Raw genomic sequence first — 107,988 nt, 5'->3', positions numbered from 1 at the left:
TTTTTATCTCACTTGCTAGGCTGTATGCTAATATTTTTTATATAATTTTTATGTTGCCATTGTAAGTTGTGAAAAATAAACTATTTTTTTTAGTTTTTGGTATCTATGGTATTTTTTATCTATGGTATTTTGTGATTAAAGGCTTATTACACTTGGCTGAATTTAGTCGACTGACTTCAGAAGCAAATTTAGAAGCTTCTGATTAAACTGTTTTAAATTCAGTTACTGAATCAATTGTCAGTTTAAGCGCGACGAAGTAAGACGTGTCGTGTGCGTAAGAGGATGGCCCCAGTATTGTCTAGACAACAACAAATTTTTTGTTTTTATTTTTTATTTCAATTTCTCAAAAAAAAAACAAGAATATCGGTAAAGAAATATTTATTGCTGTGCGGAATGTTAGCAAATATGAACATTAGAGTGATTTAGAACCAGCAGACTTCAGAAATTATCTATAAATGGATTCGATCTCGTTTGACCTAATATTAAAACTTGTGACACCGTTTATTCAAAAGCAGGATATTATCCTACGATAGTCTATTATATATCTATTTTATAACTATTACATATCTAATCCTACGATATTATAAGTCCAAAAGAAAGATTGGTTGTAACATGAAGATTTCTTGCAACAGGAAATACGTATCAAGATTTAAAATTTAGTTTTTCAATATCCCAACCCTTTATGACAAAAACTATTCCTGAAACATGTCGGGCTATTTATAAATGTCTGGCACATTAAATAAAGGCGACCGAAATCAATACTTTTTATTCGGAAGCAAAAAACAAACTAAAACGTTCTTACGCACGGAGAGCTATGGGACGACTGAAACCATTAAGTAACTAAATGCGATTACACCTTCCTAGATGCATTTCTAATTAGGCTTCTAAATGATTTAGTCAGTCAGAAACCATCCTTGCTACTGAATTCAGTAGCGACTGAATTATTTTTGTAATTTTTAAGTACCCAACCTTTACATGACCGTTCGAAAGATTAATTTATAATAAAACTCATAGAAGATAGTAAATACCATCACTCAACTTGCTAGGGCCAGTGTTGGCAACACTACCGGTTTGAGCCTCGTGAGCTAAACTACAAGGAGAAGCTGAAATAGCCTCTCAAGGATATCAGCATAGGTAGAAAACAAAAACACGCAAGCTAATTTGAAAATCAAACTGTTATATTACATATGATCCTGTTTAGCATTTATTCCTATTATAAGTATATTCTACAATCAAATTAGAATGTAAAATGAAAAAACAATGATATCAGTACCTAGTTGGAGATGTTCATGGACAAATTGAGAGACCTTAGCAGAACTAATGACGAACATGTGCTACGCAGATGACACAACACTACTTGCCACAACAGAAGCAGAGATGACAGAGCTTTTGAACAGGCTGGAGCACATAGGGTTGGAGATGGGACTTGCCATCAACAGATTCAAAACTAAAATCATGGTCGTTGATCGCACAAAAAAGTTGGAGCTTAGTGGAGCAATAAACCTTGAGCTTGTTGACAACTTTATTTACCTAGGCTTCAACATTAACAACACCGGATCCAGCGAGTCTGAGATGCGACGGCGTATCGGAATTGCGAAGGGAGCCATGACACAGCTCGGTAAAATCTGGAAGAACCGTACCATTACCCAGAAGACGAAGATAAAACTGGTGCTCACTGTGGTCTTTTCCATTTTTCTATACGGAGCGGAGACCTGGACCCTTAAAGCGGCTGATTGCAAACGCGTGGACGTATTTCAGATGTGGGGCTGGAGAAGAATGCTCCGGATTCCTTGGACAGCGAAGAGAACCAATGTGTCTATCTTGGAACAACTGAAGATCAAGACAAGACTGTCTAGACTCTGCCTTCGCCGCGCACTCGAGTAGCCATAGAGAGTACGATAGCCATAGAGACTATGACGTGGCAGGGAAGATCGAAGGAAAGAGACCGCGCTGGCGCAGTCCGACAAGGTGGTTAGATTAAATTCGCACCACACTAGGGATGCCATTCCGCGAAGCCATTCATGCGACCAATGATCGGACGCGCTGGAGGGACATTGCAGGAAGTAAAATCCTGTCAAAATATTATGGTTATGACCCTCAGCAGTGCGAAAACTACGCGAGGAGGAGCAGAACTAAATAAAAATTAATTTATTAAATGTTAGTACCTATTGCAATAAGGAATTTTTAAAGCACTAGATGTGTGAACGTGTTCGAGATTTGTGTTAAGTGGTTACTAGTTATATTATTACTATAATTATATTAAAAGTATAATGTTACAAAGTCACAAAGCAGGTGGCGTTGAGCTATCATCAAGTAAAATTGATATTCTAGTTTAGAAAGGCTCAATTACTAATATGTACGTACATAGGAAAAGTAGTTCCTATTAAACTTGGCTAGAATTTCATGTATGTTTGTTATAATACAATTCATTTCGCATCCCGTGATCTTCAATGGATCAATAGAGCAATGGATCTCAATTGTGACATGATGGGGACATAACATCACAGTGCTTTCTTTTTTTTTTGTTTCAAGAAAAAGCAATTCATTATTAAAATTCATATTCATTTTATTACTCATTCAAACAAAGTTTGCGGTGAATACACAGACGCTTAGCCCTTCAAGTATTAACCATTCAACGTCAATTGTTCTGCATGATCGCCTGCCTACATGAACAACAAAAAATTGCTCTTCGGATGTTATTTTTAAGTATACTAGTGGTCCCGCAGTAGTCGAAATTCGACTATAATTAATTGAAATTGTAACTGTACACTATTATAATTCTATTTTCAAATATCATTATACTTCTATAATCACAAATTTCGCCAAGACTATAGAAAAATATTAATAAAAACAAACAGTATTTAATCTATTCTCAATTTGACCACAGACGTTAAGAACAGAACTTTGACAATAATTAAATAGTAGGTATACATGCGTGTGTGCGTCAAATACGTGGTAGTGTGTGTAATGTTTTTTTTATTGATTTAATGTATTTTTTAGACATAATTTAAAAAATATTAAGATCCTGCACTCCTTCTCTACATTCTCTATATGTGTGGGAAATTTCATACTCCTCCGTCCGCGCAATTTTCGTAAAAAGAGATACAAAGTTTTTCCTTCACGTATTAAAATATACATTAAAAGCTCAGCTTATTTACATATTTCGAAATTATGTGTAAAAGAAGATATTTTTTTATGTTTATTTTTAATGCATTGATGGCTGAACAAGCTGTCGGCTCACTTTGTGTAAAGCGGTTACCCGTAGAGTGCAGCTTACACACACGTCTTGAATACCACGATCACCATAATAGATAAATAGGTATATCGAATGCCGCCACTGAGGTGACCATTATGCCATACATGAGGTCGAGGTCTCAATTATATTGTACAACGGATAGTGAGATCGATGTAAAATTTCTTCTTCTCAATTGTGTCACTCTTGACAGAGTGGTCGTAATGAGTGAATTTTAAGATGTCAAGGTGATTTATGGAATATTTCAACATTCGCAGCCCGATTTTTTCTCAAGAAAGAGATTTATTTTTCATTATCTAAATATCCGACAATAATAATAAATCCTGCAAAGTTTCTTTATAGCAGGTCTTTTCCTGTGGAGTTGGTGTTTTACAATATATAGGTACTGGCCATTTAAATGGTAATTAATGTATTTTGTAAATACTAAATTCAACTGAATTTTAATTAAAAAGTATGGAATTCGTTTTTCAAATTTAGCCATTATTTATTGATGATTATTGTTTTTAAAGATAAATTTACGCTTAGGGAAAACACGTTCCGTTGCCGTAGCAATGCTGCATGTAAAACGGATCACAACAATAATGACGTATACAGAAAGAACACTACAAACTACAAACGAACACGTGGTTCGTTATTGGTTTGAACGCTTTTGACATGAAAATTTTGATTAAAAAAATGTACCCGTCTCAGTCGCCCGAAATCCAAAGACAACAACGACGAATTAAATGCTACAGTGGAAACTAACAATACTCAATCTACCGCTGAGTTAACCGTAGCTTTCAACGTTAGCATCAAAACAATATCGATTCATTTTTGGCAAAATGCCAAAGTAAAAAAAATTGGTAAGTAGCAGTAGTAGGTACCGCACGACTTGTACGAGCGCCAGCGAGACTAACCCCCTGGCCAGGGGGTAATGCCTCAAGGCATGCCTTGCATTGCACAACAGACACAGAAACGAAAATATTTTAAGCCGCATTGTTACTTGCGATGAAAATTGGATTCATTTTGATAATCGTATGCGGTCATCATGTTGATTAGACCCTAGGCAATGCCCTAATCGGAAACTTATCTTTAAAAAAGTCATGGCCACTGTTTGGTGGTCTAGTACCGTACTCACCAAACGCCGACAGAATTCTACTTTTACGAAAGTAAGGACATCTGCTTATCCGGGAGACCTGAGACCTAGAGGGAGCAATACTACAATACCGATCATTGTCATCGATTTAAGCGGTTATTCATAAATTACATCACACGTGTTTATCACAGGAATGTAACATTGTATGACAAGGAGCGAGGGGGTCAAAAGCTTTGTGACGTCACACGTTAAGAATTAAATTAATAAAATGCGACTTATAAATGTGAACAAAAAAATTTAAAAACTTACGAACTCGTTCTATATGTATATTATAATATATATTATGCATTAATCCAAATTAATTATCGCTATGAAATTTTCTCTGAAGCAACAACATTCAACTTCAAGGACCGGGTTTTTTTTGTTTATTACACTCTACCTATGCTATAATAGCCTCGTATTTTATAGTATATTATTATAGAATTATAGTAACCTCTAGAGGTTATCCTAGCTTCACCGAACGTGTAGACAAGCGGCGTTGTAATGCAAGTGAGACACTAAAATTCACGAGTGATAAGGGCTTATAATAAATAGGTTTAAGTCGTCGGCGGGAGATCTTAGATAGAGGTGATTTAAATAAAGATTGCTTAATAAAATAGAATATATCTATTTTTTTTTTTAAATATATGCATAAAATTGAAAAATGTGTGACGTCACATTAGGGAGAGGAGTCCTAAAAATGTGACAGCCTGTGATAAGGGGGGCGGAGGAGTTAAAAGGTACTAAAATTCGTGTGACATAATTTATGGATAGCTCCTAATATCCCCAGCTTTTGTAAAAAAAAGTATTGAACACAAAAAAAAAATCTTATAAGTTTTTCTTTTTTTTAATTTTTGTCATTTACTCGTTTGTTTTTTCAATTTTTTAACATTTTAAATTTACTTTTTTTAACAATAGGCATATGGTAATACTATTAGACTTAATTTTATCAAAAAGCCATGTTGTTTTATTTTATACATACTTTTTTGTGTAGGTCCATGAGTGCATAACAAATAGTTTCTGTATGTTTAATAAAAACGGCCACATCATGCAAAGTAAAGCCCGTATGTTCCAAAAGTCTTTGACCGACAAGCCACTATTAAAACTTGAGTTACGTACATAGAAACAAATGAGTTGTTAGTTTAACCGCAGACATATTTTATATTGTGTTTACATCTATTTTGAAAGGAGTGTGGAAGTCAAAACGATGGCTAACGGGCCATGGCTGATCCGGTGCTACCCACATACATGTATCTGTCCATCTTAAGTGTAAAAAAAAACATTGTTCACGCTGTCATCGGCTGGCCAAAGGAACTGGAACTTTACTGAACTCTTGCCAAAGTAGGCATTAAGAATAAAGATAATACCATGGATATGGCCGTAAGATATAGTTGCAGTAGCTAGCGGGGGTGCACCCCAAGTCTTGGAGTAATTTTAGAAACTGAGGTCCAACGTGAATCTAATGATATGCAGCAGAGACAGCTAAAATACACATATGAATGATGCGTTTTAAGATGATATGAGCAAAGAAAGTACTGTCTGTGCTTTTTTATTTTAATAGTTGTAATGCTGGTAGGAAAAACCGCGAAGAAAGCCAGTCACTAATTTAATATTGTAAGACCTGCAAGTCGTCGTGGCCTAAAAGATAAGACGTCCGGTGCATTCTTATCTAGCGATGCTACGGTGTTCGAATCCCGCAGGCGGGTACCAATTTTTCGAATGAAATACGTACTCAACAAATGTTTACGATCGACTTTCACGGTGAAGGAACAATATCGTGTAATAAAAATCAAACCCGCCAAATTATAATTTGCGTAATTACTGGTGGTAGGACCTCTTGTGAGTCCGCACGGGTAGGTACCGCCACCCCGCCTATTTCTGCCGTGAAGCAGAAATCAGTGCTGTGAAGTTTCGGTTTGAAGGGTAGGGCAGCCGTTGTAACTATACTGAGACCTTTAAACTTACATCTCAAGGTGGATGGCGCATTTACGATGTAAATGTCTATGAGCTCCATGAATCACTTAACACCAGGTGGGCTGTGAGGTCGTCCACCCATCTAAGTAATAAAAAAAAAACTAGAAACTCTACATCTAACTCGGTACTCGCCAGACCTAGCCCTATCCATTTTTTCGCATTTCATTTAATTCAATTTGTTGCAAGAAAAATAAGTTCCAAAAAAAGCGGTGTGATATGCCTTTATAGAATTTGAATTGTCCAAATACCCAGAGCTCTGTTCTAAGTACAAGCGTTACCTCCTCTTAAAAAATTGTAAATACATAATGATCGTAAATACTCCTTTAAATTAACACCTAGATCGAATTAATAGCTTTTGTTGAACACTGTTCAGCCTTGAAAAAATGGAAGAATTCTCTATATAACGTTCACACTTTCTTCTTGAAGTACTACAGTTAATTATGTGAAGTCAAATGTTTGTGTCAATACTATTTTTATTAGAAAACATTTTATAATTTTAAACAATTCAGAGATGTATTTGACGTATGTTTTATTTATTTATTTCGTATGCATAATTGTGGAAATTGTGTCCAATAACTTAACCACAGGTGAGATAAACTTCGAATTAAAGAAAATATTTAAGTAAATAAATCAGAAATATACTTAGTCTGGCCATAAATACTGTTACAAAGGAAAACAAAAAAAAATTCTATGGCAAATAACATTTATTACTTTTACAGTGTGTTAGTTTAATACATAAATATAAAACAATTTAAGGTATAAAAAGCTTATTCGAAGTGGTCTCCATTGGCTGCAATACAGTCCTTTAAACGTTGAGGCCAGTTATCAATAGAAGCACGCACTTTTTCCATGGGAAAAATTTTCACTGCCAATCGTACGGATTATTTTAGGAACTCCAAATTATCACGACATTTAGAGCAAGCCGTACTCTCGAAAACTGACCATAAATCATAATCCAGCGGATTAAAATCGGGACTAGACGACGGCCAGTCTTCAGCTCTGATGAAGTCAGAAACGTTCGTTTCCAACCAAGACTGCGTAGACCGAGCTTTATGACCTGGCGCCGAGTCTTGCTGGAAGGACCATTCTTGATTATTGAACATGGTGTTGTTAAGGGGCTTCACTACCTTCTCAAGAATGGTATCTTGATATGTATGGCTCAGTCACTCCTTCATAGCTAATACCCCACCAAATCATCACTGAAGTTGGATAGTGCCCACGTTGCACTCTGTCGACTAATTGGGAAGCTTCCTTAGAGCTTTGAGCATAAATACGGTCATTTTGTTTGTTAAAATGTTGCTCAATTGTAAAAAATTTCTCATCCGTAAACAAAAAATTTCTATGACCTCCCTTTGCGTACCGCTTCAGTAGTTGTTTCGATTTTACCACCCTATTCTTTTTTAAATTATCAGTTAAGAAATGACCAGTACGTCTCTTATAGGCTGCAAGTCCTAAGTCATCTTTTAAGATACGCGACATGGTTCTAGGTGCTATCTTCATCTCCCGAGATAAAATCTTTTGCTTTCGGACAGGATTTCTTCGAATTCTTTCCCTTACTGCTTTGATCACCTTTTTCGTACGAACACTACGTGGACGGCCAGATCTTTTTCTGACACAAGCAGAGGAGGTCTCATTGCACCTATTAATAACCTGGTACACAAACATTTTACTAATATCAAGCGTATGGAGAGTTTTAAAAATTGCATTTGGCTCCATACCTACTTTTTGTAATGCAATCACAGCGATTCGGTTCTCTTTATCACCCCACTTCATTTTAATATCGCAAAATATTGTACAATGTATTGGCGCCAAAATGAGAAAACTCAATGAGCAATCATATAAAAATGACAGATTCCAAATCCAAATGTAATATTTTGTTTATTTTTAATTGTAATAGTTTTTATGGCCAGACTAAGTATATGAGTAGATGGACGACTAAATTAAAAAATATTTACTTGTCGGTAATAATTTGAATTTTTTTATTTTTTATTTATATTATATGTATTTATAATATTTATTTTTAAAATTATAACCAATTTGTTAATTGCCTTCCGAAACGAATTATCAGCGATATCACAATGTTATTCGCTTATATAACATTTGCATTAACATGCTTTTTTATTTATTAATATTGCTTAGATGGATGGACGAGCTCACAGCCCACCTGGTGTTAAGTGGTTACTGGAGCACATAGACATCCACAACGTAAATGCGCCACCCACCTTCAGATATAAGCTCTAAGGTCTCAAATTTTTTTTTTGTTGTTGCTTAGATGGTTGGACGAGCTCACAGCCCACCTGGTGTTAAGTGGTTACTGGAGCCCACAGACCCATACAACGTAAATGCGCCACCCACCTTGAGATATAAGTTCTAAGGTCTCAAGTATAGTTACAACGGCTGCCCCGCCCTTCAAACCGAAACGCATTACTGCTTCACGGCAGAAATAGGCAAGGTGGTGGTACCCACCCGCGCTGTGATGTGGTTGTGGTTTCAACTCGTCTGAATTCTTTAATTATGCGTGAAATCATGACAGCTAAACCAGTAAACTTACATTTTATCAGGTCACTTTTCCTTATCTTATAAGAACGAATACGGGGATGGATATGGAACAGAATGGATCTATTTTCCGGACGGCCAGGGAGTGCCACACTATGTTAACTTGAGTGCCACCTCCACACAGCCCGAACTGAAGACAGATTTTGTTGAATTGGAATTTCGAAGATATAAAAGGTAATATTTTATAATAAAAACTACAATTTTTTTTTTCTTAGATGTGTGGACGAGCTCACAGCCCACCTGGTGTTAAGTGGTTACTGGAGCCCATAGACATCTACAACGTAAAATGCGCCACACACCTTGAAATATAGTTCTAAGGTCTCAGTATAGTCACAACAGCTGCCCCACCCTTCAAACCGAAACGCATTACTGCTTCACGGCAGAAATAGGCGGGGCGGTAGTACCTACCCGTGCGGACTTACAAGAGGTCCTACCACCAGTAATTACGCAAATTATAATTTTGCGGGTTTCATTTTTATTGCACGATGCTATTCCTTCACCGTGGAAGTCAATCGTGAACATTTGTTAAGTACGTATTTCATTACAAAAACTGGTACCCGCCTGCGGGATTCGGACGGACGACGAATGCACCGGACGTCTTATCCTTTAGGCCACGACGACTTCCATACTGTCGAACGTTATCGTCATTCAAGGTGGAATAGAAAGATTTCAGGAGTCGGATTTCTTGCCTTTGAGTTGAAAAGTACTACAACATTATAGTTATACATTGAATTGCTCCATCTCTATAGAATTGTCATTGGAACGTAAGAATTTCTTAATTACTATCAAAACTGTCCAATAAATAGGTTCTGCGCATATGTTGTACGTAACACATATTTTGTTTTATACATCTGTTTTCAGAAATGTGGATCACTATATTGTTATGGATGCTTACGGAAATGTTGTAACAGAAAATTTAAAAGAGGACAATTTATTTAAAAATTCAATTAAAATTATTACGCATGGATGGAAATCATCAATCGATAGTCCCGCTGTTAAGGTCATAAAGGAAGCGTATCTAGAAACAAAAGACGCAGACATCATAACCATCGACTGGAGTGTTACGGCCGATTCTTTTTTTTACAACTGGGTTGCAAATAAAACAAAAAATATTGGTGAACAAGTAGCAATATTTTTAGACGGATTAAGTAAACAACATAATGTTTCTGGAGACCAAATACATCTCATAGGCCACAGTCTTGGGGCTCATGTTATGGGAGTTGCCGCGTATAAGTCGAACCTGACTATTAATCGGATTACCGGTATAATTATTTCATGTATTAAAATATAGTTATTTGTAGTTAAAAATAATTTTACAGTTAATATCGCCCTTATTATTTTCATTTAATTATTTCCAACGGTTCGAATGCTTTACAGTTTTTGTGGTCAGGGACAACAAAAATATCTATTGCTATAGATCAAGTCTAGTATAGACTAGAGCAGAAGATTTATATTTTATAATCCTCATTTGAATTATGTGATAGGTACAGTCTTATTTTTTATTCAAAATATATTAACTAAAATATAGTAACATATTGTTATTCAGACAAGTTAGATATTTGGTGGCGTAGTAGTACAACTGAAATTATAGCAGCATGTCTCAAGTTGAGTAGTGATATATATATTATGTTGTGATGTTTGAGTTACAGTAACCACTTAATATCAACGGGGCGTGGTCTTGTATGTCCATCTACAGCAGTACAAAAAACTGTTGTGCTAATTATTTATAACTAGTTAAAACTTAAAGGTCTCGATCCAGCAAGACCCCTTTTTGAATATCCCAGTCGTGACGATTCAGAAAAATTAGACTCATCTGATGCTAAATTTGTGGATGTCATTCATACGTGTGGTGGTGTTCTTGGAATCGAAGCGGCCATCGGTACAGCTGATTTTTATCCTAATAGTGGTATACCACCACAACCCGGGTGTGACAGTATTCAAAAAATCTTAGGTAAGATGCTGTCTTTGAAAAAATTATATTTTAGCAAGAAAATTATAAGCATATACACCAATACTCGTACATATAGGTACATCATAAACTGGATTTCGTCTGCCCCTCTCCGTCAGACATGAAGAGAATAATATGGAAGTAAAACTATCAAACAAGAAAAATCTTCATTTATAAATTTCTCTGCTGTCTAGTGACATGCCTATCAAGTCCGAAAACACGGATAATTTACGGCCTAAATAGGGAGGATTGTATTGAGGACATCGTTATACCCTACTACCATTAAAAATTGTGTACCTATAAATTCAACCAATAGGTACTCTGTGATTTAACACCTTGAAAGTTTCGGGAGAGTCCTAGACACATTGAAACTATTTTTACGGTTTAATTTCGCGTTTATTACGACTTTCGTCCGTGACCACAAATACTGTTAAATATTTCAATCGTCAACAATAATAAACGAGAGCTTAAATCATAAAAATAGGTTAAGTTATGTCTACGACCCGCGAAAACCGAACTAAACACGACTAACTATACTAATAAACTAAACTAATCCTTGAGGCCACAACGACTTCTAAGTTCCGGTTTATTATCTCGTTCACATTTTTTGTCTATAAAAAATACAGTTTACATATATTCTGATTTCTCAAATATCTGAAGCCCCGCAAAGCAATAAAACTGAATCGTATGTTACAGCTATTTTACTCTGAGACCAATAAATAACACAAGGAATGTACAGCGGTTGTTTAAAGGTTGCGGGAATCTCATATCTCACGTATAGGAATTTAAAAAAATCTTATCCTACCTTATGATAAGTCTTAAAATTCAAATATTTCTCAATGTTTATAGGTATATCATTTACATCTCAAGGCTGGTTGTGCAATATACGCTTTTAAAAACTTAAAAATGTGTTACACAGTACATATTATCATCATCATCGTCATCATTAGCTTATAGCAGCAGTCTACTGCTGGATATAGGCATAGGACTAACATGGAATACAACTAATAGAGTGAAATATTTTACAGAAGCATGCAGCCATAGTAGAGCACATGATTATTTTGCAGAATCTATAAAGACACCCAAAGCATTTCCAGCTTTCAAATGTGCAAGCTGGTTGGATTATTTACAGAATCTTTGCGATCAATACGGGTTTATGGGTGAGGACGTAAACAGAAACGTAACGGGAAAGTTGTATTTGAAGACTAATGCAAAACAACCGTTTGGGAGAAGTTTTGAACCTTTTTGTTTGTTTGGATAATGGAACTTTACTTACCATATATCTTAAATTGGTCAATATTTATATAAATTTCCGATACATTATTCAATGAAAATAAAGTTATTTTTGTTTTGTCTCAATGAATTACTTTTGGTTTTTATACCAGCATTGACTCTTTCGATTTGTTTATCCTAATTCATTCTTATTAAGATTTCCAGTGATTTATGTTTGTACTGGAATTAATTTTTTTATATGTACCTACTTTATGCTTGGGTAGACGGTATGATTCCAAACGTCAAACTCCACCTTTCGACATGAGATTGTATCATCATCATCATCATCATCATCATCATCAGCCTGCGGCAGTCCACTGCTGGACATAGGCCTCCCCCAAAGCTTGCCACTGAACCCGATCTTCGGTTTTACGCATCCAGTTACTGCCAGCTGCCTTGCGCAGGTCGTCGCTCCATCTAGCAGGAGGGCGTCCCACACTACGTTTTCCGGTTCGCGGTCTCCACTCCAGAACACGTCTACCCCAACGGTTATCGGTTCTGCGACATATGTGACCAGCCCACTGCCACTTCAGCTTACTAACTCTGCGAGCTATATCTTTTTTTTGTATTGTATTGATTGTATCTCTATTCTATTTTATATCCTCTGTCCTGCCCTTCAAACCTGAACGCAAAACTGCTTCGCAGCAGAAATGGATTTCACCTACACATCTCGGTATACATTAATTCCAACTGCTAGCGAAATTAAAAACAGGGTCATTTATATACGGGGAAACCTGAAATTCGATACATTCCCTTGGAGGGATAAAAGTAGAGCTTATTTGCAATAGATTTTGTCATTTTGGACCCTAGCCGATAGTGATTACTTTTTGAGATATTCAAGTTTTTGTGCTCTTATTTTTAAATACCAATTTTAGGCAAAAAAAATGCTCCTAAGTGGTGAATGTCCTAGTTTCATCCTATTTTTGAGCATGATCTGATACGTAATATCTCAACACTTCCTCCAAATAACAATAAGCTGTAGTAACACTCTTAAACTTTATATTATGAACATAAACTCACAGGAGTTGCTGCTGTAGCAACTTCATTACAATCCCCATAACAAAGGATGATATCAGCGTACCTACTCTTCGTTCGTGAAAGATGCCATAACGTAAAATCCAAACCAAATAATTATTAGATGTGGAAATAATATGTTCACTGCAGGTAAAAAAAAAAACAAACAAAAGCATAACCCGCAGCTGTACATACGCTAATTGATTAATTTATAGGAAAAATAGCACATAATCTTACACTATACAGTGTTATTAATTGTTGTGCTGTCAATGCAGATAAAAGTTGTATACCACTTTGGATAGCTAATGAAATAGGGCAATTATTTTAGTAATTTGTACGACACGTTCGATACTTTTTTTTAAGCAAATTCACTATGAATTGGCTTTAAAAACAAATATTTTATTGAACTCTAGCGAGTTTACGTTCATAACATAAAGTTTAAGAGTGTTACTACAGCTTATTGTTATTTGGAGGAAGTGTGGAGATGTTAGGTATCAGATCATGCTCAAAAATAGGATCAAACTAGGCCATTCACTTAGAAGCATACTTTTCTTTACATAAAATCGGTATTTAAAAATAAAAGCACAAAAACTTGAATATCTCAAAAAGAAATCACTATCGGCTAGGGTCCATAACATCGATATATTACCATATCATACCATAATATATCGACGGTCCATAATGACAAAATCTATTGTAAATAAGCGCTACTTTTACCCCTCCAAGGGAATCTATCAAACAAACCGGTAACTAGCCCTGTATACAGTGCGTCCCTTATAAGATATAATAGGTTGGGGAAAAAGTTTCTTCGCATTTTTTAAGAAAATTCACAACCTTTTTTAATATAGTTTATTTATATTTAACTAAAGTATGTAGGTACCATTTTGTTCGATAATTTTTGCCATCTTGTGGATAGGGACATGATCCCATTGCTATAGAAATTTTGGGGCTTCTGATCAAAATACCGCGACAATTGCTTTTGGCAGTCCTCTCGTGATGTTTGTTGTAACCTTCTTTTCCATATTCCATTATTTGAAATATACTTCGAACACATTGTCATTTTTACCATCTATCATTATTATATTTTATGCTATGTCTTGAAAACATTGTTTTATTATATTGGCGACGAGTTAAAAGAAATTAAGATGAACGATGAACAATTCGCATTATTTTTACATGCACAACAAAACCAGCAAGAACAGATTTCACAAATCTTGAAGTTGTTGGTACCAGCAGCTTGCAATACAACAGCCAAGAGCGTGACGAACGACTCTTTTACAAAACATGATACGGATAACAAGATAAGTATAATCAAAAATTTCAATATGGATTAATACAACCCAGATACATTCAGAATTGACGATTACATTGATTTTTTCGAAAACAAATGCAAAATTCTTGATATCAATAACAGCGACTTACAGAAAGATTTGCTTCTGAATTTACTAACACCAGAGATATTCCACGAGTTAAAAGTAGCTTTAACGCCTGATTTCGATATAGCTACATACAGCGAAATTTGTAACAAATTATTAGACCTCTATCGCATAAAAACGACGAGATATAGAGCCTTAACAGAATTTTGGAATTGCACTAGAGAACAAAATGAAACGATGGAGCACTATGCAAACAGATTAAAAAGTCTTAGTCGGGATTGTGGCTACGCTAATGACTTCCTGGAACGACAATTACGTGACCGCTTTGCCACTGGATTGAATCATCCAGATTTAGAAACCGACTTGAAACAAAAATGGCCTGATTTAATTCAAATGGTAGACGGAATACCAAGAGAAGTAACCTTTCAACAAATTTTTACAATCTCTCAATCAAGAGAACAGGCAGAACAAGACACACCACGAACAAGTATTAAAAAAATAAATAGGAGCAAAACCAAAACCGTACCATTACATTAAAGTACAACACGAAAATTAAATCCAATGCATTGTTTACGCTGTGGAAAGAAAGAACGGCACAGCCTATCACAGTGTTCAGCCAAGGACCATATTTGTAAAGAATGTAACACGAAGGCACACTTTGAGAGTTGTTGCATTAAGTCTGGACGGGCATACATCAGCTATACAAAAGGGAGCCGAAAATCAGTTAAAAAAATAACAAGACATCATAAGTCCTCAACATCATCATCATCTATCAGTAATAACGAGGAAGAGAGCGATGATGAAGTTATCTGCAGCGTCTTGGGTACACGTAAGAGAGAATGCAAACAAATCGATGTACGCATCAATGACATACCTTGCACTATGGATTGGGACCCCGGCTCTGCGTATTCAATAATAAACACGACATTATGGAAAAAATTAGGATCACCATCTTTACAACCCGCCCCGAAACTTAAGGCCTACGGTAACACCAACTTAAAAACAAAGGGAATTACAAAAGTAACAGTCGAAGTCGACGGACTGCAAAAACTTCTACCTGTGGTCGTAATGAAAAATGCCAAACCAATGTTATTTGGTTTACATTGGAGTGAAGTTTTTGAAATGGAATTTCCAAAACCGGTATACGCCATCAAAACATCAACACCTATGACTCTTAAACAAATATTGGATAAACATGTACAACTCTTTGATGGAAAACTAGGAAAAGTTAACAATTATTACGTAAACATACATGTCAAACCAGAAGCTGAACCGATCCACCTTCCTGCACGGCCTATAAAATTCAGCATGAAAAAGAATATAGAAAGGGAGTTAGATCGTCTGATCTCAGAAGGGATTGTGGAAAAAGTAGATCCTAATGTTACACCTATTGAATGGGCTACACCCACAGTTAACATTTTGAAATCTACAGGGGAAGTTAGGATATGTGGAGACTACAGAACTACACTTAATCCAGTACTTATTAAACATCTACACCCAGTTCCAATTTTCGATCAACTACGCCAAAATCTCGCAAACGGTAAATTATTTTCAAAAATAGACCTTAAGGACGCATACTTACAATTTGAAATAGCACCAGATTCGAAAAAGTACTTGACGTTGTCAACCCATAAAGGGTATTTTCAATACAATAGAATGCCTTTTGGAATATCGACTGCTCCTTCAATTTTTCAACATTTTCTGGATCAACTGCTTGGCGATATCACCAATGTAGCTGTATATTTTGACGACATAGCTATAGCAGGGAAAGATCTTTCAGAACATTTACAAACTTTATCTATTGTATTCGATCGCTTACAAAACGCTGGCCTAAAAGTTAACTTAAAGAAATGTAATTTCTTACAGAATCAGATTGAATACCTAGGTCACATAATAGATAAACATGGCATCCACCCAACCAAATCTAAAATTGATGCCATAACTAAGGCCCCAGCACCGTGTAATGCAAAAGAACTACGATCATTTTTAGGACTAGTTAACTTTTACGAACGGTTTGTACCACATCTTCACGGGCTTTGTTCGGATCTTCACGATCGAACTAGTGAAAAAAATAGATGGCGTTGGACTGATCATGAAAACAGAATATTTGAAGATACAAAGAAATGCATAGCTTCTTCACAACCATTAATTGCATTTGACGAGAAACGTCCCCTTTATTTAGCATGTGACGCTTCCGAAAAGGGATTGGGTGCAGTATTATTCCACAAGGACTCGAACATAGAACAACCAATTGCTTTTGCTTCAAGGAAACTACGACCAGCGGAAATGAAATATTCCGTTATTGATCGTGAAGCTTTAGCAATAGTACTTGGTATAAAAAAATTTGATCAGTACTTGAGAGGAACGAAATTTAATCTAGTTACGGACCATAAGCCTCTTATACATATTATGGGTGCACACCGCAACCTTCCTAAACTAGCCAATAACCGATTGGTAAGATGGGCCCTAGTAGTGGGAAGTTATCAATATGACATTTACTACAGGAAAGGTGAAAATAACACATTAGCTGATTGCCTTTCCAGATTACCAAACCCTGAAACTGAACCCTCCGAGACAGAAGGGCTTGTACATAAAATAGATCTACGTTTTTTGAGCACTCGAATGACTGACCTTAACCTATCAGAACAGTTACTTATGAAAACAACTTCAAAGGATCATATACTCACAAAAGTTTGTCAAAATTTAAAAACCGGCTGGAGAGAATCAGAATACAATCCAGAAATGAAACCATTCTACAGAAACCGGACTGAATTATCTGTTGAGAATAAGATACTCATGAGGCAAGGACGCATCGTTATACCTACAGCACTCCGAAAAGCCATTCTTACATACCTTCATCGAGGACTTCCTGGCATTTCTGCTATGAAAGCGCTTTCACGTTACTATGTTTGGTGGCCTAACCTTGACGAAGACATAGAATTATTTGTCAAGAAATGTACCAGATGCCAACAGAACCGCCCTTGTAATCCTGAACTTCCTGTATTTTCCTGGTCCATACCAGAAGAAGTATGGGAGAGAATCCATATCGACTTTGCTGGACCGTTCGAAGGATCGTATTGGTTGGTATTGTGCGACGCTCTCTCCAAATGGGTGGAAATACGACCGATGAAACACATCAACACCAGATCACTTTGTCTTACATTAGATAACATATTTTGTACATTTGGCTTACCAAAAATGATTATATCCGATAATGGACCTCAATTTACATCTTATGAATTTAAAGAATATTGCACAAAACAATCTATTTTACATGTCACATCATCTCCATATCATCCTCGGACAAATGGGCTGGCAGAACGTTTAGTCAGAACATTCAAAAATAGAATGGCATCGGTAGACAACACAAATCTCGAGCGCCGACTATTAGAATTTTTGTTTACATACAGAAACACTCCGCACTCGTCCACTGGTAAATCTCCAGCTGAGATGATGTTTGGACGACAATTGAATTGCATACTTTCCAACATTCGGCCAGACAAAAGAAGATTAATGCAGTATTTACAAGTAAAAGAAAACATTCGTACCACATCACCGAGTTACCGACCAAGTGACCAAGTATATATTAAAACACGCAATGATAAAATATGGGAACCAGCGGTAATTACATCCCGAAAACATAAATATTCATATATTGTTTCAACACCAGGAGGACTAGAAAAACGAAGACACGCTGATCAGATCAGGCCACGCGAGTCCTCCACCTCAGAAACCCCGAGGAATGAAAGAGCGCATTCTTCTATGCTGCCGGCGACTGCTTCTCCAGACATTGGAATGGAAACAACAATTAACGAAAAGCTAACTAAAAACAAGAATTCAGCAGCAGTACCATTACCTACACCGCAGTCACCTACAAATGTACAAATTTCTCCAAATTCACCTTCACAGCATTCGAAGTTATACTCCTCACCTGCTCCGGTCTCCACTCCTGTGCCATTTGCTCCGCGTCGAAGTAATCGACGTATACAGGCACCCCGCCGTCTGATCAACGAGATGTAGATGGGGAGGAATGTTGTAACCTTCTTTTCCATATTCCATTATTTGAAATATACTTCGAACACATTGTCATTTTTACCATCTATCATTATTATATTTTATGCTATGTCTTGAAAACATTGTTTTATTATAATGTTAACCTGACACTGCCTAAAGAAGTCTGAAGATACCGAAACAGGTGGAAATCTGAAGGTGCAAGGTCAGGACTATACGGCGGATGCATTAACACCTCCCAGCCAAGCTCTCTTAATTTTTTCTGAGTAGCTAAAGACGTGTGGGTTCTAGCGTTATCATAATGAAAAACCACACCCCTTCTATTGGTTAATTCCGGCCGCTTTCTCTCAACTTCTTGCTTTAATCTCATCAGTTGTTCGCAGTAGAGTTCAGAATCGATGGTCCTGCCTGGTGGTGACAGCTCATAATGAATAATGCCCTTCCAATCCCACCACACACACAGCATCACCTTGTTGCGAGTTAAACCGGGCTTCGCCACAATCTGTGAAGCCTGACCGGTCTTTGACCACGACCTTTTTCGCACGTTTTTGTCGTACGTAATCCACTTTTCATCACCAGTTATCAGCTGCTTCAAAAATGGTTCGGTTTCATTACGTCGTAATAAAGAATCACAAATGAGTACACGGTTCATTAAGTTTCTTTCAGTGAGCTCGTGAGGTACCCAAATATCGGGCTTTTTTGCGTACCTAGTTTTATTTAAATGCGCCAAAACTGTTTTGTGGTTAATTCCCAGTTCTTCAGCTACGTCGTAACTACTGATATGCCGATCTTGCTCCTTTTTTCAAAAATGGAATCTATTTTATCCGTAATAGGGCGACCAGAGCAACGTTCTTTGACATTAAAATTTCCGGATTGACAACGCTTAAACCAAATTTGTGCTACTCTCACAGACACTGCATTAGGTCCAAAGCATCGCAAATTCTTTTCGCGGCTTGCGCTGCATTTTTACCTTTTTTGTAGTAAAATTTTTAAATGTATCGAATTTCTTCATTAGATTCACTCATCTTGACAGTACGAAAAATAAATAAATATCACACATTTTCTTTGAATTTGGAATTATCCTCTTTAAAATTTAATCTTTTATGATACCAAAACCAGCCAGATACAAATTGTATAGCCAAAGAGAATTTATTACAAGTTCATACATAATATAATGCGAAAAGACGTGTCGTTTTTGTGTCCTACCTAAGCTGATAACCTTGAGAGGCTATATCAACGTAACCTTAACTAGTAGGTGAGCTAACGGGGCTCGAACCGGAGTGTTGCTAACAATGACCCTAGCACGAGCAGTGCTTCACAGAATCTACCACCGGATCGGAAACGCGACCCACTCAGAAGATCCAGCGAGAAACTCAGTGGGCTGTGTCTATGGGTTAATTCGCTCGTCGAGCCCTTCGTCGCAAGCGACGAGTTCGACGAGGGCGGTGACCGGTGCTTATGGTGCCTAAAAGCATCATTAATGGATCAGGAGGATCCGTAATGACGTGCTTTGGGCGACGTCGACGGTTTACCATTCGGTCTACAGGATCGGGTATGTAGTTTCCAGCGGCCACGACAACAGGGTTCTCAGGTCGTGCCGCCTTCTCGAAGTGGCGCAACGATGCCGGCTGTAGACACTTACTGACGGAGTCGTCCGAAAAGACTTTTTCCCCAACCTATTATGACCACCCCCCGCAAGTGTAGGACGACATTTGCAAATGATTATGCAAAGTTTTCGCTGCATTCGTGGTTTTCCAAGCTGTGTCGGTTTTTCAACGGACATCAAAGCACGCGAGCCGCGATTATTCGTGTAGTCTCCTACACATTCGTGTGACCAGTTGCGCCCACGATTGCGAAGGCAACGGACGTTTCGCCATTTTCATAATTCGTGACGTCTACTGTGTAGCGTACCTTAATCATGGATTGAAACAACACTAAGGTGATGGAGTTTTATTGGAGTTAGTGGATTAATTTGAGACGTTAATCAACTAGGATGAAATTAAATGAAATGAGATGAGATGATATGGAATGAAATATAATATCAGTAAAATCGTGGTCATTTACTGAGACTTCTTTAGTGGACTTTTTGGAAGATCCCGAGAAGTTACGTTCAGCGGCTTTGTTTCATTTTCCCACATTTGTGCACTTTCACAGATAATAAACATTTAATAAAACACCGTTATTACACATTTAAACCTGAAGAAACACTAAACAGACCAAAATAAAACAACACAACTTCACTCCTCGCTTTCCCACCAAAAAAGTCCTACCGTATGTACATTTTTTTTAAGTGATTTTATGACCTGGTAACTAAGACTTTTAAGTCATGTCTTATTTTAAATTATATTCGTATTTTTATGAAAAATGATAATATGGAGTGAAGAAACACTAAATAAACAAAATAAAACAAATCACAAAACTTCACTCCTTGCGTTCCCGCCAAAAAGTCAAACAGATTAATTTTTTTTTAAGGGGCTTTCTGACCTGGTAACTGAGGCCTTTAAGTAATGTCTTATTTTAATGGATATTCATATTTTTATGAAAAATGATATTATGGAGTGAAATGAAATGAAGATGATTAATTTGAAACATTAATCAACTGGGATGAAATTAAATGAGATGATATGAAATGAAATATAATCTCAGTAAAATGGTGGTCATTTACTAAGATTTTTTCAGTGGACTTTTTGGAGGATCCCGAGAAGTTGCGTCCAGCGGCTTTGTTTCATTTTCCCACATTTGTGCACTTTCACAGATATTAAACAGTTAATAAACCACTGTTATTACGCATTTTAACCTGAAGAAACACTAAATAGACAAAATAAAACAAATCACACAACTTCACTCCTCGCGTTCCCGCCAAAAAGTCCGTATGTATTAAGTAGGTACATACCATAGATTATACACGGTACATACTAGTAATGTGAACCGATTACAATTTCTGGCTAAGGCTTATTACCGATTTGTTTCTCACAAAACCGGTTTTTTAAGGTTTTTTCTATAAAGGCTAAATAATCATTAAATAAAACAAGTTTGCGTGCAAGCGAAGAGTTTTCTCATACAATTAATAGGGTGAGCATATTTTATATAGGATTAATGATCATATACCTAGTCAGGTCATAAGTATTGTCACACAGTAAAAACTTTTCTTTTAGAATGCTGGCCACAAAAAAGTTTATTGAATTCGAATTTCGAATTGTTCATGAAAATAAAAATATATACTTTTAGAATTTTACTCATTTTTAAATATGGAGTGGACGCTTAAAGAAGCTGCAGTTATTGCGTTCCATCGTTGCGGTTACGCGCCAATTCAAATTCTTAACATACTGAAAAATTTGAATATAACCAAAAGATTCGTTTATCGTACCATCAAACGATACAATGAAGACTCTAGTGTAGATGACAGGTCAAGAAGTGGTCGCCCTCGGTCTGTTAGGACTCCAGCAGTGATAAAAGCTGTGAAGGCGCGAATTCAAAGAAATCCCAAACATAAGCAGAAACTGTTGGCCCTTCAGATGGGGTTAAGCAGAACCACGGTGAAAAGGGTGTTAAATGAAGACTTAGGGCTTCAGGCATATCGAATAAAAACAGGACATCGTTTTAATGCTCGTCTAATGGACCTGAGACTGAAGAGATGCCGCGCTTTGTTGAAGCGGTACGCGGGAAATTCTTTTTTCGGATGAAAAAATTTTTAACGTAGAAGAGAGCTACAACAAACAAAATGATAAGGTGTACGCACACAGTAGTGAAGAAGCGAGCAACCGTATTCCGCGTGTCCAACGAGGTCATTTTCCATCCTCGCTCATGGTATGGTTAGGAGTTTCTTATTGGGGCTTAACAGAGGTACATTTTTGTGAGAAAGGTGTAAAAACGAATGCAGTTGTGTATCAAACTACAGTCCTGACGAACCTTGTGGAACCTGTTTCTCATACCATGTTCAATAACAGGCACTGGGTATTCCAACAAGATTCGGCGCCAGCTCATAGAGCGAAGAGCACACAAGACTGGCTGGCGGCGCGTGAAATCGACTTCATCCGGCACGAAGACTGGCCCTCCTCCAGTCCAGATTTTAATCCGTTAGATTACAAGATATGGCAACACTTGGAGGAAAAGGCGTGCTCAAAGCCTCATCCCAATTTGGAGTCACTCAAGACATCCTTGATTAAGGCAGCCGCCGATATTGACATGGACCTCGTTCGTGCTGCGATAGACGACTGGCCGCGCAGATTGAAGGCCTGTATTCAAAATCACAGAGGTCATTTTGAATAAACTTTAGTGTCATAAGAATCTATGTTTCGTTAAGTTCATTTTGGTATATGAATGGTTACATAATGAATAAACTTGTTTCAATTATTTTACATTAAACATGTGACAGAATTTATGACCTGACTAGTTATATATTATCCAATAATAAAAAGCTTTTTATTTTTTATATAATACTATTGTATTAAATCAAAATTTTGATGCAAGAGGCATAGTTGGTCCACTGCGTCATTCAGAAGCCTGCTCCTTCTGGATGATAGATAGCACGCGCCAGCAATTTTTTTTTTTTTTTCAATTTCGGTGTAGTTTACTGTGGCGGCTTCAGTCTCAATATACATTCGCACTATCTTCACTGCGGCCGCCGTGGCGTTCGGAATATCCCGTTTTCGCGAATGCAAAAAATCCAGAATATCAGGCTTTTTAAAATTGTTTGTGGTTTTTTCTGCCTGTTCCGATGATAAAGCGAGAGTTGAAAATTCTTCAAGAAGATTCCCCAGTTCACGATGCACCATCTCTTTTGCAGACAACATGTGCTCTGGTTGGCGAAAGCCATTTCTGAGTGTTGGGTGCAGATATGTGGATATTTGGGTCACGGTCCTCATTTCGTACGCTAAAAGTCTACCAACCTTATTGTGGTTATTGCACTGTAGTTTTTAAATGTAATGCACGGTAATTTGATTCTGAAACACGGTTTTTTTTTTATATTTGTAGCTTGTATATTTGATCTGGTAGCACTGGTGTGAACTGTGAATGTAAAGCTTAAAAAACCGGTATTCTTAAATAAAAACCGGTATTTATCGGTATGTATAAAAACCGGTTTTTCTCCGGTTTTCTTCGAACCGGTTTACATCCCTAGTACATACCTACCTACCTCATAAATTGAAAAAGATTTTGTTACTTACAAAATATACGTTTTCTCAATTTATAAAAATTACTTGCTAAAGAAAATGTGTGCACAGTCATTTTCCAACATAGACTTAGGCAGCCAGAGCCAGATTGAAACTGATAGAAAAAAACGATGCCGAAAGAAATACAAATATATGAAAATGAAAATTAAGAGCTTAATATTGGTAAGGTGTCTTGAGTAAGAGTACCCATTAACGTGACAAATAATCAAGTTTATTAATATTTGATTGGCAATACTGAACGCAGTTGATAAACAATAACATTGCATATCTTGTGCAGTGAAGAATCATTTTGTAAACTGGAAATAGGTTAATGTATTTTTCTATCTATTAGCTAACTTACACAGAAATATATCGAACAGGAATCATGTTCAACATTTATCATGTTGTTTACGGGTTGACATGATTTATTATCCAACTATAGGATGATTTTCTAGTTCACCACTTAACAATTTAAAAAACTATCAATGCTACTGAAACAACTATAGTATAACTATAAACTGTACTACAATACAATTTAAGACTTACCTCATATTACTAAGGTGGCCGGCACCATTCACATTGTAAAGTTTAAGAACTTTATAAAGAGCTATAAAAATATACAAGAAAAAGTAAAATTACTTATTATTTACATAATAATTCAAATTAATTTAATTTGCAGGAAAACGCAGCACTATGTGATGAGGTGGCCAAAATACAAGAGAGCATTCTGATTGTAAAAGATGAGAGAAAGTTTTTACTACATAAACTACTAGAATATGAAAATGATACTGAAAGTATTCATTCTAGTTATAGAAGTGATACTTTAGTTAATTTAAATGGACCTAAATCTAAAGTGAAAAAAAAACAAACTTTAGAAGATAGATAAAGTTATTTATATATAAAATATATTTAATGTAGTTGTCTATTTATGTATTATAAATATTACAATTGATTGATAAGGATGGTAATTATTACAAAAATACATTACCGTTTAAATATATTTTGTACATTGTTCTTCAAAATGTTTTCCTTAAAGCTTTTACAATATCAAAGGATGAATTATAAATGATGTGGCAGCAGCATTGAAGCTACTCTGGTGTCCCTTTTTTAATATGGGTAGATGAGCTCATGACTCACTTGGTACCAAGTCGTCATTGGAGCCCATAGACATCAACAATGTAAATGCTGTCACCCACTATGACATGATTACCAAGTCACAACTTTTTAAATTGAACAGCTGCCTTACCCTTCTAACCAAAGCACATTACTGCTCATGGTCTGCCATAGGCAGTAGTGGTCCCTACCTCAGTCACTAGTCCCTATTTTGTGCATAATGCTTAATTTGAGGTACTGCAATCATAAAAGATTTCCTATTGCACATATCAAACAAGAGAAATTATTGCCACAAGTGTTTAATATTATTTTGTTCCACTCAATGGGCAGCAAGTAAATGGCCCACTTGCCATCTGAGGAATTGTTATAGGAAATAAACTACCCCAGCATAAACTGAAAACAATATTAATAAAAAAATAAGCATCATATGTTCATAACTTCTTTTGTACACCAGCAAGGTCGAAGGTTTGAAGTCTTCGTGGCCTAAAGGATAAGACGTCTGGTGCATTTGTATTTAGCAATGCCCTGGTGTTAGATTCCCGCTGGCAAGTACCATTTTTCTAATGAAATACATACTTAAATGATCACAATTGACTTCCACAGTGCAGGAATAACATCATATAATAAAAATCAAATGCAAAAAATAATAATTTGCATAATTACTAGTGGTAGGACCTCTTGTGAGTCCACATGAGTAGGTACCACCACGCTGCCTCTTTCTGCCGTGAAGCAGTAATGCATTTTGAAGGGTAGGGTAGCCATTGTACTGTAAAAACTAAGACATTGGAACTCATACCTCTAGGGATGGCAGCATTTATGTTGTAGATGTCTATGGGCTCCTGTAACCACTTAATACCAGCTGTGAATTTGTTCACTCATCTATGCAATAAATAAAAAGGTGATTAAAAAGGGGGAATTTCCTTACACCCTCAATTTAATGTGTCTTGATATATGCCAAAGATGGTAAACATTTTATAGAAGTTTTTCATATTTGTATCTTTAATGATCACTCTTTATTTATTATCAGCCACAATTCCACTTAAAACAAATATCCTTATACAATGTGCAGTTTTTAGGTTGGTAAGTTTTGTGTTTAATAAGTTTAATACATTTCTAGTAAAACTTAATAGATTGTTAAATAAACACCTAATGGCCAAACATAACTCCTAAGGAAAGATTAGATATGTTTATTGACATATGTTTGACTGGTCAGAGTGAAATGAAAGATTTCATCATGATGTAGATGTAGGTTTTTAACATGATTAAGTAATTTTAATGAAGTTCACACTCAATCAAATAAGGTATATTTCCATACTCATTAGCCTTCGCAGTAATATAATTCATTATCAATTGATAATGGCTACATTATGGATTTCATTCATCAGTATTACATTCATCATTATCATCCTCATTGTGATTAAATGACAGTAAATTATGACTTTTTGGTAAACTACTTGCGCTTTTATTACTTTTCTTTAAGTCTTTCTTTGTGGTAATAGTCTTAGATTTAAAGATTATTCGCTGATTTAAATCTGCTTTTGTTTCTAATTCAAGCTTCTCTTTCTTTTTTTTCTCTTCTTCAGCTTGTTCTGCAGTAAGATCGCCTTTCTTTATAACAACTACCTGCGGTTGTTCGTCATCTTCGTCGCTTACAAAATCTTTTTCTGAATTTTCGAGTTCATCAAATTTATGATTGCGATCATCATAGCCTACTTGTTTTTTTAACCTTTTAAGAAAATCAGGGTCTTCCGGCTTGGAAAAAGCCACATTCCTTTTTCTATTCATCTCTGTTGAAATGATTATAATTTATGAGCACATAAAATACAGTTAATATTTCATCAGACTAAAGATGCTTTTTTATTGGAATATTTGAAGGTTTGGTAAATTGGTAAATTAAGAGATGTCTACGCATAATAGTAGTGCACATAGATTATACACTTAATATATTTGAGAATAGTGCATTTAGTGTAAAACGCATAAACCTGTTTTTTTTATTAAATACCGTACACTATGTTCTGTAAGTTAAATATGACAATTATGACGCTTTAATGATGTGTCAAGCAACTCTTTTTTTTTGTGTTTTTAAAACCTGGTAAGTAAGACCTTTAGGTCAAGTCTTATTTTAATTTTAATGAAAACTTTTATAAATGAAAAATGATAATATGAAATGAAGTTAATTAATATGAAACATGGCATGAAATGACATGAGATGATATGGGATGAAATATTATAATCTCAGTAAAATGGTGGTCATTTACTGAGACTTCTTCACTGGACTTTTTGGAGGATCCCGAGATGTTTCGTTCAGCGGCTTCGTTATATTTTTCCACATTTGTGCATTTTCACAGATACTAAACAATTAATAAACCACTGTTATTACACATTTAATCCTGTAAAAACATGAAATAGACAATAAAAACAAATTTTAATCACATAACTTCAATCCTCGCGTTCCCGCCAAAAAGTCCTGCAAACTTAAATTTGACAGCATAGACTCAGGCTGACGTGTGTTTGTAAATGTAGTAGTTGCTAGAAACTGGAAGAGCGAAAAAACGCGGGAAACCTTTGAATTTGGCGGGCGCGGTTTTTGTTTGAATTTGTTGAAAAATATTTTTTTTTAATCTATTAAGTGATCAGAATAGTTAAAACTTGTATATATTTGTAATTTTTATTATTATTTAAATTTTTTTGTATTTTATTCTTTTTTTCTTCGAGTTGGGGTAAGTTTTTTATATTTATATGAACGAGCCTCCGGACCCGGGGGGCACAGCGCCCCCCGCGGTTGCATTTGTCACAATCTCCAACGAATCCGGAATGGATTCTGACTGCTCTTTGGTGTCTAAAAGGAAGCTGAAGCGTAACCAGCTCCACAAAATTTGTAAAAATTGTAACAAAAGGAAAAGAAAAAATAATACAGAAACATTTAAACAATCGGACTGTCAATGCAAAGACGAATTTACTGAGAGCACTATTGATTTGCCTGCACCTGGTCCTTGCACTGATACATCTTCAAAGCCCGTTCCTCCCACTGATATGTCTCATAAAGCCTCCACACAAATTGGTAGGGCTAGTTATGATGCCAATGACCACGGCCCGTTTGTGGTACACGTGCAGAAAATACAGTCTGCTGATGATGATGGTACAACATTACACCCAGTTGTGTTTGGCAGATTTTTAAAAAAAAATTTTTTCAAAAATATTGTTAATGGAAGTTTGAAACGTATTGGCCGAAATAAAATGACACTTTCTTTTAATAATTATACAGACGCTAACAGCTTTGTCACTTCAAACTGCTTAGCTACAAACAACATGAAGGCTTTTATCCCAACTTTTAACATTACGAGGATGGGTTTAGTTAGGGGAGTCCCAACTGAGTGGTCCCCTGAAGATATTATGCAGAACACTAATGTACCCATTGGGTGTGGGGAAATTCTGAAAATTAGAAGACTAAACTATAAAGTCATGATAAACAACACACCCACATGGAAACCTTCGCAAACAGTCGTGTTTACATTTGATGGACAAGTTTTGCCCAAACGTGTATTTATGTGTTATAATTCTATGCCTGTTAAATTGTATATATACCCAACCATCCAGTGCTTTAATTGTTGCCGCTTTGGGCACACCAAGGTCCAATGTAGGTCAAAGCCCAGGTGCTTCAAGTGTGGTCAGGGCCACACTGGAGATACTTGTAATGTGGAGGAAGACTGTGTATCTTGCTGCTTATGTTCTGGGCTGCACTTTGCTTCGAGCAAAAAGTGTCCAGAGTACATGAGACAAACAGATATTAAAGTAACAATGGCAGAGAATAGCTTATCCTATATTGAAGCGTCAAAATTACATCCCCCCATTTCTAAATCATTTGCTGATATTGTATCCTCTCTCCCAACTAAATCTGTTCCTGGTGGAAATACAGTATTGCCTGGTTCACCATCCTCACGTACAATATCTTATAAAAAAACAGTCTTCACTAAACCCAGAACTCCTCCTCAACACAGTAAAGGTTTTGATCATGTAGCACATGAGTCTCTTGTAAGGGACTACAATATGCCAGAGCCTTCTAATGGATGTGCATTACCATCCTCGTCTAATGCAAATTCACAACAGACAATAGCAGAGTTAATTACTATATTGATCAAATTACTTTCTGAACCCAATTTATCTATACCGTCCCACGCTGCTAATTTAATTCGTACTTATACTAATATTAATAATGGCCAACATGGACAAGTTAGTTCAATGGAATTGCCGCAGTATTATAAACAAAAAGCATGAAATTATACATATTATAAATACTTTTAATCCTTTTATATTTTCTCTATCTGAAACCTGGCTAAAGCCAGATTTTGTATTCAAAATCCCTGGTTATTCGTGCTTAAGAGAAGACAGGGCTGATGGATATGGTGGTGTATGCCTACTCATCAGAAACTCTAGCACCTTTTCTTCCTTCCCTCTCCCTTCACATAGTAACTGCTTTTCTGTCATTGCAGCTATTGTTGATGGTATCTGTTTTGTCTCTATCTATGTCCCTCATCCCTCCTTGCAAATCTTCAATGAAATTAAAAACTTAATTTCAGTTCTTCCTCGGCCTTTCATGATTCTGGGTGATTTCAACTCTCATCACACATCTTGGGGTAGTTCAGTATCTAATAGTTATGGTTATGAATTATTAGATATCTTAGACATGTATAGCCTGTGCATTTTAAACTCGGGTTCTCCTACTCGCCTCACAAAGCCTGGTGAAGTAATTAGTGCCATTGACCTGTCCATTTGTACTCCCCAGTTAGCATCTTCTCTATCTTGGTCTACTTTGTGTTCCACTTATAATAGTGATCACTATCCCATAATCATTTCATTTCCCTGTAAAAAAAAGGATACAATGTGTATTCAAAACTCTCGCCTCAAACACAAAATCATAGACTCTAAATGGAGTCAATACACGTTATTAATAGAAGAGAAAATTAATAATTGCTCAGAAGTTAATGTCATAGATAATAATTATTTCAAAGCTATTTTGTTAGAATCGGCTGATAATGTTTTTCCAAAGAAAAAGCCGCGTAGTAATAAGTTGTCATCTCCACCGTGGTGGGATGAAGAATGTACCAATGCTATACAGAAACGCAAGGCAGCAGAGCGTAATTATCGCAATAATATGTCTATGAAAAACTACGAGGCATTAATGACTATAATGAAAGAGGTTAGAAAACTATTTAAAAAAAAGAAATTTGACGGGTGGAGGAAATTTTGTAGCACTATATCACCTGAAACACATGCTACTGTCATATGGCGAAATATCAAAAGATTTAGATCAGCTGTCAATCCTTCTAACGCATTGTTGCTGCCTATAGAATTAGCAGATCAATTCCTTGATCGTTTGGCTCCTCCTTCTGCTCCACTCAACGATCCTATCCTGTCTTATAAGCAATATAACTCTGATGCCCCTTCTCTAAATCTAACTTTTACGTTAGTGGAGTTAAAAGGTGTATTAAATCACGTCAAAGACAGTGCTCCAGGGGAAGATGGGATTCCATATTCCTTTTTGTCTCACCTTGGCGAAAAAGGATTAAATTACTTTTTAAATTTAATAAATAAAATTTTACTGACAGGTGACATTCCACCGTCATGGCGAAGTCAAATAGTATTGCCATTTTTAAAGCCGTCTAAGGTACAATCTGATATCAAATCATATCGTCCGATAGTTTTGTCATCGGTGATCACAAAAGTTGTTGAACATTTAATTAAAAATCGGCTTGAATGGTATATAGAAAATAACGAATATCTGTCCCAAACTCAGTTTGGATTTCGAAAAGGTAAAAGTGTGGGGGACAATTTAGGCATATTAGTTACGGATATTCGTAATGCTTTCTCAGATAAAAAGTCAGTAGTTGCTGCTTTTTTGGATATTAATTCGGCTTATGATAACGTTCTATTACATATTCTAAAAAGTAAATTAGATAAATTAAAGGTTCCCTATTTTTTAACTAATTCCATTGTAAATCTTCTTTCGGAGAGGAAAATTATTTTAGATGTTGGCGGCCCTTATAAGCCTAGTAGGCTGGTATGGAGAGGTTTGCCACAGGGGTCTGTTCTGAGTCCTTTATTGTACAATATTTATACATATGATCTAGAAGGTTCAGTCGGAGATTCAGCAAGTTTATTACAGTATGCCGATGACTTGGTTATTTATGCCTCTGATATGTCTGTAAGTACTGCTGAACGATATGTTTCCTCCTCTTTATCTTTGCTAAAAATCTGGATGGATGCAAATGGCCTTGATCTGTCTCCCTCAAAAAGTACTGTTGTACTTTTCACCAAATCCCGTACTCCTTGCTCACTTAATATAACATATGATGGGGATATATTACCCATTAGGAATCAAGTTAAGTTCTTAGGAGCTATTCTTGATTCTAAACTAACGGGTCAACCACACTGCGAATTTGTGGTTAGTAAATGTGAGCGAAACTTGAACATGCTGAGATGTCTCGGTGGGGTTTGGTGGGGTGCTCACCCGGCTACACTGAGGTTGGTGTATAATGCTGTCATTAGAAGTGTACTGGATTTTGGGACCTTTTTCTTAGACCCAGGTAATGTGGCTGGCTTTAGAAAACTAGATCTCATACAGTCTAGGGCTTTGAGGATTGTTTCTGGTGCCATGAAATCGAGTCCGGTTAATGCTCTGCAAATAGAATGTTGTGACCCTCCTTTAAACTTAAGACGTCAATATCTGTCCGATAGATTCATTTTTAGAATTGTTCAGTTCCATAATCATCCCCTCATTTCGAAACTAGAGTTTCTTTCTAAAAAAGTACCCTCTTCACATAAACCTTTACCTTGTCTGTTAAAAAGTTTCCTGAAATTCAAACAATTACAAGCCCCAACTCATTCTTTTCAGGTGCTTCCTTTATTTGGCGCTTCTTATGATTCTCTCTTACTTTCTCCAGTGATTTGCTTTTCTCTTGGCATTGAAAAATCTGATTTTAATGCCAATGAAAATTTTAATTGCAATGTCAATAGTAAATGGCCTAACTGGCATCAAATTTATACAGATGCATCTAAACACTCCAGTGGGTGTGTTGGTGTTGGAGTGTATCACAAACAGTACAACATAGTTCAGAAAATTAAATTACCTCCGGAATCATCGGTCTTTACCGGTGAATGTTTTGGACTATTAAAAGCTCTTGAATATGTGCTGTCTTTCAAACTAAAAAAAACCGTTGTATTTACTGATTCCTTAAGTGCATTACAGAGCTTAGCAAAATTTTCACTAAAACTTAACCCTTTTTTTCATGTAATATTTGAATGTAAGAGAAAGCTGTTGCACTGCCAATCACACAACTATTTAGTATCATTTTGTTGGGTACCTAGTCACTGTGGCATATCTGGAAATGTGAAAGCTGACAGTTTGGCCAACAGTGCTACTGTGACCGGTGACGTATACCCGTACAAGAATTTTGGCCATGATCTTGCTGCTTTGCCCGGCATATGCCTCCACAAATCGTGGAATATGTGTTGGGAAGAGAGCGGCCGGATTAAGGGTCGTTTCTTGTATGCTATACAGTCTTCCGTTCCCAGGAAGCCATGGTTTGCCAAATTGTCGTTTGGTAAAACCGCCACTTCTACTATAATTCGTATGCGTCTGGGACATAACAGCCTTCCAGTTCATTTGCACAAACTTGGTATCGTAACTGGTACCGCCTGTGAGTGTGGCGAGAGTTATTGTGACCTGAATCATATTTTCTTTGCTTGTTCTTTATATGATCATTCTTCCTTATATACTTCTTTAGTATCTGTCTCTGTTCCCCTTCCTACTAATATTTCTTTACTTCTTCGAGATTTTAATCCCCTTGTATATAGTATTTTAAGTAGGTTTATTTTAAATAATAACATTAAACTATAATTTTGATTTATTTTCCCTGTTATATAATTATTCTGATTTTTTTTGTAAATTCAATTCGTTCTAAATCATTTATGTTTTGTTGCGATAAGTTTCCTTCGTTTTTTATTATTTATAAACTGTAAATAAATAAAACGGCGAATTATAAAAACATTATTACTTGACGCTGGCTAATGCACAAAACGTGCCAGAGCCAAAAATAAAGAAGAAGAAGAAATGTAGTAGTTTTCCAAATGGAAATGCGAATGTATCATACCAAACAGACTACTCTTTTGTATATTAATTTATTCTCTTTCATTAAAAATGTTCAAAATGAAATGAAGTTGGTTATTTTGATACATTAATCAATTAAAATGAAATCAAATGATAGACTCAGGCTGACGTGTGTTTGTAAATGTAGTAGTTTTCCAAATGGAAATGCGAATGTATCATACCAAACAGACTACTCTTTTGTATATTAATTTATTCTCTTTCATTAAAAATGTTCAAAATGAAATGAAGTTGGTTATTTTGATACATTAATCAATTAAAATGAAATCAAATGATAGACTCAGGCTGACGTGTGTTTGTAAATGTAGTAGTTTTCCAAATGGAAATGCGAATGTATTATACCAAACAGACTACTCTTTTGTATATTAATTTATTCTCTTTCATTAAAAATGTTCAAAATGAAATGAAGTTGATTATTTTGAGACATTAATCAATTAAAATGAAATGAGATGATATAGGCTGAAATTATATGAGATAGATATTTGGGCACATTCAGGGGGAATGTGACAAACTTTGTTAAATACCTACCGCTAAAATGGACTTACATATCGAAATTATTAAGTTCTGCTTTTTAATTTAATTTTAATTCAGAATTTAATCATTGAATTTTTTAATTAGTTATGTAATAACATATAGCTTTTACTGTACCTGATAAAATTAATGTATTGAATAACAACTAGAAGTAAAAATTGTAAATGAGTAAAATTACATGTACATATTCAATTGAAGCTTCTTATGTAGATGGGTGAACTGGGTGCAGTGTGGTGGCCTAGAATGGCACCACTTACATATTTCAGTGGGTATAGTAAAGGCAGACAGCGGCTATGTTGTGCCGGGGTAATTTGCCGCGAAAAGTCACATGTTCCTGTTTAGTCTGCAATTGAACAATATAACTGGATTTCGACTTTAGTCTCCAGTTGACTTCAGTTGAGTGACGACATTCACATTCTGTTTGCTATGAGCTACTGTAAAGTAATCACTGCAAATGCAACAATAAAAATCTCTAGGAATAAGATATTTAAAAATGTTCCTAAATGAACCTAATATTATGACACAAAGCAATGGGCACAAAAAGTTTTGGAAAATAGTGTTAAATTGGTTAATTACTTACTTAAATGTAATTGACTCTTCTATGCATTGATAGGATATTTTTTTTTTATTGTTTGGATGGACGAGCTCACAGCCCACCTGGTGTTAAGTGGTTACTGGAGCCCATAGACATCTACAACATAAATGCGCCACCCACCTCGAGATATAAGTTCTCAGTATAGTTACAACGGCTACCCCACCCTTCGAACCGAAACGCATTACTGCTTCACGGTGGAAATAGGCGAGGTGGTGGTACCTACCCGTGCGGACTCACAAGAGGTCCTACCACCAGTGATTCATATCCTTTCTTTGTCCTTTAAAGATAAAAAACAAAGAAACCAATGTTCTTGACTTCGTTCATTTGTGAATAAAACCCTCGACTTCCATTCGGATCGATTTAAAGAGATTATTATCTGGAATATTTGACTACACTACACTGGCGAGATCGTTACAATTTTTCCCAGAGGGAACTATTATTATACAATGTACCCAATTACTTTGCATGAAGGAGTGTTTCCAAATTGCGTTTTTTTATCGCTGAACCATCCGACGCTTGACGGTTAAAACTCCAATTGTAATCTTTCGCAGTCAAAAATTAACATGAGGATGGGGGGTAACTATCCGCTCACACTCATGAAAACTGAACCTTCATGATTTGTAACTACGCGTATTTATAAAATTGGCGAGTTCATAGTTTTCAGCACTGATTTAACATTAGTGTTGAATGCACTGGTTGTCTTACCCATTAGATTACGGTATAACGTGAACAGGTTCAGAAAATGAAACTATAAGGATATATTTTAAGAAACTAAATTTATTTGTTTCATAATAGTTATGTTCCATAATAGTAAATTAGATAACAATTTTATATTATGTATGAAAATCAGGAAAACAACTATTGATTATTTCATGCCCAAAATGCATATTTTTATGAAAGCATTAAATGTTGTTAGATAATAATAATGTAGTTTTTGTTTAGTTTTACAAATTGATGGTTTAGTGTTATAGACTGTTTACACATTACTTTTATCCAACAGTAATTTCTAACAGCACATAAAATCAATTTCAAAACATCCTTATTCTAAGACGAAATAAGAAGCATTCTCTACAAGAACTACCTACAGAACAGGTCACTTTTCTGTGTAGACTTTTATCGAAGATAATGTCGAAGGAGGTACTTAACGTTCACGTCGTGCCCTCTTAGCCCGCGCTGTCGGGAAACAAGCATTTTGATCTTCATCGTCTCGTCTTTTAGTTGGTACCTGAGGTCTTTGTAACTGACTTTGAGCTGTTAGTTGTAATTGTAACGCATGCGTATTGAGTCTTTCTGCTAACAGCAATGGCTTTAATGCAGCCATTTTATGACTATATAACGTGACACGCGGTCGACTGTTCACAGCGGCCGTTAATTGTTCACGTACAGTCATTTCTGCGTTTTCTGAATTGTTACTTTTTAATTCATTGCCGTTTTCTGTGGTTTCTTTTTTTTCTCCGTCCGGTTCTTGGTGTTCGAGAACTTCACCAGAATCAGGTCGACATACTATGTACACTTGAGCCCTAACTTCAGCATCAAACTTCGATATAGTGCTCACAAGCGGCTTTGCCCAACCTATGTGCAGTATTGGAGTCTGACTACCTTCCTCCCATTTACAGATTCCATCATAAAATCTAAAAAAGAATATTGGAATTTTACACAATCATCTTACGCTATACGGCTATTTTCTCTCTCTTCCCACTAGCCCTAGCAAGAGCAGTGCTTCGCTGAATCTACCATCGGATCGGAATCGCGACCCACTGAACAGATACGGCGAGAAACTCAGTGGGCTGTTTATGGGTTAGTTCGCTAGTCGAACTCTTCGTAGTGATCGAGTTCGACGAGGACTGCTGACCGGTGCTTAAAGGACCTAAAAGCACCGAGAGTGAATCTGGGGGATCCGACAAGACATGTTTCTTACTTAATCTGGGACTCGAATGTCATCCCTCTGTCGAGGTGACGCCTAGGTATTTAGCCTTCGAAGCCCACGGTATAGGTTCTACTGGTTTTAGAGCGGATAGTGAACGCATGGCAAAATTGAAATTGCAACCTTGTATCCACACAAGGTGGCGGCAGTCGATTTGTGTTGTCTATGGGCTTACTAAGCACATAACACCTGGGGAGATCCAAGCTCGTCCACCTAAATAGTGTTATTGAATAAAAACATATTGCTAGTGGAGGGAAAGATTTAAGCCCGCACGTGCCGATATCATGACGGCAACTATTCTATTGCTATTGTAGAGCAATCGTATAATTCAGTTTGATGGCAGCGATATCTCTGATTCAAATTAACTGAAGTCTTGTAGTTAGACCTATAGTCTCAAACCTCAAGAGCGGCGGCAATGACGTCTTGGTGGTTATGGGCTATGGTAGTAGTTCAATACACCGTGACAGTAAGCTGTCATTTGCATACATGCATGCAAATGACACATGCATACAGTTGAATAAGTTATGTTTTTAAAAGGATGAAAAAAAATTACCTTAATAGTGATGCAAAACATTCAGGATCCTTCAGTATAGACCTTGCTGAATGTCCTGAACTTTCAGCTTTCATTAACTGTGGTATTAGTTCATTAGCAATTTCTGCAAATTCCTTGTAGATTTCTTCATCGTCACGAGAATAGTTATAGCTGAAAAATACTGATATTTAGTAGAAGTCAGTATATTGAAAAAGTGTGTATTGATTTTTCTTATAATAGAGATTAAGATATCTACATGTCCTCTCAACATACTGACCATTTTGAGTTAATTAAACCTACATGTCGAGGTCTCGAGAATCATACCCTAAAAACCTTGATTTTCATATAATTTTTTTTAGGTTTTATATGGCAATTTTGTAATTTAAGCCGGCCTTTCAAAAGCAAACTTGGCAAAAAAATGTTTTCTGTCGTCTTGTTACAATAGCATAGCACTAAATAAATAAGCGTCCTCAACCATTGACTAAAAGTGTGCTACCCGAATGCGAATAGAAATGAATAAGTGTGTATAGTTGTGGCAAAGTACGAATGCGTGTCGCCCTTAGTTGTGTGAGTGACCAATCTGTAGACGCGTCAATGTAGGCCATATGTCGCTAATGTAGCTACTGACCGCTCCGTCGCGTCGGGTACACACTAGAGATGTGTACCGGAGCTAATTATAGTCTCCGGTTTTTCTCCGGATAGTCAGAATATCAATATAAATTTAGAAAAAAAACAATGCTTTGTGAAATATGAATTTTAACTTCATTAAAAAAAAAACAGTTGAAAATACCTGACCTACTAAGTAATAAACATTACAACTAAAACAGATCAATTATACCTAGAACCTTAGCAATTGTACTGTTTGCATGCACATACTCAAATAACTACTTATACCCAGTCAGGTCATAAATTCTGTCACATGTTTAATGTAAAATAATTGAAACAAGTTTATTCATTATGTAACCATTCATATAGGTACCAAAATGAACTTAACAAAACATAGATTCTTATGACACTAAAGTTTATTCAAAATGACCTCCGTGATTTTGAATACAGGCCTTCAATCTGCGCGGCCAGTCGTCTATCGCAGCACGAACGAGGTCCATGTCAATATCGGCGGCTGCCTTAATCAAGGATGTCTTGAGTGACTCCAAATGGGGATGAGGCTTTGAGCACGCCTTTTCCTCCAAGTGTTGCCATATCTTGTAATCTAACGGATTCAAATCTGGACTGGAGGAGGGCCAGTCTTCGTGCCGGATGAAATCGATTTCACGCGCCGCCAGCCAGTCTTGTGTGCTCTTCGCTCTATGAGCTGGCGCCGAATCTTGTTGGAATACCCAGTGCCTGTTATTCAACATGGTATGAGAAACAGTTTCCACAAGGTTCGTCAGGACTGTAGTTTGATACACAACTGCATTCGTTTTTACACCTTTCTCACAAAAATGTACCTCTTTTAAGCCCCAATAAGAAACTCCCAACCATACCATGAGCGAGGATGGAAAATGACCTCGTTGGACACGCGGAATACGGTTGCTCGCTTCTTCACTACTGTATGCGTACACCTTATCATTTTGTTTCTTGTAGTTCTCTTCTACGGTAAAAATTTTTTCATCCGAAAAAAGAATTTCCCGATATTTTTTTCCCGCGTACCGCTTCAACAAAGCGCGGCATCTCTTCAGTCTCAGGTCCATTAGACGAGCATTCAAACGATGTCCTGTTTTTCTTCGATATGCCCGAAGCCCTAAGTCTTCATTTAACACCCTTTTCACCGTGGTTCTGCTTAACCCCATCTGAAGGGCCAACAGTTTCTGCTTACGTTTGGGAATTCTTTGAATTCGCGCCTTCACAGCTTTTATCACTGCTGGAGTCCTAACAGACCGAGGGCGACCACTTCTTGACCTGTCATCTACACTAGAGTCTTCATTGTATCGTTTGATGGTACGATAAACGAATCTTTTGGTTATATTAAAATTTTTAGTATGTTAAAAATTTGAATTGGCGCGTAACCGCAACGATGCAACGCAATAACTGTAACACGGTCTTCTTTAAGCGTCCACTCCATATTTAAAAATGAGTAAAATTCTAAAAGTATACATTTTTATTTTCATGAACAATTCGAAATTCGAATTCAATAAACTTTTTTGTGGCCAGCATTCTAAAAGAAAAGTTTTTACTGTGTGACAATACTTATGACCTGACTAGTTATAACTCGAATTTTTCTATCAATAATTCCTTTTTTTTTCTTCATTCATCAAGTAATGTTAATTCTTGTTTAAAAAACAAAGCATCTCCACAGCTCCAGGCATTAGTTTTGTTCGTCGGGATCTTTAAGAGGGAAAAAAATATTTCAATTACCCACCTATTACTAGGATGTACTGCTTACGTACTTATCTAAAATGTTGCTTTGAAGCCACGTGTCACACTTTTTTCTCACTGTTTACAATTTTTCTTATATTAACTCTGTAGTCTGTACCTGAAGCTATTGTTTTTTGAGCGTATAATAAAGCAATATAAGCCAACCAATTAAAATTACCACCATGTACTAATGAAACGAACGAAATTTCACCGCATTACAGCCTCGACCGTAAAGGGGTAATCCCCGCATGGAATAAGACGGGCCGCGACTAAATAATTCGTTCAGAAATTTTTGCCAATCAAATAACCCAGTTACGAGAAACACCGATTAAACTCCGGTACTCACCCTAACCTAACTGGTGATTAACGGGTTTTTGAGAACCAGTGCACACCACTACTAGTAAACTAACGAAAATGTTTATTTACGATTACAACTACAAATAAAGGCCACGTGTGGTCATACTGTGCAACAACTATACTAAAATAAGCATAAATATTTATACTGCAATATGTCACAAAGGAAAATACTAGTTGGCTTCCAGTCTTTCGAAACCATAATTCCCAGACATCAATTCATTTCTAATTGTTACATTATGAGCAATGTAAAGATTTTTGTCAAGCATGGTTTTTTATATTGGAAATTTTCCTTGACCTAATGTCCTTTTCCAGAAAATTTTCTGTGCAGTGTATTGAATCAGAGACCAAATTAGTTTGAGACTTCAATTTGTTATTTGGAATATCATGCATTTATAATATAAACTATTTGTGTTTATAGTTTAAAATGGACATAGATACATCATCAATATTTAATTATGTAGTGAATAAGTATACAAACTGCCTAATAACGTCACCAGCTGATGCCCATGCATGGAACGCTTCTTTATACATCTTTTGGCGGTGATAATATCCTCCTTGGAGTGTGTAAGGATAAACATGTCGATCATCATAATATGTTTTGGCAGATTTAATAGCCTGAGCATAAAGCCCAGCTACATCTGGTCTCTGTGTATTGTCCATTTGTACATTGGAGATATCATCAGTACTTGAGGTTGTATTATTTTCTTTTGTTATATTTGGTACTTTCATATAATCATCTAGATCAGCTAAGTTGCCCAATGCCATTGGGTATGCATCCAAATATCCTAAAATGTAGTACAGAATTTTATTGATTTTGTAACATGATAGACATAGGAGTTATATCAAGAAAAGCCATGAAACAATTATTCTAGTTACTGTGGCTACTGGTTTCTAAGCTGAGACAGCTGTTATACAATTCAATTAAGACTATCTTAATATCTCAAGTTGGATGATGGCATTTACATTGATGTCTATGGGCTCCTGTAACCATTTAACATCAAGTATGAGTATCTTAAATATATATAATATAACTATTGCATTTGCATGTTTGCCAAATAGGTATTAACCATTATCATTAAGGTCATTAACCCATAACTTGTTTAATTATAAACATTTAAGCATATTAATAGGTATTTAGAAATTAATAATTAAGTATTACCACTATCATAAAGTAACCAGAGGAGTTTATGTTGCATTTGAGCTACTTCATGCACATCCACAGTTTGAGTTAAAGTTGTATTAATTGACGATACCAGTGCTGCCAACTCCATTACCCTTGTGCATACTACTGGTTTCCCTGCAACGTACAACCACGACCGAGCTGATACACCATCTCCGACTGACCTGCCTCTTTTGTCTTCATTGCCTTTACCATGCCAAGTCACCTAATATTATGGAAAATTATTGAATCACAGATATTTTAAATTTTCATTCTAGAGATAAAAACTATCCAAAAAGTTTTCAACATATATCTTCAAGAACCATTTGTGACATCAGCATTGGAACTATTAATAAGAATGAGCAGGCTATTATAGTGTTCTAACCTTTGAAATTTTTCATAACACAATTTAGGATTCATAATTTTATTGCTACTTTAAAAATCTATGTAATAATGTTAATAAATATATATTGAACTTTATCAAAGTTAAAGTATCAAGAACTGGTCGATATCATAATAATAACAAATTTAATAATTATTATATCATTTAGTGGAAGTCAGCACTGGCTCAAGAATAAGATGCTCAGTATAGTCATATTGAGCAATGGGCCTATGCCTAGTATTTAAATCCAACACGTGGGTGGCAATCCTACCAAATAAATATTTACTTAGAAATATTCACAAATTACTTATATAAATAGAAACTTCAACCTCATGTGGTTGTTGGCTGGATCCATATTGTTGTCTATTGGCTTTAAGTGAGTTGTGACCTAGTTTACTCATCTAGTGCAAAAAAAAAACTACTAAGTTTAATATATAAATCTGGTATTGTTGACTTTCAAGACCAAAGTATTTATTGAATTCAATGCTGACAGCGAAAAGCAAATATAAATAAAAAAAATAAGTTTCTAAGAAAATGTTCTTATCTGTTAATGCAGGTGTATGACTAGTATTAGGAATAAAGTACCACAATAAGTAAAATCTACCTTAAAAAAAAGTAAAGATTTTAGAAATTTATGAACCTTACTTCTGCCGTTTCCTTTCCATCTTGTCCAAAAACTACCCAGGCATGATCTTCAGACAAAGCGAGATGTACGTCTTGTTTACCCAATACTTGACAACCAGCAGTAACAGCAAATGCAACACCAAAACAATCTAACTTATTGCCTGTTAAGAAACTGTAAATAGACTGCAAATGCGCCCGGTCTTTGTAATAACTGCGAGTTAATGAATTCCAGACGACGTCCGCAACCTTTTTAACTAAATCTCTTGTAGCGTAAGCGCCACTCAGGAGCTTTGCATCTACGCCGGTACGCATGAGGTTAACAAATCGTTCATGAAGCGAACGCACTTCATCCCATTCAATACATGGAAATTTCATTTTAACGAAATTATTTGAATGCAAATTCACATCTTTATCACCTATTTTAATATTTGTTAAATTGTTTTCAACCGCACCGACAATAATGGAGAATAATGCTAAATCCGCCTCTTTGTCACTGCGTAGCTGTTTTTCAAATAAATCGCATACTTTCTGTATGCCGTCAATAGGGAAAAAGTGTTTGTAATCATTAATTCCACTCATCTTACTGTCCAAGATTTTGTTTACATTTTTGTTTTAAATTCAAATAACAACAGTCAACAACAATTTCTATATTTGTTATTTCAGTCAAAGATTAGACCATAGAAATCGAAACACAGATTAGTTTAAGGCGTAAAATGGCGTAAAAACACTACGCTAGGGTTGGTGACATATTGTTAAAAATTCAGATTCAGTATCGACATTTTTGAGCGGGAATGCGAGGTGTCAAGTGTACATTGTTTTAATTTGATACTAAAGTGTTTCTCGCAGATTAAACGGATAATAATAGTGGCACAGTAGCTGTTTAGCATATATGAAAGAGCCATTTCTTGGCCTCGTCCCTAAAATTTAAATAAAATTAGCTCGGAGTAAATTGTGAGCATACTGAGTTTCTCGCTGGATCTTCTCAGTGAGTCGCGATCCCGATCCAGCGGTAAATTCAGCGAAGCACTGGCCTTGTTGGGGCTAGGATTAGCAAATTCGCCAGGCTGAGCCCCGTGAGCTCGCCATATATTCGGTGAAGCTAGTATACCTATGGTAGTTTTCCAATTACAGCACTAGAGCGCATTATGCGGCATAATGCTCAACGTTGAATGTTCCAACTACAGCAACGCTTCGCACAATCGAAAAAATTATTGCCTGTCATCAGATATTTTATTAATGGCTCAAATAACTCATCTGTTTCACTGTCATATATATATTCACTAAATATATCACTTGTTAATGAAATAATTGATTTAAACTAGGAGCACTCGATAAATCATCTTCATCACTATCATCTGGATAAGATGATTCAATTAAAAAGTATTTAATTTTCTTAGAACTCATTTAAAAAAATTACTCAAACGTAAAAAATGTTAATGAAATAAGCAAAATTACTTACTTTTTTAATTTTAAATATTTGTTCGTCGTTTGTTCGTTAATGTTGGAATGATAAAAGTTTTAAGTATTTTTTTGATCTACATAAGAAATAATTAGACAGTATAAACGCACTTGCTATCAAAACGCTAGTAAATACGGTCATTGCCAGCTGATTGACAAAACCGGCGCATGCGCAATGTAGGCGTGAGGTGATAGTTTGTTTAATAGATATAAAATAATTAATAATTGGGAATTTAACTCTTTTTATGATCGAACAATCACCAATAGTCAACGAACAAACGATAATTGATCAAAGTTAATAAATCTGAGCGATAAAAATAAAGATACCTAGTAAGAGGGGCCAAGTTAAGGGTGATCATTTTTTTAATTAATTAATAAATAAATAAAAGACGAACAAACAATTTTTACATTCAAATATTAACGAACAAACGACGAACAAATAACTAAAAAAATCCAAAAATAAAAAAAAGGGGTCAAAATTCAGTAAGTAGGTAGGTGGTAAATATGGTTGGTACCGTAATAATCTGCACTAATCTGTGGAACTACCATGGAGTTAAGAATAGTAGCTCCATGGGAACTACCTATCATGGATGACAGTCACCCATAGATTATACACTTATTATATTTGAGACAGTCACCTATTGCGGAAATGCTAAATTGGTCATGTATAATTTGCCAAAATTGAACATCAACGTAGTGATTGAACTTTCACAACAGCTGTTTGAAAACAGTCGGTGTGCTATCTGGTAAAAACAATTTTGTAATTGAATATATTCATAATAATGAGATGTAGTCTTGAACAACAATTTTCTTTATTTTTTCGCTTTAGTGACAATTCTGGTGGCCTACATATGAGATATCCTTGTGGGCACTCAGCTTGTGAAAAGTGTACCAGTACATCAGTTTGCTGCTTATTTTGTTCAACCCCACCAGGCACTGGTAAACATTTTGTAAATGATCCAGTACTCACCAAAAGAGTAAAAAATGCTACAGACCTTTTTAATAAATGCCAGGAGATATTTAATGTTGATGGTAAGTTGATGTTAATTTCAATTTATTTCCAAGAATAAAATTGACTTCAATTCCAAGATTTAGTAAGTCTCATGGAGATCACAGTTCCTATATAAGTCTTGTAACTCTTTCAGTATTCTCTTCCATTCCTTAATAGTGAATATTACTTATACAGTCAGTAACTATGTGAATGACGAATGTGTGTGGGCTTAAAAAAATAATCAAAAACAAATCACACACTGATTTGACCCAAATGAAGATTTCTGAGACAGATATATATTGATATCGTTTTTTCACATTAAAAGTGTACACTTTCCAAAAATATTCGAAATTGAGTTAATATGCGGAATCATTTGGTATCACCAGTATTTTTCTCATAAATACTGTCAAAAGAGTGTAGTTTGGTTTTAGTTTTTTTTTTAGTTTACCTATGTTTTGATTACTATTAACAAAATTAATACATAATTTTATCTTACTTTAAAAGACAGATAATGTAACTGATAAAAAATAAAAAATAAATGTTGCAAAGATGATTAATATTAAAAATATCACATGTTAAACCTTTAAAACACTCTCCTGTAAAATGAGTAAGCTTTGAGATTATAAAGTTTTAATGCGAGAAGACGATATGTCTTTAAATTTATATATATAAAGATATTAAATATCGAGATAAAGAGCAAACAAACCTATTTGTCTCAGCCATGTTTAGCTGAAGTGATTTGACTCATGCAAAATAGAGACTGATTTGAAAATATTTTGTAAACATAATGTGAAATGTACATATATTTGGGAAAAGCAAGCACTAACAACAGCAAAGCAAGCAACAACTAACATTACTTGTGGGAAAAATCCTACATTACCTACTCCCCTAAGAATTCAAACAGTTGCCTCTCAGATGGGCAGAACAGATAATGTTGCTCACCATATTGTGCTTAACACAGTCCTTAAGCACCTCAAGGTTAATGTTTAAGGGTGCCCAGCCCTAAAAATTAAAATCTTATTTTATTTCAGTTACTTAAATCCCAATTAAAATTTTCTAAAACACTTAAAACCATGCATATTTATTTCATAAACAAAATATACAGAATTCTTTCTCCTGTGATTTGTGTGATATCTGGCTTGTTGTTTGATTGTTGTGGCCTAAAGGATAAGACGTCAGGTGCAATTTTTTTTAAGCAATGCATCTGTGTTCGATCCTTGCAGGCAGGTACCGATTTTTTAAATGAAATATGTAGTTAACAATTGTTCACAATTAACTTCTACACTGAAGGAATAACACAGCGTAATAACAATCAAACTCGCAAAATTATAATTTGCATAATTACTTGTGGTAGCATGTCTTGTCCTACGCTGTTTCAGTCGCTACCTGCACCTCGTCGACCAGAGGGAGCCGACGCCGAAGTGCCACCACTGCAGTGGCTGCAACGAGGACACGGCGGAGCACACGCTCGCGTACTGCCCCGCTTTCGCGGAGCAGCGCCGCGTTCTCGTTGCAAAAATAGGACCGGACTTGTCGCTTCCGACCGTCGTGGCTACGAGGCTCGGCTTCTGCGAGTTCACCATCTCGCAGAAGGAGGCGACGGAACGGGAGAGGGAGAACTCTTCCTCCCTCTCGGCGCTGTGCCGCCGTCGTCGAGCCGGGGGTCGGAGGAGGGCGTTTGTCCAGCTCCGGCCCCTATGAGGAGGCAGTCTCCTCCCGGTGATGGTCACGGGGCGATCTAAGGGGGTTGAGACTGCGCCGCACGTTACCGTCACTCTAGCGCGCTGGACTGCGATGCGGTCCGCATTTTCGTCGTCGCTGTCGTCGCCGAACATACTGTGGAAGAGCAACCCGGTCGGCGGTCTATCGCGTTCCGACCCGGCAGGCTGGTTATGGCCCAGCGGGGTATCCCGGATCACCAGCGGCATCGCTCGGGCGGCCTGGTAGGGCCGCCATACTGCGGAGACCGACGTCGTCGGTCGTCAACTATCGCCTCGACGACCCGTCGGTCGGGCGTCCTTGGGGTGGCGCCGCGTGTCTGGTTGTAGTGTTGACCGCGGGAACCCCCCTACTCTGACCGGGTTTTGACCCCGGACGGAGATCGGACGTCGGGTGTAAGAGTGCAGGGGAGTAGTTTAGTGGGTAGGCCCTAAAATTCATTGGGCCCGCGGTCTGCTCTCACACAAAAAAAAGGACGTCTTATCAGTCCGCACGAGTAGGTACCACCACCCTACAGCCAGGCTTCCGCCGCGAGCGTAACGGACCCATTAATTACCCCTTTTACCTCGCAATAGAAAACTGCATACATGTTCCACCGACAAAGAGTCGAGTGTAAATGACAACGAGGGCAAAAAGAAGCTGCGGACTCGGACCGGGGTCATTAAAGAGTCCTTTCAACTCGCAATTGAATTTTACAAAGTACTGTTTCCAAAAAAGAGTTGAGCGGAGCGGACCAAACGAGTAACATGTGTCCGCAGCGTCGCGGTCTCGCCGACTAATTTGAAACGAACTCGCTCGTTTTGCACATTTTTTCTGTGCATAAGATATAATAATATTATTATATACTTTTTCTTTCGGTATACATAGTTACTGTCCTCACTTGATTCCGTGTCACTGGATAACATCGCGAATTCACACAATAAAAAACTACCGTTAAAAACTCGAACTTGAACTCGCTTTCTGTGGAAATTTACTATTCATTTCCTCTCATTTATTATTAATTTAAAATAGTTGGCAAGTAGGTAGTGCAAAGCGTAAAATATAGTAAGTAAATATTGGTAAAATAATTAAAAACTTTTAATAAAAAGTAAACCACAATTTGAGGAAAATTTATAGTTTATTTTAACATAACTGAAATTCTTTAATGATATTACATAAAAAAAAAAAAAAAACTAAAAAACAAGTAAAAAGTATTCGTTTACCCTTGTCACTCACGCAAAATAGTTCGTCTACCACTTAGTTGTGTCGCCTTTGCTCTCAATGACAGCTTTAATACGAAGAGGCATGGTTGCCACCAACGCTGCACACTCCTCAGGTTTAATGGACTCCCAGACAGCCAAGAGTTTAGCCTTAAGTCGCTCTTCGATCTTGATGGATATTTACGAAGAACTTTTTTCATTTTCCACCATAGGGATTCGATCTGTGACAAGTCCGGGCTGTTAGATGGCCATTCGATTGTAGAGATGCTTTTCGCCAGTAGCCACGTCTTTGTTGTCCTTGCAGTATGGCAGAAAGCAACGTTCTGTTGAAAAATGAAGGAATCTTGATGCTTGAGTGACGGAATAGAGGGCAGTAAATTCTCTTCCAAAAGGTTTTGATGCGTCGCAGCATTGATAGAACCATATCGACATCAACCCCACGAAAAGCACAGCGGTGCTCTTCAAAAGGGGTCGCCCTCCGAACACCACGCTGAGCATCCCCCTCCCGACTAGGCGCGTCAATAACCCCGCCCCCGCCGTTCGCCCAATCACGATGTTCGACCAGCCCATACCGTGGGCCCCGAAGGTCAAATATTTAGGCGTCACCCTCGACAGTAGGATGACATTCCGCCCCCACATCAAGACGGTACGCGACCGTGCCGCCTTCATTCTAGGACGTCTCTACCCGATGATATGTAGGCGAAGTAAAATGTCCCTTAGAAATAAGGTGACACTCTACAAAACTTGCATACGCCCCGTCATGACCTATGCAAGTGTAGTGTTCGCTCACGCGGCCCGCATACACTTAAAATCATTCCAAGTCATTCAATCCCGTTTTTGCAGGATAGCCGTCGGAGCCCCGTGGTTCGTCAGGAACGTCGACCTCCATGACGACCTGGACTTAGAGTCCACCAGTAAGTATATGCAGTCGGCGTCAATGCGCCACTTCGATAAAGCGGCACGACACGAGAACCCTCTCATCGTGGCCGCCGGTAACTACATTCCCGATCCTGCGGACAGTATGGAAAGCAGTCGACGTCGCCCAAAACACGTCATCTCGGATCCTCCCGATCCACTAACGGTGCTTCTAGGTACTTCAAGCACCGGTCACCGTTCTCGTCGAACCCGTCGCTTGCGACGAAGGGCTCGACGAGTAAATTAACTCCCAGACACAGCCCACTGAGTTTCTCGCCGGATCTTCTCAGTGGGTCGCGTTTCCGATCCGGTGGTAGATTCTGCGAAGCACGGCTCTTGCTAGGGTTCGTGTTAGCAACGTCATCAGGTTTGAGCCCCGTGAGCTCACCTACAAAAGTTAGGGTTACGCTGACATAGCCTCTCAAGGCTCTCAGCTTAGATAGGAAAAAAAAAAAAAAAAAAAAAAAAAGATAGAACCATCCGCAAACTGCATACCACCATCACCTTGTGCAGACATATCATAAGAGACGAAACTTCACTTCGCGTTTGAGACAATCAGTATGAAACGCCTCATTTTTGTTTCGAATCACTTTTTTCCTTTCATCGCCGACTGTCACTTCAAAATTTGGACTCGTCACTCCAAATGATACTACGCCACTGATCGGAAGTCCAATTTAAATGATCACGAGCAAACTTCAGCTTCTTTTTCTTTTGTACAGCAATCAATAGTGGTTTCTCCTTAGCGGTGTAAAACCCATTCTTTTTAGGACTCTTTTGTATCAACTTAGACGTCTTTGTGAACCATGTCCTTCCATTGCACCGTGAGTTCTCCAGCTCGAGCACGACGATTATTTTTGATAATTTTCTTCAGGATTCTGTTTTCTGCTGCTTCTGATACTTGGTCGACCAGTTTTCTTCAAACAAGAAGTCGTTCTATTATTTTTACAGTGCTGAATGATAGATTGGACTGTAGATCTGGGAAGTATCAAGTCTATAGATATTTGGTAACTTGATTTATCAGCATCGACCCCACAAACTATTCGCTTTCGAAGCTCTTCACACACGGATTTGCCACGACCCATTGTTATTTGAAAACTAATGAAAATAACTGAAATTTTCAGAATTTATACTCAATTGACAAATAACACAGAATTACTTTTTCCAAATTTAAATTATGCAACATAATTGTACAAAGAAGGAATAATCTTATTTTTGCATCTTATTTGCATCGATTAACAATTAGACGAACCATTTTGTTGCTTATAACTTCTTCGAAATTAAAACAGGATACCTATAAATTAAAAAATCTAAAATAGTTTATTGGTTCATAATTAAAAAAGGGCGTAAGTAACGCGACATGCGATAGTAGAACAGCTTAATATTTTCTATAGATATAAGAAAATAATCAAGTTAGAAAAAATTTCACACAGAAAATTTCACACTAGACGAACTCTTTTGCATCGGGCTCGTATGTGACTGACCGACTGACTGAGTAGTGCAGTAGATAATGTCCCTGACTGTTGCGCTGAGGGTCATGGGTTCGATCTCCCCATAGGGCAAATATTGTGTGATGAACAGGTTTATTTGCTCTTTGTCTAGGTGTCTAGGTGTCTATTATCTATATAATAATATGTAAATATTAAAATGTTTACAAGTATGTTTGTCACTCTCTGGTACCCACAACAGGGAATTCTAAATTGGCAATGTGCCTGATTTGTTCCCAGTTATTTATTTATAGTTATTTATTTATGTGTCAATTTTGTATTGCAGTATACAGAAGAAAAAGATTATCCGACCAACTAAAAGTTGAAAAAGAGCTATTTCCTGAGTGTATTCAAGCACCATTAAAGTACTACAATAAAAATAAAAGCTACAGTCGATCAGTTAAAAATAAGGAAAATAATTTGTCTTTTTTGCCGGGTGAAGATATTTCGTTGTTGCGCAATACTAAAATGAATGATTCTGTTAATTACGTGCAGCTATGGCTTCAAAAAAATGAGAAAAATTTGAAAAGGAAACCATTCTCAAATATTAATTATAATAATGATCTTCGAGTACTTGGTGAAAGTAAGATAGTAAAAAATATAAACTGCGAAAATGAAAATAAAAACCGAAAGAGGTATAAGAAAACAACACATAACTTGAGTAAAAATCAAGTGTTTGTGAAAACATTAAAAAAATCAGATGAATCAGTAAAAAATCCTAAGCGAACAAAAAGAGATCTCATTTGTGATTCTCACTTAAGTATGAACAAAAACGACAATGATGAAAGTGGCATAGTTGTAGATGATGAACTCATTGTGATCGATGATACACAAACATCCGTAGATAAAGATGTTGAGGCCTTATTAGCTGTCATAGAAGCTAATCGAAATAACCATAATTCCCAATTAATTGGAAACCATTGTAACAAAGATGATTTAGCAATAACGAAAACACAAAGTTTGTTGAATGACTACCATGTGCCATTTTATAAAAGAAGTAAATTAATAGAGACATGCTCATTTTGTAATAAAGAAGCTTTTAGAGAGAATGAGAGGTTAAGGAACTCTCATACTATTACAAATAATGTTTCTGTTACCATTGAAAATAAAAGTTTTACAGCTATCATTAAGATTGATACAAATCAAAATAACATAAAATCTAACATACATTCAACTGTAGTACAAACTGATATAAGTGATATACATAATACTAATGAACTCCTTAATAAAGATATAGAAATTTTATCAAAAGAACCCAGAAGTAGAGATAGAAACCTTAAGGTTAGTGATAAAACAGATGAAAAAGAAATTGAGAAACGCAAAACATTGGAATTATTAGAATTTAATACAGAAAAAGTCCAAAACAGACCAGAAAGGCCTGTTGGTATAATCATAGAAGAGTCTGATAGTGAAAGTGACGTTGGAGGTGCAATGCTGGAAGTTGTTGCTGACATTCACAGACCAAACGAGGATCCGTAAGTTATTGTATGGAAAAAATATATATTGAGGGGTGGAAGGCTATTTGGTTTAATCGACATTTCGCTTAATAAGGGACATTTATCTTTGTAATTAAAGGTGTGTTTTATTTGGTATTATTATCAAGTATTCGATGTTTTAATTGGACTTTAATTAAGTTTACCCCGTTCAAATAGCTGAAAAAATGTTATGATATTTTTTTCCAATTTTCAAAACGGCCCCAGTAAAGTTGTAAAAATGTCGCTTAAAGCAAATAACCTTTCGTTCTGAGTGTTCTTGACTTTAAACATCAAAAGTTTCACGTATATATTACTTGAATTCAAAAAAAAAAACTATTTACTAGTAAAATTAAACTAAATTCATAAATGCGTATCCATTTGTTAATTGTTCATGAAACCAGTTGGGTGGAATTTAAAATGATTCATAAATTGAGTATAAAGATTAAATTTTATTTACAGGTATGTCGTTTTAACTGAAATAGAAGATTTTGAAGACCATAGCAAAAGATTAAGGCGTGAACCACGTGGTCTCACGCCGAATAGCTCTAATTCATCTGAAAAGGAGAATTTCAATCCAAATCGACAGAGAAGGGAAAAGATTAAAAAAAAGAAAATTAAAAAATAATCATTTTTTGTTTAATTTAATTATTTTTTGTTTTGATGTATGATTTATTATTAGTATGTTATATTTTATTAAGTTTTAAAATGGTAATTGTTTTGTAACATTTTGAGAAAAATCCAATACAGAGGCATGCTCATAGTCGATAGTTTTATTAATGAGAAAAAATATCCACATCGAGCTTTCAGTAAATACGAGTAAAGTAAGATCTTTAAGAAGGTACTATAAGTGTAGTTTAAGATTACCGCTATATTGAACACCGCGAAATATCAATCACAAGATTCGCCATATTCGGACCCATCACGACCAACGGGCTCTCAGTTCTCTTCACAGCTCATACACAACCCAGTGCCTTAATGGTTGGATTAAAATAAGTATATTTAGTTCATGTCTCATGTCTACAAAGATTAATTTCTCCTGTTGCTGTAGTAATTGCCGTACGCAGTCCTAGCCACGACACTTGTAAATTCTGTTTAAGGAAAATAAATTATTAATTGAAACAAAAACTCCGACGGCATTAAAAATAATAATTCTATATTATAAATATTTTTAGGTTCAGAAATGGAACCCCTTAAAAAATGTAATATAAAAAGAAATCCGTTTAATCCAGCTATAAACGATGAAAATGACCCTAAACACATGGTCATACACACAAGAATAGTCAACACATAATCAACACATAATCAACAATTACGCATTTATAGTCTCAAAAATAGGTCATATGTCCTTTAAAACAACCAAAAGAGATTCCGTTCTATGTACTATCTATGATTCTGTTAGACGTCCGGTCGTTGCGAACGGCGAGAATCAAAAAATAAATGGCGTCCTTTTTTTTAAAGTAAGGATTACTGGTGGCCGAACGCCTTTCCAGTTACACCAGGACAGATGGGCAAGCAAAGGCTCAGCCAAGAGCTGGGATTTGCTAAGAGCCGCCCGAGCGCCTCCGGAAGACACCTAACAACTCAAGGGCAGCTGCTTCGCATAATGAATCTACTACCGGATCCGAATCGTGACCCGCTGAGAAGATTCGCCGAGAAACTCAGCGCGGTTGTACTCTTTGTCGAGTTCGACAAGTACAGTTACTGGGCCCTCTAAGCTAGAGCTAGAGCTCAAAACGTCTAATGCAAGGGTTAATGGATCTGATGGATTCGTAAGGTGTGTCTAGGGCATCGCGGTGATTTGCTCCTGCGAGAACAGCATTCGGGGAGTAGTCAGCGGAGGCAAGGTTCTATCCGATGATTTGCAAGCGAAGTAAATTGTCCCTTGGAAATAAGGTGACACTCTACAAAACTTGCATATGCTCCGCCATGATCTATGCAAGTGTAGTGTTCGCTCACGCGGCCCACACTAATTTAAAATTCCTTCAAATCATTCAATCCCGTTTTTGCAGGATAGCCGTCGGAGTCCAGTGGTTCGTCAAGAACATCGACCTTTCGCATTAGTTGGACCATCAATGCGCCATTTAGAACAAGCGGCACGACACGAAAGCCCTCTCACCGTGGCCGCCGGTAACTACATTCCCGGTCCTGCGAACCGAATTGTAAACAGTCCACGTCGCCCAAAACACGTCATTTAGGATCCTCCCGATCCACCAACGGTGCTTTTAGGTACCTCAAGCACCGGTCATCGTTCTCGTCGAACCCGTCGCTTGCGACGAAGGGCTCGCGAGTAAATTAACCCACAGACACAACCCACTGAGTTTCTCGCCGGATCTTTTCAGTGCGTCGCGTTTCAGATCCAGTGGTAGATTCTCCGAAGCACGGCTCCTTCTAGGTTTCGTGTTAGCAACAACGTCAGGTTTGAGCCCCGTGAGCTCACCTACTCGCCTGGTTGCGCTGATATGGTCTCATAAGACCATCAGCTTAGGAAAAAAAAAGCGGCAACGATAAGACTATTATCATGACGCATATCCTTATCAAAGTACTGTTCTGACGTTGATATCAGTTGATTCCGGATCGAATGTTCCGTTTTTATAGGCGATCGAACCTGCTGTTGATGACGTAGATAAAATAGTATAAATATAATTTGAATGTTAGTAAAGGGAACGCTTAAATTACAAAGTTATACATATTATGCTTTGTAATTTTTCGTTTTTAATACGCTTTTATTAGCTTCAGAAGTATGTATATTAGTATGTAACGGAATCTTTGAACATTATTTTGACCCCTTTTAAAACGTCGAATTAACTCGAAATTTGGAATACTTATTAAGGATGACAATTCAATATTAAACAATTTTTTGTGAAAAAATTGAAATTCAACTAAATAATAAATAATAGTTTAAAAAAACTAACAAAATACGCTTTTATAGAAAATACAACTAAAAAATAGATTTTTTTAAATAAATTAATTAAAAATAGTGAAAGAAAAAATGATTTTATTGTAAAAAAAGCGTGGGGTGCATGGTATCAGTACTTAGTTATAAATATTTTATGAACAGATATGAGTAGAAGGGTTATTTTGATAATATTCTGAAAAACACCCCACGGTTTTTACAATAAAATTATTTTTTACTACACTATTTTTAATTCAAATGTATTTTCTATTTTTTAGTTGAAAATTTTATAAAAGTGTATTTTGATAGTTTTTTTAAACTATTATTTATTTAGTTAGCATTTTTAATGAAGCAGTGTTTTTTGTTTCTTTTAACATATTGAAATAGTATGTAAGTATAACCTAAGACTCCCACGGCTGAGATGAATTTAATGACATTTAATTTTCATATGCTGAAATCCGTCGCAAGTAGGTATACTCGTATCTAATAAAAGCTCGGAAAACATTACCTTCTTTTTTCGGCAATTGCTTAATTAGGCAAAAAAGTATTGGAATTTTGAAATCGAATTATGAAATTATATACAATTTAATGATATAATATTTCTAAGACTTATTGTTATTCAGTTCTTTGATATCGCGAAAATTTGTTGAACTTTGAATTTGACTTTATATTTAGGTTTTGGTTAAATTTTTGCTTTATATATTATGTCAAGACTGTTGTTACTGAGAATACCTAGGCGGCACTGAAAATTTCGGGAATTAACGAAGTGACACAACATTACTATTTAAAAATGTATTTATTGCTTTTCGAAGTATTCTCCGCGAAATTTGACACATTTTTCCATACGATGGAACCAATCATTGAAGCAACCATTCCATTCGGAAGTTGGGGTCTCCAAAATGGCCGTTTTGTAGGCGTCCACAGCTTCTTCAGATGATGAAAATCTCTGTCCACGCAATTTATTCTTTATTTTAGGGAAAATATAGAAATCATTAGGGCTTAGGTCGGGGCTATACGGCGGATGGTCTAATAATTCTATGTTTTCTTGCTATAAAAACTCTTTTGTTCTGTGCGCGGTGTGAGAACTCGCATTGTCGTGATGGAGGATGATGCGGCGGTTGCAGTTCTCTTTACGGAGTTCAGAAACGACCTGTGGCAAACAAATGCTAGCATAGCATTCTGCATTAACCGTTCTTTGTCCCTCAAGAGGAATAGTCGTAACATGGCCGGTTTTGGAGACAAACGTGGCCACCATTTTTTTTGCAACACTCCGTGAACGAACAATTTTTGTTGGCTTTAACTCATTTTCGAACACCCAAACTCGTGACTGGTTTTTTGTTTCGGGTTCGTACGGGTATATCCAGGATTCGTCACCTGATACAATGTTGTATACAGCATTTGAGAATCCTGCGTGGAATCTTTCGAGAGTTCTGACGCACCAAGTAACGCGAGTCGCTTTTTGCTCTTCACAGAGCGAATGCGGTATCCATCGGGAAAACAACTTTTTTACACCTAATTGTTCATGCAAGATTATTTGTATTTGACTCATGCCAATGTCTAAAGTTGCCTGAATTTCGCGGTATGTCACATGTCGATCTTCATCAATCAGCTTACGCACAGCATCAACGTTTTCTTGGGTGATTGCAGTTTTTGGACGACCTTGACGGGGATCATCACTGAGCTTGACACGTTCACGTTGAAACTCAGCAAACCAGCGATAAATTGTGGTTATGGATGGGGCTTCATCACCAAATGCAGAAATCATCCGGTCAACACACTGTTTTTGTGTTAAACCACTACGAAAGTCATAATAAATCATCGCTCTTGAATTTTCTCGAGTCAATTCCATTTTCTCAACGACTAAACAAGTTTGACAAAACCTCGTGACAAGACCGAGAATCTTTTTTTAAATAAATAAATGGTATTCGATTTTTAAAACCAAGGAGTTTTCAATTAAAAAGATTTTAATATGACAGGAAGTGACAGGAACAGTGGAAATATTCCATTCCCGATACTTTTAGTGCAGCCCTCGTACATGACATATCTGAATGATTCTCAATTTACTGGGCTACTAAGGCTTTTAGGATTAAATATTTTTTAAATGATAAATAAACCCATAATTTAGGTTTATTTAATTTAATTTTATATTTAATAATATTAATAAAGTTAATTTAATTTAGGTCAAGTAGTCAAAAGTTGTAGACAATATTTAAATTTGTAAAATGTACGCTTATGTATGTAGGGGATGTGGTAAGACAAGAAAAAAACAAATTAAAGGTATCACTGTATTTGTACTATGCTTGTTCGTCGTAATGAGGATCACCACCATCCGGAGGATCCACCGCCGCTCGACCAACCGCCGCTACCACCGCCGCTGGACCAGCCGCCGCCACCACCACCGAGTTTCCAGCCACCGCTGCCGCCGCCTAGTCCACCACCGCCGTAGCCTCCGCCGCCTCCGCTTTTCCAGCCACTGCTACCGCCGCCGCCGGACCATCCTCCGTGACCACCACCTACCATAAAACAATGTTTCTGAACGAGTTTTATCATAAAACAATCGATTAAGATGCTGAATTTAATAAAAAGTAGAAGATATTAAATATATTATTACTTGAAATTAAAATAAATAGTTATATATCGTAAATATTGCGTTAGGTTACGTTAGTACGACACTACGTCATCTGTTTCGTCGAAGAGAAAGATAATGCTTCACTCGTATTACGTCGCGACAAATTTGTGCTACATAGCGGCTTAATAACAGTATTTTGTGAACCCGGCCGAATTAAAAGTTTCACACATGCATTAACAGCAGCTTGGCCGTATTCCTGGCTGCCAGCGTCCTTGGAAAACGCTAACTACATGCAACATATTTACCACCAAGTGGAGAGTTCGCTCCACCGCTAACGCTTTGTTATAGGTTCACACTTCGATTCATACGATCGAGCGACCCAAACAAACGATCCGGCGAGTAGCAAATGGACTTTACAGAACACGAATTCTAAACTACTAAGGTAATGACTATGCGCGTTTTGTTGTTGCGAAATTCTTAATCTTGCAACCTTAGTTTTCCTTCGACATCGTAAGAGCGATTGGATGACCCTTCTAAGATGTTACTGTTACTAAATATAATCGTATAGTTCGTTGATGTGCAGTTAAAGCTAAAACTATGTTAGTTTCTTGGAACTAATCGGAAATTGTATTGGCAATGCCTAACGAAATATTTAGTTTAAATGTATCTATGAGTTTTTTACTTTTTAATAGTATTAGATGGGCAGATGAGTGCTAAGAGGTCCCGTGGCTCATAGACATCACTAAGCAAATACCGCCCCCTGTTTCGCGACAAAATCTGCAACTCTCAAGTGTATTCCAAATTGTAACACAAAAAATGCTCTTGCATTTTTCTTACGGTTATGTCACACGAGCATAATATGGGTTCTTGGTGTCAACTGGTCATTCTCACTCAAGAACATAACAGTAATGCAAGAAGCATAGTCAAACCGCTCTCTATCATGCATGATTCTTTTTGAAACTGCGTTTGAAGAAAGGTTTATTACAGGTTAAAGGTTAAGAAACGTTTTTAAAGGCATTCAGGAAATAAAACCATTCCTGACTAGGAGGTTACATGGAAAAAATGGACTCTTGGAATGCACTGGAGAAACGCAGTGATTGGATGGAATGGAACGGCTGAATTATTAATAATTTCAATGGATGTCAGATACTCGTATTTTAAAGATGAAACTTACCGAAGCCGCCGCCGCCGCCTCCGCCTCCGCCGGTGGTTATGATCTTGATGATCTTGACTTCTATTAGAATAGTGAGAGAACTATATTAAAAATACACCCATATTTTCAAACTTCACAACATATCAATAATGTAAGTATAGGTATATTTCTTATATTGTTATTTTTGAGCTATTTAGAGATATTGGTTTTCGTATAATAACTTCCTTGAATATTAGGAACTTGCTAAAACGATAGTATTTATCTCTAATTTAACGGATCAATATTGATTTTCATTCATGTTAGTTTAATATTAATTCCTTGAGCCTTGGAAACGGTTCCCTAACATCTTATGGTATCTGCGACATTTTGCCAAACAAAAAAAAACTATTGGTCCTTATTATTACGATTCTGGTAGCGCATAGTGTTGATTTAAACTTACGTCCACCACTTCCGCCGCCGTGTCCACCGCCGCCGTAGCCTCCACCACCACCGCCAGACCAGCCTCCACCTCCTCCGCCACTAGACCATCCGCTACTGCCACCTCCGGACCAGCCGCCGCCGCCGCCCGATTTCCATCCGCTGCCGCCTCCGCCGCCATATCCACCGCCACCACCGCCAGACCAACCGCCACCTCCACCGCCGATGAAGCCGGCATTTGCGGCTACGGCTAACGCCAACAAGCAAACGAATACCTGAAAAATAAAAATAACATTATTTGAAACAAGTTTTCCATAGTTAATATTTTTATGACAGATTCTTATTTTGTTTCAACAAAGTCACCGCCGCGCCGCCTATCGAAAATGCCAATTACATCGGCCTAATAAAATTTAATACCAATGGTGTCCGAATTAAAAACAAAAAATGAATTAAATACCAAGACATAATAGAATGCCTTTGTGTCTATTTGCTTTGATTAAACATTAATGTCTGAGTGGGGACCGATGATCAATATGGAACAAGTTGTGCAATAGTTCACAAGTATCTGCGTGATATCGAAAACGAAAAAATTGAAAGTAAGCTTATGTCGTGTGAGAATATACTTTAGTATTATACCTACATTTCTCAAATGAAATGAGGATGGGTTAATTCTGGTACCTTCACCTACACTTTGTCTCAACCACACTCAACTTAAATGTAAAAACTCTGTGGAGCTTACCTAAATCTGTTCATGAAATGTTTGTTTACATTTTATGTTTTATTCCTTTATCATTCTATCTAGTGTTGATATTAATGACTAACATTTATTTAATCAGTCATAGAAGAGGTATTGCAAAAACGCTAATATGAGTTTTCTATAGGTAGTTCGAACCATTTGGGGTAACTTCAATGTTACGAAGACACAAATAAAGTAATGAAAATTATAAATGAAAAATATATTTCATTTTAAAAAACATTTATCAAAACCATTTAGAATATTTTTAATACGGTTTTATTAGCTTCAAACGTATCTATGTTGGTAACGGAATCTTTGAACATGATTTTAACCCCCTTCAAAACGTCGGATTAACTCGAAATTTAGTATATTTATTAAGGACCGATGACAAATCAATATTTAAAAAAAAATTGAAAAAAAAAATTGAAATTCAACTAAAAAATTAAAAATCAATAATAGTTTAAAAAACCAACAAAATACGGTTTTTTAGAAAGTCCAACTAAAAAATAGAAAATAAATTTTAAAAATTTTTAATTAAAGATAGTGTAAGACAAAATGATTTTATTGTAAAAAAAGCGTGGAGTGGTTTTCAGGATATTAACAAAATAACCCTTCTACTCATATCAGTTCATAAAATATTTATAGCTACTGATACCATTGACCCCACGCTTTTTTAATAATCCAAAGGAGGTTAAATTAGTTCAACTATTTTTATAAAATGTAGTACGTTCTTCAGATAGTTTTTGATGAAATACATATTAAAAAAAGACATTCCGCTGTCATTAAATTAGAAGTATTTTAATTTAAATTTATTTTAACGATTGAACGACAGTTCTCATAACTTTACCAAGTTATTGTTAGTGCGCGAAAATGTTATGAGCTTTGATGTTACATAAATATCATTTCGAAACCTAATTACAACCAAGTTGGTATCCCAATTTTAATTCAAATAAAAGAAAAACAATTACAATGAATATTTTCTGAGATAATAATGTGAATGGGAAAAAATAATCAGCGATAAAGGCAACTAGTCTAGCACGGTATTCTTGTATTCAGGTATAAAGTGATATTACCTTCATGATGATGAAGCTATGTGCAAACTGCATGCTGGGAACTCGAACAAACCGCATTATATATTATGTGAAGCGGGCGTCTCCCACTCGCGGAGCTTCGCTCGCGGCCGCCGCGAGCCGTCAAGAGGAGAACGGAAGCAGTTCCGCGGTCAATGTGATGTAACCCATTGTCCCTTGGGCCATCAAGTTTCTGAGCATTTTAGTAATAGGTAAAAAATTACGGTACTGATTTTCTAAGTTCTAGATTAGTTCTAGATTACTACTTCAAAGATTAGTTCTAAGTTGAGGCTGAGGTGAGGCTGAGTTCCAAACCTCAAAAGTGGTGTTTAATAATTAATGCAATTAAAGTAACTCTAGTCTAACTAGTCTAATCGTCCTTAAAATATTTGTATTCAAAATTATAACGGCGTTCAAATTTTTAATAATTAATTATGGGTCAAGTATTTTATACCTATCTATAAGTAATTCAGTTAATCGATTGAGGTTTTTTAAAGGATATACAAATACTTCGTTCCTCGACGGTTTCTGAGGGCCCATGACATATCCTTCGAATGAGGTTCGCAGAGAATCCTCAGCTGTAGGCAGCGGCTTGAATGTGCCCTGGCTTTCGTGAGTGATGGTGATCACTGGAATGCTAAAATTTCAGTTTAAATTGGAACAAGATAGAGAAAAAATTAACACATTAATAACAGAAAATGCTACGAAGGTACCTAAATGAGGAGATGATTATCCACATGTGACATGACATACATTCATACCTACATGCAAAATTGTAGATTGTAAAATAGCCTGAATATTGCGTTCAGATGTGAAACATTGCAGTTTGCACTGAGACGCGTATGATGAAGTAATTGCTTTCCATTAGGTAGGTACATTAGTAACCATCCAGTGACCACGATCGAGATAAAAAACATAAGCTCTTCAGGTGACGGCCTTATTGACTAACAACTGAATTGTCTTGATTTTTTAACAAAAATGTTTGCGCAATTTACTTTATGTGTAGTAAATGTTGGTTACCGTAGTATATATAACCTAGGTACCGTGTTCAATCCGCTGATCATGTAGTATTGCTACCTAACATAAAGTAATTGGAAAGGTATTTTCTTGGATCATGAGGAATTCCCGGTTTCGACCTCCGTTTTGAGGGCCGGTAGCGGAGTACATTAGAGTCGATTCGATTAAAGCCTCCGGTCGCTCAATAGCACACGTCTAATACTGGGATAAGACCGAAATCAATCGAGTCGAGGCAAGGTTATGGGATTATCCTTTCGCCAATCCACTCCTACAGGACGCCGGACTGGAGGTCATCGACGCTAAAATCATTGGCCTCCTCGGGACTATCCGAAAACTATCTTGATGACCGTGACGTGCATCAGCAGAGTCAGAAGCAGTGTGGGTCACAGAGCGTGGCATATCCATTACCTGGTCGCACTTTCGTAAGACGCTAGCAGCGTATACACGTCTTATTCGGTTTCCCTTGCCGATCCCCAAACTGACATACGAAGGGAATCCTAGATGGTAGAAATATACCTGGACTCTTTTCCTTAAATTATTATTTTAATTAAATAATTATTTTATTTTAATTAATAATGAAAATAAATGTCGACAATCCTAGGTTCATAAAACCGTATTTTAAACTATAATTATAGAATTAAAATACGGATAATTAAGCCTACCAGACACCAAGAGGGCAAAAAGCCGTCGTCGTGGCCTAAAGGATAAGACGTCCGGTGCATTCGTATGTAGCGATGCACCGGTGTTCGAATCCCGCAGGCGGGTACCAATTTTTCTAATGAAATACGTACTCAACAAATGTTCACGATTGACTTCCACGGTGAAGGAATAACATCGTGTAATAAAAACCAAACCCGCAAAATTATAATTTGCGTAATCACTGGTGGTAGGACCTGTTGTGAGTCCGCACGGGTAGGTACCACCACCCCGCCTATTTCCGCCGTGAAGCAGTAATGCGTTTCGGTTTGAAGGGTGGGGCAGCCGTTGTAACTATACTGAGACCTTAGAACTTATATCTCGAGGTGGGTGGCGCATTTACGTTGTAGATGTCTATGGGCTCCAGTAACCACTTAACACCAGGTGGGCTGTGAGCTCGTCCACCCATATAAGCAATAAAAAAAAAAAAAAATGTAAACTTGTAATTGTAGCTTACGCTATTCATCTATTCATCTACCCTAAAAAGTATGTCGCAAATAATTCATTTTTTCTCAAATAATTAGAAAAACGTTCATGCCAAACATAAAAATTGAACAGTCGTTTTATGTTCAGAAAACACAATAGCCGGTCTAGTAGTGGTCATAACTGCATAACATCGATTTAAATTATTTTATATACCTACCTATCGATTTATATTCATATAATTTCACTTAAAAAACCTATGTTATGTTTAATTTGCAACCGGGGATTCCAAGCTTGCAAATTTATAATATGCAATTAACAAAATACGTCTCATTTTAGGTACTTTCTAAAATTAATAATCGCTTTATAAAAGACTTTGATGACGACACGGACGGGTTCATCCGTGGCGATCCGTTAAAATACGTAAATTTACTGCCGTGCCACTTCATTTTATTTGTAAAAAACTTCTTAAACCGCAAATAAAATAAATTACACAATTATCTATAACTGAATTTCTAACTTTTCTGTACATAAAAAAAAATCAGAATTCAGCTTAACAGTTGCTTATGGACTATTTAAGGACAATTTAAGGACTGGCAAACTCACATTTCATTATATACTTACTGATAATAAATTCTTACCACACATTTACAACATTTTAACTATTCTGCATTGACTGTTAATTATTAATGATTATTATTATTAATGATAAATTAGGTACTTGTGTAGTAAGTACACTGTAGTATCTCTACTGGTATGAAATCATTTTAAGCTTTAATTTTACATAATTTCCGATTATTCGTATATTTTACAATTTTCGTGGTAATTGACGACTGGCTAGCTGTAAAATCAGCAATGATAGATCAGTTTTAAAATTAAATACATTTTTTGGTTCTGTGGATGTTTTTTTTTTCTTAAATATAATGAATGAATGCCGAAAAAAATAATGTTTGTAATCATATGCATTTATTACATGTGAGATCATCGACGAACCTACATATTCAGTATGGATAGGTAGCAATTGACCTCCATGGATCACGACGTCCACTTCATAACGTAACCACACGTCCCTGATTGCGTTTCGGTGTTAGTAGAACCCGTCAAAACAATCACTTATATCGTTTCGATTAACTTTAGATTTAAACAAACTACAGTTTCCTCTAGCTTGTTCAAAGCAATATTTACATTCACTGCTAATAAACGTATCATAGTAAGAGCGTAGGTTAATGTTTTGGTTCAAAAGAGTTCAAATCGTCACTAGTGACATAACACATCCACATAATAATTTTATGAATGTGATTGTTGAACTATTAACGGTTAAATCGTCAGAAAGTCAGTATATCCCAAATGGCTCTGCAAGCAAAAATTGTTGAAGAAGTAATAATACCTAAGTTTTAGATATAAATTACATAACATTTATTTAAGAACTTCTTGTTGTTGAAGAACGTGATCGTATAAGTTTCTGTCCTGGTGAAACTAGAAAGGCCTCCGAGCCACCAGGAAAGGCTTAAGTTATTTTTTTAAATCTAGTGCCAAACGAATCTCCTTAAGTGACGTAACTACGACTTTAGAATATGAAACAGAAAGATTGCTTGTAATACTAACATGCATAATTTTTTTTATGGTTTTAATGACTGGAGATCTAATCCACGACCCACCTGGTGTAAAATGGTTAGCGAAGAACATAAGTATGAGGTCGATGTCTCAATCTTGTTGTCCTACTACATATAAAATACATGTAAGGTATAAGTTATATAATGAGACAAGATATTATTATTTTTCAGATATTTCTTCTTCTCAACCGTTTTCACTATTGGCAGAGTGGTCGTGGTCATCAGTTCAGGTGTTGGTGCGCTCTACAATACGTTCAGATATTTGATAACTTTGAAATTTGTTTGTTTGTTTTCATATTAATTTACTCTACTCTTTAACAGGATTAGGCTCTAGTAACCACTAAATCCTATCTGCTCTTTCGCCTATATACGAGATAATAAAAAAGGTGGCCAGCGGCATTTTTTTTCCTAGCTTTTCGCTGGTAGCCTAAGAGGCTATTGCAGCTACGCCCGGACGGGTAGGTGAGCTCACGGGCCCAACCTGAGAGAATTTGCTAATACTAGCCCTAGCAAGAGCAGTGCTTCTCAGAATCTACCACCGGCTCAGAATCGCGACCCTCTGAGGAGATCCGGTGAGAAACTTAGTAGGCTGTGTTTATGGGTTAGTTCGCTCTAACGAGGACGGTGACCGGTGCTCGAGAGGTCTAAAGGCATCAGGAGTGAGTCTGGGGTATAAGATATGTTTCGGACAACGGTGGATTTACGTTGCCCCGTCGAGGTCGTACGTGTATATTTTCACATTTTAAAATGTATGATGTATGCTGATGGAGTAAATAAAATACGTATTGATTTATTTAAGATCAAGAGGTCCGCACGTGAGCGTGTCTAGACCAACATAAGGAACGATTGCACTATTCTGCTTTGTTTTTTGTACAATGGGAATGAGTGCAAACAAACCATTAAAATTACTACATTTGTATGTGTGCATGCAACAGAGCCTCACGCATACTAGACATTTGTCTAATAGTCGAGTGCATTACGTTACATAAATGTTTTGTAATAAAATAGTTTGAACAGCCTGGCTTAAGTTTCAGAAACAGTACCTACTCCTCCTCCGCTGGTCGTGTGAAATTGTCCTATCTCTTGTTAGATCGCCAAAAGCCGAATGCAGTGAGAATTTGCTCTGACCAATGCGTAGACCTACAGGCAGGCAAGTTTTTTCCTAATATTGGTAATTGTCTTTTTGTTTTTCGAGGTTATCTTCGTTTCTCTTGGCAATATCTCCGAGATACTCCAGAATATATGACTAGTACTATTTATGTGTGCATAAATATATATTACTTAATTTTATTAATAATATAATATAAATAATAAATAAAACTATAATACATAGTTTGACGGTTTAATCTCTAATAAAATATTATGTTATCATTATTATTATTATTATTTTTGCTTTGGTGGGTGGACGAGCTCACGGTCCACCTGATGTTGAGTGGTTACCGGAGCCCATAGACATCTAAAACGTAAATTCCGCCACCTACCTCTTTACTGGTGGTAGGACATCTACCTACCTCTTTCTGCCGTGAAGCCGTAATGCGTTTAAGGGTGAGGCAGCCGTCGTAACGATACTCGAGACCTTAGAACTTATATCTCAAGGTCGGTGGCGCATCTACGTTGTAGATGTCTATGGGCTCCAGTAACCACTTAACACAGGTGGGCTGTGAGCTTGTCCACCCATTTAAGCATTAAAAAAATAATACGATATGAGTTCTAAGGTCTTAGTATAGTACAACGGCTGCCCCTTCAAACCGAAACGCATTGCTGCTTCACGGCAGAAATAGACAGGGTGGTGGTACCTACACGGGCGAACTCACATGACGTCCTACCACCAGTAATTACTAGTTATTTTCGAACTTTTTTCCTATCTAATAGTTGGTAGCCTAAGGGGCTATTCCAGCTACACACCTGGATAGGTAGGTAAGGTCACGGGCTCAATCTGAGAGAATTGCTAATTTATTTTCCCCTCCCTATTCGCTGGTAGCCTAAGGGGCTATTTCAGCTACGCCCGGACAGGTAGGTGAGCTCACGGGCTCAACCTGAGGGAATTTGCTAACACTAGCAAGAGCAGTGCTTCGCAGAGTCTACCCCTGGATGGGAATCGCGACCTGCTGCGAAGATTCGGCGAGAAACTCGAGGGGCTGTGTATGGGTTAGTTCGCTCTCGAAGTGCTTCGCAAGTTCTACCGCTGGATGGGAATCGCGACCCGCTGCGAAAATCCGGCGAGAAACTCAGTGGGCTGTGTTTATGGGTTAGTTCGCTTTAACGAGGACGGTGACCGGTGCTTGAGAGGCCTAAAACCACAAAGAGTGAGTCCGGGGGATCCAATAAGACATGTTTCGGGCGACGGCGGCTTTGCGTTGTCCCGTCGCGGTCGGATAAGAAATACTAATACTGGGCCTAGCAAGAGTAGTTCTTTGCTGAATCTACCACCGGATTCGAATCGCGACCCCCTGAGGAGATCTGGCGAGAAACTCTATGGATTGAGTCTATAGGTTAGTTCGCATGTCGAGTCGAGTTCGACGAGGACGGTGAACGGTGATTTTCGAACCTATTAGCCAATTACCGGATACTGGATTCTAGACTGTTTACTTTCAGAACTGAAATGATAATATCATTTATAATGACAATAAAAGATGCGATATTAAGCCGTAAAAGTGGTTTTAATTATTTCAACGACTCGCGAAAAACGAAGAAAATACTGATTTTATTTTACTTAAGAATGTCTTCAATTCGATTATGTTTTTAAAGAACTGATCTTAAGAGAAGGCGAGGTTGATGAGCATATTATGTGAGGGTCAAGTAAAAGGTTTAATTCTGTGCTTATTTTTATTAGTCCGTAGTAATGTGTTCCGGTTTGAAGAGTCGGATAGCCGAAAAACTTTACAACCGTAATGAGGCTTAGACCTCATGTCTCAAGGTCGATGGCGGTATTCAAATCGTAATAGTTCACATGACGATGGAGTAAAAAGACATAAGGCGAATAGAAAAAAATACATACCTTTCAAAGAAAAACTATCTTAATTTCTCAGAAAAATGGTGCACGTGGAATTTATGGAAATTATAAATACATTTAAGTGTTTGTAATAAGTAAATTAGAAAAAAAATTTGATTAAAATGCTGTTAAATTGATGTTATTGCGCATGCAATTTGCATTTTGTTTCAACATCAAACCTTCAAATCCAGTACTAATATTGAAGCATTATTTTATTGGTGCCGTATCATTTCGATGCTACGTGTCATTGCTGGCGCCATGGAACTCGAAGGGTCAAGGTCTCACAACGACCTGTGTTTGGCGTAAGGGGTATAATCATTTTAAGACGACAAAAGTTATTTTAACAGAGAATACGACACTGCAGTATCGACGCCCACCAATAAGAGGACAGTTGTCATGGACCGCAGAAACCACCTGGATGCAAACCGTATCTAATTACGATAGAAATATGTCCAAAAGACGGGCATTTATCCTTCCCTTGGAGGAGTTTTAGTCTAACAACTCTCACATACCGTGCTTGTACGTTGCGGATGATGATGCGCAGATGTCCTTCCGAAGCCAAAAACTTTCAAATATATTAGAATATTCGTTGATATACCTACAATATGACTATAGAACTCTAATCGGATAGTATGATAGGCATCATAAATAAATAATACCTTCACGTCAATTCGTTAATCAGAACCGTGGCTTGTTCATGGTCGCGCTTCATATTTGTAAGATCTTGTAGTGGCGATAGTAATTAAATACAACAATTTACTTTAATTATAAAATTTGTACTTACTTTCGAGAATGGGTAATCGTGTTTTATCATGATATGAATTCGTAATATTTCTATGAATTATTTAAATATAATATTTTAATGTTTTATAAAACGGTAAGCATGGCCCATGAATAGGAAACTAAGACGGTCAATGTACGCAACATGTACATATCTACTACCGATAATATTTTGATTTTGTAGGAAATAGTTGGGAAAGTACCTACGATTAAGACTTATTATTTATTCGTAGTAAAGTACTTAGTTAAGTATGTTGTATGGAACATGAAAAAAAAACCATCGGGTTTCTCATTGCTTTATGAGTTGACAACTATCGTTTGCCTTTAGTTATTCTGAAAATCTATTGATCTGGATTCATTTCCAATAATTCGACGTATCATACGACGTTCCACTTTTTTTATTCCACAGGAACCAGTAGCAGAGGATTTTACCGATTAAAATCTTTAGTCTCAGCAGGTTTGTTAATTTCGGTCGCAGCTCCGCGTGACTTTGATGAGTAGGGTTCTGTGTTCATCATCAGCCCACCGATGTCGATGTCAACTGCTGAATATAGAACCCTGCAAAGATTAGACCTAGTAGCCTGGTCCAGTACGTCATTCCAGACTCCTTTATTTGTGGCTTTCTCCTTCCGGTTATTGACACCAACTCCTTTGAGGCCCTGCTTTACACCATCTAAACATCCGAGTTAGACCCTGACACGATATGTGCGGCCGTTCATTTTGCTGCATAGTAGTTGTTTCAGCATTCTGGTTTCTTCCATTCTAATTACATGTCCTGCCTCTCTTAGGTGTCCAATTTTAATATTTTTTATCATATTGGCTTCCTTGCAACAAATATGTTACAACTCGTAAAAATCATTAAATACCATTTAATAAAATTAAATTTAATCAATAAAACTCTTAACGTATAAAATGAGCAATCTTAACCAATTTATTAACTTTAAATAAATATATTATTTAAAACATTATCACAATGAAAAAGCGCAATGACTTTTTGTCTAATCCAATCAAGAGTCTGTTGTTCATTTGTGCAAGATTACAGTAGAATTAAATTAAATAATTCAAAAATTTCTTCAAGGCCGCATGCATATGTGTATTCTGAACGTCCAAAGCTTGCTTGCTGTTTGGCTATTACCGGCGAACTGGATTGGCCATGATCTTAAAATGAAACGTTTTAATTTAACAAAAGAATGTTTTTCTTTGTCTTACAACTATTTTTCATAAATCGATACACTTTTTTTGATCAGGAGGTAATCGCCTGATTACACATGCGCATTGGGAGCGGTAGACGGTGCATTTTGGAGTTGAACAGTCTCAAGTAGCTTAAACTATTAGACAACAACCCGAACATCAGGAGTTATCCGAGTCTGGCTGGAAGTAGGATGACGCATTTCGCGCGCAACGCATGTTTCCTCACAACTCTACTACCAATATGTCGGTGATCTGCCTAAAGTCAGCCTAGACGGCGCCGGCAATATGTACCTACCCCCGAAATGCCATGCTGGGTCAAAACCAGCTTGGGTCCTTGGAAACCCAAAAACATAGGTAACTCAAGTATAATCTCATGCTTTCTTAAATTCCTTATGATCATAATTCGACTATTCGAATGTATGGGTACGTGTTTTGTGATTTTCGCTTATGTTTTTTTATTGCTTCTGTTAACAGGCGACGGTCACCCGAGGGAAAAGCGGTGACTGTCACTTAAGGACGTCAGCAATTTTAGGGATACAGCTAAGCCGCTGCCTATTGCTAACTCTACTCGGTTGATGAATACATGGCATAGCATTTAGGAAACTACGAAAACTAATACCAAGTACCTACATTACAAACAGTTCCCACTTCAGTTCACACAACTGCATTCCCACATTACAATTTCAGTTATTTTAATCGATTGGGATGATTTACCATATACCTACTGTTTTTTTTTTATTTGTCTTTTTGTTAATTTATATTAATTTAACTTATTTTATTGTGCAATTTACAACACGTAATACCAACGAAGATGACTTTGAATGAACGTCTTACGCCATGTGGAGGCTAAAATTAATTGTATAGCATAGCGTATTTCTAAGATGTTTTGAATATTTTAATAAAACCGAAGCATTATTAATTATCATGTTGTTAATATTATCGAATATTATAAATGTTTTGTGTAATATGTGCATTCGAATTGCTTTATGTTATGGAGAAATAATTTTAATTAAAAAATAAATACATTATAATATATGTATACATATGTACCTACTTACGTAATAGGTATTGCATATATTAAGGTGCTTATAATGTTCTTTCACAATTATATTTTAATTATTAACAGCCATTGAAGCCCGGTCACACTCCGTAGTGACTTTAGCTTATTTTATGAAAAGTATTGTTTAAAATATATGTATAATGTACATAATATTCCCTGAAATACTAACAGCAACTGTAATAAGTCTCAGCATAATCGAATGGTTTAGGAAAGTGTATAGGACAAGCACACTTACAATTATTTTTATTTACATAGATTATGCGTAAAGCTCAAACAAATTAATAGTCATAATAATACCTAGCTGTGCCCACGTCTTCGATTAAATAACATGTTGAATTAGCAAATATAAATAGAAAACAAAAAGCGAACCAATAAAATAATAAATAAAAACAAATATAATATATTAGTGATATTAGGTACAGAGAGTGTAAAAAGTTATTGGTACGCTTAAAAGAGATTCTTTTTCACCCTACCTATTCGGTGGTAGCCTAAGAGGCCATTTCAGCGCGCATTTGCTAACCCTAGCCCTAGCAAGAGAAGTTCTTCGCAGAATCAACCGCCGGGTCAGAATCGCGACCCCCTGAGAAGATACGGTGAGAAACGTGTGAATGTGTTGTGTGGGTTAATTCGCTCGTCGTACTCTTCGTCGTAATCGAAAAGTTCAACTGGCCATGCGAGAAAAGCTGATCGAGACATTTATGCTTGCGAGCCCAAATCTGCTCTTGCACATCATTGCGAAACGAACACGCGAATTACACGCATTTTAATCTTAATGGGAAGTTGTTTGGTGTAAGAGGTATTTAGGGTAACAAAACGTAGTCGCAGGCGTCATATCCCGTCGCGTCGGTACGACTATCACTCATTGCAGAGCAAGAACTTTTAGCTGAGTACCAGAAGATAAGGTAAAAGCACCTATTACGGAGGTATTTCGCAAAATTTGAAAGTAAGAAAGAAAAATAAGCATTTGTAAGTATTTCTAAAGATGGAAAAAATTTTCATCGTCAAAAATGGAATTTAAATTTCGTATTACTGTTGAGTCTATGTTTATTTTCTAGAAATTACTTATTTAAAAAAATGTTTTAAATAGCCGGGTCGATTTTCCCTAATACGGAGGTATGATTGAGGTCAGAGCCTATTACTGCGGTAGACGGTTCCTAATACAGAGGGTCAGAAATTATATTTATTAAGTTCCGAACATATAATATTTATTAAGTAAATAATATAAATGTGAAGAACTTAAATTGTAAGTTTTGGATTAATTGACCACTTTTAATGAAATTTATAATACAAATGTACCTAGTAAGTATAACAGTGCATTCACACAGGTCGGCTCGGAAAGAAGAGTACATTTTTAACGCCGTTAAAAGTGATTTGGATTGTATTTTAACATGAGAATTCTAGGGAGTTTCGAATGTATACACATAAATAAAATTGGAGTGTCTGTTTGTAATATTGAAATAACCGCTTTTTACTACATGCATATAAATATATATACGGTACATACACCAAAATAACATTTTTTACAATTTTTGTCTGTCTGTCTGTTTGTTCCGGCTAATCTCTGGAACGACTGGACCGATTTTGACGAGACTTTCACTAATAGATAGCTGATGATACAAGGAGTAACTAAGGTTTTTTAGACTTAAAGTTAATGGTAAACTTAAGGTAAGTGAAGTTTTCGGCTCAATTCAGACATCGGTGGCAACGGCCGGCAGCGATGCGAAGGCCTACCCGATCTTGTGGACCGAATGGTAAACAGTCGACGTCGCCCTAAGCACGTCATTACGGATCTTCCCGATCCATTAACGGTGTCTTAGGTACCTCAAGCACCGGTTACCGTCCTCGCCGAACCCGTCGCTTGCGATGAAGAACTCGAAGAAGAAATCAACCTATAGACGCAGCCCACTGAGTTTCTCACCGGATCTTCTTAGTTGGTCGCGTTTCCGATCCAGTGGTAGATTCTTCGAAGCACTGCTCTTCGTAGGGTCAGTGTTAGCAACACTCCCGGTTTGAGCCCCATGAGATCATCTACACGTCAAGGGGAAGCTGAAATAGCCTGCCAAGGCTATCAGCATTGGTAGGAGAAAAAAAAGGTGCGAAGAGCACTTTCAGCTTTGAAAGAATTTTAAACTTTATCTACATTGTTTTATAGATCAGTATCGCTTGAAAGGATAAAAATGTTCGGTGGATGATGCGGCGGCCGCTGCCACTGCTGTCTGAATAGAGCTATACATATTTAAGATGAACAAAATAGAATTACTTAATGGTAAATTTATTGAGGACTGCTTAGGAACAAACAAACAAAGCATTTGCTTGACCATCTGTGAATGTTTCACAGATGGTCATCTGTGAATGTAAACAAAAGATAAGAAAGTTTAATAGTTTTATGAATGAGTCTTTGTGCCTTTACCGACTCAATAGAAATATCTGTACGGGATTTCTGGGAATCTGTCATAAATGGTTCATAAAAACAAATCGCTATACCCGAAATTGACGCTATAGTATCCAAAGTCACTCTTACCGAATGAATTTCTTAGGAAAGTATGCTTTAAATTCAAGGGACGTAAGTTCGACGTTGCTATAACCGAGGTCGTTATTAATGAAATCCACTGTATTTAATATATTTAAATAACCTTTCACTTGTACACTATTCCCCTCTTATACATCGTATTTCTCTCTGAAAAGGGTTTGCTGGAAGAAAACTCATTAAGAGTTAAGCTCGCCTTTGTACATAGTATTTAGACATTCTTTAAATCTGTTTTTATTGTATTATCTTTTTGTGTAAAATAAGTATAAATAACCTTTCTATTATTTCTATGGAATCCTAAAACTTGTAATTTTATGTTCTATGAATATGACCGTAATAGGAGATCATAGAACCTAACACAGAGTTACCTGGAAATAACTACCACCGTAATAGGAAAACTACTCGTATTTTTTTAATCCTAATTCTGACCTATCAAAATTTCGATAAACAAAGAATGTAAATACTTAATCAAACGATAACAGTTTTTTGGCCCAGATGTGTAAAACTCAAGTCAACAGTTATACAAAATAAATGATTTGTGATTAATTAAAATACACCTTCCTATTTTTACCCCTTTTAAGAAACCAACGTTTTGCACTCGACAGTTTTCATATTTAACTAGATTTTTAATGAATAATACATACCGCAGAATATGGTTTCTAATTTACAAGATTAATAATTATTCCAACTAAACTTGGAACTAATTCAATAACTTAATAAATTGAAAGTTATAAACAATTAAATATGCCCAGTATATTTCCTATTTCGGAGTTATACCACCGTATTAGGATTGATCTATAAAATTCGTACCGTATTACGGCGGTATTTTGTTACTGATTTTTTGAGTAAAAAATGAGTTACATATATGAAACAAGCTATTTAAAAAGTAAGTATAATAGTAGGAAAATGCTATAAATAACACATTAACAAAGTTGAACGACTTATTAATACAAAAAACTTAGTTTCTAAATATTAGTGTACTTATTTTTTTGTTCCGCGTTTGTATGGAAACTCCTCCCACGTTGATGCCGTGCTACAAACTGATAGATCTTGTAGTGTTGTTTATATGCTACACTTGAAAATGTCAGTTATGTTATGAAGTAATAGATTTAGAATAAATAGATTCCGTTTTGGTGAGCTTAAACTGAATAAAACAAGAATAAATGTCGAAAATAGAAATACCACCGTAATAGGAAGCGATTTTGACTACCGCCGTATTAGGAGCTTTTACCTTAGTTTTTTGGTAGGCTTAGACTTCTCACATGCATCATAGGCACACCAACTTAAAAATTGTAAGATAGATTGTTTAAATTATTATATATTAAATATACATGAAAATCCAGATGCAGACAGACAATTAAACAAATCAATTATATACTCGTAGAATAGAGAGAAATTTATTCAACACTTTCACCTTTGACACCTGATTATATTATAAATTGACATTAATTCTTGTAGTTGGATCGTTGCAAGACCTCAAAACAGCTCGTTCAGAAAAAAAATTACGTAAGTTTATATTTTAATGAGGACTGTTTGACCCGAATTTTGAGGTTATTTTTTCCGTCTGTTTTTATTTACAGGAGAAAGTCAACTGATCCCGGGTCAACTGGTCAGAGGAACGCGGTCTACCATCACCCGGTTTCCTATTACGGGCAAGCGCGCCGAGCACGCCACGCCTTGGTCCCCCCCCCCACACAAAGCGGGTGGATCCCGAGGCTCTTAGGGTTCCGGGTCAAGGATGGGATCCCGGTCCTGACCCCCTGCACGGTGGGGGCGGATTTCTGCGTAGTAAGAAGAGCTTTGCATCACTCGCCCCGCTGCCTTTTTTGGCGAGATGGTGCACTCGCAGAAGTCGAGCATAGCCATCCAGGACTCGTCGCCGCCAAGCATCGACGCCACGACGCCAGGCAGCGACAAGTCCGATCCTATCTTTGCGACTAGAACACTCCCAAGCGGGGCAGACAGCTAGTGTATGTTTCGCCGTGTCCAGGTCGTGTCCACAATGGTGGTACTTCGTCGTCGGGTCAGTTCCTATCCGGTGCAGGTACTTCCTGAAGCATCCGTATCGGGTCAGCATCTGCACCAGACGAAAGGTCCTCAGACCGGACGAGACGTCCTTTGTCACGATTCACTCAGTCATCAAGGACCGGGTAAACCGCCTCGACGGTCCGTAGACCCCACGTGGGATTGGCCAGCCGCCTCGACCACGGCTCGAGCATGGACCACCAAGAATGGGCCTTCCGCGCCCGTAGTTCACTTATGGGGAGACGCGCCACGGCCAGAGCACGAAGCTCGCTGTGTCACCGATAATCGGCAGCGAGCAACTCCGCCTCCAGCTTCCATGGCGGCGTCTCCGCTAACACATACGCCGCCTCGAATGAGACAGTGCCATATTTAGGTTTGGCTGGCTACACATCTTTATCAATTTCAACAAACAAATCGGAAAACTGTTTAACATTTGGACAATTGCCTATTCTCGCCTCCATATTGACCACCATTGCGAAAATTGTAATGCGCTTTGCCATGGGTTTGTTATTTTGCCTAATATCTTGTAACGTTCTTCAACGTTCTCACAGCTTCTACTGCTTTTTTGTGTAATATTCGTGCATATCCCATACAATTCCACATATATGTTAATACGCTTTTATTAGCTTTAATTGCTACCAGGCGACGGGGCAACGCAAAACCACCGTCGCTCTAAGCTTGTCCTACCATATACTCCCGACCCCCTATCGGTGCTTTTAAGCATTCCAAGCACCGGTCACCGTTCTAGTCCAACTCGTCGAATGCGAGGCTTAAAGCTAAAAAGGTACCACAGGAAAATCAGTAAAAAAATTTTTTGTTCAAAGCTATGTAACGAAAAATTAAGGAACGTATGTTTTTTCATCTACCTATAGTAATATATAAATCTACAGTGGTTTTTACGGATGATCCGTTATAACTACTGAATCATGCATCCGATTGACTTGAAACTTGGTATCCATGTCGAAAATACATGTACTTAATGGATAGGCTAATATTTATATAAGTGTTGGACACCCTAATAATAGTGATAATAAATAATAATGTTAATCTTAATGCCCAGTGAAGCGGGCGAATACGGCTAATAGGCACTACATAAGTACCTACCATTTTGTTACATATTTCTTCGAGTAAATACAATAAAGACATCACGAGTCACGACTTAATAGTCTCATGTTGGTACTATTTTGGTAGTTTGCGCGATCTGAATGCTGTGTTTCAATGATAAAACCAACATTTCACAAGATTCTACCAAGTACCTATAGAGTTTGCGAGGGTCATTGTAATTACAATCATGTGAATTGTAGAGATATGTAATCCTTTGCCGTTCTGGGATTTAGGTTAAATGAAATCATATCTTATGAAAAAAAAAAAAAAAACCAGTGGAATCACTTAGGACGTTTTGTGTGTGTGTAGTGCCGATATAATAAGTAACGATGATTATCAAGAAGAAAGTACCTACACATTTCTTAGTTTCTTTGAGATGGTTAAAATTACTTTTGTTATCTGCCTTCAAAAAGAACAGTGTTATAAATTCGACTGTTTTTATGTGAACCTTAGAAGTTTTTCTAGGTGAACCAATATTGAAGATTTTTATTTATTTGAAGGATAGTGCTATCTACTCATGCGGTTCCATTACAATTTTATCAAGATTTGACCAGTAGTTTTTGGCTTATCCCTTTTTTTGTTTTTTTTTATTGCCCTAGTAGGCAGACGAGCACACGGCCCACCTGATGGTGAGTGGTTACCGTCGCCCATGGACTTCAGCAATGCCAGGAGCAGAGCCATACCGCTGCCTACTATTTTTTTAACGCTGGGAAATCCCTTTACGGATACCCGGTCGAGGGGGTAACAGACAGGGCTATATCGGTCTCCGGCGCCTTCAGAGAAGAGGAAGACTGAGGTCCTCCTCCTTCTCCAATTCCTCTCAGGAACACCTTGAAAAGACGCGCGAGGCACCCGCCCCGCAGAACCGACTACCGACTAAACCCCATCGAGCTCCACTACACTAATCCCATTTTAATTTGACGTCTACATCAAGTCATCTTATAAAGAGTACGTAAAGGAAAGTAACTTTTAAAACAATCATGTCGAAGCTACAGAAATCGCTTAACGGGTAAGAGGGGCCAATTCCTGCCAACAAACACTTAATTGCCAACAGGTATTTAATATCTGTATTTATTTAAACGTATGTCTAGGCAGCGGCTTGGCTTGCACCTGGCATTACTGAAGTCCATGGGCGACGGTAACCACTCACCATCAAGTGGGCCGTATGCTCGTCTGCCTACAAGGGCAATAAATAAATAAAAGAGTATATCAGACTCTAGTTCCCACGATGACTGCGTGTATTTTGTTTCCAATTGTTAAAGTATATCTTTTTCACTTTCACTTTGCCATTGGTATCTTTTGCTAACAAGAGCACGTCCTATGTAGTTAGATTATAGTAGATACAGTATAAGATATGGGCCTCGAATCATCTTGGTAATACAAGGAGAACCCAAGATGTTTAACATCAATACGAAGGTTATTCGACGGGTTCGCTTTTCATTAAAAAATAACAACTTTTAATATTACCTGGAACTTCAATGGTACTTCAAATATAATTTATTAATTTTCTCTATCTATTCGCTGGTAGCCTACGAGGGTAATCCAACTACGCCCGGACGGGTAGGTGAGCTTACAGGATCAACCTAAAAGAATTTGCTAACACTAGCCATAGCAAGAGCAATGCTTCGCAGTATCTACCACCACATCGGAATCGCGACCCACTGAGCAGATCCGGCGTAAAACTCAGTGAGCTGTGTCTATGGGGGTCAGCTGTAGTTACACAAGTCGTTTTTTCGGGAGAACCCCTAATGTTTATAAATAAATGTTAGATGGAGAGGTACATAATTATACAGATAGAAGATAATTATAATTGTTCAAACATGATTGTTCTTTCGAACGTGAGTTAGTCATTCACTTCATTCACATTTCTCAAGCAAGTTGCAACCATTGTGAACGATTGTTGGTTGTATTTATACTGTAGCCAATTTTTGTACGCTAGTTGTGCTTACGTTAGCCAATTATAAGTATAATAAAATAATCATATTTGGTTTAGAAATTGAAAACTTTGCAAAACCAACCAAAAACAAAACAAAACCAAAATAAATCAACAAACCTGAAAAGCAGCCGTATCAGTTACTTAAAACCTCGCCACAAGGGGCATTTAACATAATTATCTATCTACCTATCTTACAGCACAAAAAATAAACTCGCAGTTTTTTATAATTTATCTTCTTGAATGAAAAAGACGCAATTTATTACCAATTCAAAATTGAAAATGTGTTTTTGAAAACCTTGATGGTTTAGAAGTTGCAACTGACTTATATAACCTCGATAGAAACCACAATTAAATTATTTCGACATCTAGTTTAACTGTTCTGAAGATGATGTGCGTACTCGTGCTTATAGGCTCTACGTACACATGTTGACGCGCGTCCTGAATACTTATCTTGTTTTAAATGTGACTAAATACAAATTATTCACTTACTGCTACACTCTGTGGGGTCACGGAATGATTTTAATTACGGTCACGACCTTGTCATTATTTGTTTATTTATTTATTCTAAAACCAACTTTGAACAATTTGATTTAGCTAGATACGATTATAATTTATTTACAAATGATAGTGAACATATTGCATATTTGTAGGGTACAAATTTTAAACTAGCCGGTGTCGCAAACTACAAGACAGGCGATCATTTTGCTGCCCGGAGAAAGGATTGATTATTGACTAGTAAAGCAAACGTCATTATAGTGCACGATATTGTATTACGTTGCATAAACACAACTTTAAAAGGGTAACGTTTCTTAATAAGGCTTATTGGGTAAATCGATCTGTGAGTGTATGTACTGCTCTATATAATCTAATACTTGATTATTATTATTCACTATCGAGTTTAAGAGAGAGTTTGAGTGGCGTTTAACCCATGCTCATGTACTCCCGTTTTCTGTCTGAATGACTCGAGCTAATATTTTTTACAACATATTATTCTAGTATCTCTACCGTCGGTAGTCCGTTCTTTTTCAATATTTAGTATCATTATTCGAAACCATTTGAAGTTGCCATTTTAAATTTTAATTAAATTAGTTACCTATTTTTATTTTAGTTTAGGTATATTATTTATTCAGTTAATTAAATTAATTAAATTAAATTTCCCCTTTATTCCGCAATTTTCTCTTAAGATAAGCAAATGGTTGCCGTGGTTATTATCCTTGTTATTTTATGATTTTTGCCCCTGTACTATACTTAATTGCAGAAATTAAAATGTTACTAGAATACATCTCTCTTTCTCCTTCTCTTTCAGTCCACAGGCGTCGACCGCTAGACATACTTAATTAACAATAAAATGATACTTGTTTTTAAGAATTTAATGATAAACTGTTTATATTGGTTATGGCCCGATACGAATAAAAAAATAAGACTACATTAACCAGTTAATGGAAAAGTAATTTTATCGAGCCAGGTATTATTTTATCAATGGCTTTGTGTGCCAATGAGGTAGCAGCCGGTGGGTAGGTACTCCTAACGTGCACTACCGCTATTATTCAAACAGAGTAGTGGACGAATTTGTCAAACAAAGTAAGGAAGATAGGTTGGTGCTAGGGAAGACCTACTATCTCATCTATTCATGTGATTGAAAATTAGGGGTGTAGTATATGTAGAATCTTTCATTGGTCGCTATTCTCGTTTGTATCCTCTGATTTATGACCGAATATTATCGCATAGTGATTTCTTGATTTGAACCTTTTATTTGAACATATAATCAGTGTTGCACACTAATATTTAAAAAAAAAAAATAATGTTGACGGCAAACCGAAAGTCTGATCACATAATTTTATCCACATCAGCTGTAATCATTATACCAGTGAATGAAGGCCGAATGAACGGACGCGATTAGCCCATCTAATTCGTTTACAACATAAATTGTGATCTATCATTAAAAGTTATCTTGTTTTCAGGGACATAAGTAAAATTGATATATACAGAGGCGTTTCTGTGTTTGCGACTTTATGAGCAGTGGCGTACCTATGGGATGGCAGAGCGGGCAAAACCTCGAATATATTAAGTGTATAATCTATGGGCAAAACGCCACGGGTACGTGGTCTGAGGGGCTGCGATTTCAAAGTAAATTAACATTTACTAAGTAACTTAACAACTTTAAGAAATATAAAAACAAATAAAAATTTACAAAATTTAGTAAAGATTATAAATTTAGATGTTAGATGAAAGTTAGATGTAACTAAAGATCATATCACATATACTTTTTTATAAATTATAAATATGTATACGTATGCATGCATTCGAAAATCAAATTTATTAGATAGGTATATAACTAAAGTGCACATAATATTAGTAATAGGTACCATTGAGTGCTAAATACTTCAGTGATTTATTCAATTAAAGTACGTGACCAGTTTACTCGGGTCTTATCCAATGAATTTGCCAAGATCCTCAGATGGTACAACTATGCCAATGCTAACGAACTACCTTTTAGACCACAATTTTGACTACTTCTGCTGTGGGGTCTTCATGTGTTTTGGCTCAAAAGGTTGAATAGCCGTTATGCAAATAAAATTGTCGCTTGAGTTTCAAGATTATTGGCGGCATTCAAGTTTGTAGGTACATAAATAGACTCCTCCTGGGCGATTAAATTGTTTGTAACTCTAATAAAATACATCGGTCCACTATCAATTTAGTGACTAGTAATCCTAACTACTGTATCTAACCGACCGAATTTATCGTGAGATCTTCTCAGTGAATCTGGATTTCGACCCGTTGGTAGATTGAGTGTACACTGCTTTACGGCTAGTGTTAGTCCTGTGAGCTTATCTACCAGACCCCGCGTAGATGGAATTGTCCCTCAGGATACCAACGATTAGGTAAAAAAAACTGTACCTACCACGAAATCCATTTTTGGTTTCCGATCGCAGTCAGCATCTACTGACACTTAACTTTACAGAACAGGCATTTTTTTATTTTTTTTTAATGCTTAGATGGGTGGACTAGCTCACAGCCCACCTTAAGTGGTTACTGGAGCCCATAGACATCTACAACGTAAATGCGCCACCCATTTTGAGATATAAGTTCGAAGGTCTCAAGTATAGTTACAACGGCTGCCCCACCCTTCAAACCGAAACGCATTACTGCTTCACGGCAGAAATAGGCAGGGTGGTGGTACCTACCCGCGCGGACTCACAAAAGGTCCTACCCCCAGTAATTACGCAAATTATAATTTTGCGGGTTTGATTTTATTACACGATGTTATTCCTTCACTGTGGAAGTCAATCATGAACATTTGTTGAGTACGTATTTCATTAGAAAAATTGGTACCCGCCTGGGATTCGAACCCGGTGCATCGCTCAATACGAATGCACTGGACGTCTTATCCTTTAGGCCACGACGGCATCAAAATACAGTTTTATTTGGCATTCGGTATCCAACTTTAATTGTCGTCATCATGTGTGTAGGTACGTTTTCGACTCTATATACATAAAATAATAATAATAAATATATTTTTGAAAAATATTTAAGTTATATATTTCAAAAGATAGTGTCTGTGGTGCCGCTTTATATTCAGTCTATGGAGGGTAGAAGTAAGGAGAACCGTCTCATATGGGAGAAGCTTGAAAAAGTGTCCCACTTCCAGCACTAAATAACAGTTAAAAATCCTCCAAAATGGCGCTAGCATAGGCACAGGGTGGATATGCATTGAGCAGTTGTTAACTGATTGAAGTATGCTGAGTTAGGAAATTTAATATATTTAATGACTACAGTAGTAAGTGACAGTGTAATATACAAGATCTCACATGTTTACGTAGTCCAAACTAATCTCGTCAATATAACCTAAAATTATTGCTGTGGTAAAACGTGGCGACATCGATTGCATTTTGTTATTAGCTTTAAATAGAATACTTTTTGTGATTTTGTAGTGCTTACAGTTCTTTCGTCCTTTTTTATTTCTTTATCGTATTCTAATAACTGTCAACGCATTTTTTGAAATTTACCCGGTTGCTACTATAGCGCCGCCCTTATATAGCAGATTTTAAAGGACACTTTTTCACACACAGAGATGGTTCTCCTTACCTCTACCCTTCATAATTCAGTCAAACACAATTTCAACAATGGCAATGTTTATTGCAATAATAAAAACGATACTAGTATTATTCTCTAAATAACTAACTATTACTCTGTATTTTATCTCTTTTTCTTTTTATCGGCACGACTGCCACCCATGCCTTCTAGTTGCTGTTTCAGATCAATAAGTTGGTTGTCTGGCACATATCTAATCTCTTCATGTTCAGGAGTGTGTTCATGAACATTCAAAGTGCATCCCTCCGGTAAAAGAGCCCTTGATACCCGAAGCAGAGTACCCAAAGCCCATGCAGGAACATCAACAACCTAAAATGAAAATTATTATATCAAGACATAATTTGACATATCTATCAAGGTTTGTTTAATGCTGTGGATAGTCTATAGCCTAGCCGGTGAGGTGGTAAATTTATAGTGGATAGTGTGATTCTTCCGAAACAGAAAGAAATACAAACATACCAGCAATTACAAAAAATTATAAACTTGAAAATCATTAAACTATTATCATTGTGATCATTCCTACTCAAGAATATGTAAACCAGTGATTCTCAACCACTGTTCCGCGGCACTTTTGTGTGCCGCCAAATTTCAAAAGTGTGCCGCCAAATTTTGCGAATATATAATAATGTTAATAAAAAAAAATTATAGTATATTTTAGTTTATTTCGTATATTAAAATTTTTGGAACGAAGTTCCTTATCGCGCGTTGTGAAAGGGGGCTAGACGGAAAAAATTCTTACGAAAAGTTGTCACGGCACTTTTTAGATCCGTCATTCTGACCAATCAACGTGTAGGTGCTTATCGCGTGACATTGCTCGTATCCGATTGGTCCGCGTAATGAGTACAGTTTCTCGAGATAGCGTTTCAACAATAGTAATTTAGTTCATAGTATTGTTTTTTTCTTCTTCATAATGCCGTAATTTATTATTATAACTTAAAAAAAAAAAATTACAATTCCTTCACTAATTAATCGAAAGGAACTTCGTTCCATCCGGGTGTCCCTTGACACCTCTGAAGTTTTTTTTTTTTTTATAAACTATTTATGCAGTGTGTTGTAGTAAGTAAATAATTTTTATCTTTTTTTTTTTGTGTGCCGCCAAATTTTGAAATCGTTAAATATGTGCCGCAACGGAAAAAAGATTGAGAATCACTGATGTAAACTAAGGAAGCTGTATTAAAGCTTTAAAAAAGAAGATTCTATTGAAAGAGAGAGCAAAGATGTTATTGGTAATCTTCATTGCTTAGTTATATGATTAAGACCATTTTAATCAGTGTTACGGTTACATGACAATTTTATATTGTATTTGAAATTTACCTGAACATTGCGCTCATATATATTCAATTGGTATTCAGCATCTAGAGCAGTACTACCTGGCTTGAACCGTTGTACCTTTAACTGCTGAGCAGGGGTCGCCCAACTGTACAAAAAGTTTTTAGTGAAAGCCCTATTTATTGTATGATTTGTGTAATTGGACTACCAAAAGGAATATGGACTATGTTACAATTTAAATTTGTTACTGTTGCTGGAACACAAACAGACTGGTGCCGCGAAAAATCTCAGTTTAACCATTTATTGCCCCAGCTCGCAGTTGAGTGCACCCCGTTACTCTGCAATTACGGTCTTAAGCACATGGGTGTCAAACACCTTCCTAAAATCACCTCCTTCAAATTAGTGCTGTATAAAAATTAAGGAAACGAGATAAGACTTTCTGTGCAAAAACATAATGATATAAGCTGTAAACTAGAAGTGTAATTCCATAATTGAATATATGCTGTAGTTTGGCTCGACAACTTTTATTGAACATGTAGCCTGCTATTTACACATCCTCAACACACAGTGAACATTAACATCAATCAATATTGGTAATTCTAGAAATATACCATACCAGTCCTCTACTTGTAATCCCATCACTTCAGCATATCTATGGATCTGACTTTGGCACGCTTCCAATATAGCATAATCATAACCTTTAAGTTGCAAGTTCAAACAGTCATAGACTGGCTCATCAGGTTGTAAGCTCTGTTGAAAGACAGATACTTTAGATACTTTTTATTTTCAAGTTACAAAAAGAATATTATGTATACATACAATCAGGTAATCAGGTTCATATAGGTCACTTTTAAATCTTCTTTGATTTGTTATTATATGATTTGTCCCAACAGAATCTATTATTTGAAGTTGTACACTACGACAACTTTTTATCTGAAACACAACCCTTCGAATAAATATTTATGAAAATTATAAAGGATTCATTTCAGTTTATAAGGAACTTAAAAACAAACAATAGTTATTAACAAATAATAAGTTGTATTACCAAATTTTTTAAATTATTTCGAAGCATGTTTGAATACATGTTCTCTCAAAGTGCATCAATTTTAATTTTTTTTATTGTATGTACGTCACACAAAAACCTGCAATGTTTATAATAATAAAAATAATAAAATATATTCAAACTAAGTACTTTTAGAGGAAATCCAGGCTTCACACTAAATCATAGATTATACACTTAATATCACTAAATTATTTTACTCTGTGGTGTTAACTGACATTTTTTTTGGTGACAGTTCCATTTTTCCAACAGGAAAGGCGATGATTTTGTACCATACCGTCTTAACTCTTTTGTAACATTGAAAAATGGAATAGAGAGAAAAAAGGTCAAATTAATTATTTACTTAAAACTAATCAATTAGGATGAAATTATATGAAACGAGATTAGATGAAATGAAATAAAATCTTGGTAAAATAGAGGCCATTTACTGAAATTTCCGTAAGCTTTTTTGAAGAACCTAAAAAGTCATACCAGCGATTTTGTTTCAATTCTTGGTGACATTGTCTTGATGATGTTTTTTCATTCGATTCGCTCATTGAACATAGTCCGTGCTCACCCGCCTGTCCTATAGAAACAGAAAAGGCCTTCGGACCAGCAATAATCCTTCCATCTAAAAAAATGGATGACAAAAGGAACGTTGTCATATTTTCACACAGTTCAAACTTTTGTAATAGAGGCCGAAGCTACGTCTGTTATGTAAAAAGTGAATATTGTAGTGAACAAAATGGAATTGAATCAGGAGAGATAAGACAACGTCGTTGGGCCCTGTAAACTTTAATTTTCCCACACTGATGCAAGTGCATTAATTATACAAAATTGATTACGTTTTTCAGATTCTTTCAAAGTTTATTACATATTTTACTGTGAGATTATTTGATAAAACACCTACGGGGTTTTTTATCTTTTTTTTATTGCATACGGGCCACCTGATGGTGAGTAGTTACTGTCGCCCATAGACTTCAGCAATGCCAGGGCCGAAGTCAAGCCACTGCCTACAATTTATTTTTTTAACGTTTAATTGTATTTCATTAATTTAGATATCTGAATTGATTTAAATGACCGAAAGGTCCCATTTCATTTTTTATATTAAAGACATGGCGTTAGATTTTATCACAAAAGAGTTGGCTCTATGCGTTCTTTTTCCTTTGTGTACTCTGTGAATGAATTAAATAAAAAAATCTATGGTTTAAAAATCTCTGGTTAAGTACGTTCGTGCACGGGATGTCAAGGAGATGTAAAGAAAAAAGGAAATGTAGCAAAATTCTTTAAAACTATAAAACAATATTAACTAAGTTATTTACGAACAAACATTCGATTTAATGTTTGCTTAAACCGAGTGACAATTTGAGGATATGGCTTCTACCGGTAGTACACCATTTCCGAAATGGCAATTGGCAATCCTTCTCGGTGCACCTATAGCTATCGGCTTAGGTTACCTTTACCTAAGAAATAGATTAGAAGACCCAGAAAAGAAGAAAGCATCAGAACTTAAAGCAAAAACGACAATATCTTTGGATAATGAAGAAAACACTACTAAGGTATCCGAAAGTGCCATAGAACGCGCCATGAAACTAAAAGGTGCTGGTAACCGGGCTTTTCATGCTGGAGAATATGACAAAGCCATTGCTTTATACAATGAAGCAATTGAAGCATGCCCCCCAGACCGTCCTGTCGATCTTGCTACATTTTACCAAAACCGCTCTGCTTGTTATGAAAAACGAGAAATGTGGGAACAAGTTAAAGAAGATTGCACTTTTGCATTAAAACTTAACGAAAAGTATGTAAAAGCATTTCTGCGTCGATCTCGTGCTGCGGAAAAAAGTGGCGATCTTGTGCTTGCTCTTGAAGATGTAACATCTGCATGTATCCTCGAGAGATTCCAAGTTCAGAGTTCCTTAGTAAATGCTGATCGTATTCTTAAAGCATTAGGCCGACAGCATGCCCGAGAAGCACTTGCTAAACGCAGCCCAGTCATGCCTTCAAAACATTTTATCAAAACATACTTTTCTGCATTCTCAGAGGACCCTATTGCAAAAATAAAAGTGGATGATGAAACTGATGGATTTGCTAAAGCTAGGAAAGCCCTTGACAATTTAGATTATGAATCAATTGTTGATGCTTGTACTGAAGAAATAGATGCAGAAGGAATTTTTAAAAATGAAGCTTTATTGCTGCGTGCAACCTTTTACCTATTGCTAGGTAGACATGAAGAAGCTCAGGCAGATCTTGGAAAAGTTATTGAAAGTGATGCTCCTACAAAAGTCAAAGTCAATGCTTTCATTAAACGAGCTTCACTTTTTACTCAGCTCGAAAATACAGAACGTTGCTTAGAAGATTTTGCTCAGGCCGCACAGCTAGATCCTAACAATTCTGACATTTATCATCACCGAGGACAAGTGTATTTATTATTAGAGAGAATGGATGAGGCAACTGCTGAATTTGCTAAAGCTGTAGAACTTAATCCAGATTTTTCCATTGCCTATATTCAAAAATGTTATGCTGACTATAGACATGCACAGATTAATAAGAATGTTGGTGCTTTGGTTCAAGTCAGAGCAGATTTTGAAAGTGCTTTGGAAAGATTTCCTAGATGTGCTGAAGCTTATATTTTGTATGCACAAGTTTTGTCAGATCAACAAGAGTGGGGTCGAGCTGAAGCATTGTTTGATGCTGCACTTGCTGTAGATCCAAATAATGCTACTCTGTATGTCCATAAGGGACTTGTTCAATTACAAAAGAGCACAGATTTTGATAAAGCTGTTAAATTGATAAATAAAGCAATCGAGATGGATGACAAATGTGACTTTGCCTATGAAACCTTGGGCACCATTGAAGTACAAAGGTATCTAGATAATTTTACTCTAATATAATCTTTTTTTTAACACATCTTAACAGTATTTCTGTTATATAATAAGCTTAAAAATAACTTTGAAATGTATCTTATGAAAACTATTGACAATTTTGTTATCAAGTATTTATCACTAAGCATGTAACAATCTAAGATAGGAAGTTTGTATTTTATTTCGTAATAATACTTATACATTCTTATTTAAATATTGAATGATTGAGTCATATCTCAAAATACTGTTGTAGGTTTTCAAGTAAGCAGATGCAAGTGAGTTACATAATGTTTATTTTTTATTTCCAGGGGAAACCTAAGAAGATCACTAGAATTGTTTGAAAAGGCCATTGCATTAGCTAAAACTGAACTAGAAATGACTCATTTGTTTTCATTGAAAGATGCAGCTGCAGCTCAGCTCAAGGTCTCCGAGCGTTGGGGTCTAGACTGGACAGTGAGCTAAACAGATTCAAAATAAGCTTTCCACAACCTTGACGAGAATATTAAGTTCATTAAATGTTCATTTCATAAGTGCCAGAGATGTTCTCGTTGGTAGCTACAACACCAAGAATAATTCAGACTTGCCTAAAAAATTCTTATGTTGTTGTGCTTCATAAAAATATATTTTTTTTTCAAATGTATACTTTTAAATTCAAATAAAATAATAATAATTACTGAGCAGAATGGACCCATTCGATATTAGTTCAATCAACATTTATGTTATGGGACTAATTTTTTTGAATAGAATATTAAAATAAACAATAAAAAATACTACCAGAAGGGCTGTTGCTCTGGTTCTTCTAATTTTTAATTATGCTCTCAACCTCAGTGCTATTAGCATAGCAGTGTTTTTTCTTAATACAAAACATTCTTTTATTCATCAACAGTACAACATGTAATGAAGCAAATTGGTAATATATCACTTGTTGTATTTAAGTAGACATCTATTTACTTTGTGCTTTGAGGAATAAAATTGTTTGTTTGCTACACTTGAAGATTGGTATTATTATTGTTGTCATCTTTATTTTGTAATTCTTAACATAAAATTTTAGACGATGATAATAATAATAAATTTGTATAAAAGATAAATAGATTAAATGAACCAACCTTTTATTAAAATGTTTTTACTAATCTATTTATCTAAAATGTATGCTGTTAAAGAAAAAAATGTTGTATTAGTAGATATGGTAAATTATTAGTTATTTGGACTGAATTGTGTTTTTTTCATAGGTCAAAGATTTTTACTTCTCTAAAATATATATTGAATATTTTGACATATTTTATGTACGAAAATGGGAAGAATGAAATATGAGGTACTATGAAAAGATCCACATTAAAAATATTGAAATTTCAATCTTTTGGTCCTAGTAATTTAGGCACTGTGGTTTCTAGGGAATTTAATAATACATTTTTGGGTAATAGTTGTGCTTAAGAAAGAATGTTTCTTTTATCCCTAGTGCTGACTCATCATTATCAATTTGTTATTGCTACAGCAATTTATAAATTTTGATGTTAAAGGGTAAATTACTTAAAAGATTTGTCGAGTTTGTGCAGCGGTGTGGTATGCCTGTGGACAGAGCATATAAAAATATTTGCATTTAAGTACTATTGCCTTGTATTGGACACATTTAATCTTAATATTATGTTGATTGTATCGTTCTCGGTGTGTTTGATTCCCGCAAAATTCTTGGTTAGATTGTAAATTTAGAATGTAGGTAGCTCACGAAGACGGTTTCGAGAGAGTTATTACCTCACCGATAGTGGTTAGATACCAATTTATGAAAACTACGAAATACATTATTTGAAGAATTTACATAACTGTTATTATTTTATTTATAAGCTAATCCTTTTAGGTCGTCGAAAGTATGGCACCTACATAGTGCGCACTTTTAAAGTTATTTAGTTGGCCATGAAGATGTCATTTAAATTATGAATTTTAATAACGTGCTATGTGTGTTTTGAAACCCATAATAGTCATAAATATTTTAGAAACAATTGTTTTAACTAAATCTTTGTTATGTTTCAACGGAACATTTTCTTATAGGAAGTATGGTGAAGACCCTCTGAACTCTAAAGTAATTTTTAATTCCGACCGCAAAGCAATATTTCGGATGCGTTGTTCTCTAACCATTTCGTGTTCAGGTAAATCGAAACCCGAAAATTATCAAATTTGTGTGATTACTAGTCATAAACCGTATTGAGACGACCGGTAAGTACCAGCATCTAGCCTATTGCAGTCATGTGTTGCAGTTTAAATTATGGGACGACCGCCTTTGTACAATAAAAATTGAAACCTCATAGAGATTAAAGTTCTCAAAATTTTAGACCCGCTCTTCCAAGCAAGGGCGATATGAAGTGAGGCCTATAAAATCAAAGGCAGCTAAACGCCTTAATGTCGTAAAATGGATTAACAATGGCCCTATCTTGTTTAGTTAGTTGAACACGCTTTAGTGTTTTCATGATAACAAATGCAGCTAAATCTCTAACAAATTCAGTTCAAAAATTTAATTTTTACTCTGTACTAAGTACTAATAAACGAAGTTTTATCATTTAAAATTCAGATTATTAGCAATATTCTCATTCTTTATAAATCTGCTTTAAAATAAAGAATATCGTAGCTATCTGAACAAAGTTATTTCAGTTTCTCAAACCGGGAGTGTTGCTAACACTGGCCCTAGCAAGAGCAGTACCTACTTCGATGAATCGGGAGGATCCGTAATGACGTGTTTAGGGCGGATTTTTGTAGTTTACCTGAATATTTGACAGACTTGGATTTAGCTGCGTTTGATTTTATAGGCCTCAAGTGATGATAGGTTTGGGCTCCGGTAGCCACCTTTAAGCTTAAGCTTAACCCATTTATGGCAAAGAGTACATAACAAAATTTTAATAATTAAAAATAGGTACTAATAATTAAGCTCAAAAAATATTTTACAATTAGTTCTAAATGTTAGAGCAACTATGGGTCGAATGTGCGAAAAATCCAAAGAAAAGATTGGCAGAAGAAGTCTGAATGATAAGATGCGCTATTATTACAATACCAGTCGAACTTTGTGGGATTTTTGGCTTTGTGGGATAAAGCAACACCTCATCTCTTCTCATGTCGTCAATGGCGACTAAAGGTTTCACCGGAGGATGGACAACAGTATTCCCTGTATTAAACCAGCGCGCGTCAAACGCCTACCGAGATTTACTCGTGATAGGGCGTATTGTTTCCGCGTACTTGTAGGTACTGAGTACCTGCTTATTTTTGTCAGGAATCATTTATTCATACCAGTGTGTAGGGAGAAATAGTTTATAATAGAATCGAGATTTCGACCTCAACCACTTAACACTTATCATCATCAGCCCATAGACATCCACTGCTGGACATAGACCTCCCCAAGGTTGGTCATAATGACCGGTCCTCCGCTGCCCGCATCCAATGGAGTCTCGTGCCTTTCAACAGATCAACCCTCACTCATACATCTAAGCAATACAAAATAACAACTGAGAATGCGGGCGACCGTAATTACATTGTGTTATTTTTGGGCTGCAGTTACCAGCTGTGAACCGGTGGTGAGCTCGGCCATTACCCATCTATAGCAAAAAAAGTTGGGAAGTCCCACAAATTTAGACACACCATGAGGCCAAGCTTGTACTACCTAAAACAGTATACTCGCAAAATATGTATTGATGAATCTTATCATCTACCCATCTATCCCACTGATTCCTATCATGTTTTCCTACGGAAGGCTGAAGCTAAGCAGGCGACAAATGGGGCCAATTTAAAGTATACCACGGTTACCTACACAGCTCTGAAATGTCTATGTGTATATGTGTGTTTATTTACAGATCTCTGTAGGGTTATTTTTGGGTAAGGAGGAAATCGCCTGACTTCCGCCCTCCACTGGGGACGGAGGGCGGGACATGTCGGAGTCGAACCGAGTATAACCTCCTGTCGCTCAACAACCCACGTCCGAACTGAATGAGATAGAACTTATGAAAAAGCAAAGGGGGAAAGTAAAGCGTTTAGTGAGGAGCACATCTCTCCCATCATCCTCCCCCTCGGGACGCCGGACCGGCGGTCGGCGCCACGACCAGCAGCCCTCTCCGTCTGCAGGCTATCCGAAGCCGCCGGTTAGAAGGGGTTATCCCACGGAATACCCCGCTGGGTCAGAAACAGCGTGGGCCGAAGATAGCCGGTCTTTCATCACCCGGATGCTCTTCCGTAAAACGCTTGAAGAGCAGCTGGATAGTCGTCTTCTTAGGACCCCCACGCTGGTCCCCAGACTGACATACGAGGGGGACCTAAAACACTTACAGGGCCAGGGCTTAGGCGATATCCGCCTCACTGGCCCCCGCTCGACGGCGGCGGGCTTGTGCATCTCTCACGCGCCTCGCTACCTCCTTCTCCGAGATAGTGCACTCGCAGAAGATCTCTGTAGAGTAGGTTCCTAAATAGATTTAATATTAACTGAGTACACATTTATTCACTAAACTCTTTAGTAAGGCGGTTAATGCAAAACTTTTTTGCAAAACATATTTGTATTGATGTTAAGTTTTGTAACGCAGTTTACTTGTTAGTTATATTCTCTTTGGATACTTGAATCGTAGGTGGGTCATACGCAAAAAGAATAATTGATCTAAGGATTATAACCACTACCAATTCTCACACGTAAAACCATTGGCTTTCCGATTGGAACCTACACCTCAAACAGCCTCTGCGTAAAATGACGTAAAGCAATGAAGTTGTAACGTTTTGTATGTTGGCTTTTCTTTGGAAAGAAGGTTCTTTTCAACATAGATAATTCACCTTTAAACTAACTTGATTTGATTGAACAATTCTGAGCATCAAAATAAAGCATAATAAATCTTTACATTGTTTGCACTTTTGTGTATAATACACATTATGATACCTGATTATTATTATTGGGTATGAATAATGGACAAAAAAGTTTATTATACTTCTTTAAAATCTCTTCAACATATTGTTCTGTTGTTGATGTTTTGTTGTATAAAAACAAGTGTATCATTGCTGTGTTATAATTGTTCTGCCACTCAGAATGAATGGAATGGATGTGGTGGTGATTTTGTTCACTCGGTTTTATTGTTTAATAGCACAAGACATTTCTTAGTTAACTGTTCAGAAGGTAGGTTACTTATTTTGATGAAAAATATTTATTTGCGTTTGATTATGTGTCAAGCTCGGTGTGCATCTCAAGTGGCCTTATGCATCCATTCATTTAACTAATTAAAATCTCAAACTTGCGATCTTGTTAAAATGTCAAAACCCATATCGAAAAAAAAAATATATCGGTGAGGCGACAAAAGCTTGTTCGGCTATCGATCATGTTTTTCAACATTCGTCCGGAGTAATGTTGTCTAACGAATTCATATCCCGTTTAGCCAATAATACGCTTACCTTTCCCGTGGATGATTGTCGTCAGTGTGGCCGCCAGTCGTTAAACTGTACCTATGTCAAATCAATCTAAACTTCATATATTGAGTTTATCTCAATTAACGAGAAGGAATATCCGATATGTTTCTTTGACAGAAAATGCCATGTGCTTCGTAAGATCATGGATGGCAAGGGCACATAATTCGTGGTTGGTTCAACGAGGCTGTTATCTACCCAGTAAAAACGACGCCTTACCGCATTCAATGTCTTTACCCACAAGAGCTATGACATGTAAACACGAAAGGTACCTAACTTTTTTCACATTAAGTAACCCTGGTTCATACCGAGTCTTGAATGGCTTCACAGAAACTGTGAGCATTATTAATGATTATTTATGTATTACTGTCGAAGATAGCGGAGCGGACAGATAAACTGATTGTAAACGGTCACTGCCGCCTATGAACATCGTCAATGGTAACCTGCTGTCTATCATACAATATCCACTTACTTACTTACCACTAGGGATACCTACTCACGTACTTCTTAAATTTCCGAGAGGATGCTAAGATCCGTATTTCACTAAATGGGTATCTAAAAGAAAATATAACTATTTGGAATTTAACTATCAATAGCTGATTATACGGTAGTGATAATCAGCAATTTTAGTAGGCTCACGAGGCAACGAGGCTCTTATCAGTAACAAACTTTGCTTAACTTATGGGACTGATATTTTACTTGAATTTTTATGTGATCCCGCAGTTGCCACACTCCTGCCTAATTCTGCCACGAAGAATTTATGTGTTCCAGCTTGACTACAGATAGGCCGTGAATTTGTTCGCCCATGTATGCAATAAAAACGCATTGTACATACACACAATGAATTGTGTTCGTTGTGTGACGTTAAGCATCCAGCAATATATTGAAATTCTTACTAATTTTTCAAAACATTGCTCGTGGTCCAGATTTAGCGCTTATAGGAAAAAAACTTTCCACCTTTTCTTAAATAAGTTACTGTATGTATTTAATCAGCGGTGATTTTTTTAAACCTTTTTCCTTTTTTAGGCTTGCTGATGCTGAGTATAAAGTTTGTCTTTGTAAAGCGGATTGGTGTAATTCAGGAAACTCCGTAAATCCTTACCAGCTAGAATTAGTACTTAGTGTATCACTACTATACTATCAAATTTAGATACTTATTATTAACTCGTAACTTATTAATTTGTTGAATAAATTAAATCTGTAACTCTGAACATCTCTTGCTTTATTTATGAAACTGTATCAAAAGTACCTATAGCATTGCAATAAATGTTACTTTGTTAATCTATGAGCTACTTTCGTTTCATCTGAGGTGCCTATGTCTATTTCTACGAAAAGGACGGTAAGAAATGTGTGTGTCAGTGGGCCGCGTCCGCTGCGTTGCAAGTCTGTTTTTTGCAGAGAAGCGATCTAAACCTACATAATTAGAAAAATGGAAAATTGTCACCGATCTATAGATCTACGCCTTTTCAAGAAAAAAACAAATTCTAGGAAGGAGAGCCGGTGATAGTAATAACTGGAAGGCCTTATGGTAAGAAATTTATTTTAATGTACTTAACTAATACATAAATTATAAAATTCCATTCACGAATAAAATAATAAATAGTTAAAATGTAATAAAATAACAACTTTTTTACAAGTTACTTCGTTCGTTAGATTTTAATGTCTTTTTTTGTGAACTTTAATGAAGCTGATTTGGGAATATGATTAATAGGTACTTTGAATATAAGCAATTAGAATAGGTTTTAGATAAAAAAACAATTCACGTCGGTGGGGATAAAAAAAAAATATATATTTGCCAGGTGTTTATAAGAAACATTGAACAACTTATAAACCAAACTCATCTCTCACTTTCTTCTTCTCTATCGGTCACTCCATCGCCTATAGGGATATTAATCCCGGTACTAATTTGACCATTATTAACATTTTTAGTCACCTTTTTACTCTTTAATGCATTATTGTTTTCGAAGAAACTGATTAAGAGTTCTTCAAAACTATCATCGTCTCCAGGAAAAATATTTTCAAGATCGATTTGCCTTCTTGGCCGAATTTCATTAGATGATTTGCTGTATAGCTTATAAGCATTTTCATCGTTATCAACTATCCCTTTCTTATAGATTTCGACAGGTACGTCACTCCCATCACTAACATCGTATTTTATACCGACATCTGCTTCTTGAATTTCGACGGATCCTAGTCCTCGATCTAGTAATGTTCTCAGATTCTTTGCTCTGTTCTTTTTGCTTATGTTTTCAGAGATAATCTTTTTAGAACTTTTATCTTTAAATGGATGCAGATGTTTCACTTCAGTTGTTTCGTTTGGTTTTGGAATTTCGTTTTTGAAATCGTGATACTCATTAACGGGATTCGGTTTGGAACTATAGGTTTTGACCTTCGAATGACCTTGTATAATTAAGTTCATTGGAGTTGTTGGTGATTCCGTTGTAGATTTCTGTTTGTCTTTATTGTCCACATCTATTAATGTTGATATTGGCGGTGTATAACGCATGTGTAAATAAGGATCGTGAGTATGTACAGATGGTTTCCTAAAGTTTTGGTTGTAAAATGTTTGCTGTTGCTTATCCTCGGTTTCAATCTCACTAATTGTAGTCCGTGGTGGTGGTTGCAAAGTTTGCATAGTTTCTAGATTTACAATGTTTTCTTTTTCGTGAATCTGATACACTTGTCTGTTTCCTGTTGCGTGAGCATAAAGATTGTCTTCTGGTCTTTCCGGCCCATTTATCATAGGCATAGACATCATTGGACCAAGCATATTCAATAAACTAATTTCTGGTTTAAGCTTTAAATCTTGTGTGTGTGGAGTAGCTTGAAGTTCGGATGTATGCTTTTTATTCGTGTCTTCTTCGGAACTGTCATATTTTGGAGTAGTTTCATAAGTGGCCTGTTCAGTTGGCCAAGTTACTTGTGTGAAGGGTGTTGTTTCCATTTCTGTGGATGGTAAAACAGTCGGTAAAAATGTCGGTAAGACTGCCGGACTAGATGCAACCTTTGCTGGTGGCGGTGATTCTGACAACATTGGTGTATAAAATTTAAATGGTAATTCAACCACTTTCAAACGTTCCGTTTGAATAAGATTCTGTGTTTCATTAACTGTACTATTTTCCTCAATAGGTGTTGTTGGACCCCATCCAGCATAGTCGCTACTCACAGTGTTACTTAACGGAGGCAGCGTTTTGTTAGAGTCAACCAGCCAATTTTCAGTTGTTGAGGATTGAAAAATTAAATTGGATTCTTGTAACGCATACGATGATGTAATCATTTCAGGTCGCGTTGTTGAATTTTTCGAGAAAAATTTTGGTGGCTTAGGCTGTTTCATTTGACTGCTTATGGTTGGCAAATTGTTTTCTGTCAATATGAAGAGTGATGGTTGATGTCCTAGAGGTGGCGGTGGAGGTGGTACAAGTATTGTCATCGGATAATTTTCGCTAAGATTGTAGGCAAAATCTTCGTACTTAGGAGTAGTTGGTCTTATTAGCGGTCTCCTGGTTTGTTGTGGCGGGTGTGTTGCTGCTATGCTCGGTTTTCGTGAAGAAACCCCTAACATTAAAATTTCAGATTTTCGTTCTGGATAATGATCACGTTCGACCCTAGTATCATCAGCCCAATAATGAACTCTTTCGAGAATAGGAGGTTCATAATCATAGGTCGGATCGTTTCTTAAAGGGTCTCCACGACCAGTTAAAGGTTTCCATTGATCAAAATCCATTCGGGGAGAAAAATTCGAGATCAAGCTACTGCTGTGAGCTTCGGCCGCGTTAGCTGGAAACAAATGTATATAAGTAAAAATAGCAGCGTGAGTAAACAAGATCTATTGATTTTGGAAGTGAATTTAGAAATATTTCGGAACCCTCGTGACACAGCGACATTGTGCCTGCTATTCCTATGAAAAGTCGCAGGTGCAAGACCTAGAATATACCAGTTTTTTTATTTATTGCTTAGGTGGGTGGACGCGCTCACGGCCCACATAGTGTTAAGTGGTTACCGGGGCCCATAGACATCTACAACGTAAATGACACCACCCACCGTGAGATATGAGTTCTAAGGTCTCAGTACAGTATCTAGTTAAGTTTTTTTGAAAGTCCTCAAGTGCATTCCGTAATGTATGTACGCCAATGGTTACCGTCGTTACTCTGCTAACAATATATTTACATTGCTAATGGCGACGGCGGCGTGGAAGTTTGCGTAATTGCTTGCGGTCTCCGAGTATGGAATCCTAAAGAAATGTTGTTACTTTTACATTGAGACTTCTATCCATAAATAAATTATATGACTTTTTAAATTTTTTTATTGCATACTCTACCCGTGCGGACTCACAAGAGGTCCTACCACCGTTAATTACGTAAATTATAGTTTTCGGGTTTGGTTTTTATTACACGATGTTATCCTTCACCGTGGAAGTCAATCGTGAACATTTGTTAAATACGTATTTCAATAGAAATTGGTACCTGCCTGCGGAATTCGAACACCGTTGCATCGCAAGATACGAACGCACCGGACGTCTTATCCTTTAGGCCACGACGACTTCTTCTTCTACCGCAAGTCTCAAGACGCATCGCGCTATTCACGTTGTGATGTCTATGAGCTCCAGATATCACGTAACACAATATGGCCTCTGAATTAATCGCCCATCTATATAATAAAAAATATATCTGGAAAAAATTGTTTTAAGCTAAGAATAATATTTTGTGTTGATACTAACTTGATCCTAACGCGACCACTGATGAAACGATGAACAACATTACGCAGCTCTCCTTGTTCTGAAATTGAATTAAAGGAAAATTGGTAATTTTGAATTATCCTTTATCCCATCCTTCATTACGGTCGAAATTCTTATTATTATTTTTCTGTTCTATTGGCACTGGTAGTCTATCAATCCCATATTTTAATGCCTGTATTTTAAGCTCACGTTCCGATCTGAATAGTATAGAGTATAGCAGTATTACAATACGGCCTACTGTGATTTCCACCTTATATTTCGGCACGTTGCCGCTTGACGTTGAATGAATCTGTGTGAATATAACTCAATAAAAACATACAGAACATGAATGATGTTTCTTTACTCTAAAAAAAACAATACATTTGGCCAAAAATAACGTGGGACAGGAAAGTTAAATATCTGTTATATCCTTAAAAAAAAGCATATCGGAATAAGCCGATGATCTGCCAGCGGAGTAGTGAATTATTTCCTAATAAGAAAAGTACAAAACCTGTATACATCCAATCATGAACTATGCAAGTGTGGTATTAGAGGTTTCTAGTACTAACACTATTGTCAAAGGGACCCGGTCCGACTTAATGCCGCTTGAATCGTAATACGAAATTTGAGTAAAATTGAAGCTATAAATAATGTTATCGTGCCATCGTCCATCACCTATTCGTTTTTAAGCTCGGTCGAATATGGGCTTCGACTTCATTATAATATACGTTTCCGATTTAAAATGTAATGAGCCGCTCGGCGCTTTTCAGAAATCGTTGTTAATTTGTTTCGTTAACGATCATCATGTCACATGATTTTCATTGCATCCAATTAGAGCACTCTGCTGCTCATACCTACATACCTACAATATTGGCAGTTTTTTTTTGGTTACTATAAAAACAAGAAATGCTAATTACCAAAGTTTTAATCAACATTGTTTTGGATTTTTATTTAATTACAGTAGTTCGGTAGCCTCCGGTGTACACGAAGACTTGATTGCAAGAGAATAACAACTATTTTCTTTACTACTATCTGACCCGTCAGACTTCGTAGTGCCTCAAATAAAAGGAATCCGTCCGACGGGGGACATCAAAGGAAAAACAAAATTGTTATTTTTATTTAATTCCGATCATTTTCATATTTATTTAATTTTTAAACCGTCTCTGGACTTCCATAAATAATTTAAGACCAAAATTAGCCAAATCGGTCCTACCGTTCTCGAGTTTTAGCGAGAGTAACGAACAGCAATTCATTTTAATCTAATAAACTGGAATATTTGTTTATTTTTTTTTATTTTTTTATTTTTTTATTGTTTAAATGTTTTAATTGTTTTTTAATTGTTTAAGCCGTGCTCACTCATAGCACGTATCTGTACTAAGTTAAGAATTAGGGATAGGTTATAAAGGAAAAAAGATGAGAATATTATTACAGATTAATTATGGCGGAGTAATTTTCTATTACCTCGAGTAGATTGGGTTGTAGACGTGATAAATAATTGCAAATATTAACTTGCTATGGCTTATAATAATCAAACCTGGGACTTATACACCTAGTAAAATGTAGACACGGCAGCAAAGACAACTTATATCAAATTAAAGCTTAGCTTTGCTAAACAATTTCTTCCAGAAGAATCAGATTTATGAACAAAATGACCAGGAGTGATGGAATTTTCGTGAAAGCCTAAATCAGTACATACATATCGGTTAAAAGTTAAAGCCGTCAGGACACGCGTGGTGCCGCAGTGAAAGCAAAGCGTGATTCGAATCGTTAATGCGAGGATCTACTCGACGGGAATTATACCATAGTCTTTTACATCTAATTTTCCGTATTTTCCTTTCACTGTTTCCTTTCTATGATGCAAAATTCCTACGTGTTCAGATAAACTAAGTTGTACCTAATCATTCTAATACGTGAATAGCCCACAGCAAAATTTATATCGTACATACGGCGACCACGATCGCTCCAAGAGTGCATCAACAATCAAGATGCTTTATTTACGTACGTACATATTTGTATTAGGTATAGGTATAGTAATTCGTAGAATGTTTTTTTTTTCAGAATTTATTAAAAACGAAATGTACCTACATTACTATTCACTATTACCATAGCTCATACATATTATGTAAGTACTTGATGAGACTTAGATGCCTTATAAAGTCTTGCTTGCACCAAAGCAATTTTTGATCGTATTTCACGCGGGTAGCTTGAATTTAAATATTCAAAATAATAAAGAGTTATGTTAGGCACAAAATACAAACATCGTAAATTTATTGTTCTTTGGATCTCCTTCGCTTTAAAACGTCTGCGTCCACCGCCTTTAACCGGTTTACGCTTGAGTTATTCACGCGTTTCCGAAAAACTCGTACCTACTAACAAAATATTGGGAGTGAAAGTTTTCGAAGGCAATATATTTTATAAACGTTAAATTTGATGAAGGAGAGTTACCGCGGAGGGTTGCGGGGCGGGGGCGTGAGAACACGTCGCCGCCTCAGACCGAGTGGCGCCACGGGCGTTTTCACGCCCACGCGCTGTTCTTTGCCTAAACCACAGAAATATTTAAATCAACAGACAAAGGATTTTTATGATTCAACAAACTTTTATTCACTCATCGTTGATCTATTTGGATATCATTTTATAATCACCTACTTGATTTTTTACTGTGTACCTTTACTTTAGTTGGAAACGATTAAATCATGATCCAAAAACTAATGCCTTTAAACGAGATTAAATTATTTAGGTAACATCTAGTTCTAATCTATTTACTAAATTAACTCAATGTTTATTATAATCATTGAGTACTTAGTTTATATTTAGTGAGTATAAGCAAATTACATTGTCAACATAGTGTCTACTGTCCAGCAGGTATTAGCAAAGTGGGTGCAGCAGGAAAGGTATAACACTTTCACACGTCGTGTGTCGTTGACCTGACAGCACTTGGTGCGACACTTCGTCACAGAAGATGTGCCTACGCTACAAACACTGTCACGATTGCAACAGTTACAACTTTTTTAAATCTCCTTAGAATATATCAGGAGCGGTAACTGTTTTCTTGAGTTCACTGGATACCTGAGGTTTTTGAGATCACGGATAGCTTATTTAAAATATTTTATAAATAACATATAAACATTAGTATAAACCTCCATATGAATAAAAAATATAAATAAATGATTTTGCTTTTTTTTCTACCTTTTCGCTGGCCTAAGGGGCTATTCCAGCTTCTCGCGGACGGATAGGTGAACTCACGGACTCAACCTGAGACAATTTACCAACACTAGCCCTCGCAAGAGCAGTGCTTCGCAGAATTTACCACCGGATCGGAATCGCGACCCGATTGAGAAGTTCCGGAGAAAAAACTCAGTGTGCTGTGCTTATGGGTTAGTTCGCTCGTCGAACTCTTCATCGTGATCGACTAGTTCAACGAGGACGGTGACCGGTGCTAGAAGAGCCTAAAAGCACCAATAGTGGATCCGGGAACCCAACGGGATATTGCAATAACTAAACCTATTCGTAGCTGAAAAAGTAAACAGTTTCAGCGAAGCATTTCGTTTTGAAGTAATGAAGGTAAGAAAATAGATGAGCTTAATGCGCATACGAATGATATAAAACTATCTATAGTAGCTTGAGGGGCGCTACTAAAGTCATCGTAGCTTAATGTGTGTTGTACTTATCTTAAGTGATGCGATTATCAAAATCAAATCCTGGAAAGTATGTAGGTACTATTTTTTTATAGTAAGCTCGTATTTAACATTTTTTATTGAACCTTTTCTCCACTATGAGGAAATTGCGAAACAAAGTCAAATCTGGAAAATTAAAATTTTGCAGATAGGTAGATTGATGGGATAGCCGGCATAGCAATATAATTGAGATTTAGACCATTTGTCTCAAGGTAGCATACAAATTACGATGTCTATGAAATCCGGTCATGAATTATGACTAAATGAACCGCGAGACCATCAACAGCAAAGAATGAAAAGCAAATAAGTTCGAACAGAAAATTGTCATTGCGATCATCTACGCTATAAAGTATTAATAATTTGTTTTATAAATTTCTAGAAATCCCTAGGGGAAAATAAATGCGTAAACGTTACAATAACATTTGCAAAGAACAGCATTGAAAGATTTAAATTAATCTTAAAATTCAAATATTGCAAAATCAATGTTAATAACCTCATTTTATGATGAATTAATGGAGATGACGGATTACGTTGGGTGCTGCATGTTGCAGTTTTATTATTTGTCACGAAAGAAACATGAAGAAATTAATTGGTAGAGTGAAAATACTTTTTATTTGTCAAAACACACGCGATCTTAAAATACAATTGAGTAATCCAACGTAAAGCACAAGTGAAAATATTAAGTATATTTTATACCGCTGCAAAATAATTTGAATTTTATGAAAATTATTTAAAATAAATAAGAACCAGGTTTTGAAACGATCATTTATTAATTTTAATTGAAAAACTGCAGATTTAGGGGAAAATCATTGGCAAATTCGTAATAGATAACATTTATAGACTTACCCAATTCATTTTTGTTTTGTATCATGGAGCTTATATTAAATCATTAGCACTAGCCGATCTGAGCACGTTGCGAGCAACCACGACAGTAACCGGGCGCGGGCGCGTATACCGCACGATGTCTATGTCGCGTCTGGTGCATACCGTACATTTGTATACACTAGAAGGCTCGTAGAAGCTCTTCAAATCATTCATAAAGCTTGTTTCGACCGCCCAGACTAGTTCGCGTATCAGGCACGCTTCACTATTACCATGCTTTGATAACCTTGTCGCTCGTCATTAAGCCGCATCTAACCACTTACTTAGCTTCATGCCAAAAATGTGACATGGATAACTTAATTGTTATCATAGAGTAATAATTTATTTCCATAGTCTTTTAAACAACAATTAAATTTATTAAATGGAGGGTTGAACTTTCTAAGTGAAAAACATATTTCTTTTTTTGGTCCATTAGACGTGTACTCTGTGAGTATAGCTTAGTCATGTTAAATTCTGAAGAAGTTGCAAACTTTTCTAAATTATTAAATAGATTATATTGTGTTCACGAGTGACTTTCATGATAAAGAAATATAGTGCATCGTGTAATGAATCAACCCAAATTTATAATTTTTGCCTTTCGGGTTGAAGTTCCGATTAGAACCGTAGCAACAGCTGCCTGGCCTACCAAAAAAAATTCAGACATTATTATCAAAAGTGCGGAACTAAATAGTATTTGTCTCTGATCACAATGAAAACTGACAATGACACCAGCGACCCGCCCCGACTCGCACGGGTATTTAAAACTCAAAATTAAAAATTATAATACACACACATAAAGCCTTCTATTTGAGTCATGTTACTGAAATAAAATTATAACGAAAGTCTCAATATTATTATTTTAATGAACTTTTATTTTTATTTGAATAAAATTGTTTGGTATTATTTTATTATTATTTTCAATAAGTATTTCTTAAAAAGGTCATACAAAGAAAACAAAAGTCATAGAATTTATTGAGTCACTTATTTTATTTATTTATTTATATGTACACACAAAAAGAAGACAGTACCGAGTAATAGGAAAATTAATTATCTTATTGTGGCACAACTATATTTAATAGTTAGACATTTATATTTATAGATATTTATATAATACTCGTAGAACAGTTAGCTGTTGCGACACTTTATATAAATAGTAATGTGTTCTGCAAAGTCGTAGTAGTTACATTATTTTATTCTATCATCAATATTTTTCCCAGCGCACGTGATGTAAAGAATATGTTAGGATTTTTTTTACTCATTGGGTTACATTGGAGTTTTACTAAGGATCCTTATCTTTTTTGAAAATGTAATATAGCCTATGTCAGCCGAGGATAGTGTAGCTTCCCAACAGTGAAAGAATTTTTCAAATCGGTTCAGTAGTTAGTGCCTATTCAATGCAAACAAACAATTAAATCTCTTCTCTTTATAATATCAGTATAGACAATCATAGCAAGTCAGGAAAATGTTTTCATAAAATTTGAAAAGAAGATTGCGATTTTATAGGATTCTAATCTAATCTTTGAAATTTTACGAATGTTACTTAGAGCCTTTGGTTAAAAGTTGTTTCTTTTCTTTTATTTAATGGAATATGTAATCTGTAGGTATATGTAATAATTTACCCGATAATGGAATAAGCTTTAAGGATGTAACAATTTCTTTTATCTGAATCAATGGTACCTATTCGTTGACGTCAAGTGCCGATAATGTAGATAATTATGTTAAAAATAAAGAACAAGTCATAAATTTATTAACAGCCAGTGACCTACTTTATAAATGTACCGAAGAAAAAATGCTTATATTCGTTTTAAAAGATTGGGATTTTCATTTTATAAATTTTAGGGACCGCTACTCGGGCGGACATTGTATGTAAATTTCAGAGATTGGGACGGCTTGCAGCGCTTCAATAACATCATTAATTATTCTGTGACAGTGCAGCGACGGCATGAATTCGCATTTTTCGAACTCGATCCTGTGTAAGGTTTTATAATTATGTACTAATAATGTAGCAACAGTTATCATAGAACATAGCATTTTTGGTGACTTTTTGTCGGAATCGCGCGTACGATGTTGTGTGATTTGTTTATTTTCTTAGTTTAGTACTTTTTCAGGTTTAAAAGTGTATTCACGATGGTTTGATAACTGTATAGCATCTGTAAAAGTACACAAATACTCGATAATGAAAGAAGCTGCTGGACGTAGGTTTTCCTGTTTTTCCGAAAATTCCACTGAACAAGTCTCAGTAAATTTCACTGAAACTATATTTCATCCCATCTCATCATTCATTTAATTAATTATTAGATCCGTCCCGTTATATTTAATTTCATAGGTACCAATTGATTAATCCAATTAATCAACTTCATCTCATTTTTCATATAATAGAATATGTATGTATTTAAAAATTTAAGATTTTTATAAACTCGACATTGGCAGCAATGGCTTTACAAGAAGCCAATTGCCGTGGTTAAAAAAATACCATATTTTGGCAAATGTCTGAATCGCGCTAACAACATTTTATACATATGTATAAATGTACATATATACGAGTACTAAACAATAATATTCGAACCGTTGGTCTATTGAGCAATTTCAGTCGTAGAAGACCTTCTCTTCTAAATGTGCGCTTCGTAGCTGAAATAGGTACCGTAGTACTTTCTCGTTTGGCTATACAATGCGTCTTACCTCCAGTGAGTCATGCTGCTTCGGTAATTATTGTAAATTCACTTATAACAACTCAAACATAAATAAAAACGTAGGAAGTCCCGTATGATGAGCACGAGACTGTCCGGCACGTCCATGTTTAATAGTTTAAAAATCAAACCGTTGTGCCAGACTGTCGAACGCTTCTGCGACGTCGAAAAAGAGAGCTCCCGTAAGTACATAAGGGTTTTGGACAGTTTTGGTCGGTTAAACCCTACGATAATGTACTCCATGAAGCGGTGCATCTGTTGTACGCATAAATGATTTGCATGGAATTCGAATTGTTCATCGATGAGAATGCCCCTGAAATAGACGAAGTCTGTGAAACGTTTGTAGAGCAGACGCTCATACAGTTTGCCTAAAGACATGAGGAGGCTAATCGGGCGGTAACTCGTCGGATGATTTTTGGGTTTACCGGGCTTATGTACGCCGATAACGACCGCGTCTTTCCACACCGCGGGAAAGTTGCAGTTCGTCATAACGGCATTGAAAATAGATGCAAACATCACGATGAGTTGGGCCCATAGATACGCGATATAATGACGCGGTTAGATAGATAGATAGATACCGTCGAAACCGGGAGCCTTGCGAGGACGTAGGTCTTTGATTAGATCCTTAACTTCCATCGGGTTGACGGCTAGTAACGGCAAGGAGGCTCTGCGTTCGACCTCTCTTTCTACTAATTCTAAATGAACAGGATCCGCGGATTGAGTGCTGGGCGTGCACTGGGTTTGCAATTTATCGGCCAGCAGCTCTGCTTTTTCATCATCATCGAACGCCACGAGTCGGCCTGAGGGGCCTACGAGGGGGGGGGGCATAGTTACTACCGTATCCGATTTGAGAGTACGAGCTAAGCGGTAGTAAGACCTTTGAGAGGGCGCGAGTCCTTTTAAGAAATCAGATCATCTCGGACTTCGCCGTTGCGAGACGCCGTAAGGCACGCATAGAAGTCGTCGTGGCCTAACCGATAAGACATCTGGTGCATTGGTATCTTGCGATGCACCGGTGTCCGAATCCCGCAGGTGGGTAACAATTTTTCTAATGACATAAGTACTTAGCAAATGTTCACGATTCACTTCCACGGTGAAGGAATAACTTCATGTAATAAAAATCAAACCCGCAAAATTATAATTTGCGTAATTACTGGTGGTAGGACCTCTTATGAGTTCGCACGGGTAGTCACCACCACCCTGTCTATTTTAAGCGTGAAGCAGTAATGCGTTTCGGTTTGAAGGGTGGAACAACCGTTGTAAATATGCGTTCGAAGGTTGAGACCTTTGAACGCATATATCGAAGTGGGTGGCGGCATCTACATCGTAGATGTTAATGGGCCTCGGTAACCACTTAACATCAGGTGGGCTTTGAACTTGTCCATCCACATAAGCAATAAAATTCGGTTTTCCCCGATGTAGGTACATATATTTAATTCTACTGTACGTGTGTAGGTATGTCACTGAACTCCTCCTTAAAGGGCTGGACCGGTTTAGATTCAAATATCAGCCCGGCAGATGACGCTGCAGTCAGTATCTAGGTTATTTATGTATACTGCAACTAAACGGCTGGATTGACTTGAGTGAATTTTTGTGTATGCATCCACAGGACGTCTGTCGGGTACGCTAGTTATAATAGAAGTTAAAGTATGAAATTGCCGTTCTATTGAAATAGGTAGGTACTTCGAATTGACATAGAACCTTCATGGTTTCAGATTTTTGAGTGAAACTTTTTTCAAATGGTACCTATGAGGCTCTTCTTTTAAAAAATGTGCAACATTCGATTATCGACTTTCAGTTGTTTTTCTTATTCAGCTTAGACAAGAAACATGGATACTTCGAAAATACGAGTGGTTTTTGAATACGAATTCCGACGCCGAACTAACGCTGCAGAACAGCTCGCAATATCATTGTTGCGTTTGGAGAGGGGACCGCTAATGAACACCGAACAATAATAGCAAATTTGCAGTGAAACAGTCCCGACTCATGAATCGATCTTCACCATTATTGCTCTATGATAACGCGAGACCTCATACAGCACGAGAAACCGTTTTAACTCTACAGGAACTTTAATTAGCAACCATTAGTCACCCTTCGTGTTCGCCAGACCTTGCTCCTCACGGACTACCATTTTTTTCGTGATTTCGACAATTTTTGACGTGATACAAAGTTTTCTTCCCAGGAGGCAGTACAAAATGCTTTCACACAGTTTGTAGAATCTAGATTACCAGAGGTCTATCGCAAAGGCATAAATTACCTTCCTATTAGATGGCAGCAATGTATAGATAATAATGGTAGATGTTTTGATTAAATAAATATGTTCAATGAAAAAAAAACAATTTTAATTTTTCAGTACAAATTGGCAAATTTCATACTTTAACCCCTAATATTATATAACTTGAATGTTACTATACTATACACGCGTGGACAAGAAAAGAGATAAAACATTTTTTAATGGGGAGTTTAAAGCCCTTCGGCAAAACCTCTATTAACATTCCAGTTACATAATTAAAGCTACTTTTAATGTTAGTCTTGGCTTTTTTGTGTCATTAATAGTCATTATATTATTTCCAACCTTTCAAATACTGTAAGGTTTTCGTGGTCACGGAAGATGATATAATGACAATAAAATAAGCGAGATTAAAGTGTAAAAGTACCTACATTAAATTATATTCGAAAACCGAAGAAAATACTTTTTTTAGTTATAGTTATATTAAAGCATTTATATTGGTCTTATTATGTTGTTCGCATTTTAGTATTTTTAATGCAGACTGGTGTTTTGTTTCATTTAATATTTTATTAAGTTAATGCAACATGAAACGGTGGTCACGCCTTATTACTATCCGTATGATCTACATTACACAGTTAAGGGACAGAACTATATAGTGTATTAGTGTTTGTAGCAGGTAGTGTTAGATTGTTCAGCTATTTCTAAATCATTTCGCGTAGGTATAATGTGAAATTTGCACTTTAAGCGTAGTAGGTATGCATACCACGATCGTGCCAGAAAGAGGAAGTGTCCAACAGCAAACGAAAAGTGACGTTAGTGAAACGCATACCTTGTTTCAAACGATTAATTCGATACGTTTATAGTAAGAAAGTAGTTAATTGTGTAACATTTCTATATTTAATAAAGATATTATGTAACATTTCTATATTTAACGACTAATATTGTGTAACAATTGCATAAATAGATAGCGAACAATATCAAGGCTTCTCCGGATTATTAACATGAAATTATTTTTAATTATCAAATGTGACTTAAACAGGATGTAGAAACGTCCGGAAACAAAAAATGGATGGCAATTTTGGCTGTACCTGACGCGAGATCACTAATAATTTTTTTATTGCTTAGGTTGGACGAGCTCACAGCCCACCTGGTGTTAAGTGGTTACTGGAGCCCATAGACAACTACAACGTATATGCGCCACCCACCTTGAGATATAAGTTCTAAGGTCTCAGTATAGTTACAACGGCTGCTCCACCCTTCAAACCGGAACGCATTACTGCTTCACAGCAGAAACAGGCAGGGCGGTGGTACCTACCCGTGCGGGCTCACAAGAAGTCCTACCACCAGTAAATAAGTGATATATTTTATACTTAAAATTGCATACATACACTTTTTAACTACTTTTTTTAGATTAACGGTTGAAAGTGCTCACTGCCCACCTGGTGTTAAGCTAAAGAAAACCAAATTGTGTAATGACTGTCCCATTCTTCCAGCCGGAACGCTTATCGACGCTCTATTAGTAAAGCAAATTATAATTTTCGCCAGTTTGCTTGTATTGTGGAAAATATTCGTGGATATGTGTCAATATGTATTTCATTAAAAAAATCTTATCATATCTGAATGATATGATAAATTCTTATCCTTTAGGCCCGAACAATTGTTTTTATTGCGCTTATTGACAGATGAGCATATGACTATACGAGGTTTTAAAAAAAACTGTCTTGTGTCATAACATTATATGGGAGCCCACATGTCTTAGATTTTGGCCCTATGATTCATAAATGTTGGAATTAAGTTATTTCATGAGGGAAATATTACAGGCAAAAAAAAAGAGAGCCAATCTGCCATTCAGATCAAACTTACCAGAGCCACGTTAATTTAATTCATTTCTGTGGATGACACACTATTGTCAATGAAATTGTAAAGGTGGGTAGTGGCATTCCCGTTGTAACATCTTTGGATTCCAGTAACCACTCAACACTAGGTGCCCTGCTTCACATGAACACAATAAATATTCCTAACCTATCTTGTTGATCATAAGTACTAGCCATTCCTATGTGCTTCTGCTATTTTACGCAGGCAAGTTGCTGTCAACCAAAAACTCTTACCTAAGCTTACTGCAATGAAAATAAAAATTTTTGTTCAGTACAAATAACAAAGTAATATAAAAAATAGTCTTTATTCAAAATTAAAGACAGACCGATCTGATTTTTTTCTGTATTTTAATACTATCACTTTTTATTGCGAATTATTTTTTTCATTCTAATGCTTGTGACTTCAAAGGTACATCGCTTGGTCACTA

General features: G+C 36.4%; 8 protein-coding genes, 2 long non-coding RNA genes and 1 other non-coding gene across 16 annotated transcripts; 5 read left to right on the top strand and 6 right to left on the bottom strand.

Moving 5' to 3' along the window:
* Window positions 1–6,774: 6,774 nt before the first annotated feature.
* On the top strand, window positions 6,775–12,208 carry LOC101745329 (phospholipase A1). The gene is made up of 5 exons (XM_062671523.1): window positions 6,775–6,928; window positions 8,903–9,071; window positions 9,759–10,159; window positions 10,645–10,848; window positions 11,874–12,208. Exons 1-5 carry the CDS (start codon window positions 6,853–6,855, stop codon window positions 12,104–12,106), a joined length of 1,083 nt encoding a protein of 360 aa, XP_062527507.1. The 5' UTR covers window positions 6,775–6,852; the 3' UTR covers window positions 12,107–12,208.
* A 10,729-nt stretch (window positions 12,209–22,937) lies between these two features.
* Window positions 22,938–24,353, bottom strand: LOC110385076 (uncharacterized). Its single transcript, XR_009974501.1, has 2 exons — window positions 24,215–24,353; window positions 22,938–23,461 (listed from the first exon to the last, which is right to left on the bottom strand). It is a non-coding gene; the product is annotated as an uncharacterized LOC110385076 (long non-coding RNA).
* On the top strand, window positions 23,599–24,682 carry LOC101739870 (uncharacterized). Its single transcript, XR_009974500.1, has 2 exons — window positions 23,599–23,851; window positions 24,348–24,682. It is a non-coding gene; the product is annotated as an uncharacterized LOC101739870 (transcript).
* A 10,146-nt stretch (window positions 24,683–34,828) lies between these two features.
* On the bottom strand, window positions 34,829–42,316 carry LOC101739588 (menin). Its single transcript, XM_004925480.5, has 5 exons — window positions 41,426–42,316; window positions 40,399–40,624; window positions 39,718–40,024; window positions 36,549–36,698; window positions 34,829–35,702 (listed from the first exon to the last, which is right to left on the bottom strand). The coding sequence occupies exons 1-5, from the start codon at window positions 41,981–41,983 to the stop codon at window positions 35,213–35,215; spliced, it is 1,731 nt and encodes a 576-aa protein (XP_004925537.1). The 5' UTR covers window positions 41,984–42,316; the 3' UTR covers window positions 34,829–35,212.
* A 1,072-nt stretch (window positions 42,317–43,388) lies between these two features.
* On the top strand, window positions 43,389–51,405 carry LOC101739358 (uncharacterized). Of its 2 annotated transcripts, none has more exons than XM_004925478.5 (4): window positions 43,389–43,608; window positions 43,692–43,894; window positions 49,457–50,645; window positions 51,105–51,405. In XM_004925478.5, exons 1-4 carry the CDS (start codon window positions 43,526–43,528, stop codon window positions 51,268–51,270), a joined length of 1,641 nt encoding a protein of 546 aa, XP_004925535.2. In that variant the 5' UTR covers window positions 43,389–43,525; the 3' UTR covers window positions 51,271–51,405. The 2 variants fall into 2 exon arrangements, with proteins under 2 accessions (XP_004925535.2, XP_004925536.1); XM_004925479.5 differs by having other exon boundaries at window positions 43,423–43,608; window positions 49,457–50,655.
* A 4,404-nt stretch (window positions 51,406–55,809) lies between these two features.
* CPG15 (cuticular protein glycine-rich 15) lies at window positions 55,810–59,509 on the bottom strand. Its single transcript, NM_001173317.1, is given in 4 exon segments — window positions 55,810–56,051; window positions 57,282–57,341; window positions 57,700–57,952; window positions 59,487–59,509. Coding segments are annotated over 4 exon segments (513 nt in total). The 5' UTR covers window positions 59,493–59,509; the 3' UTR covers window positions 55,810–55,857.
* Window positions 59,510–67,912: 8,403 nt separating this feature from the next.
* LOC134199857 (uncharacterized) lies at window positions 67,913–77,574 on the bottom strand. The gene is made up of 3 exons (XR_009974507.1): window positions 77,337–77,574; window positions 76,379–76,494; window positions 67,913–68,162 (listed from the first exon to the last, which is right to left on the bottom strand). It is a non-coding gene; the product is annotated as an uncharacterized LOC134199857 (long non-coding RNA).
* Window positions 77,575–80,963: 3,389 nt separating this feature from the next.
* On the bottom strand, window positions 80,964–83,527 carry LOC101739219 (uncharacterized). The gene is made up of 5 exons (XM_012689860.3): window positions 83,254–83,527; window positions 83,028–83,141; window positions 82,825–82,958; window positions 82,254–82,356; window positions 80,964–81,248 (listed from the first exon to the last, which is right to left on the bottom strand). The coding sequence occupies exons 1-5, from the start codon at window positions 83,290–83,292 to the stop codon at window positions 81,045–81,047; spliced, it is 594 nt and encodes a 197-aa protein (XP_012545314.1). The 5' UTR covers window positions 83,293–83,527; the 3' UTR covers window positions 80,964–81,044.
* An 882-nt stretch (window positions 83,528–84,409) lies between these two features.
* On the top strand, window positions 84,410–87,925 carry LOC101739074 (mitochondrial import receptor subunit TOM70). The gene is made up of 2 exons (XM_004925476.5): window positions 84,410–86,110; window positions 86,417–87,925. Exons 1-2 carry the CDS (start codon window positions 84,621–84,623, stop codon window positions 86,568–86,570), a joined length of 1,644 nt encoding a protein of 547 aa, XP_004925533.2. The 5' UTR covers window positions 84,410–84,620; the 3' UTR covers window positions 86,571–87,925.
* A 108-nt stretch (window positions 87,926–88,033) lies between these two features.
* On the top strand, window positions 88,034–92,731 carry LOC101738841 (uncharacterized). 4 transcript variants are annotated; one of them, XM_021347586.3, is made up of 3 exons: window positions 88,034–88,249; window positions 91,641–91,788; window positions 92,547–92,731. In XM_021347586.3, the coding sequence occupies exons 1-3, from the start codon at window positions 88,057–88,059 to the stop codon at window positions 92,668–92,670; spliced, it is 465 nt and encodes a 154-aa protein (XP_021203261.1). In that variant the 5' UTR covers window positions 88,034–88,056; the 3' UTR covers window positions 92,671–92,731. The 4 variants fall into 4 exon arrangements, 2 of the variants coding, with proteins under 2 accessions (XP_021203261.1, XP_004925531.1); XR_009974556.1 differs by lacking the exon at window positions 88,034–88,249 and adding an exon at window positions 90,874–91,019; XM_004925474.4 differs by lacking the exon at window positions 88,034–88,249 and adding an exon at window positions 90,886–91,236.
* Window positions 92,732–93,043: 312 nt separating this feature from the next.
* On the bottom strand, window positions 93,044–101,194 carry LOC101738702 (uncharacterized). Of its 2 annotated transcripts, none has more exons than XM_004925473.5 (3): window positions 100,755–101,194; window positions 96,238–96,295; window positions 93,044–95,297 (listed from the first exon to the last, which is right to left on the bottom strand). In XM_004925473.5, the coding sequence occupies exons 1-3, from the start codon at window positions 100,761–100,763 to the stop codon at window positions 93,358–93,360; spliced, it is 2,007 nt and encodes a 668-aa protein (XP_004925530.1). In that variant the 5' UTR covers window positions 100,764–101,194; the 3' UTR covers window positions 93,044–93,357. The 2 variants fall into 2 exon arrangements, with proteins under 2 accessions (XP_004925530.1, XP_062527505.1); XM_062671521.1 differs by lacking the exon at window positions 100,755–101,194 and adding an exon at window positions 96,804–96,893.
* Window positions 101,195–107,988: the final 6,794 nt, after the last annotated feature.

Source organism: Bombyx mori, chromosome 12 (genome assembly GCF_030269925.1).
Source record: "Bombyx mori chromosome 12, ASM3026992v2".
NCBI classification, from domain to species: domain Eukaryota; kingdom Metazoa; phylum Arthropoda; class Insecta; order Lepidoptera; family Bombycidae; genus Bombyx; species Bombyx mori.
The sequence above is the reverse complement of the archived record's forward strand: the minus strand, read 5'-3'. Positions and strand labels throughout refer to the sequence as shown.

Bases quoted from the DNA above. Each gene is read 5' to 3' on its own strand.
- LOC101745329 (XM_062671523.1), top strand. From the start codon at position 6,853: ATGTATTTGACGTATGTTTTATTTATTTATTTCGTATGCATAATTGTG. The intron at 9,072-9,758 runs GTAATATTTTAT...ATCTGTTTTCAG, and splicing joins GAATTTCGAAGATATAAAAG to AAATGTGGATCACTATATTG. The intron at 10,160-10,644 runs GTATAATTATTT...TAAAACTTAAAG, and splicing joins GACTATTAATCGGATTACCG to GTCTCGATCCAGCAAGACCC.
- LOC101739588 (XM_004925480.5), bottom strand. From the start codon at position 41,983: ATGAGTGGAATTAATGATTACAAACACTTTTTCCCTATTGACGGCATA. The intron at 40,025-40,398 runs GTAATACTTAAT...ACTACATTTTAG, and splicing joins CTGGTTACTTTATGATAGTG to GATATTTGGATGCATACCCA. The intron at 35,703-36,548 runs GTAATTTTTTTT...ATTCTTTTTTAG, and splicing joins TGTTTTGCATCACTATTAAG to ATTTTATGATGGAATCTGTA.
- LOC101739358 (XM_004925478.5), top strand. From the start codon at position 43,526: ATGTATAATTTGCCAAAATTGAACATCAACGTAGTGATTGAACTTTCA. The intron at 43,609-43,691 runs GTAAAAACAATT...TTTTCGCTTTAG, and splicing joins AACAGTCGGTGTGCTATCTG to TGACAATTCTGGTGGCCTAC. The intron at 43,895-49,456 runs GTAAGTTGATGT...TTTGTATTGCAG, and splicing joins GGAGATATTTAATGTTGATG to TATACAGAAGAAAAAGATTA.
- LOC101739219 (XM_012689860.3), bottom strand. From the start codon at position 83,292: ATGTATTCAAACATGCTTCGAAATAATTTAAAAAATTTG. The intron at 83,142-83,253 runs GTAATACAACTT...GTTGTGTTTCAG, and splicing joins GAAATAATTTAAAAAATTTG to ATAAAAAGTTGTCGTAGTGT. The intron at 82,959-83,027 runs GTATGTATACAT...GTCTTTCAACAG, and splicing joins ATGAACCTGATTACCTGATT to AGCTTACAACCTGATGAGCC.
- LOC101739074 (XM_004925476.5), top strand. From the start codon at position 84,621: ATGGCTTCTACCGGTAGTACACCATTTCCGAAATGGCAATTGGCAATC. The intron at 86,111-86,416 runs GTATCTAGATAA...TTTTATTTCCAG, and splicing joins GGCACCATTGAAGTACAAAG to GGGAAACCTAAGAAGATCAC.
- LOC101738841 (XM_004925474.4), top strand. From the start codon at position 91,029: ATGGACAAAAAAGTTTATTATACTTCTTTAAAATCTCTTCAACATATT. The intron at 91,237-91,640 runs GTAGGTTACTTA...TTTCTTTGACAG, and splicing joins CTTAGTTAACTGTTCAGAAG to AAAATGCCATGTGCTTCGTA. The intron at 91,789-92,546 runs GTACCTAACTTT...TTCCTTTTTTAG, and splicing joins ATGACATGTAAACACGAAAG to GCTTGCTGATGCTGAGTATA.
- LOC101738702 (XM_004925473.5), bottom strand. The intron at 95,298-96,237 runs GTTAGTATCAAC...ATTTGTTTCCAG, and splicing joins AGTGGTCGCGTTAGGATCAA to CTAACGCGGCCGAAGCTCAC.